This window comes from Sinocyclocheilus grahami, unplaced genomic scaffold (assembly GCF_001515645.1).
Source record: "Sinocyclocheilus grahami isolate Dianchi unplaced genomic scaffold, SAMN03320097.WGS_v1.1 scaffold5.1, whole genome shotgun sequence".
NCBI classification, from domain to species: Eukaryota; Metazoa; Chordata; class Actinopteri; order Cypriniformes; family Cyprinidae; genus Sinocyclocheilus; species Sinocyclocheilus grahami.
In genome coordinates, this window is record NW_015505184.1 from 6,446,037 (window position 1) to 6,575,367 (window position 129,331).

The 129,331-nt window shown below is 36.6% G+C and overlaps 2 protein-coding genes across 5 annotated transcripts; both read left to right on the forward strand.

The window, feature by feature from the left end:
• The first annotated feature begins 6,784 nt into the window (after positions 1-6,784).
• On the forward strand, positions 6,785-20,821 carry LOC107585586 (carbonic anhydrase-related protein-like). The gene is made up of 9 exons (XM_016272671.1): positions 6,785-7,323; positions 9,810-10,001; positions 11,818-11,942; positions 12,553-12,648; positions 12,834-12,896; positions 12,985-13,033; positions 13,178-13,290; positions 17,673-17,843; positions 20,271-20,821. The coding sequence occupies exons 1-8, from the start codon at positions 7,251-7,253 to the stop codon at positions 17,805-17,807; spliced, it is 846 nt and encodes a 281-aa protein (XP_016128157.1). The 5' UTR covers positions 6,785-7,250; the 3' UTR covers positions 17,808-17,843; positions 20,271-20,821.
• A 38,881-nt stretch (positions 20,822-59,702) lies between these two features.
• LOC107585594 (thymocyte selection-associated high mobility group box protein TOX-like) lies at positions 59,703-118,260 on the forward strand. Of its 4 annotated transcripts, none has more exons than XM_016272684.1 (10): positions 59,703-60,118; positions 86,258-86,323; positions 88,766-88,873; positions 97,723-97,971; positions 105,465-105,716; positions 106,939-107,169; positions 110,086-110,166; positions 111,631-111,966; positions 116,503-116,651; positions 116,737-118,260. In XM_016272684.1, the coding sequence occupies exons 1-10, from the start codon at positions 60,020-60,022 to the stop codon at positions 116,771-116,773; spliced, it is 1,608 nt and encodes a 535-aa protein (XP_016128170.1). In that variant the 5' UTR covers positions 59,703-60,019; the 3' UTR covers positions 116,774-118,260. The 4 variants fall into 4 exon arrangements, with proteins under 4 accessions (XP_016128170.1, XP_016128177.1, XP_016128184.1 ...); XM_016272691.1 differs by having other exon boundaries at positions 97,726-97,971; XM_016272698.1 differs by lacking the exon at positions 88,766-88,873.
• The last annotated feature ends 11,071 nt before the right edge of the window (positions 118,261-129,331 follow it).

A 129,331-nucleotide genomic window follows, 5' to 3' on the forward strand; every position in this document is an offset into this window, starting at 1 on the left:
CATCGACATGAAGGCACATCTGCCCTTCAGACAATGTGGGTTCAAATCCCAGCTAAAGGTGATTTTCTGCTCCTGTTCGATTCTCACCTGTCTAGTTGTTTCCTGTCTCTACTCCTACTGTCCTGACCATTAAAGGTGAGAAACCCCATTGCAAGAAAAACCTCTGAGCAGTGGAACATATATTATAATGTAGACTTGCATTACAATAAAGAGATCTCCCATTGTCATTTTGGTTTCCTTTCTTTCAAAACTTTCTCATGTCTCAGTTGTGTCTACTTTTATTTCTCCTAAGGATTATTTTGGAGATATTTAGGAGAAATCTGAGACACTGTTGAGACTAAAATGAGAAATACATGAGAATCACAACTAAGTCTCCTGAGGTTAGAAAGAGCAACCACTGAGCAATAAAATATTCCTATAATGGAGTCTTGATAGTGATTGCAGCAAGACAATAAAGAGATATTCTATGTTTCTTCCACCACATTCTCAGTTTTGACTCTTTTTTTCCCTCAAATATTTCTCATGTCTCATTTGTGTCTACTTCCATTCTATAAAATACATATTTTACAGTGTCCTTGTTATGTCTACATGTACTTATGCAGGTCAACTAAATATGTCATCTTTACAAAGATTAAGGGTTTGGCCCTTATACCATTTCTTGTCGTGGCATCCCCACCTGGTCTGGGTATGCATGCCCATATCTCAGCCAAAATCAGACCAGCACTTATGGTCCATAATCGGGCCGAATGTGGCTAAATGTGCCGTGTCTCAGTGCAAATCGGACCAGATCCGCACATCCAAAGCCTAGCCAAATCTGGCAACCATTACTGGGCCAGAGCTGGCTCACTTTCGGTGAGCCACTGCCAGAACACAGCCAAGTGAGCCGACACTCAGCCGCAATTGGCCTGATTGCGCTGGCTACCTGGGTTAGAAGAGATCTCCACAACATCACACACTGTGCTGAGATTTTTCTCTTTAGCTAAATAATCTGGGGGTCTCATATTTGTCTCATGTAAAGGTTTAGAAAAGATCTCAACAAATTTACAAAGTGTGCACCAAGTCAAGTATTTGAAAGGCATTAAATAAAGGGGGGGGGGGGGGTCAGGTACTGGCCCGAGTCTGGGTTCTGAAACTGAACCGACATCACCGGCATTGGGCCACAATCACGCCGATGAGAATTGAAAAACTTAGCCGGTACTGGCCCGAGTCTGGGTACTGAAACTGGGCCAACACCACCGGCATTGGGCCACAATCACACCAATGAGAAATTAAACACTTAGTGAAACTGGGCCAACACCACCGGCATTGGGCCACAATCACACCAACGAGTGGCCCAATGCTGGTGGTGTCGGCCCAGTTTCAGTAACCAGACTCGGGCCAGTACTGGCTAAGAGTACCATTTTGGTTAGTGTGATTTATATATATATATATACTTACTCATACAGAATTACAACTTCTAAAATATGTGTATTAAAGACTCCTTCCAGTTTTTATATAAAAACTTTGAGTTTGAATTATTCAAAAGCTTTTTCCATAAAATGACATTGTTACCTTAAAATTCTTAAGATGGCATCTACTTCCAACTAAAATAAAATACATATTTTACAGTGTCCTTGTTAAGTCTACATGTACTTATGCAGGTCAACTAAATATGTCATCTTTACAAAGATTAAGGGTTTGGCCCTTATACCATTTCTTGTCGTGGCATCCCCACCTGGTCTGGGTATGCATGCCCATATCTCAGCCAAAATCAGACCAGCACTTATGGTCCATAATCGGGCCGAATGTGGCTAAATGTGCCGTGTCTCAGTGCAAATCGGACCAGATCCGCACATCCAAAGCCTAGCCAAATCTGGCAACCATTACTGGGCCAGAGCTGGCTCACTTTCGGTGAGCCACTGCCAGAACACAGCCAAGTGAGCCGACACTCAGCCGCAATTGGCCTGATTGCGCTGGCTACCTGGGTTAGAAGAGATCTCCACAACATCACACACTGTGCTGAGATTTTTCTCTTTAGCTAAATAATCTGGGGGTCTCATATTTGTCTCATGTAAAGGTTTAGAAAAGATCTCAACAAATTTACAAAGTGTGCACCAAGTCAAGTATTTGAAAGGCATTAAATAAAGGGGGGGGGGGGGGGGGTAAGACAAAGCTGATATCTCAATGAGACATATAAGAGAATCAGCCCTTAGTATCCTGAGCATAGTGTAACCTCTGTCAGAGCCATAGCCTTGTGGGCAGCACATCGACATGAAGGCACATCTGCCCTTCAGACAATGTGGGTTCAAATCCCAGCTAAAGGTGATTTTCTGCTCCTGTTCGATTCTCACCTGTCTAGTTGTTTCCTGTCTCTACTCCTACTGTCCTGACCATTAAAGGTGAGAAACCCCATTGCAATAAAAACCTCTGAGCAGTGGAACATATATTATAATGTAGACTTGCATTACAATAAAGAGATCTCCCATTGTCATTTTGGTTTCCTTTCTTTCAAAACTTTCTCATGTCTCAGTTGTGTCTACTTTTATTTCTCCTAAGGATTATTTTGGAGATATTTAGGAGAAATCTGAGACACTGTTGAGACTAAAATGAGAAATACATGAGAATCACAACTAAGTCTCCTGAGGTTAGAAAGAGCAACCACTGAGCAATAAAATATTCCTATAATGGAGTCTTGATAGTGATTGCAGCAAGACAATAAAGAGATATTCTATGTTTCTTCCACCACATTCTCAGTTTTGACTCTTTTTTTCCCTCAAATATTTCTCATGTCTCATTTGTGTCTACTTCCATTCTCCTGACAATGTTTATGTACTTAGGCACATAATTTGTTGTTGGAAATAGTAATGTATCGGATGTCTTAATCAAATCTGATGTACAGGAAATGAAACCCTGGAGCTTTCTTTGCTGAAAGGCACATAAATGGCTTATGACTCAGTCTTGATTATTAATTGGATATTTTGATTATTAATACATATTATATGAAATGTTTGAAATGTAGAAATATTTGAGCTCATATTGAGGCATTTGACTTGGTGCACACTTTGTAAAGTTATTCCTCAAATATTTCTCATGTCTCATTTGTGTCTACTTCCATTCTCCTAAGGAATTTTAAAAGAAACATCTGAAATGCTGTTGATACTAAAATGAGAGATATATGAGAATCTCATCTAAATCTCCAGAGCTAAGGAGATATTGTTGAGATCACTTCTAAAGCTTTAAAAGAGACAAATGTGAGAGATCCATAGTCTATAGCCAAGGAGAAATATCTGAGCACAGTGTGTAAAGTTATTGAGATCACTTCTGAAATTTAGAGAAGACAATGTGAGAGCTCTCGAGTCTTTAGGAGAAATATCTGAGCACAGTGTGTAAAGTTGTTGAGATCTCCTCTAAAGCTTTAAAGGAGACCATTATGAGAGTGTTAGTGTTTTTGTCTCAGGAGACAAGTTTGAGAAGCAGGAGACTCAAGCAAAAGTTTCCATTCAGTCTTAAGGTAACCTAATTTCTGTCTAGGAGAAATATTTGAAATGTTAAAGAGATCTCTTTTTCTTCCCTCTGGTTAGCTTCAATGTCATTTCCTCAAATATTTCTCATGTCTCATTTGTGTCTACTTCCATTCTCCTAAGGAATTTTAAAAGAAACATCTGAAATGCTGTTGATACTAAAATGAGAGATATATGAGAATCTCATCTAAATCTCCAGAGCTAAGGAAAAGCAATCACTGAGCAATCCTTTTTTCCTATGGGCTATCCATCAAACTGAAAAGCATGGTTGTTCTTGTTCAGACTGACACAGGGGTCAAAGTACATGGTTAACCGTACTCCAGTGCCAATGGTGCTATTTGGGGTTAAGTGCTTTGCTCTGGCCACATTGATGGTGTAGAGCTGGATGGCATGGACTCAAAACCATTTCACGCGTGAAGGGGCAGGCAATGTCTACAAACCTCCTGTTACCAATCTCAATTTAAATTAACTTATTAGGACAATGCAAGATTTGTTATGCACTGTAATACACCATGTTGTGAGCTTCACCCTAATGACGGTTAAGGTATCAGAGTAAGTGTCTTCACATTTAGTCTTGGAAGAATATTTGGAGGAAAAGTTAGTTCACCCAAAAATTTAATATTTGTTTACATTTTTAATCACCCCAGGCTATCTTAGATATAGATGAGTTTTCTTTATCAGAAAAGATTTGGAGAAATTTTTAATTACATCACTTGTTCACCACTGAATCCTCTGCAGTGAATGGGTGCCATCAGAATGAGAGTCCAAACAGCTGATAAAAACATCACAATATTTCACAAGTAATCCACACAACTACAGTCCATCAATTAACATCTTGTGAAGTGAAAAGCACTGTGTGTATAATGAACAAATCCATCATTAAGGAGTTTTAACTTTAAACTATCACTTCTGGCCAAAATATGAGCCAAAATTCTTCCTCCAGAAGTCCATCCAATGTTACCCTCTCACATCAAAATCCACTGACATATTTGTTTAGAACTGTTTTATACTGTTTTTGCTTGTAAACAGGGCTTAATCTGTGCATATTATTCTCCTGAGTCAGACAAGATTACTTTTTAAAGCAATATTATGGATAACGGACTCATATTTTAGCTGGAAGCAATGACAATGACAAGGTTTTATTTTTTTTATTATTATTATATATATTTTTTAGGTAGATTTGTTTGCCACCACTGGTTTCATAAGCAAGGTCAGACGTGAGTCAGACATTAACACATTATTCGGTTAATCATAGTTCTGTACCAAACCACTTGTATTCCTAGACTCTGAGCAGACTGTCATGTCTTATAATGTCCACTAGAGGACAGTCCTGTAATCTGATGAATTGTTCAGTGAAATAATTATTCAAACTATTCAACTGAATTCAAATTCCTCAATCCTGCTGAACACTATACCAGACACACCTTCCTGATAAAATGCGTTTTTATGTCTGCTAATGCAGATCTCCCAACATATATCTGATATCAAAAACGTAAATTTAATATAGAGGATGCTGAGGTCACGTGGCAACCCTGTTCTAGTCCCTGAGCTTTGGGGAGTAAAACGACCTACTTATAATTAATTAGGTAGTGATTGCACTTTTGTGTAATGTGCTGCCTTTAATTTTAGAAAATTAGGGTCAAAGTAGTTACTTAGTATAGAATTCAAGGCAATGCGTATACTGTTTTTGCTTGTAAACAGGGCTTAATCTGTGCATATTATTCTCCTGAGTCAGACAAGATTACGTTTTAAAGCAATATTATGGATAACGGACTCATATTTTAGCTGGAAGCAATGACAATGACAAGGTTTTATTTTTTTTATTATTATTATATATATTTTTTAGGTAGATTTGTTTGCCACCACTGGTTTCATAAGCAAGGTCAGACGTGAGTCAGACATTAACACATTATTCGGTTAATCATAGTTCTGTACCAAACCACTTGTATTCCTAGACTCTGAGCAGACTGTCATGTCTTATAATGTCCACTAGAGGACAGTCCTGTAATCTGATGAATTGTTCAGTGAAATAATTATTCAAACTATTCAACTGAATTCAAATTCCTCAATCCTGCTGAACACTATACCAGACACACCTTCCTGATAAAATGCGTTTTGATGTCTGCTAATGCAGATCTCCCAACATATATCTGATATCAAAAACGTAAATTTAATATAGAGGATGCTGAGGTCACGTGACAACCCTGTTCTAGTCCCTGAGCTTTGGGGAGTAAAACGACCTACTTATAATTAATTAGGTAGTGATTGCACTTTTGTGTAATGTGCTGCCTTTAATTTTAGAAAATTAGGGTCAAAGTAGTTACTTAGTATAGAATTCAAGGCAATGCGCCATAGTGTTCACCTCCTCCAGTTGTTACAATTTTTATCTGGGTCAATCAGTGCATTCAGGAGACTTTCATAAATCCATTTAGTGGAAGTTCAAACAGTTCTTGATAGCATAAGCTACTGTTGTCCAGCTGATAAAATAACATTTAGCATTGTAGAACCAAGATCAGATTTGACGGTGCTGACAAACAACATATGTCTGCTAATGCAGATCTCCCAACATATATCTGATATCAAAAACGTAAATTTAATATAGAGGATGCTGAGGTCACGTGGCAACCCTGTTCTAGTCCCTGAGCTTTGGGGAGTAAAACGACCTACTTATAATTAATTAGGTAGTGATTGCACTTTTGTGTAATGTGCTGCCTTTAATTTTAGAAAATTAGGGTCAAAGTAGTTACTTAGTATAGAATTCAAGGCAATGCGCCATAGTGTTCACCTCCTCCAGTTGTTACAATTTTTATCTGGGTCAATCAGTGCATTCAGGAGACTTTCATAAATCCATTTAGTGGAAGTTCAAACAGTTCTTGATAGCATAAGCTACTGTTGTCCAGCTGATAAAATAACATTTAGCATTGTAGAACCAAGATCAGATTTGACGGTGCTGACAAACAACAAGGTCTCCTGCTAACTTCTGATTAAAGTTGGTAGAGCTGTCTCTGGACAGTTGTTTCACCGGTGGACAGGAAAGAACAAGCTAGAATAATAACCATCAGCCAGGGGAAAGCACCGTATGGGCCCCTCTCATCCTTACCTTGAAAACACCATCAGTAATGTGCAAAGCAAACAATAACAGACCTTCCCTTTCTTCAGTCTCTCCTTCTTCACCCTCCCCCTGGTGGGTGTTTTTTTTTTAACCACACCTATTTCCTCCATTGTGGGAGGAACTCTCCAAGAGCAACATCACTCCTGCATTCCTGCCAATGTGCACTGTGCTTCCCGCGGCCTGACTGTAAACCAGGCCAGACTGCTGAGCTGTTTCTATGGTGCTACATCAGAGGCTTAATAGTCACTGTACGCAGCCAATCAGATGGCTTGTGGGGGAACCTTGTGGGCTGTAGTAGCTAAGAGAGTGAGTTTGTGAACTTATTTTTGTTTGGTACAGAGAGGGCAACTTTCCTAGAAGAGCACAGGAGAAGAAAACTCATCATTTTCAATGGAATGACAACTGGTTTCTGTTGGCTGCCGTCTCAGCGTGGACATTGAGTCTCTGAAGCTATTGAGTTCAGTCACTTCCACTTGTATTGTTATAGACCACTTTCTTCATGTTTTATGGGTGGGAAGTGAGCAAACGACAAGGAAGACTTCACCCTGAAAACAGGGTCAGAAAGAAGTAGTTTTTGGCATCTGTTCAGGACAGAACGAAAGTTGTTCTGAAAGCTGTAGAAAGAAAATTCAGTTGCCATGGCAGATAATGTTATTGAGGAGACCGATAACTACCCTGGCAAAGATGAGCTGGACTGGGGCTATGAAGAAGGTAAGGATTCAATGAGAGAACCACTGGCTAATTCTCCTCTTTGTGAAACATGAAACTTTATTGGGTCCCACTTTATATTAAGTGGCCTTAACTACTCTGTACTTACATAAAAAAATAAGTACAATGTACTTATTGTGTTCATATTGTATTGCAAAACACTTTTGCTGCTATTGAGGTGGGATACGGGTAAGGTTAGGGACAGGTTTGGTGGTATGGGTAGGTTTAAGGGTGGGTTAAGGTGTAAGAGATGGGTCAACAGTGTAATTATAAATGTAATTACAGAAATGAATTACAGATGTAATTACATGCAGGTATTTTTAAAAATATAAGTATAATGTAAAAACTTTTATGTACACAATACGTGTATTGTACCAAATGATTAATTTAAAGGGATAGTTCACCCAAAAATGAAAATTTTATGTTTATCTGCTTACCCCCAGGGCATCCAAGATGTAGGTGACTTTGTTTCTTCAGTAGAACACATATGAGGATTTTTTACTTTAACCGTTGCAGTCTATCAGTCGTATAATGCATGGCAATGGTAACAAAATCTATGAGAGTAAAAAAAACATGCACAGACAAATCCAAATTAAACCCTGTGGCTCGTGACGACACATTGATGTCCTAAGACACGAAACGATCGGTTTGTGCGATAAACCGAACAGTATTTATATCATATTTTACCTCTAATACACCACTATGTCCAACTGCTTTGGGCGCGCGCACGGCCTCCGGTGCGTGAGGTGTGTACGCGCTCTGGTGTAGTTTTCGCAAATACGTCACTCATTGTTTACACAGTGCACAGTCATTGAAGGTACGATGGCTAATCAAAAGGGTACTTGCTTGCGCTTATCCGGATTGTTCAAACCGAATAAAAGATTACTTTCTCTCGCGCGAACTCATTCGGGAGTGGTGACTTTCCACGTATTCCCAACTTCTGAGCCTGCTCACCTGAAGTTATGGTTGATTGCTCTTCGGCTGCATATCAACACACCCATTAACGTAAACTACGCCAGCTCGCGTACACACCGCACGCATCGGATGCTGTGCGCGCGCTCAAAGCAGTTGGACATAGTGGTGTATTAGAGTTAAAATATGATGTAACTACTGTTCGTTTTCTTGCACAAACCGATCGTTTCGTGTCTTAGGACATCAATGTGTCGTCACGAGCCGCAGGGTTTAATTTGGATTTGTCTGTGCATGTTTTTCTTACTCTCATAGATTTTGTTACCATTGCCATTCATTATAGGACTGATAGACTGCAACGGCTGGAGTTAAAAATCTCTGTTTGTGTTCTACTGAAGAAACAAAGTCACCTACATCTTGGATGCCCTGGGGGTAATCAAATTTTCATTTTTGGGTGAACTATCTCTTTAAATGTCAGTACATAGTAGTTAAGGCCACTTAATATAAAGTGGGACCATATATATATATATATATATATATATATATATACTACCGATTCTTTAAATACACAGACAAAATTAGACAACTGTGATCTGTGACCACACACAATGCTGTCACTTTATAACCACTTCAGAACTTTTTTTTTTGAATCAGTACTCTATATTTTTAAACTTGTAAAGTGCATAAATAAAAAATAAAATATAATTGCATAATGCATGTTTATTATGTTAAAAATTTTATTTAGACCAAGATTTTTCTTTTAAATGAGTGTATAAAATATATGAACACAAATTATAAAGAGAGAGCATATATATATATATATATATATATATATATATATATATACTACCGATTCTTTAAATACACAGACAAAATTAGACAACTGTGATCTGTGACCACACACAATGCTGTCACTTTATAACCACTTCAGAACTTTTTTTTTTGAATCAGTACTCTATATTTTTAAACTTGTAAAGTGCATAAATAAAAAATAAAATATAATTGCATAATGCATGTTTATTATGTTAAAAATTTTATTTAGACCAAGATTTTTCTTTTTGTGAAGAGAGTCTTTTTTCCTAGCTTTATTACTATTATTTCTAACAGTGTTCATCTATTATATATAATATGTATTCTTTACTAGTGAGATTATAGATCAAATAAATGCATAGTGAATAGTCAAGGAAAAGATGAGTGAGTAATACATATAGACAGGGTGAGATGAAAAGCAGCAGAGGGTAAAAATGAGCACAACCTGTTATCCCCCTGTGTCTGCTATTCCTGTTGGACCCCTCAGTAATGACTTTGAGGCACTGGAGCTCTGGCAGCCTTTATTTAGTTTCAACATTGGGACAAAAAAATGGGCCACTATTTATTATCTAATATTTTATGTGTGAACTGACACAAAGTATCATGGTGCAAAAGTTTGATTGGTGCAAAAGTTTCAAGGTTGAGCAGCAGGCTAGTGGGTCATGAACAAGGACAGTGCTATCCGCAAGATAAGTATGCGTTGAAAACTGCATTAGAATAAAAAGTTAGAAGATTGAATCAACGTTTTTGTCTTTTGTGCATGAATCCAGGTGTTGAATGGGGTCTTCTGTTTCCTGAGGCAAATGGAGAGTACCAGTCCCCCATAAACCTTAACTCTAGGGAGGCTCGCTATGACCCGCGGCTCCTGGAGGTGGGGCTTAACCCCAACTATGTCGTTTGCAGGGACTGTGAAGTCATTAATGATGGTCATACTGTGAGGATCATGCTCAAGTCCAAATCAGGTATAACATGCTGAACGTTCACTAAAAATTATAATTCTGCCATTATTTTCTTATCTTTCTGCCTTGTTTTCCAACATGTCATTCAAAATTCTTTGAATAAAAATTTTTTTTTTTCATTTGAATACCAAAATAGTTTTTTTTTAACTACAGTTGACTAAAGTTCCAAAAAGGACAGAAAACAGCAAAAAGTACCATAAAAGCACCAAAAAAGAACATGTAACTTTGTGTATCTAGTGTAGATTCAAAAATTGCATTCTAGCATTAGAAAGAGAGTAAATGTTATCAGTGGATGATTGCTACACTCTAAAAATTGCTGGGTTATTTTTTCTACTCAAAGGCTGGGTTGAGCATGTTTGGTCATATTTTGGGTTGATTTTTTTCCAGTGTTGGGTAGTTTTTGTGTTACAAAGGCATTTGGTTAGTGGCTGGGTCAATCTCACTGGCAGCTGAAACTACACACCCCTCCCCCTCCCTACGACGAAACAACCCTATGTGGGGCTACTTCAACCCAGCCACTGAGTTAGTCAGAGCGCGGGCTTTTTGCATCCTCTCCAGGAGAGAGCAGTTCTCAGCATTTTTTAGAGTGTAAAACATCTTAAATGATACTTTGTTCGCACAATTTCGTTTGATTACAAAAGATAATAATAGTGCACAAGTCAGGTGCAGGGTTATTATACTTAAGTAAAACAAAAAAAATTGTTTAACACTTTAGACCAATTCTCACTATTAACTAATTGCTTATCAATATGCCTATTAATAACATATTGGTTGTTTATTAGTACTTATTAAGCACATATTCTGCATGAGCATATTCTACATCCCTTATCCTACCCAATACCTAAACTTAACAACTACCTTACTAACTATTAATAAGCAGCAAATTAGTTTAGTTGAGGCAAAAGTCGTAGTTAATGGTTTGTTAATAGCAAAAATTGGAAATCAAAATAAAGTGCGACCAAAAATTGTTACTTGAAAAAATTTGTTTTAACTGATGTAAAATAAAATAAAATAAAATACAAAAAACTATTTTAAAAGGCTGAATTTCTAATTTCCATTTAGTTTAACTTGATGTACTAAAATTACAAACTGAAATAAAAATTTATAAAAAACTGTATAGAGATTTAAAAGCAACAAAAACGGATAAAAATGACGAAACGTCAAAATCAATTCATTTTGAATTAACAAAAACTATAGTCTCTCAATTATACTAAAAAACACTGGTCAGATGGATTTTTTTTTTGAAGTTTGACAGGTAATGAGCCATTTAATATATCAGATTTATATGTTAACAACTTCTATATAAAAAACTGTATAGAGATTTAAAAGCAACAAAAACGGATAAAAATGACGAAACGTCAAAATCAATTCATTTTGAATTAACAAAAACTATAGTCTCTCAATTATACTAAAAAACACTGGTCAGATGGATTTTTTTTTTTGAAGTTTGACAGGTAATGAGCCATTTAATATATCAGATTTATATGTTAACAACTTCTATACTGTAATCTTATTATACTAGTTTTCACAAATACTGACGTTCTTATCATTTAAAAATGGCAAATATCAGGTATTATAACTGCCTTGGATTTATCCATTTAATGGTTGCCCATTATTTGGAACATGAGGGCGATTAAATAATGACAGAATTTTTATTTTGGGCTGAGCTATCTCTTTAACCAAGATCTCATTAGTGGCATCACAAGATCTAGGTTACGGAGTGGTTAAATGACATAAATCTGCTGTCTGTGAGAAACCTATATGTACACAGTGAGCTTGTTTAATGTCATTTCATCCTGTTGTCTTTCCTGTGTCTCAGTTGTGACTGGAGGTCCGCTCCCTAGTGACCATGAGTATGAACTGAGCGAGGTGCGCTTCCACTGGGGGAAAGAGAACCAGAGGGGATCTGAACACACTGTCAACTTCAAGGCTTTTCCTATGGAGGTCAGTGTCACTCCGCCAGTTCTGGCCATTTCACCATTTTCTCTTTTTGGTTCTCTCACTTACTCACCCTTTCTGATGTTTGAGGGACAGACTAAAACCAGCCTGCTTCACACCACACACATAAACAACACATTTTTATTTTGGGGCCTACATTAACAGGTCACAGTATTCACTCTGCATAAGCAATGCAAGTAACACGTCAGCTGCTGTATCCATTTGACTTATAAGGAAGGAAGCCTTTATAGCTAAAACCATAAACTGGAAGCTCAATCCATGTCAAAAACAACAATACCACATGCTCCAAAGAGGGATTCAACATCAAGTGATCTATTCAAATCACCTGTTCCTGGCACCTGCTCTCCTACTCCTGGTCTTCTGTACACAATGAGAAAGATAAGGACCCGCTCTTAACGTGTTACCATGTTTGTCAACCTGTTACTATATCACGTTTTCTCAAGTTGTTAGCACAACTGCGAGTCAAACCAGTCTTTTAACACAACACAGAATTGGCATCATCACCTACCTTCATAATTTGGCATACTTTGTATATGTTAATTTCAGTGTTCAGCTTATTGCAGATCACTTAATTAGTAATAAATGTCTCTCACAGCTTCATCTAATCCACTGGAACTCTACATTATTCAACGGCGTGGAGGAGGCCATGGGCAAGAAAAAAGGCATTCTTATCATCGCCCTGTTTGTGCAGGTATCACACTTCACCACATGGAGGTCATCATAAGTTAACAGATACAAAACTACCCAATAGTGTTGTGTAAATAAACATGGTATAAGTGGTGTAAATATAGAAAACCTTTCAAGAGAAAGGCTATTTTTTGTGTCTCTTGTCTTCTTGCAGTCGGCTGACATAGTGCTCTAATTTGTTCTATGCAGATTGGGAAGGAACATCTTGGGCTGAAGGCCATCACAGACATCCTGCAGGACCTGCAGTATAAGGTGAGCAGAAGAGCTGGCTCACTAGAGACTATAGCTAAAAATATGACTCATATGCTTCTGACCTAAAATGTCTTTTTTGTGTGTACAGGGAAAGACAAAAATAATTCCATGTTTTAACCCCAACACATTACTGCCTGGTAAATTCATAATCTGTTATACTGATATTTGCGTTTTATTTGCATGTTTTGATATTTGATCTTTGCTGACAGCATCTTGATATATCCATTAGTTAAATGTTACCAGTGTGTATCTGACTGTCTCCATTTCGTCTGCCTCCTCAGATCCTCTCTTAAGAGATTACTGGGTGTATGAGGGCTCTTTAACCACACCACCCTGTAGTGAGAACGTCACCTGGATTCTTTACCGTTACCCCCTTACCATCTCTCAGATGCAGGTAACACCTCCACAGCTATTATTAAATAATACTATTACTCAAATATGTATGTAATATAGCATATATACTGTAGTAGTGGCCAAGTGTCTGACCTTGGAAAATTGATATATTTGCTCTATTCAAACATAATGATAAGTTTATGTCGATTTTCTAAGCATATTTTCTAAGCAGAGTATTTATGTGCTCCGTGTTTCAGTTCTGTCATTTGTGATAATGCAAGGAAACATGCTTATTGAGGCATGCGCATGAGAGTGGCTGCTAATCAAAAACAAGGGAGAACCAATAAAATATTAATAATTGATTATATTGTAGTCTATGTATACTTTATTTACTCTGAGCTCCTTGTTTTTTAATATACATTTTGTGAGCTGTTTGCCTTTTCGCCAAATAATTTTTTATCAGTACCATACACATGTTTAGTGTTTTTCTCTTACCAATATAAACTAAAAGCAAATATTGTGCAAATGTCATTTTGGCCACTGCTGTGTATATATTTCAGTGTGTAAATGTTTTAAAATGAGTCTCTTGAGACCACATTTGATAAAAAAAAAAAAAAACAGTAAAACAGTAATATTGTGAAATTATAACAATTTAAAATAACTGGTAACACTTGACCAATTCTCACTATTAACTAGTTGCTTATTAGCATGCCTATTATTAACATATTGGCTGTTTATTGACCATATTCTACATCCCTATAATCCAACCCAATAACTAAACTTAACACCTACCTTACTAACTATTAATAAGCAGCAAATTAATAGTTTATTGAGGCCTAAGTTGTAGTTAATGGTTTGTTAATAGCAAGAATTGGACATTAAAATAAAGTGTGACCAAATAACTCTTTTCTATTTTAATGTATTATAAAATGTAATTTATTCCTGTGATGGCAAAGCTAAAATTATTCTAGTTTTCAGAGTCACAATGTTCCTTTAGAAATATTTTTTTTAATATGCTGATTTTGTGCTTAAGAAACATTTCTTATTATTATCAGTGTTGAAAACAGTTCTGCTGCTTAACATTTGTGTAACTAAATACCGCTATTTAGTTAGAATAGAACAGCATTTATTTAAAAACATAATCTTTTGTAACATTATACATGTAACATTTTTACTTCATCAATTCAATTCAATGTATCCTTGCTGAGTAAAAACTATATCTTTCAAATATCAAAATCTTGCTGACCCCAGACTTAAACTAGTGCATAATGCATCATCAGCTCTTAGAACATAATTTATATAAACCCATAAAAGGGGAAATCATAAACCGACTTGACGTGACTTGAACAGAGTGGGGTTTACCACAGTGATATACATCATAAGTTGAAGAACAATATATGCTGTTTGTCTGCAGCTGCATTATCTTTGGTCTCAATGACTGGCAGAGCAGGGGTACTTTCAAGTAAAGGCCAGTCATAGAGTATATTGATTATGAGGTTAAACATGAAAGCAGGTCAGGGTCTTGTCTGTGCTTGATGACTATAATAACATATTTGATATAAAATGTTTCCTTTTCGTATTAAGTCAACATGCAACACTGATATGTTATCCCCATTTTGTACTTGAACAGGATATATAACCCTGCTTATGTTATGACTTCAAACAAATACTTCAGACTATTAAAATAAGAAGTTACAATGGAGATATAATAGTGAAAAAGAGGAAAAAATCTAAAAGCTAAGAAAATACTCTCGCTTTCCAAAAAAGCTCACACCCAGGGTCCACATTCAACACTCACATAAGAAAGTAAAAGAATGGAGTTACTCACCAGTGTTCTGCCCTGTTGAAGTCAAGTCAGATTGATTTACATAGCACTTTTCACAACACACATTTTTTCAAAGCAGCTTTACAGAAAATCAAGCTGTTAATGTTTATAATATCTTCTTAACTTTATGCCTTATAGTTGCATTCATCAGATTAGAGCTGGTCGATAATATAGTTTACATTTTATTTATTTTATTTTATACAGTACAGCATAATGTGTGTGTACTGTTTCTGGATAATGTTGGTATAGTAGTTATATAAATCATTATTAATGAATAATGTGTTAATTTATTTGATATATATTTATATTCAGGGACGTGCACAGACATTTTGAGGGGCAGGAGCTCAAGTGGAAAAAAGGGCACTTCTCATATCTATTTGAGTTTTTTCGAAACAAAACGTTAAATATATTAGGGGTGTGCGATATTAACAAAAAATATATCTCTATATTTTCTGGGATTTTATTGATAATGATAATTAGACGATATTTTGCGTGTGCTGAATGCAAATTTTATTATATTTTGATTGTGCTGATGTCTTAAGGACTACACTCTAAAAAATGCTGGGTTGTTTCAACCCAATGTTGGGTCAAATATGGACTAATCCAACTGTTGGGTTAAAAAGCGATATTTTGCGTGTGCTGAATGCAAATTTTATTATATTTTGATTGTGCTGATATCTTAAGGACTACACTCTAAAAAATGCTGGGTTGTTTCAACCCAATGTTGGGTCAAATATGGACTAATCCAACTGTTGGGTTAAAAAGCTAATTTATAATTGTAACCAAAATTTAACCCAACAGTTGGGTTAGTCCATATTTGACCCAACATTGGGTTGAAACAACCCAGCATTTTTTAGAGTGTACCGTGGACAGCTGACTCCTAAAGTTTTTGATATTCTGCATATTCTGTGTGGTGATCAGTTCACAGCAGTGATAGAAATTAATCTTTTCCAATACGTTTTAATTGTTTTTTTGACCTTTATGGGCATTTTTACCTTTTATAAAGCCCTTTTTTTTCTAAAAGTGTGCATCATCTTTTCAGTCAAATTCTTAAAATTAATCAATCAATTAGAATAATAAGTAATTTGGGCTATTACCTAGCAAATGAAATCAGTATTGGCTAAATTAATCTTTGCAATGCAGAGAAAACACAGAAGCTGCATTAGAAGCGGCATTTAGATGCATTTACACACTTTTTAATGCAGGACATGAATGTATTTAACCTGCAGTTACAAATGCATTAAAACGGTTTGATATTTTAAACATAAAACAATTAAAATGATTTAAAAAAAATGAAAAGATACTTTAAATGTGAAATTAAAACTGCCAGTAGGTGGCAGCCAGTAACTGTTAATAAGTGAGTCATTGCGACTGAACCGAATTATTTAAACAGTTGATTCATTCAGGAACAAAACAGCATCGTGTTGCTCGGAGACGCAAATTGTTGTTATATCTGTTGGCGAAATAAAGCAAAAACAGTCAATATTGTGTCTAAAACCTAAGTGTCTTAATTTTAAATTCTTGTTTAATGAACTGCTCTATAAAATCAATATCACATTTGTAATCATGCTGCTTTTTGGTGGAAAAAACGTCAGTCTTCCTGTGATACTGATTAACTATATGAAATTATATAAATGTATAAATTTCTGCCCCCATATCTTGTATTTTGTGATCATTCTAAATGCATTTTAATAAACAGAATCATGCCGTGAAAGAACGTGCACTGGTCCAACCTACTAGACTTCCTATTGCCTTAGCTAAACTTGAGCTAACTTAAGTTACATGGTAGCTCTCATGAGTCATGGATGTTAGCAAGACAAATTCACTATATTTGTCTTTTGGATGATTAGCTGTAAATTCGAGGCACAGGTAGCTTAAGTCTTTTGTTCATCACCACTCACTGCCACACCGAGACAAACACAACTGGAAAGGGAGGGAGGGCTTCACTTCTGCGGCACTTCTTCCTGTTCCAAAAATATTTAATAAATATAATGCAAAATACAGGTTCATGTATGAAATATATTTGTGACCCTGGACCACAAAACCAGTCATAAGTGTCATTTTTTGAAATTGAGATTTATACATCATCTGAAAGCTGAATAAATAAGCTTTCCATTGATGTATGCATTGATGATGTTAGGATAGGACAATATTGGCCAAGATACAACTATTTGAAAATCTGGAATCTGAGGGTGAGAAACTATTTTTTATAAAATATTGAGAAAATCCCCTTTAAAGTTGTCCAAATGAAGTTCTTAGCAATGCATATTACTAATCAAAAATTAAGTTTGAATATATTTATGGTAGGACATTTTTAAAATATCTTCATGGAACATGATCTTTACTTAATATCCTTATGATTTTTGGCATAAAAGAAAAATAATTTTGACCCATACAATGTATTGTTGACTATTGCTACAAATATACCTGTGCAACATATTACTGGTTTTGTGGTCCAAGATCACATTTATTGTCAGTTGTTTTTTATCAATTCGCCCACCAGTGCCCACTGTGGAAAGTTAATTTTGGCCCCTGCTCACATCTAACCCACCCACTGCAGCGCACAGGTGAATGCTGGCCTTCTTTCAACTAACATTCAACCCTTTTCTCTGCCCCAGATCGAGGAGTTTCGTCGTCTCAGGTCCCATATTAAAGGAGCAGAGCTTCCAGAAGGCAATGACGGGATGCTGGGGGACAACTTCAGACCCACCCAGCCCCTGAGTGACAGGGTGGTCAGGGCAGCCTTCCAGTAAAACCCCCACTGCAGGATCCGTTTTAATCGGCCATGGGTACATTTTCAGGAGATTGTGTTCTGTTCTTTGTTTATTCAAACGGAGTGCCCTCATTTGAGCATAATGTGATGGCTTATGAATGGCTTTGGCTCCTCTTTGTAAAGGAGGAGTTAGATTAGGCTCCTCATATTAGCTGATTAAATGTCTCATTGTCTGGGTTGCATCAAGAGCCCACCTGGATTTTCCGATTGCAAACCTGTTAGTACTTCCAGAATTAAACAAAACTGAAGATTCATCTCCATATGACCAATAACTATACAGAAGCTCCTGCTTAGTGTGCAGTGGCTTAATGGAAACAGGCCAAGTTCTCTTAGCAGTATTAGCATCACTATACGATAGAGTGCTGCAAGGGTTAGAGTAATAGAATAACCCACTTCCTTCTGATCTAGGACTAGCTGCAGCATTGTGTATAGATCTGTCTATTTCTAGAGCTCTCAAGGGGACACCTGGGTCTGCTTGCATATTACTCATTTTGAAATTAGACTTTGAGCAGGTTAATTTAGGCCATGATGATGCAGTGCTACTAAAAGAGTCTGATGACGTAACCAGAGTAAGCTGAAGTATTACTCTGTTTATATACTACACTTCTGTTAAAACCAGAAAGTTTAAAGGAATAGTTCACTACAACATGACAATATGCTGAAACTCACACTCAGGCCTGAACAGCTGAAAAAAGCATCACAATAATCCTGTCAATCATTTAACATCTTGTGAAGTGAAACAAGCCCGTAATCTATAATAATGCTTTCTCCAGTGAAAAGTCCATCCCCATGTTGTTGTCCTCACACTAAAATCCACTAACGTATTTGTTTGGAACCGTTCTGGACTGTCTTGGCTTATAAACGGTGCTTGATCTGCCCATATTTCTCTCCTGATTCAGATGAGATGACTGGAGAATGCAATATTATTGTTTATTACAAACATGCAGCTTTTTGCTTCACAAGATTGATGGACTGGAGTGGTGTGGATCACAGGTGGATTATTTTGTTGTTTTTATCAGCTGTTTGGACTCTCATTCTGACGGCACCCATTCACTGCAGAGGATCCATTAGTGAGCAAATTTCTTTGAATCTGTTCCGATATAAATGGCCCGAGGATGCGTACATTTTCAGCAAATTTTTTTTGGGGGTGAACTAAGTGCTTGTCATGTAACTTACAGTGATAAAAAAATCATTTTTAGCAGAGCTACTCCAGCACTCTTCTCACTTTCAGCACAAATGAGCAGTTTTCATGTTTGTTTGAAATTATGATTAAATAATGTTATTCACCTCAGATTTGATTCATAAAATGGATACATACAAGCTATGAGCTGTAAATACCACAATAAACAAAAACCCTTCAAACAGGGAGTAGACATAATTTCCCACTTCCTACATTTTATATAAAAAATGCCCAACTAGGTCAAGTATGTTGCAATCATCTTCAAACCACGGTCATGAACTGTCAGTAAATGAGACTAAAGTTAGGATGTAATTTAGCTGAATCAGTACTAATGAGTAAAACTGATGTCAACAGATTAGGCAATTATATGCCTCCTCACTAATTGCATTTGAAAGATCTTCTGACTCTCCTCTGCTACTAGGAAAATTAGTAATGTTAGTAATGTTAATGTTTTCTCTTCAGCTCTTCATGTTTTTTTGGGCTCACATACATATTTATATAATGACACGTACACACATTTTCCATCGCTCTTACCTCTGTCTTTAATTCTCTCCCCCACCTCTCTCCTACAGACACACACACACACACACACACACTACTTCCTCTTTGCTAAGTAACAGAGAACACATGCATGACAAGCTGATGGATGCACAGTGAGATATTGTTCAGGTGTAATGGATATCTAATGGTCACATGACTGCCTCAAAAATGTGTGGTTGGCATGAGAATTAGGGGTCCACAGATCCTTATTCTCTTCCGATTTTAACAGTCCTGTAGAATGAATTTAAAAAAAGTCCCATTCTGAAAGTAACGGTATAGCCTTATATACAGTGGGTACGGAAAGTATTCAGACCCCCTTAAATTTTTCACTCTTTGTTATATTGCAGCCATTTGCTAAAATCATTTAAGTTAATTTTTTTCCCTCATTAATGTACACACAGCACCCCATATTGACAGAAAAACACAGAATTGTTGACATTTTTGCAGATTTATTAAAAAAGAAAAACTGAAATATCACATGGTCCTAAGTATTCAGACCCTTTGCTCAGATATGGGGTGCTGTGTGTACATTAATGAGGAAAAAAAATTAACTTAAATGATTTTAGCAAATGGCTGCAATATAACAAAGAGTGTAAAATTTAAGGGGGTCTGAATACTTTCCGTACCCACTGTATATATATATATATATATATATATATATGTGTGTGTGTGTGTGGGTATGTATATATGCATGTATATTTAACCTTTTTTTTAATCTTTCAGAGATTACAATAATGAAGAACTAGAGATGAAGGCTCCACAATGTCCTGGCTAAAGTGAAAGTTCATCACTTCCTGTAGAGTTGCTTGGGCATCGTTTTGTAGTTAACCTTCATGAGTATGGCCCTGATGTGTGCAAAAGCTGCTTTTACTGTTCATTTAAAAACACAATTATACTGGATTTCATGTAAACAAGTGGAAGCTAGTGAGCATGAAGAGAAGCCTGGTGATAAGCTTGTATGGAAAAGTGAAGGAGTATATTAACGCTTGATGAATATTGTTAGAATACTGCAATTAAGAAGTTAACAATATGTAGCATGTGTGTAGTCCTATAAATGTGGCTTTATAGGAATATCATACTACACAGTATAATACACATGACTGACATGTAATGTAGGCAGACCAGTTCCATACACTGTTTGATTATTTCTGATACATAATTTGACATGATTAGAATCAGTTTAGTCATATCAGAAGGTATATATATATATGTCTGTACATTAAATGCTTTTCAATATTAGCACTGAAATAAATTAATGCTGTTGAATGAACTGATTCAAGCTCCAAAGACTGGATTCATGGGTGCATTTTTTTTTCTTTACCAGATGAACGAACAGAATATGAAGGACCATATAGGTGTATTATCCTGTGTTTAATGTTTGTTTTAAATTTATTTTTGATAGATAGCTGTATCGCTTAGATCTGCAGATTCAGGGCTCAGTAGAATTGCATACAGCAGTTTAATAGATAACTAGTCTATTGGTCTTTCATTATCTTGCTTTACACAACTTTTTAGCAATGCTGTACATCTCTTTGTAGTCCCGCAAAAAAGGAAACATGATTCATTGACTGATATGTGTCTGTATGTCATATTATTTCTGAAACCTGAACAGCCACAGACTCTGCTGTTCTCGTGGGAAACCACGTTCAGGTGAAAATAACTGCTTATGCATACCTTGAAAACCCCTTTTCATCATAACGATTGACATGTAAGGAGTAAGCATATACAACCTGACATTTACAATAGTGTCATTTCTATGAGATTCTCACTGGATATTTGGGGGGAAGTACTTATGTCATTATGTAGGCCAGACATATTTGTTGTCTTTCAAATAAAGTTAAATTTTAATGTATTTTATATTATTATGTTTTCAATTTAATTTGGGTGTGTTTTAATATTTTTTATATTTTTTTTTTGACATTTTAGTTAGTTTTATTTCATAGTTTTAATAATTTTACGTTATCCTAAACTTATTACAGTTAATTGCCAATGTCTAATTTTCATTTAAGTTCATTATTATTATTTTATTTCGGCTTTAAAAATAACATTACTGATGTTTCATCAAGTGACCTATTTAAATCTCTGACACTTTGGTTTCATATAAGGAAACCTTACTGAATATTTGCTTCAACTGAACAACATCATTCTATACACAAAGCTACAGCAAAAAGATGACTTTATGATGTTAGCATGCTGTCATTTAGGGCATTGACATGAAGCAAACTTACTGATTTTATTTTAATCGCATGGCCTATTCCACTGGTCCACAAGGAAATATTACCATTCCTCATAGCAACTAGCATTTGCAGCTCCACCCAGCAGCTTCAAAGCTTCTAAAACAGTATATTGAAGCATTCAAGTTGTTTGTCTTCTGAATACAGAGGATCCACACCTGTGTATGACTAAAAGTCATAATCTTGTTTGTTTGCATTGAAAAGGCATGTAATTGTGTGAAGTAAACAGTAGAAACAGTAGAATAGAATACCATGGTAAGATCCAAAGTACCATGGCACATTCACTATCATGGTACATTATGCAGCACAATGGTTTTACCAACACTACCATTTTTGTTAAGGTCACATAAGTAGTTGTACTCTTATTATCTTGCATGTTGCTACAATGTAGTGTTGCTGCTGTGGGCCCACAAATGTGTCATACCACAGAAGAAAGACATAGAATTGGACTTTGGACCAAATTGGCTGTATTTTTGTCAATAGTAACAGTTATATAAAGAGATGTAGTAAAAATGACAGTAACCAATATCGCCGATCGCTTATTATGCATTACACAAATGAGCACAATTTAAAGGCATTGCGAGGTTCACGACACAAAGATAGCACTGGGGTCACTCTAAAGACTTATTTATTAAAATCGCTCTATCGCTTATGGAAAGCTGATAGGCTAGTAGTGTCACATCAGAGAGCAGAATCATCACATCTTTAATGAGGATGTGAACATTTATGTTGGCTCCTCATTTAAAGCTGTGGGCGAAGTGCACGAGAGGAGCTTTCATCTTCAAACACACTCGAGCAAATCGTCATGCTCTGACATCATGGTGAATGGTTAATTGAGGTAGTCAACCTAGTGTGTCAAGCTAAATGAAGTGTTTCACTCCAGTAATCAGCCAGAAGATTCGCACAATGCCCATCAGACAGCTAATTCCTCAATCCTCTTGTCGTTATTAAGACTTGATTAGAGGGAAATTATAGCATGACAAATAAACAAGATACAGATGTTAATATGTTAATAGCTCTCCCTTGGGCCTGAAACAGGCAGATTATAACAATCAGTCACAAATCCTATCAGTTTAAAATGGAACAACAAACATGAGCAACAAGCGTGCATGCACACACACACACACACACATGTCTGGTTTGCTATCCTTGTCGGGACTCTCCATAGGCGTAATGGTTTTTCTACTGTACAGACCGTATATTCTATTGCCCTACACCTAAACCTACCCCTTACAGGAAACTTTGTGCATTTTTAGATTTTCATAAAAACTTCATTCTGTGTGATTTATTAGTTACCTGTGGGGACCTCAATTTAGGTGACACGTGACATGAGTCCCCATGAGTCTGTGTGTATTTAGGTTTAAGTCCCCACCAGAATAGAAAGACAGATACACACACACACACACACACACACACACAGTTTGTTTTTCTATCATGATGAGCACTGTCCATTCACTGCTATTGTTTTTATACTTGAGCTAATGATTTTCTATCCCCATACCTCTAAGTCAAACCCTCACATAACTCTTTCTTTCTTTCTTTCTTTCTTTCACTATTGCATTAGAAATACACAGTAACACTTTAGAATGGAGAACACATATTCACTATTAACTAAGAGTTTTCTCTGAACAAACTCCTTATTTACTGCTTACTAATAGTTAGTAAACTAGGCTAGTTGTTAAATTTAGGTATAGGGTTGGATTGAGAGATCTAAAATATGATCATGCAGAATAAGGCATTAATGTGTGCTTTATAAGTACTAATAAACAGCTAATATGATAGTAATAGGCATGCTAATAAGCAACTAGTTAATAGTGAGAATTGGTCCTTAAAATAAAGTGTTACCAAATACACCAATTAGTATTAAATATTTTTCTTAAAAAAATGCATACCAGAATTCTAAAGATTATTATTTTGATGTTATGATGAGTAACAATTAGGCCCTATAATAATAATATTCGACAATCATGTGTCTAAATAAATAGAAAATAAACAGTAAAAACTCAAATCAATCATTGTAAATTTGAGTATCAAATTTAATTTAGGTATCACAACATTATAAGTACAATTTTGATATTTAGGCTACTTAAGATAACAATTAACATTAAATTATTTGTATTTTTAATGATTAAATTAAAATGATATTAGTATTAAATATTTTTCTTAAAAAAATGCATACCAGAATTCTAAAGATTATTATTTTGATGTTATGATGAGTAACAATTAGGCCCTATAATAATAATATTCGACCATCATGTGTCTAAATAAATAGAAAATAAACAGTAAAAACTCAAATCAATCATTGTAAATTTGAGTATCAAATTTAATTTAGGTATCACAACATTATAAGTACAATTTTGATATTTATTTTGAGATTTAGGCTACTTAAGATAACAATTAACATTAAATTATTTGTATTTTTAATGATTAAATTAAAATGAGAGATGACAACAAAGGTAATTAAAATGTAAAAATATGGGGAAATGAGCATGCAAGATTAAATATTTAATCTCAAACAATACATTTAAAATATCTAATAACAGTCAATAATTAATATAACACTGATATACTGTAAAAACATGGTAAATTTGGGTTCTATATAGAGCCATTTAGGGGTTACAAATATGAAGCGCCTGATAGAACAATACATTTCTCTAATATCTCTAATATCAGCCTATAACTGATATTATACCAGGGATATTTTAATATCATTGAGATACTATAGTTTTTTTCTCTTAAAAAATTGTTCATTGTGCTCTTAGACCAACCCTGTGCTTATTCAATCTTCACTCAATTCACAAAGACGTTCTTTAAATAAACATATGCATTCTTAATATGCTTTTCTAGAGTTACCATGTGTATGAATAGTTCTTTTATGTGGCACACACCTGTAAGTAAACAGACTGATTGTGAACACAGGAGAGGATGCATGAGCAGGGATCAGACAGTGTCTTTCTCCCTGAATGTCACTGTCCCAAATCTGCCCAAACCTGTTTTGATCAAACATTGTGCTTCCATGCGGGAACAGAAATGACTGAAGTGTGTAACCTGGAATAATTTCATGAGCATGGATGCAAAGCGGATATGAAAATGAGCTGAAAAACACAAAGTTCCAAGTTGTGTTGTACTGTACGTTTTTTTTTAAATGGTGCAAATAAAAAAACATTCAAGTGGTCATTTATAGTGTGATGTACCAGTGAACATAGTCTTAAAGCAAAATGATAACAGATTTCTTTGGCTTAATGGGATTTTTTTTTCTCAAATAAATACAGATTTATTCCCTCTGGTCTAGTTTGACAGGATTCTTGGCACCAGGGGACTGATGGCACACGTGCAGCTGCTTTAAAGAAACAGCAGGGGGAGCTCTGAGTATGCGAGTATTTCTGCTTGAACACAGGATAGAAAGGTTTCAGGCCATGGGTCATCTAATTGAGTGATCTGCCATGACCTTTCACGGTCAGGGGGGAAATATCAGTGACAAAGGATTATTCCATTTGACATTTCTATTATTCTCCTCCCGATATTCACATGGATAGTTTATTTGTTGTTTTTCTTGCCAAAAGCACTAGGGCTTGCATTTCAGACATGGTTGATTAAGTTTTATCATGCAGATTTTGAACCGGAAAAGAGTAGAACAAATTTCATAGACTTGCGTTTCAGATTTTTAATCTAAGATGTGCAACACGCTACATGGATGTTCCATTCTCTACACGGGTTCCACTCATTCATTAAAACATGTCTGTGTAAAATTAAGTTCTTCAGTGTTCACATCAGACATAATTGCAGTGGCTCTAATTGATTTGTTTCCATAGCAGAAGATTAGGTGGACCCAGATATACCCTCACGTAAAAGAGGTATCGCTTCCCCCTTTTGTTTTGCATTAATTCACAAGTTTATTGATGTCATTCCCGGAATGACCTTTTGCTATTACAGCTTTAATACAAAAGAGCTTAAAGCCCAAACAGATGGTTGCTTCATGGGTTGAGGGACAACTCAACGCCCTTGTAAAGCTGGTGCATTTCCCATCCGCATTGCTACTCATTTTAGCAACAAAAATATACTGTATGCCATGATGGAGACAGAGGGTCCCTTTACATTCCCTCAGCACAGATATCAAATCACTAGTTTCTTTTTTCTCTCGCATGTGAATAGAAAAGGACCATAGTTCAAAAAAAAAAAAAAAAGAGCGAGAGAGAGAGAGAGAGAGAAATTCCTGAGATGGAGTAGTAAATCCCAAGGGCCCCCAAAGCCCCAGGCTACTACACCTCCACAGACACTCAGATGGAGAAGTATTATGGAAAAAAGAATTTAATGATAAGGTGTTCTAATGAGAAAGTGGGCTACAGAAAGAAATCAGATATAGTTTCTCTAGTATATTCTGTTTGTGGACATAATATTCTGCATATAGCAGAAAATTCATATGCGGTGCAGATCAGCATTTTACTGGAATGGGATTCTGAAAGGGACATAAAAACAACAGATATAAATCAAACAACAAAATCTAATCCATTTCACCATGACCTTTGTGACCAAAAGAGAGAATGTGTGCAGAGAGAGAGAGAAAGAGAAAGAGAGGGAGAGAGAAAGAGAGAGGAACGGCTATTGTTCCATTAAGCTGCTCTAAAAATAACTACCATTTCTAACCAATGAGCTGTGGGTTGCTATAACATCCATATCTTTATGCCAATGAGGGAGATATAAATGTGCAGTATGGAAGAAGAGAGGGGGGGAGGGGGGAGAGAGAGAGAGGGAGATATTGATCACTCACTGCCAAATGGAATTGAGTGTGCTTGACAACACAGGGCTGGGGGTGCACAAGAACATGGCCTTGTAATTCTGCCTACAGGCTCCAAAAGAGAACAACGTTCGGTTTGAGAATATTCAAATAATTTTTTGCCATTTGCTCTTCAATTAAATTGTGTGGGCAGTTTACACAGTTGTCAGAATCGAGCAGTGGTAAAATACAAACAAAGTGGTGTTATGTTTTCAGACAACATTTTTCTGTTGTAATGTAACAGTTGCGGACTTCATCAGATATGTTTGCAAATTAGGCAAAAGTTATAATATCAGTGACAGATTTGGGCAGTTGAGATATGAAAGAGAATCTCTGCAGAGATTCATACGCTTCTATTTTTAAGCAGTATCACACGAGCAAGAGTGCTGATGTTCAGTACTACGGCTTTTACACAATACTTTAATAAGTAATAAATTAATAGTTCACAATAAAGCACCGGTGATGAAAATAAATTCCAAACAAAGCAGAATGAACTGCACATCTCTGAACAACACACAGTGCTGTGCGGGGTGTTTTCTTCCGGGATGAATCAGTATTTTGAATGTAGCAATGACTCACTCATGAATGCAGTCACTTGTTTTTTTCCTGAATGAATCAGTGTAATTTAACACATCGGTTGAATGAATGATTCAATGATTCACTCATAAAGACACTTGTTTCTTTCCTGAATGAATCAATGTTTTGAACAAATCGGCTATAAATGACTCTCATAATGACAGTCTCTTGTTTCTGTTTTGAATGAATCGGTTGTGAATGCTTAGAAAATGGCTGCGTCCAAAATCCCATACTCTTGAGTAGGTACTTACAGTGGTGTAAAAAGTTTTTGCCCCCTTCCTGTTTTTTTTTTTTTTTGCATATTTGTCACACTTGAATGATTCAGATCATCAAGCAAATTGTAATATTACACAAAGATAACCCGAGTAAATACAAAATGCAGTTTTGAAATAATGATTTCCTTTATAAAGGGAAAAAAGCTGTCCAAACCTGCCTGGCACTACGTGAAAAAGTAATTGCTCCCTAAATGTAATAACTGGTTGTGTCACCCTTTGCAGCAACAACTGCAATCAAACGTTTGCAATAACTGGCAATGAATCTTTCACATCGCTGTGGAGGAATTTTGGCCCACTCTTCTTTACTGAATTGTTTTAATTCAGCCACATTAGAGGGTTTTCGAGCATGAATGGATTTAAGTCCGGACTTTGACTTGGCCACTCCAAAACCTTAATTTTGTTTTTCTTGAGCCATTCAGTGGTGGACTTGCTGGTGTGTTTGGGATCATTGTCCTGCTGCATAACCCAAGTGCGCTTGAGCTTGAGGTCACAAACTGACAGTGGTGTATAAAGTACCTGAAAGCCATACTCAAGTAAAAGTACAGATATCTTACCAGAAAATGACTTTGGTAGAAGTTGAAGTCACTGTTTAGAATATTACTTGAGTAAAAGTCTTAAGGTATGTGATATTTATTGTACTTAAGTACGAAAAGTATTTTTTAAATCTTAAACGTACTGAAGTATTGAAAGTAAAAGTACAAGTAAATGCAAAATGTAAAAGAAGCAAATAAATATATATAAAAAATGTTCATACACAGCTGGAGTAGCAAGACTGTGTTCAGTTTTAACTCTTTCTTCCAATTTGTATCTTTGAGTAAGAATAAGAAGCACTTCATCCGGTACTCAGTGTCTTTCATTTCAACATAGGAAAACATAAGAAAACATTTCTGGAATCTGCATCTGAAATAGCATTTAGATGTATTTACACAGTCGAATGTAGTTATCTCAGAGGGGACATGGATGCATTTAACCTGCAGTTACAGATGGATAAATAATGTTTTGTTTTTAACATAAAATGTTGAATACTGATAGGGCTGCACGATAAATCTCATGCGATTGTCATGCGCATCTCGTCAGTAAAGCCGGTTCTGTTGATTAGTAGTAAATCTCCATCACCTGCTTTCAGATGGAGCAGCATTTACTACACAGAGCCGTAGTTCACTGACAAGCTACGCAATATCGCGTTCATTATCACAGATGAATCGTCTGCACATGATGGAGATTTACTACTAATCAACAGAACCGGCTTTACTGACAAGATGCGCATGACAATCACATGCAATTTATCGTGCAGCCCTAAATACTGATATTTGAAATTATTTAAAACAAGAAAAAAAAATAGTCTAAATGTGAAATTAAAACCGCCAGTAGGTGAAAGCAAGTGACTGTTAATGAGTGAGTCATTGAGATTCAACAGATTCGTTCAAATGGCTGATTCATTCAGGAACAAAGTGTTTGACTGTATTAATGAGTGAATCACTGAATCATTTATTCAACAGATTAGTTCAAAAAGCCAATTCATTTAATGAGTAAACACCGTTCGTTGTTCAGAGACGCAAGTCACTTATTGCTAACTTTATTGAACTTGTATTAAAATGATTATTTAATTTGTTATCATGCTGATATCTGCAAAAAAATAAAACGGTACTCTTTGTGTGATATAGATTAAGTTAACTATATTAAATTATATAAATAAAAACTTATACAGAAGCATTTTGCCGTCTACAATTTAGAATGCATATTGCTTTAGAAGACAACAGGTCTGGCAGTAATCAGGCCTGGGTGTGGCTTGTGAAATTTAACTTGGCTTTCTAACATAATGTGGTTAATCCAAGATCTTTCATGATTTAACAGGAGGGGGCAATTATTTTTTCACATAGGGCCAGGTAGGTTTGGACAGCTTTTTTCCCTTAATAAATGAAATCATCATTTAAAAACTGCATATTGCATTTACTTGCATTATCTTTGTGTAATATTCAAATTTGTTTGATGATCTGAATCTTTTAAGTGTGACAAATATGTAAAAAAAGAAAAAAAACAGGAAGGGGGCAAAAACCTTTTCACGGCACTGTATTTTGAATAGGTAATTACTTCGCAACTGTTAAAAAAGTTCTATAGAGTATGAATGTAATCTGGACGTGCTACATTTGCCATGTTGTCATTATCATGTGACTTACCGGTGTCAGTTGCATAATTTTACTGCCATTCACAAATCCTCTACTGTGGCCTGATGGGATGGTAAATTGTCCATCATATGTTGGAAGTAGTAGGCCATCCAGGCACTTTTTTGCCTACTCTTTTATGAGTACTTCTTTTGTCACTGTTTTTTGACTGCTATATAGTAGAAAAGTATGTGATTATGGATGCAGCCTATGTCTCTTAAATACAGTCACTTTTACATTTCCAGAATGATCAATATTTTGAACAAATCGACTGATAATTAGACTCTTTCATTAAGACAGTAACTTGTCGCCATCTACTGGTTTAATTATGTAGCTTGCAGAAAAATTAAAAAAATGTACTAAATTGCACAGACTGATAGACTGGACTAAATATCCGCACGTGCACTGTCAATGCAATTTAAGGACCAGAACTAACCATTGTATAATACAAACCATTAGTTTTTTCGCAACGAGTATAAGACCCTTTTAAGCAAATAGCAGATCAGATTTCTCCTTTCTTGACATCCCCACTAATCTACTATTAATCTTTAAATCTAAAGTTACTTTAGAAGGCACTTTGTCATGTTAACAATCTTGTCTAGAGTGTCAGGCCTGTGGAAAACAAAACTGCCATTAAGAGGAATATTAATGTTATGCTGAGCTGCAAATAGTGCTCAGATACGGGCAGCTGACTTATGCACACTTGATGAGTATATTCATATCTGGTGCAGTTACAAACATGATTTAGATGTCAAGATTACATTAAAATACTTAAATGTTTGTCCCATAGAATTTTATTATTAGGTATCATTTTAAACTTTTTGAGTTACTTTGAGTTGTATGGCCACTGCATCTCAGTATGGAAACAGTTTTAAAAACAAGTGTTAGACCATGGCATACAAGCTCCTTACTTTGAAATGCTGCATATACAAGTTTCTTCTGGTGACAAAATCGATCAAACCCGCACCTCCTCGACAAGGGGTGTTTATTATCGCAGGGAATCGTACCCTGGCCAGAAGCTGTGGATGCAAATGGAGTGGCACTAGGTTTTAGCAGCCATTCCAGGCAGGCAGCAGAGCATTATGTGGACAGATTGGAGTTGATACGTGATTGTGTGAGGGCAGGGACCCAGAAAATGGGCAGTTATTGAGACTGGGCTCTGAGGGGAGGACAATGTCCCATTCAATTGGTGAATGTGACACAAGTGTTGATGATGAAATGTGAAAGGGAGAGACTCGAAACGATGGAATTTGCTTCATGGAGCCTCCCAAGTTTGGAATTTAATCACACTATAAACTTACTTAGGCTCAGGTTTTGTTCGCAGGCTTCATGTTAACTAACGTTCCCATGGAGTCCTTTCCAGATAAGTGATACATAATAGCAGTCACAACGGACTCCTCGTTTTGTTAACATACCTCATTAAAGAAGTGCATTTGAAAGAGAGTCAGGCATAATTAAACCCAATGAGTGGTTATTTAAGTACAGCTAGAGGATAATCAATATTGATTTTTCAACTGTTTTAGAAGTGCATTGATTAAACATCACTTAGGAATAATTGATGTTTCTAGATGTACATTACATTAAAAATTTTAAATGAAGTTCAAACCCGAATGTCTAAATATATAGAGCTACAAAATGATGGGGTCTTGACAGGACCCTGCTAAAAGGGGGTCACTGTGAACCGTACTCTAACAGAGGCAATGACCCAGCAGAAAGAGATCATCAGAGCAAACTAGGTCTGTTGGCCCTCAAGTGGGCTGTGACAGGGGAATCAAAGGACTATTAGAGTGGTATAAGATTCTCCACTGTCCCTGAACTATGTGTCCTTTCTCCTGAAGCTGAGCTTCCGGAACCAACCAAGCATCACTGAACCCACTGATTAGCTCATAACAACCTCTGATCAGGAGTCCACTGTCAGACCACCAAGACTCAAGACACAAAAAACAGAGTAGGCTACTAAACCCAAATGCTGCAATGGAAGTCGTTGATGATCTGTGCCCAAAACCATCTATTCATCCACCTAAACCACATTAGCTCAGTAGCTCTTAATAAATATCCCTATTTAATGATTCTGGTTCTGATTGCAGCTTTTCTTAATGATTCTGGTCTTAAAGCCGGGCTCACACTACAGGATTTTTAGCCCAGATTTTCCCCTCCCGAGAATCGCCTCGATCGGCTCCGATGTTCAGCGCAGATTATCTGGTAATGTGAGGCGTTCACAGATTGAATCTTGCACCTCCTGATCTGCTCACACACAAATCGGGTTTGATATTTAGGATTTTAAATCGGGATGATCACGGCTATGATTATACTTTCACAATAGCCAATGCACGACCACAAAACAAGCTGCTGCACAGGTCCGTTGGATAGTGGAGATGGAGAAACTGCTTGTGTAAGTTCTGCAATAACACGACTGTCTGAATAATGTGTCGAAAACGTTTCACAACCGTAAGGGGAAAGAGAAGCGCTGGGGTGATATCGCCTCAGTTTTGAACGTAAATGGTAAATGTGGTAAATGTGAAAGCTGCTATCAGGCTAGCTAACTTATGTAAACATTAGTTGCTAAAACATCAATCACGTGCACCGCTCCCCCCAGCATAATAATCTTAAGAATATCTTGTAGGGTGTGATGCACCATGATTTTCAAATCTTGTAGAGTGTGCATGTTTAAGATTTGAGGGTAAGAAAATCTGCTAAGATTCTCCTTATGTGTGTGCTGCAACCAGATTGCATAATCGGTTAGGATTTTAAAACTCCTGTAGTGTGAGCCCGGCTTTAGCTGTTCCATTAATTTTTTTTTTTTCAATTATATGGAATATAACAAAAATCATCTCGGGTTACGCATGGTTCCCTGAGAGGTACCAAGACACTTCGTCCTCTAGTGTACACTATGGAGAATGCCTCTAGAGGATGCAGTGCGAGCTCCCTTGAAGGGGAACTTCCCGGGTTACGCATGTGACCATGGTTCCCCGAGAGGGAACGAGACACTCATCCTCTAGTGGCATTCCCCATAGTGTCCACTAGAAGATGCAGTGCAAGTTCCCTTGAAGGGGAACTCAGACCCAGATTATGCAATCATTTTACTAAAGCAACAACAAAACCAACTGAACGTGATAGCATATTTCATTCTTTCCTTTATACCACTGACAAACTCATCATTTGTATTATTAAAGGTATAGTTCACCCAAAAATATATTGTGTTCTCAAGATGAACGGAGGTCTTACGGGTTTGGAACGACATGAGGGTGAGTAATTAATGACAGAATTTTCATTGTTGGGTGAACTATCCCTTTACATATTATAAACAACCAGTCACTAGCTACACTTATTTAGGTATCATTAGTCTTAAGTATAACATGACACGGTATCAGTTACTTCATGTAATTGGACATGAAGAAATTAATGACTTGGGATCTGTAATAAAAATTGATTCATGTGCTTGCGATTGATTAAGAAGGACCAGTTCATAAGAGTTTTTTGGTTGGGGATAGGACTTCACTGGTCATCCTCTATGTTTTTGATTCTCTAAAAGAGTAATTTGGTCAAGAATCAGATTTTAGTGTTTACGACGATTTTTTAGTGTTTATGTTTTATTTAACCAAAAAGAACCGGTTCATAGGAGGCATTTGTTCAAAAATCTAACTTCACTTGGTTGCACTGTAAATTTTGTGGATTTTTCATTAATGGAAATGAGCATCATCTAAATCATTTAATAAAATAACCCTGGACAGACTTGCAGGCCGATTAAGAAAATGGAAAAGTAACTATTAATGACCAGTAGTAAGATGGTTCAGGACACATAGCTGAAAAATTTGTAATTGGTTGTATCAGGTGTTTTTATGATAATGATCTTGAGAAAGTACGATATCAAAATATTTGACAATTTCTTTACTATGGAAGCTCATTTCCACAAGATTAGAAAATAACATGCTTTGGTAAATCATAATTACAACATCAAAATTTTAATTATGACATAAAAAGGCAAAATAGAATATAAAAATCATTGTTATGAGAAATGTAATAGTATTATACCTATAAAGGTCACACTTTATTTTAAGGTCCAATTCTCACTATTAACAAATCATTAATTATGACTTTTGCCTCAATAAACTCCTAATTTGCTGCTTATTAATAGTTAAAGTTGTTAAGTTGTTAAGGCAGATGTTAATAAATTTAGGTATTGGGTAGGATTAAGGATGTAGAATATGGTCATGCAGAATATGTGCTTTATAAGTACTAATAAACAGCCAATATGTTATTATATGCATGCTAATAATAAGCAAATAGTTAATAGTGAGAATTGGTCCCTATAAAGTGTTACCATTATAATTACTATTATAATTATGAGAATTCCTTCCTGAGATTTTATGTCATTGTTTTTCTCATAATTTCTAACATAATTTTCTGTCATAGTTTTCAGCTTTTTATTTCATAATTCATTTATTTTCTTATGTGGTTGAAATGGGCTTCCATACAACAAAGCCCTTTATAGTGTTGTATTATAGATGGGGGGCGCATGTAGGCCTATCTAGTTTGTCATGTCCTTCACTGAGCTCTCTGCCTCTTAAAAAGTCAAAGTTGTGAAATGTTCATGTTTATTTACATGGCTTCACAGTAACAGACTGTCCTTTCATTTTGAGAAGTCAGCACAAGTCCTTTGGACACGGGAGAGCCAGACTATGAAACTCCACCAGCATTATGTATATTTTATTTGGTGTGGTTTGTACCTTAGTGGAGTTTCACACCTCCTGTAAGTGCTGTAAGTTATGCTTGGGCTGTATTCTGTTTCACATTCATAATGAGAAGGAATGGAAGAGAGGAATGTAATCACAGCTGCCCCTTATAAAACCCTCCTTGTGTTTTGCAAACCACATGCCACACTGGGCTCGCTGTGCCAAGTCAAATAACATGCATTGTATAGTAACATTTACTGCGAGACAACAGCTTGATTGAACATATTCAGTTCAGACACAATCTCCCATTACACTCCGTGGCTCTGGTGGCTTGTCATCCATGTATTGATCAGCAATTCATCATAGTTTGGATTTAGTCTTGGCTCTTTGTTCAGTAGTAAATAATGATCATTAAAAACGGTTACGTATGACGTTCCTCATTTATCAGAAATTATACTGTTTGCTTGTTCTCAACACTCTCTCAGTCTATAAATGTCAGTGCTATCTCAGTAACAATAACATAAAGCTGAGTGATATGCAGGAATGTAGTTTTCAGTGAATACAACAAGCTGGTTTCACTGTGTGAAGATAAATATTTAAGATAGAAATGAGATTTGGCGGAATCTAGGTCATAAAGTTCATGAAAACAAATCCATTCAGGGAATGTTTATATTGTTTGGTCAAACTACTGTGTGCCCAACAATGAAAATTTGAAAGAAGCTGAAAGACCACAACACATAATTAGATGGCCATCCGTTGAAAGGATGTTTCAGATATAGGCACGTCTGGGTTTGGAAGCCTCAAGACCATGGCTAAATTTGTAATAGCATACTAGCATACTACCCTTACTATTTTTGCCATATGTCAGAAATAGTTCTATGCCAGTACGCTATTCTGAATTCAACTCATATTTTTCTCAGAAAGTGTGCTTAAATGGAAGCTCGGTATTTTTTGTATTTTGTATTTGATTCTGACCAATCAACTTAATAGATTAAGGTCAGTGGACTTAAACTTGAAAAACGGTGTATCACCGTTTTTCAACGGTTGAAACAAGATACCTTCTGATGTTCATTCATGTTTATTTTGAATTCAACTCATATTTTTCTCAGAAAGTGTGCTTAAATGGAAGCTCGGTATTTTTTGTATTTTGTATTTGATTCTGACCAATCATCTTAATAGATTAAGGTCAGTGGACTTAAACTTACGGTTGAAACAAGATACCTTCTGATGTTCATTCATGTTCATTTTGAGCTAAAACTAGTAAAGAGAAAGAGATGAACGCTTGAACGAAGGTGCTACAGCGATCTGTCACAACACATTAAAGAGCCACAAAACAGAATTTATTGTTTGAATTTCTTACAAAATTTCAAATTTAAAAGCTAACACTTTGTTTCCTAACAAAAGTAACCTGCTCTGTCTTGTCTGTCGGCACATTGTCAGTTCCCTCTTTGCTCCGCGATGTGTTTTTCACTGCGTATGAAACTGATGTGTTGCGTGAGAGCGGCATGGCTTGTCGGACATAGCAACAGTAACTAAGGGGGGCGGATCTTTGGAAGGGTCAATTACAAGGCAAGCACAAGTAGGGTAACCATATGTCCTCATTTTCCCTGACATGTCCTGGCCAGAATTTTTTAATTGCCTAAAATGTCCAGGTTTTGGCTTTGTTTTCATATTTAAAGATAGTTTGACCAATAGTGAGTACAGTTTATTACATTTTAGCTGTATATTGCTGCCTTAAGGACATTACTTACACACATATCTGACTGATAACAGAATAATTAACATTTTTAACACTGAAATAAGCCTTTCCTGTAAAAGCTGCTTTGAAACAGCACATAGCAACTCCACCCACCCCCTCTATCACACACACACACACTCAAAAAAAAGAAGATAAAAATTGAAATCCAAAAACTCATCTTACATTGTTTGCTCTATAACATTCCGAACAGAGGATATCAGATGCATGGGCAGAGTGAGCCCAGGTGGAGTGGGAGTGCAATCACTCCAGAAGCAATAAAGAATTGAAGAGATTGAGGTCTACACTGATCAAATCACACAGTTTCTTCTCATCAAAACGAGCACACTAATATTGATCTCGAACATAAAAAGCACATGCACCTGAACTCTTTTTCTGAAGTCGTCACAGGCTATTACCACATTCATTTTTCCCCCTTCTCCATTTCCTTTTAATTAATATCAAATCGAATTTCTACTGCTGCCCTAACAACTTGACAAATCAAATCAAAGATTTTCTAGCCTGATAATACAATACATTCACATCTCGGAGCCAGCAACATGCTTTGCCTCTGTTGTCTAATAAGCAGCAAATTAGCAGTTTATTGAGGGAAAACTCTTAATTAACAGTGAATATATGGTCCCTATTCTAAAGTGTAACCAAAAAGATCAAAATGAACTTCAACTTGGCATCCTCATGCAAGCTAACTCTCAATCCCCCAGTGAACGACAGCTAACTTTAGCTCTTTATATCATCTTAGCTTCCAGACTGAAAGACGTCCTGCTCATTTTCTTGCCATCTTGCCATTGTGTAAATAATCAAGTTATAATTAATAAAATGTAGGCCCTAGAGCTTGACCAGAGCATACTTATGCAAGTCTGACAGTACAGTCTTTTTATAGAGATATACTTCCCTACATCATAATACAAATATATTCATTTTCAAAAAGTTACAGAACTCTATAAAACTGCAATGACCCTAGCCGCATTTCAGTTTGTCCTTCTCTGTTTTCAACAGATACAGTCTGTTCAGACAAGATGCAAAGTTCCATCAACATGCTAATGTTCTTTATATCGCTCTTCAATGATATTCAAAAAGCTTTGGCAGAAAACAGCTTCTTGCACAATGCTGACTCACTCATTTCCATTTCTGACTAAGCCTATTCAAAAGCAGAGCTTATATATGCATGTACGCATACATCAGTGTGCAGTAGTTTTTTTAATTTTTTTTGAGAGTAGTACACTCTTAAAAGTAAAGGTGCTTAAAAGGTTTTTCACAGCGATGCCATAGAAGAACCATTTTTGGTTCCACAAAGAACCATTCAGTCAAAGGTTCTTTACAGAACCATCTCTTTCTTACCTTTTAATAATCCAAAGAACCTTCTTTCGCCACAAAGAACGTTTTGTGAAACAGAAAGGTTCTTCAGATGTTAAAGGTTCTTTTTGGAACCATTTAGACAAAAAGGTTTTCTATGGCATCGTGAAGCACCTTTATTTTTAAGAGTGTAGAGAGAGAGAGAATATATAAGAGAGGAGAGTATAACAATAAGACCTTTGACAGCATACAATAACAGCTGTCTGAATGCCGGCTCTGAATTTTTTTTATTGTAATGTTAAAACTATTTTTTAGTTGGAATTACAGTCTGAACCCATTAATGTTTCACTGAACAACGAACAGAAGACATGAGTACACTAACCATGTGCTGTTAAATAAAATTGCATTTGGTTCTGTGTAGGGAACTCAAGAATAATGGATATTAGATTGGTTTATCAACAAAGAAATGCACCAGCCTTGTTTTTAAATTTGCATATCATTTTAAATAATTTCCTATATGATCAGTTAATAAAACACCACAAAAGAGCTGGCAAAAAAAAAAAGGCGTTTTGAAATGAATCAGTGACATGTGCATATGACCTTTCACTCTCTGTGCCTTATTCAGAAACTGCTTAGCTATACATTCTGCCATTGCAAGCAGAGCACACATTATGAAATGAGTCCACACAGAGAGCCTTGTATTCTTGTCCTAGAGCTAATTTTACCCCCAAAGAAACAATGACTCGAAATTCCAGCTTTTGTCCTTAGAAGTTTGATCAGAATGAGTCTTTGAGTGTTTTTGCTGATGTTGATGAACTATTAATAATAAAACACACAATGAAACCTGCAAATCTAACTGATTTGATTTCTTAAGCCACGCAATTCATTTTGAAGCACAGGTGGGGAAGCAGCCATTACATTACTTCCTAAAATATAAAGGCAGCTTTACATTTTTCATGTACAAAAGCTCATACTGTGTGAGAACAGGTGGGATTTTAGACAACATGATGCATATATTCTTCATTCCATATATCCTTTTTCTACCTACTACCCACTAAGATAAATATTTTCAGTTCCGTTCAAAATGCATGTGTGTAGTGCCTTTCACAATAGCTATTGTTACATAGCAGTTTTTAGTAGACAACCCTAAAAATTTATTTGTTTTTATTTTAATTTAGAAGTGCGGTTTGAAAAAAGAAAGTATCTTGAAGGAGATCCCATAACCATTTATTATGGTTTTACAGTAAAGATAACTGTAATTACTGTAACTGTAATTTTTATAAAAAATGGTTAACATGGTCCACAGTTTACAGTGTTCGACATTAAAAAAAGCATAACTTTGTCTTGCACTTTTGCATACGCAGACAGCTGATGGTCGATGTGTTTTGTAATCATATATACAGGGACGTTAATAGCATTGGAAAAAACTGTGATCTTTTCACATGCATCCAATTATTGTGTAAAAATGTGGCGGATTCAGTAGTCAGTGACAGTCTGTGTCTCACTGGTTGCAAATGAGTCACCTTTAGCTGTCTGCTTTGATTCCGGCTAATGCAAAGTAAGCTTGTGTTACAAACACACCCTGCCGTATACAATTACAAGTCTCCATGGCCATAATGTTTCTGTCTACTGTAATAATATCACACGTGTGGCTACTGAAAATGACCATGAGAAAAAGCTCTCAAAGCACAACAGCAAATTAAGGACAATTTCACTTGCATGCAAAGTTTCCTCCAAGTCATTTTGACTGACCTTGGGATCAACAGTGAATTATTTCTGTATTTATCTTCATAAAAATTCCTTCACAAATGTAGTTACATTTAAATGATAGATAGAGGCAATTTTCTATTAATTATGTTAGAGAGCAGGGAAAAATGCAGAGAATGATGGTTATTTTGAGAGGGTTTTCCCCCCCTTATAAAACAAGTGTAAACAGAGACTGAATGATGTCTTTGAGTCAAAAGGAAACTGTGCTGCTGGCTCCGGTCCCAGAATTACTGAGAAAGAAAAGAGGAAAATTAAGTCATATATTAATCTTTAGTAATTGCAGGATACAGTGAGGTATATAGGACAGCCTTTGGACATCATTTGAGCTGAACCAAATGGCATGTATGTAAAGCACCAATTTTGGTTTTGGCAGTGCACTGTGCTATTAGAAATCCTGGAGGAATGTGAAACCACACAGTTTCTCTTTCTGTCTGTTTTAAAAAGAGAAAGAATTAGGATTACAACTATCTGATTGGAAAGGTACAAGTTACTTTAGAAAACTGTGAAGGCCTTTCAACATAAATACTGACCTCAGATATTTCACAATGATCGTTTAGAATATGTTTGGAATGCTGTGTTTTCTCTTTTCCTGAGCTTGTACTCTAGCGCTTTGACTATTTGTAAAAAGACAAACTGGGTTATGACTCTTGAAGAAAAAAAGTGCGGCTTTTAAACTGTTCACTCAGACCGAAAAGACGCATTTCTAAGGTGAAAGCCAAGACTTTGACAATAAAAAAATAAAAAAATAAAATAATAATAAAATAAAAATAATAATAATACAAATAATAATAATAGAAAAATGTTCTAGATGCAAGGGAATTTATTTATTTATTTATTCATTAATCCATTCCTTCATTCATTATGCATGATTTATACTTGGGGTAACACTTTACTTGAAGTCTTCATATATAATGCATTATAAAAGTATTTTTAATGCATTGATTAGGCCTGGTAACACACCTTATTATGCATTGTATGATCTCATAATATTATATAATGCAATAAAACACATGACAAAAAAACTATTTCAGATACAACAAGGAATCTGCAAATATTATAATACATTTTAACTTTGGTTACAATTATTTATGAAAAGCTATAATGCATTATAATGGACATTATAAATACCTTTATAATGCATTACAAGAAGGCTCTAAGTACAGTGTTACCAAAATTTTTCATAATACTGGATATTTTGCATCATTTTTTTTATTGGACAGCACAATGATTCAGTCATAGAAAATAGATAACTAATATAGAACAATAAGAACAACAAAAAACACATTACAATTTACTCTCCATGTATGCTTTTTATCAGAGACATGCAAAGAAAATGCTGGTTCTTCTGAAATAATAACATTTAAATAATTACCGTTTCCCATGATTTGTCTCAAAACATTGGCATGTAAAAACAGCTTTCCAGACACTGCAGTTGCATCCCTTATTGGCATCACCAACAGATGTTGCTAAAAACTGCTTCCACAACATTAATGTTAAGCTCTGCTCATATGGGCTTAAAGAGCTAATCTGCACGATGACTGGCAGTAGCATGTGCAGGTTCAATGTGCTGGCAGTTTAACCCTTCGAATGAGGAGTCACGGTACAGGAAGAGGCAAAGCAGAAGTAAGTGTGCATCCTCATTACCTCTAAATGCAATTAATTATTTATCAATGCAAATTCTAACTTCACATGGCCCTTCCTTTTCGAGAGAAAAAAAAGCAGATTTTTTATCATATTGAGAGGGCTGTATTAATAAAACATCAACTCTTTGCAATGTAGTCATCTTTATTCCTTACATCTTCCATGCACCAGACTCAGAATATTCTCTTTTAGTGCCACAATGCTCTCTAATGAAAAAGAGTGACAGGGAGGATTGCTTTTTTATTCAGAGACCCGGGGTGGAATGCACCTCATTTGAACACACCTGGAGGCTGCACAGGGAGGTTAGCGTCATTGATCAAAGAACAAACCGATTCGTGAATGTGAAATCTCTGACACGTACAGCCAGTGTATCCTATTTCAGGGACAAGGACTGCATTACAGCCGTTCCTCTCCAAAAAACACGACACAACAAACTGAGGAGCCCATCTTAACCCAAGACTCAGCAAACAATATATATGCACTGATGAAGGTGGATCGTTCAAATACCATCCCTGTCTGGGGTTCAAGTGCACCGACACCTCGCACAGGAAACATCTATCTCAATTTTTTATCTAAATGTGTTGTCTGAGAGGAAACACCAAGAAAAAAAAGAAAGAATGAGAAACCAAAATTAGCCTGTCGACAACAGGTCGACTAGATGCACAGATCCTCTCGGCTCCTTCTCTTTTTTTATTGTTCTCCTTCGCTCTGAATCTAAGCAGCAATCAGTCTGAAATCTCTGCGTTCGAACATCACTCTTAATTCTTTGAAGATTTACTGTAGTGAGATGTGTAAGTTGAAAGTGGTGACTTCAGTAAATGAGGGTTAATAGGCAGACTAGTTTTAACAGCCATGAAATTTCGCCCAGGGCGTTCAACAATTCAGAGCTCTCTGTAATGACATGACTGCTGCCAACAAGAAATTCAAACTACAATTCATTGGTACTGACAGATGGAATAGATTGAGAGGAGGATGACTTTCACAGTTCATCCTAGCTTCTCTTTCTCATCTTTTAACACTGCAGACGATCCGGAATAAAGCAGCAACACTGGTACACTGGAATAGTATTAATAAACTACTGTTTCATAAATATTATTCATGCATGTGAAACCCCAATCAATAACAAAACACAAAACTGCAGATGATTAATAGCAAATTCAGCACTTTTTGGATGTAGAAAGTAAAGTAAATATTGTGGTAGTTCCCAATTTTTGTCTAAATTGAGAACAAAATTAAGTAGCCTACCAAAATATGACTGATACTATCAAGGCCAAGTTCCTTTAACATTTGTCAACTTGGACCACAAAACCAGTCATAAGGGTAAATTTTTTTAAATTGAGATTTATACATCTGAAAGATGAACAAATAAGCTTTTCATTGAGGTATGGTTTGTTAGAATAAGACAATATTTGGCTGAGATACAACTATTTGAAAATCTGGAATCTAAGGGTCCAAAAAAATCCAAATAATGAGGAAATCGCCTTTAAAGTTGTCCAAATGAATTACTTAGCAATGCATATTACTGATCAGAAATTACGTTTTGAAATATTTACTGTAGTAAATTTACTAAATATCTTCATGGAACACGATCTTTACTTAATATCCTAATGATTTTGGCATAAAAGAAAAATCGATAATTTTGACCCATACAATGTATTGTTTGCTATTGCTACAAATATACCTGTGCTACTTGAGACTGGTTTTGTAGTCCAGGGTCACATTTCTAACTGCAAAACATGCAGGATCCCAGTGCCCACAGACATTGTAGCTTTTTCAAGAGCTTAGAAAGTTGAAAATAACTCATCAATGTTTACCGGAAGAATTTAAATAGAGAAAAAAAGCCATTTCATGGTTGTAAACAGCACACCATCAAGACAGAAATCAATTAAAAAGCAAAACACACTGCCAAAATAAATCCGGTTGAAGTAATGAAGCGACCATTCGTGAATTTCTCAAATCCAATTTTGTGGTCGAGTTTTGAAGAGGGAATGTGGATGATTGCCATTTGGATTATGGGGAAGCTTCATTCATGTGCTATTGATTATACTGCTGATGTTCTTTTGCCTCTTTAAGCATATTACATTCACCATTTTGTTTCCCCCTCCTGTCTTTTATGTGTTCCTTTTAATAAAGCCTGTGTTTTATGGCTATATTACTGGCAGAGTGAAAATGCTGAAACTGAAAATGTAATGTATATTTATGTGTTATATATTTAATAACATACATTTAATAATGAAGACATAACCATATTAAGACACATTAAGTAATACACGTAGGAGGCCACCAACCGAGTACCACAGATAGGCCTAATTACAGCAGTTTGAGTGTGTTATAGTTTTCCTTACATAACCTCCAATAAAAATGATTTAGAAAAATACTGTACCTACCTGTTTTCACAAATCCTAATCCAATCTCTGGACTTCTGATTGTGGTATGATATTTCCCCCCCCCTCACTTCCTATTTATTGTGACCTTTGTTGATTACCATAAATTCAGTAGCTTGTTTTCTAATGGCACACAGATTGCCTGCTCCACCTTTCTGCCATTTGAAGAAAAAAATAGTCAAAATGGCAATTATAATAGCAGCGTAAGGTAAAGATCTGACCTTAATTAATTAATTAATTACTTACTTAGGCTATATACACGCCATATTCAACTCATTGCCTACCTTATGTGAATTACTTCCATAGTGTCCTACCTCAATAACTATTTTAGTCCAAACCAGTACACAAAGTCACAATTGAAACAAACATTTGTTTGACCGAATAATACTATAGAAAATCACAACGCACTGTTTTGTTTAGATCCGTCTCGAATCGGGCTCACAGAAAGCACTTGAGAAACAGTGTCTCTTCCGCGGCTCGATACGCTTTCAGCTCATTTTGTTAGTCTCGAGCAAGACTTTACGACATCCACATTACATGATTTGACTGATTTTTACGTAGAAAGGGCGACAGTGCACTGCATCATAACCGCTGGCCAAATTCAAACACTAAACTAAAATTAAATCATCTTTGAGAGCAAGGGGGCCCCCTGGTGTTTCAGGGGCCCTACGCAGCTTGCGTATTTTGCGTATAGGGAGGATCGGCTCTGCCTGAACCAGTTCGTGTGGCTGAGCGAATCAGTTCATTAAATGATTCAATGACTCATAAAGACATATTGCCATCTACTGGCATAATTATAACCTGCAGGAAAATAATCACCTAAAAATCTCCCACCGCTACACCACCACCAGTTTTTATTAAACCTCTCTGTGATCGTTATAGTGGAAACTGGTTTGAAGAAGGATGATATTGTGAACTCATTTTAAATGCATGTCACAAAGTAAACACAAAAGCTTTTGCGTATCCTGAGGGAAACATTTCTCACTCTGTTAATGATGTAAAATATAGTTCCTGAACTTATTAAAATTTGTAAATGCCTTGCATTTCTGTTTTTACACTTCTCCACGAAATGGTGCTATGGTAATTTGTGTGTCTATGGCTTAGTAATGACTTACTTCTAACGCTCGATATTGTGGGAGTGCTCTCGTTTATTTCATGTTTTTAAAGACAGAACCCCTGACTTTTGAGGACATTCTTGCCACTGGCAGTTTATGTCAGTCATAATGAATAGATGAAAATTAATGTCAGTCTCTTCTCTTCTCTTCTCTTCTCTTCTCTTCTCTTCTCTTCTCTTCTCTTGTTTTTCTCTTTGTATACTCCTATCTAATTTATGCAATACAACTGCAGTGATACAGAAGCCTGAATCTAGACAATTTATACAAGTAGAATTGCCTCTTTTTGTTATGAGAAATATAAATAAATATCGACCTCTCGCAATAAAAACTAGGTGCATCACATGAACCTGTGTGTTTGTTTAGATGGTCAATAAAAGTGAGAGCATGTGGCTGCCCTATTGATGAGAAAATAGTTCTCAGTACACCTCTACCGCAATTCATCATATTGGCTATTAATGTCCAGTTGTTCTGTTACCAGCGACCGTATGACTGCAGCTCCTTGCATGTGTTGACATTTGCTAAAGCTCGGTTTCTCCCCACTTTATATGTTTTTTTAATGGATAGTCCTGGTGCTGGTTGCTGTTTACTCAATACAGTGTTCGAGTGCTAAAATTCCTTATATAGTAACAGCTCCCATTGTAGAATGTTTGAAAAAATATATGTACCTTTTATTGCTCTAGTAACTTGAACCTGCTTGATCAAAAATTTTTAAATAATTCAGATGTAGCATATTTTCATTATTGTTATTATATTTTGATATGCTTAGCATCACAGCTACTCACTTCCTATTGCTAAAATGTAAACATTTTTATTTTATTTTGTGCTAGTTGATGGTTTCTCCCCACTTTATATGTTTTTTTAATGGATAGTCCTGGTGCTGGTTGCTGTTTACTCAATACAGTGTTCGAGTGCTAAAATTCCTTATATAGTAACAGCTCCCATTGTAGAATGTTTTAAAAAATATATGTACCTTTTATTGCTCTAGTAACTTGAACCTGCTTGATCAAAAAAATTTAAATAATTCAGATGTAGCATATTTTCATTATTGTTATTATATTTTGATATGCTTAGCATCACAGCTACTCACTTCCTATTGCTAAAATGTAAACATTTTTATTTTATTTTGTGCTAGTTGATATGGATGACATCTTGTACTGGACTTGGTATGGATATTTATTTTCTTAGTTTGCATTTTATTATTGTAAGTGCACATCCGTTTAACCATTTAAAATGTTACTGTGTCAATTTTTGAGTGCAATGTTTGAAAAAATCTGTAAATATGGTTTAGTTTGTAGTGAAACATGGTCATATACAAACTTTGATGAAGTAGTGCGATTGCAACACACGAGCCATAAAAAACTATTAGTAATAAAATGAATAGTCAGGAGATATAGAGCAGTACTGCAGATATAAAAGCTGCCCTGTAGTGTCTTTGCTGTCTCCAGGACAGGAGGAATAATTTTGCAAGATAGTTAAGAAGATAACCATTTCACAGAAGCATCCTTCACAAGCCATTATGGCTGACAGCCTATTACATTTCAGATTGAGGAGGTGAAATGATTAAGAACATTGTACTGTGTTGCCATGACAGCATGCATTTTTTCATCCTAAGAGTGTAATCACTATAGTTTCAATGATGTACAATCAAACCAGATGATAATAAGCAGTGGAGACATGGAGATATTGGGTTTGGAGGGATGTTTCCATGGCAACTGAAATAATAATCCCCATGATTGATGTTTTCTTTTGCGTTTTCCCCTTTGTATGGCTGTAAGATTCAAAGCCTGTGTTTTTTTCCCTTTTTTCTTCTCCACAGCAGCTTCATATAGTTTATTAGTCTGTCAGAATAGTTTATGAGATGTTGTTGCAAAGGAAATATCCAAGTTCTCCTGCTTAATAACATGCCACATTTTCTGTTTACATACTCTTTGGGTATAAAACAAACATCAATGGATTCATCCTTCTCAAACACATTTTCCAGTTGCATCCTGGGTAAACAATTTTGCTGTCTATTAGCATCCAGGTCACACATAAATGTCAGTGAGATAGGGCTTTTGGGCAGAAACGAAAATAACAGACACAGAATGAGTTGTCACTATTTGTTCATGAATGATATTAAAAGTGTGACACCCAATTACTCTGACAATAATTCAGCAGCCGCTTATTCTTCACAAATAAAACTCCATTCCTCTCCGTAATGAAAATCTGATCAACTTGAAATAGGTTTACATAGTGAATACGTGCTAGAATTAGTTATTCGTAAGTGCGCCGCTGTGACTTTGCAAGTCGTACAGTAATTAGATATGTTTTTGTTGTGTGACGTGTGGGAGCTGAGATATAAAAGAACAGATGGTTCTTTCAGTATTATACCAACATTACTATATATAATTTTGGTTTCAGGAGCAAGACTCACCTAGCATGAAGCAGAAGCAGGGCCAAAGTGAAAAACTTCTATCTGTCTTCAGTTTGGGTTAGGTATGAATTTCATATCTAGAGCATAATGCAACACAAACTTGAGCACTGAGCATATGGTATACCAATTAAAAAACATAACAGCCACCATAAAGTATGGCCCATATGGCACATTCCAAAACTTCTTAAACCAAATGATAGTTTTTTTTGTTTTTTTTTGTGAAGAACAGCAAGAAACTGAGGTTGTCATTCACTAAAGATTGCTCTTTGTTTCATTCAAAAAGAACATAAAGAACATATAGTAATAACATGAATATTTAGGAAATATAGAGCAGTTTAGAATTTGTTTCATTCAAAAAGATACATTCAAGCTTGATGTGTCACAATTTGTCTCACGAAACACATGAAAGGCAATTGGAATATAAGCCAAGCTGGGACTTGAGAAAAAAGTATGTAAATATGGTTTAGGTTAGTAGTGAAAAATTATTAAATCTGGGGTGAAGTGAAATTGTGCATTTGCAACACATGAGACAAAGAACTGGTAATTAGTAAAAAAAAAAAAATTTGCATTCAGTGCTGCATTCAGAAAGATACATTCAGGCTTGGTCATGTGACATGTGAGAGCCAATGGCATGTAAATGCATGTAAAGAATAATGACGGAATTTCCATTTTTGAGTTCTGAGTTACATACAGCACCAGAGTAACAGTTTGATGGCACAGTTTGATAGTTAGATAAGATTCAATTGTCTGTTTTCTTACACAAATGTGCAGTTTGAAGAGTAGATCAAAACGAAATTCTTCTAAGCAAATCAACACCTGGATGTGTTTTGCATTCTATATGTATTTATATGCAATGCAGAAAATGCAGTGCGTTTGTTGATGTAATTTTCATGGCATATTTGCATTGTCGATGGAGCCATAGAGCACATCTGTGCATTCCACAGACATGAGGCAATTGTTTTTTTCAGCACTATATGGATCATATATGCAGCGAAAGCAAAATGAGTTCTTTAAACATTCATGACAAAATGCATGAAAAAAAAGTCGAGACATGCATTGGGAAATAAAAAGCATTTCTAAAATGGATTTGAGAGACTATAAAGAGTCTCCTTCACCAAAAAGATATAATTCAAAAACTGACTGTAAAAGAAAAAATCAAGTGTAAAGTTTGTTATATTTACAGTAATACTCCAAATGTGATTCTCAAACTATTAACTTCTTTACTTAAGGAACGCAAGTTGATCTTGATCTTGAAGACTTTATACATTACGACTGAAATGTCATAGTTCAGAATTTAACTAAGATAATGTTTTAGCACCAAGACTTAGAAACCACTAAGAATAGAGTGGCTAGGCTGTTAAAGTATGATTCCATGTGGTTGAATTAAATATGAGATTTTTTACTTTATAATTACACCCATATTTTTGGTGAGTGGAAAGCAAATAGCATGCTCAACTAAATTGGAATTGGTTATATGTTGTCATTATTTCTGGTACTGGCCACACCTGTTTCTTGTTATGCTTTATTACTTTAGTCTGCATGCTGTTTGTCTTATGTGTTATCGCTGCATCACTGAGCCTTTGCTTGTTTTAAGTGTAATTGCATCTTTGTGTAGGTAATTTACATTCTACATTACATATATTTCTCAACTTTTTTGCCTTGATTGTGTTTCTGATCTTTTTTGGCATCATGGAGTTAAGGATATTGGTCTCAACTAATAAGTGCCTCAAACAAAACTCTTTGAACCTAAATAAAATAACAGGTTCTTCCTGTTAAGATCATTGTAGCAGCCTGGTACCTGGTACACACAATTTTGTTTCCCAGCAGACCTGTGCACTCTGACTTTCTGAAATGCATAAATGCACCAGCCAGTGACATTGGACTTGAATTTTAGTGGTGAAGTTTGGATGGAGATTAGCTGGATTGTCACTGTCCCTGGATTTCTGTCTATCCACAGGAAAATGCCACATCAAGCTAACCACAGTGGTAAAGATCACGTGACCCAGACAGACTCTTTTAACGGCATCCATCATGACCACCCAGACTGCCTTTGGCCTAGAGGCAGGTCTTGTTATGTCGAGGGATTGGCTTCTGGAGCCGGCCCTGGGGTAAATTCAAGTTTGTCTTCAGAGGTCATTAAGCACATGAGCTGTACGGTTTGATGGTTTCAGGTATTGGTTACAGATGTTCCTTGTTATGTTTAATTAGTTACCTTCTTGTTCTTTATGAAACCTTGCATGTGTGCATCTTCCATATTTCTCTTGTTCTGAGTATAATTCCATGTCTATATGCTATTATTTGCTGTTCTTCTTTCCTGAATTATGTTTCTTTACATTGTAGATTAACTCTACTTTGACTGTAATTGGACTTATTACCTGTCAGTTCATGGTATTTAGATTATTTATAAGGGTTTGATAAAGCAGTGGAATCTGGAACGCATATTGTAATTGTTTCAAGACCAGATGGATGTGTGTAAACATTGATAAGCAAATAACATATTTTTATTTGTTTATTTTTTTTGCCTGTGCATGATCATCACTTATCACAGCTTGGTGCATCTACTCACATAAACTATTGAATTGCCTTATCTCCAGTAGCATATCAGATTTTCCATAGACAATGAACAGAGTTTAAAGTTTTAACAGGACTGTAGTTTTTAATTTTTTTTTATTTCTGAACATCTACCCTTTCATATCTTATTGTAAAATGTCTTTTCCATCTAACATCTATCTAGTATTTTAAACCTCTGCCTAAGGTCTTCTGGAGTCTTTATTTTTAAATTTTTTAAAATGATTAAGATGCACGCAATGATCTAGCTTTATTTGGGTAATTCTGCAAAATCAGTGCCACCTGTGTCCCTCATATATGTGTAAAAAAGTGTAAACAATGAATAATGATTCTACTATTGGAGCTGGGGAAGTAATGCATTACAATATTGCATATCTCCCTAAAAAAGTATCTAACTGTGTTAATTAGTTAATTTTTATGGAAAGTAATGCATTACATTACTTTTGTGTTACCTTTTCTCATCTGGGCTGGGCTTGCTTGTTTGTTTTTAATATAAAAAATTAAATTTTTTATCAAATGGATTTCACCAAAAGTGAAATGAAAACACCTCAGGTGGAAGAAAATGTAAATTCATGTCTGCACAGTAAAAGGCCACTCTTGGATTGCATGCGTCGTGGTACTCTCATGAACGCATGTTGAAGATGGACACGGAAGAAACTGTTGAATAAAGTCGTTATTTTGGGGGTTTTTTGTGCACAAAAGGTATTCTCATAGCTTCATAAAATTACAGCTGAACCACATGTCACTTGGACTATTTTAACTATGTCTTTTCTACCTTTCTGGGCCTTGAATGTGGTAGTTGCGTTGCTGTATATGGAGGGTCAGAAAGATCTAGGATTTCATCAAAAATATCTTAATTTGTGTTCCGAAGATGAACAAAGGTCTTACGGGTTTGGAACAACATGAGGGTGAGTAATTAATGACAGAATTTTCATTTTTGGGTGAACTACCCATTTAAGTACATAAATGATGTTTGTGTTATTTAACATTTAATTATTGCAGGTTTGTGTCATATTCTGAGTTTTGCATTTCACTGTTTTTATTTATTCTGAGGAATACTGAATCAGTTTTTTCTGCATGTGAGATGAGTAAATGCATGTTGACATTTAGTCTAGAACTACAGTAACCATCATGTTTACACAGCGCACACAACACCTCTGCACTTACTCATGATTTCTCTCAACATGGGCACAGCAGAGCTGTCAGTGAGCCAATGGGAAAACAAAGTAACCGGTGTTACTTTTTTGAAAACGTAACTATTGAATTAGATTTTTCTTGTCAATTAAAAAGCAATGCATTACTTTACAAGTTACTCAAAATCTGATTATGTAACTTGCATTACTTGTAATGCGTTACCCCCAACACTGTGTGTCAACATAGACAATATAGTAAAAACATTCGCGACTAAACTTTTTTTATGACATATTTGAGTGAAAATGGGAAAAGATTGTGCGTCAAGCCTGTTATCATCATATTTTCATCATTTTACGTAGGTGGTGATCTTAAAATGTCAACACTGTTAACACAGTAAACAAGTGATAATTGAAAAATAGATATTTGTAAAAATTTCAGCATTACATTCTCTGGAACACCTTGTAATTTTATGACGTTAAGTACAAGGCTTGTAATATCACATTAAACTGTAAAACTGTCAACCCTCCTCCATCAACCCTATAACCTTATGGAGGCATAATTGCATCCCCGCATATATTCAAATGTGTAAATTTAGCTTGAGACAGCTCAGTGCCATTTATAAATGCTTTATTTTCCTGATAGAACATTTCAAATTTTACAAAAATCTGTTTATCAAAGAAAAAAACAACCCCTTTCTGAATATGACTTCACATTACACTGAATTTTGTGCTTCACTGGGAGGGTTGTCCAGTTGAAGACGAGGAGGAGCCCACCGAGAGGACTGGAATGCATTTGGTTTGAGACTGTGAATGATAAAGAGAGGATGCCAGAGAGAATCTATTTTCCATGAGTCCCTGTGACATTATTTAATTTAATGATGATGTGCCCGCTTTAAGAGGCTGAATCAATCTCATTGTGTCATTGTGTTAGAGCGCTCAAGCGTTGAGTGTGTGTGGTGTGGTGTGTACCATGTTCATTTATTTGTGTGTCTACATGTGTGTAGTACAATAATTTTACACCGTGTATGTGTGTGTTTGTGCATGCATGACTATATGAGGTGCAGCCTGATGTTTGTGGTGTAAATGTGGGTTTGTGTGTGCTATGTTCATTTTATTGTGTGTGTATGTGTGTGAGTGTGACAATGGGGTCAAATCAGTCTGTAGAGAATGGAATGAAACCCAGTGGAACAAACTGCTGATGAGGCCGCGCTCCCCCTCCCCCTGCACCGTATAACTCAAACACTGGCTATAATACATCAATACTAGCTAAACCCCACACCTCATGCATACTTTCATTGTCTTTTCATTGTGAGATATCTTTAGAAAAAAGATAAATCACATCAAGAATACCACATTAGCTTAGTTATGTCGACATATTCAGGGCTTTTATGAATACATATGAGTAAGGACCTACCAGAGAGAGAGATGGCTGATAATGTGCTCTCTCTAATAAGAACTAATGAACCAATGACAAACTTCAGCTCTAGTTAGAAAGCACAGGGTGCTCTGCTGGGTTTCGGTCTTAATGTGTGAAGCTGCTGTACTATTCACTGTGTTGCTATACGTAAAGAACATAAGCCTCTATCCACCTTATTGTGCAACATCTACAGTATAACTAAGAAGAGCAAAGTGTAGTAAACTGTAAAACTATTATGGTAAACCGGTGTGGCTGCAATTCTGACAATACATTAAAATAATATGATAAGAAATATCTGTTTGCAATATCGCATAACAAGCTGTTTTGTACAGCTTAAAATAACTGGATGCTAATGTCACCGGAAACCTTGGCGCATTGAAGTTACAAATGGCCGCATGCACTCTTTTGTTAAAAATAAGTTGAATACAGCAATGTTTATAATAATGTGGGATTTTTAGTGTAATATGTCCTGGGTCATATAATAGCATATATTAAAATATATCTTAATTTTATTTTGAAATGCCAGAAAAGGTATAATATAACATAACATAACATAACATAACATAATATAAAATTTCACATTTCAGAAGAGGAAATAATAACAGATTGGTAGACGCCAGTATTTGTGAACGGAAACAACAAGATATATTTTTTGCTTTCCCATTTGCTTCAATAGCAAAATAAATCAAATCTACAGTAGCATTACTATGACTTTACAAATGAGGAAATATTGAGAGATTGATTATTATTTGCAGTGTTATTACAAAGTCACACAAAAACATTAACTAGTATTTTGTCATTTAATGCCAAAGTAATACATTATATTGCATAATATGTATGACACAAATAATAGTGTTATAAAAAAATAAAAAAAAGAAAAAAAAAAGAAAATACTTTGATAAATTTACAATGTCAGTAACTATATAAACATCACAGTCTGTCAAAATTGTCAATATAATATAATATAATATAATATAATATAATATAATATAATATAATATAATATAATATAATATAATATAATATAATATAAACTTTTCACATTTCAAGGGTTTTAAAAAGCGGAAATCATCATAGATGGGTAGACGCCAGTATTCGTGAATGAAAACTACAACATTTGCTTCAATAGCAAAAAAGAACAAAAATCCACAGTAGCGTTACTATGACTTTACAAATAAGGAAATACTGAGAGATTGATTACGGTGGTAGAGGAAAGACAATCTATCTATCTTGTTTTTTTATTACAAAAAGTCATACAAAAACATTGTCTAGTTTTCTGTAATTTAATGGCAAGGTAATAAATTATATTACCTGTACATATTATATATATAGTGTTAGAAATAGTGTATAGTAAATAATAGTAGAAAGAGTGTAATAGTAAATAAAGCTTTTAAAAAATGAAAATTCTTGGATAGATTAACATTGTCAGTAACTGTGCAAACATCATCACAGTCTGTCACAAAGGTCCAAATAAAATAAAATAAAATGTATGACATTTTCAATTGGCATTCATAAAGAAATTATGATATTATATTATATTATATAAAATCATTTAATTTGCTGTCATATCAAATTGTATATTCTATTTCTGATGAATGGGATGTTGAACAAAGATGAGTTGAGGGGTACATACACGCACCACACTCAAAAATACACACACACACACACACACACAATGCAGTTTGTGCAGACAGCTGTGCACACATAAGTCAGTCACCAAAAACTGTCAGTGACATAATGCCATGGCACAAAGTAAGTCTCAACTTACATTGTTCTCATGAGCTTTAAAGTGACATCTGAGCAACATCTATTAATATGAAGTCAAACACGACAACAGGAATGCAGTGGAACCTAGCAGTAATCACAAAAGTATTGCAAACATATGGCGTATTAAATAGCTGAAGTCAAACTCTTCACATTCCGCTTCCTTCCTGCTGTTTTGAATTATTTGAGAAAACCATTAACTCTGTATATATTACTCTGTGTTCCAGGCCTCAGGTTTTGGAAAAACAAGAGGACCCCAGAAATGAACTTCCCACTCTAGTGTAAAATAGCAGCCTTGTCAAATTCTTAAGTCTCCAGGCAGTATCTCCAGTCTACACTATGTGACAGGCAAGAGACTTCCCGATCCAAAATCAAAAGCAAAATTGAATTTGATCTGATAGATTCAAAATAATCTGGTTGTCTTGGTGACGGATGTGAAAATCAGAAGCAGGGGAGTCAGAAAGGGTTGATATCAACAGAGAACTGGACAGGCTGTCATTCCTGGCACAATCAGTTTTTATCTGACACTCTGCGCGCGCACACTCACACACACACAAACATACATACATGTAGAACACATGGGCTACAGCAAAGGTGATGCACTGATGTTGATGTCATGAGTTGGAAACAAAAATTAATCGTCACAAAAAATAATACATCATTTTGTCAGGAATTTCTCCCACGGCCTCAAACACAATACAAGGCTCATGTGCATTTAGCAGCTCTGAATGAGAGAATTGGTGTAGCACTAACAGGATATTCAGCAAGTTAACGAAAGCGTTCAGAAAATGGACCAAATCAAGCTCAGACCAATATGATGTAAATGCATCCCTGAAAATGTATTGGCAACAAATGCATTAAATAATGATGAGATTTATGGAGAAGGAAAATGGAAGAAACCCTGAATGCAGAATGGCCCCTGAGCAATGAAAGTGCAAATGTATTCAATGTACACTACTTGACATTCATATATTGAAAGACAGACAGATCACCATGCAAGTGTGTGTGTGTGTGAGTGAGAGAAAGTGTGTTTTTATGTGTGGGTGGTTGAGCAGTGGGGGATGATTACATTTGGTGTTAGATACATTTTTTTGATGTAACAGAGCTCATCAAAAATAGGAAGAGGGTGAAACAGAAGAAAAAGGAAGGAGAGAATACATTTGAATGTATGATAAACGTATTCAGCCTGATACAGCGATGATACCTCACCCACAGCCTGCAGGTGAGATGAATACAATATTTCACTGGATTAAGACGCTGTCAGTGTGAAAACATGACCCTACATAATGTCTCTGCGGCAGCATGCGGGCATTCTGTGATTTCACAGTGAAATTTTGGCTGTCAGTGATTGAGCGCTAAAATGCTGATCCTGCTAATTCTGCTCAAAGACACTGGAAGAATTCATAAGCAATGCTTGATGCTCACTTTAAAAGTCTGTGGAGTGTATAAAGCATGGATCTAGTCAAATATTCATTACTGGGGGGATAAAGAAAAGTAATTTTTTACATTTTAAGAAGAAGTCATTAAAAATACATATTGATTGATTGCTAATCTGAATAGCCTATTATGTTTTTTTCCCTGGTATAATGGTCAAGATAAGCAATGCATAATATTATGATTAATTGATCATATGAATACTTTCTACAATACAATATAATATTAAAAATAAATATTAATAAAAAAATAATATTACAATTAGGTGTGTGTGTGTGTTTGTCTATATATATATAAATATTTATGTGTGTCTATATATATATATATATATATATATAGACACACCAAATTATAATATTATTTTTTTCTCCTCAAAGACACTGGAAGTATTCATAAGCAGTGCTTACTTTAAAAATCTGTGGAGTGTATAAAGCATGGATCTAGTCAAATATTCATTACTGGGGGGATAACGAAAGGTAACTTTTTACATTTTAAGAAGAAGTCGTTAAAAATACATATTGATTGACTGCTAATCTGAATAGCCTATTATGTTTTTTGCCCTGGTGGTCAAGATAAGCAATGCATAATATTATGATCAATTGATCATATGAATACTCTCTACAATACAATATAATATTAAAAATAAATATTAATAAAAAAATAATATTACAATTAGGTGTGTGTGTATATATATATATATATATATATATATATATATAAATATTTATGTGTGTCTATATATATATATAGACACACCAAATTATAATATAATTTTTTTCTCCTCAAAGACACTGGAAGAATTCATAAGCACTGCTCACTTTAAAAGTCTGTGGAGTGTATAAAGCATGGAGATGCATAGCTGTATAGCTCTATATAGCTTATTGTATGTGATGTTGTGATGGCAAAATTCAATTAAAATTACTGATTAACTTTTTAGTGATTTATTACTGAAAGCAATTTATACTAGCATTCCTAGTCCTGATATCTAAAATGTGCGTATTTATTATCTTTATACTTCCAAAAACACTTACAGAGAACATATACAAGGCTCCTGAAATCATTTATTTGACCATTTTTATCTTTAGGGGTTTTCTGTCATTTCCCAGGCAGCACCAATGAATTTTTAATACCTTCCTCTGCTTTTCACTATTTAAAAAATACGATTTCAAAAAATGCACTAGTTTAAAATCTGCTGCTTCTTAAAACCGAATAGATATGCATAGTGTGTGAACGTTTATCTTTTTTTTAAAATGTTTTTGAGAGTGTGCGAGTGAATGAGCTTATGAAACATCATCTGGCTATATCTTGAAGATATTATATGTACAGTTTAAGACCACAGGTACACTGTAAAAACGTTTTGTAAGGTAACCTAAAAATGTGCTTCATGCAGTAACATTTAAAGTAACTGGTTTCATTTGAGTCAAAAATATTACTTAATATGACTGAATCAGCCTGAATACTTCATGTTACACTGAAAGTCACTTTTAAGGATTAGATCAAGTAAAAATAAGGTAAAAACTGCACAAATCCACCGTGAGTGTATGTGTGCAGTGTGTGCTAGATATAGATTTGTGAATACATATACATATATTCACACAAATCAAACTGCACAGTGCATGGGGGAAGGTTGTACATTTCTATGGGGGAAGGGTGTGTGTGTGAGGGGGTTGTTTGAATGTACTTAATAGGTAATACGGTGGGGGATGGGAAGTTGACATTCAGGAGATGCCTGTTTCTGAGGTAAAGTTATGATTCCAAGTACCCAGCACCGGCACGTGCTCACTCTCTCTCCAATACACAAGAGACAAAACAATAGGCAATCAGAGTAACCATTGCTCATACAATTAGAAAAAAAAATCCTCCTGACACACACAACTACCTATGAACAAACTGGATATAGCCTACACTCATTTGCAACTATAAAAAGAATCTGAATCTTTGTTCAACCATGTTCAAACTCTTGACTCTTGATAAACGTGCGCTTTAAAAAATCACCTAAATCACTGAACTCTGATGAACTTCAGCTGTGAGGAAGTTGGTTTAACTCTGCTGGTTATATTTGTAGCTATCAGATGTTTCACATTGTGAAATCCCATTGATTTTTGGTTCTCTGTACATCCGCTGAAATAACATATCGACTAAAATGGAACTTCCCCATGGACACAACCTCCAACCAAACACCCTTCCCAACCGAAAGCCTCATCCACAAATAGTTTGGCTGCGTTTGGGGAGTAAAATTGAACAAATTCTTCAACTTATATCCTAGTCAGCCTGCATTGTTCACCTCTTGTTCTACATTTGATAAATTAACACTGTGTCAGCCAATTGAAATAAGTCTATTTATGATGTGGTAGCTGAGTGCTAGTCTGCCAACACAATGCTTCAAATGCCAGCTGATACTCAAAGGTTAATGGAATAGAAACCTCATTGTACATTTATTCACCCGATGTGGGCACCATATTGTTCTTTAACAAAATGTCAGCATTACTCAAATGTTAATGATTTCTAAAATTTCTTCAGCTCTGAATTTGTCTGCCACTTTCCTCAGGCTACCTGTTCGGTGTACAGAACTTCATATGAGATTCATACAGGCCAAAGTGTTGTTGTTAAACTCAACTTTTGTCACTTGGAAGCAGATGTTAGGGTATTGTATGGTCCATCTATTCAATAATAAAAGAATAAAGTTAGATTTTATGGCTGAGAATGTAATGAAGCTAGATTTTTTTTGAGGGGGGGGGGGGCTGCCAGTCACACATTGTTCAGAGATTAACAGCCTTTGAAAAAATGCTGACATGACTTTGACCACAAAAAAGCGAGCTGTTGTGTGCACTAGCATTCAACGTTCAACGGGCCGTATCCAAACAGAACCAGAGCAGACTTTCTTTTACTGTGGCTTTTGATGCAGAAAGACCACTGTAATGATACATTCTGATTTGGTACATTCGTCGCTAAAAAAACATTATACCAACGGCAGCACTGTGTATCTCTATCATCATCAACCTCGCCATCACCATCATAATCATCAATGAGAAATTATGAATAATGCCAGTTTCTCCAATGTAATTGACAAGAAATAGGACCACCTGCACCTCCTTCATTTCCATTTGTCTGAGGAAAACATGGCCTACTCATTTCCCGCCGAAAACATTATGCTCTGTCATGGATGGCATTGTTTTTGTGTTTCTCTCAAGCTTTGATAACCTAGCTAAACAAATGAAAGAGGGAAGATAGATAGATAGATAGATGGATGGATGGATGGATGGATGGATGGATGGATGGATGGATGGATGGATGGATGGATGGATGGATAGATAGATAGATAGATAGATAGATAGATAGATAGATAGATAGATAGATAGATAGATAGATAGATAGATCGAAGATTTTTTAAATAGCCTTTTTCATCTGGTGAAATTTTGCAACACCCAGCGCACAATGTCTCAAAGAATGCATATCTTGAATTCTAAGAGCAAAAATAGAATCCAGAATAGCTCAAGCCAATCTTATGTCTGTGCACAGAGCTGCTTAATAGACTATATGCTGAGGTCTGGAACGACTAGTGAAGCCTGTCAGCTCTCTATTTTAATTCTGTAAAAGCTGCTTTGGTTGTAGCTGCTAAGAAATGACTAGGTTAATCTTCACTGATTATACATTTCTTAAGCATTTGAGATGTTGCTTCTGGTACAATGGAATTAATGATTTCAGAAGCTAATATTGATAGTCTCTGTTTTTGGAAGGCAGTTGCCCTATATTTATACATTAAAAAATAAAAATTAATAAATAGGTAATGATAAAAACATTTACAACATCTCTGAATGTTTGATTGGTTATTAAGGGAGAATCAGCTGCCTTATCTATATCAAAACAAAGCAATTTGAAAAACTTCCCAAGCCCTTGAGAAAATAGATTCCTTGACAAGCAGAGTAAATATCATATTTACGGTCAGTGTTGGGTAGATTACTTCTGAAACATGACTTTACTGTATACAAATTAGAATTACAATTGAAATCAGTGTCCTAATCTTTAAGAATACACTTTTCAAAACATATGCCATCAAATATTTTTCTTGTGAGAGGTGCAGAGTGGCGGAGCAGCAAATGGGGAGGGAGAAATGAAAAACCAGGAGTGGATGTTTATGACGGTATATGGAGGGCTCAACTGGAACATATTCCTTTCATAAAGGCTAATATCTTAAACATACACATTTCCAGTTTCCAGTTTTCTTAGGATTGCCACAGCTGTAGACCAGTGGTTTTTAGACTACCCTTTGACCCTCCTCATGCTGTTGATACATTAAAACAATTACCTGTGATAAATTTGATGATTCCATAACTTTTAAGAACAGCATGCTGCTCAGTATGCTTTACTTCCTCAGGTTTCAGAGTTTAACTTGTAAACTTTATGTGTAGTTAAACAATATTAAAAGATTAAATGTTGTTTTAAATAATTGAGTTAATCTTGGGGCCCAATTTCATTTGGAAGTTTGCTGAGGCCACCTAATGAACCCAGTTTAAACCACTGCTGTAGACTCTCGTTTATCATTTCATTTTAATACATTCTAAAGACACTCATGTCAGAAATATGTTCGCATTGAAGAGCGATACTGGCACAGCTAAACGGAATCTTCCGTCACCATATGTTAGACAGTATCATACGCAAAGTGATGCAAATCCTGAAGCAGGAGCGCACATCGCAGCGCCCCCTGTGGCCGCTCAGCGGTAGCGCCGCGTGCCTTGCGAGTCTTTTGTGTGTGAACATTGGCAAAGCGCTCGCTTCTCTCCATAGAGCAGTTACACTGAGCCACAGCTGCACCAAGAAGATACACATCTCTACTCACAGCAGTCAACACAGACTCACCAGATGCTCTTGTTCTCTCCAAACCTGAGCGCTTGTTTCCGCGGTATCTCTCTATTGTAAGACAACTGAGGTAGAGGTTCATATAAAAGTTTTTGCGAAAACCGCGGAACGGATGTGAGGCTATTTCAGTCTTCACTTTGCACATTCTTCTCTTATTTGCGTTGCGATTTCTGAGTAAGCGAGGAACACGATTTCTAGTGGAAAGGCAATAGGGACCGGTTGATGTTTTTACTGAAATGGACGTGAGATTTTACCCACAACCTCCACCACCATCAGCAACAGATCCTTCCCGACTGGGACAGTCACACTATTCGGACTCTCTGTATTGCAATAAGGTAAAGCTTCATTTTATGATGCATGATCTTTTATGATGTGGATCTTCATGAACGTGTTTTGTTTGAGTTTCGGTTGGCTGAACTTGAATGAAGACTGTTGAGGACTTGTCCAAAGTTTACACTTCACTGTCACAGAGATTCGGAGAAGGTCGGAGCGATGGAGCGCGATACCACAAATGTATTCAAACCGGGTGACTTTGCTTATTATGTTTATTTTTCACCTCACTATAAATGTTTATATGTTTACCTCAAACGCACACATAAGCGTTTTCACGTGCCTTTTACGTCGCGAACTTAAAAACGCTGTTTCGGGTTGTCATAGAAACCGCGCGCGGATTGTAAATAATATGCAAATGATAATAAAACGCACTATTTAAGTTGGTAACAAAAAGTAGCGCGCTCTTACTTAAATACACCTGCTCTTCATCACAGCCCCAAACTCATGGACATCAACAAACTGTCCTTTGCACAACACGCGCAAACAACAAATAGTGTATGTAGTGTGTATGTTTATAATGCGGTTAACATCATATTTATGTTTTATACTTTATACCTACGGCATTAATTTATCCTCCAAGTCCCTGAGGAACAACAGAGATGTTGTGGGGTTTGTATTCCTCTATTTCTCCTAATGATGGTGCTGTTACTGTGTGTGTGCAGTGCATGTGCGCAGGATAAAGAGAGATGGGGAAGAGAGCGGGAGTGTGTGTGTGTGTGTGTGTGTGTGTGTGTGAATGAGGAGGGGGTAGGGTTACTGTGGGGTGATATTGTGGGGGTTGGGGTTGTATTATTCCTTTCAATGCTTCTTGATTCACTGCCATAGGTCTCATATCCATGTCTAAGTGCAGTCACATACACAGTGAAATGTTTTATGGATGAATCACATTTTTAGTGACAGACTAAAGAAAAATCCTTGAAAGCACAATTTCATTGCATTGTTTCAGTGATTCATTTGATAGATGTAATTTTGATGTACAGCAGTAAATTGTTAATATCTTTGCTGAGTTTATAAAACCAGAGAGGAGAGACAAGAGGTTGGCGGGGGTAGGGAGGAAAGGAAGAGGGAGGGAAGGAGGGGAAGGACTTTCAGATATAATCTATATAGTGTAATTTTACTGCAGAGGCAAGTCAACTCCACTCGAGTTTTTTCATTTTAGCAATTCAGAAAGGGGGAGGGGGGGGGGTTGGAGTTGGAGGAGTGAGAATGAGAGAGATGGGGGGTGGGGTGGTGGGGGTACACAGCAGAGCAAACAAGTGAGATTGTGACAGTGGTGTGTGGTATCTACAGAACAAATAGACAGAAATTGATGGTATGTGGCTAAACGGGGGTCACGCTGCCAGTGGGACTGATTCAGTCTGTGCACGAAGCCCCCCATCTGATTACCTTCCTCCCTACCTGCTCTCCTCAGATCCCAGAAGACTGCGGCCCGCACTCTTTCTGTTTGATGTGGACAGATAGATATAAAAACAAGCACTGTATCTTTATTCATACACTATGGATTTTAGTTCCGAGCCTCGGAGACATGTGCTGGTTTAAAAGCGTTCAGTTGCAGTCCACTTTGTTGTGGATTTTCTGCAGTTCAGCAAAAAGTGTAAATGCAGGAAAGTCTGTGTTTGTCTAGCACGATGATTTTTGTGCCGTGAAAGGTACATGTTTCGAGTCTGAAGTTATTGCTGCGAGGAGAAAAAAAACGGAGCAACTTTGAACACACTAATGCTCTACACTTCCTGCGCCATACAGTTTGGTTCTTATCGCCCTGTGCTTATCGTTCTACCTCCTCTGGCATTTTTGTCACAAGACACTTGGCCGGTTTGCTAAGAAAGTGTTTGGCAAGCAAATAAATGCAAAAGCAATTAAATTTGAATTTGAAGACCCCGTAGAGGACTCTTTGAATCCGAATCTACACCTCAGATGTGTGCTTTAATACGCGAGCTCTGCTGTTAAGGAAGTCAAGAGTGGTCTTGAGGGGTACTCTAGAGAGAGAGAGAGTGTGGCATCATGGGTAGGATTGGATTACAGTCTGTTTGGGATTATGAAAACCGGCAAAGATGCTGCCCCTGACCATTAATGGCCAACAAAACTACTCCACTGAAGCCGACCTATATCAAAGTCAATGATTTATTTCATGCCTAATGACTTTCAGCTGGTGCTCAAGTCGCTGCTTTAATGGAGTTTGCAGGCTCAAAGTTATTACAGCCAATGAGATAATACAAGCAAGCTGTTAACACTACGCATGACTCATTGTCTTGTAAGTCCGTTGTTGATGTGGTTTTAAGGAGTGGTGAGAGCTTGTATGTTCCCAAATTTTACAGGTTTTGCTTGTTTACAGTCTACAATCTTGTGTGCTGCCAAGTCTTAGGATAGAAGAAGTCTGATCTAATTAATTGGGTATTGTACCTACAAGGTTTGAATAATGTTTACAGTGTAGAAAACAGTTGTGAATGAAATACGTTCTACAAAAAAAAAAATACTATTTCAGTTTTACTACTTTAAAGTTTCATTGTTAGTTGTCATTTCTTTTTTCAAAGAAAATTCTACACTATTTTTTTTCAGTGTATGAAATAATTTAGCTGATACAAGAGAATTGAATTGCCTGTGCATTTAAAGCAACAGCAAATAATAGAGTTGGTGAGCAGAACAGGCCTATGCATTTTTATTGACATACATTTTTAATACCCAGCGAACATATGCCTTTAGTGCATATGCCATTCTGTCTCAAGACAGATACCAGTAAACATTTGTCAGTGGAAAACCTGCAAAATTAAATTCAGGTTCTTTTGATTACAATTATGGGCAAGAGTCTCCTGAATCTTCTGTCTGTGGTTTTGATATCTTTGTAAAAATGTTAATACATTCCTGCTCTTAAGGAGATTACATTAAAAACGGATGAGAAATTAGATATCTCAAATATGTATTGCTGTCATGGGCCATGCTCTGTAATATAAAGTCTGCTGTGTGTGTGTCTAGCCACAGGCATTTTCAATTAAGTAGAAATTACTGAGATCTTTGGTGGTCCAGGATGTCGACCCTGACATAATACACTGTCTTTTGTGTTTGTTAGTCAAGAGCAGTACTCAAACCCCACTCTAAAACTGACTAGCCCCCCCCAAAGTCCTTCTCTACAACTCCAGCTGCAATGATCATTACACGCATGTGCATTTTAAACAAAGGAGCTAATGGACTTATCATCTGAGCACTGAAAGTAGAAGCTGATTTTGTCTGAGCTTGCACTGGTAATCTCTGTTTACCAGGTCACTGCTTCTCAGAAAGAGTGATGTGATGACAGGGTGAGACTGAGTGGGCATTTCATCCGTGCCCCCCTCCAGCCTCAGCCTTTAGAGCACTGATCAAACCACACTCCTAAATGTGAGAGGAAATCAATGCATGCAGCTGTCTGTTTGTATTTGATGTTGTATCGTTCACGTGATATCATAATGGTAAGTGGTTTGGTGTACAAAAATCTGAAATGTTTATTGTTCTTGGCTCAAACTGAAGTATATAATCCACAAATCATGTTACCAGGATGGTATTTGTGTTAATGTCAGTGTGCACTTTTTCTATATATTAGTATTTACTTAAGCTTGTTATTTTAAAAACTAAACTAGGTTGGTATGAACGTTATATGAGTTAATTAAATACACAGTTTCTACTGTTACCTGGCAACCACAGCTACTTTAAAATGTACAGATTTTTAACCATTAGAGACAGAACTATTAGATATGTTTGGTAAACTGTCATAAAATGAACTTAGCATGAAAAGTAGCTTTAAACACATCAAACTCTGTATTCCCCCACTGAAAGTCTGTAATTTATCTTTATTTATTTATTTGTCAGAGAAAAACAGATAAACAAAATGAAAGGACCAATATTTATTGTAAGAGTGCTATACGAAGCATTTGTAAATTTGTGTTAAACACATTTAAATTTTTATTTTCTGTGTTATACTTTAAGAATTCCTTTTGCTTTTAGTACAATGACAATATAAATGCCTTTTTTATTTTTAATATCGCATTTCAAACTACATCAAATGTATAGCTGCCTATGGGGTTCTAAAACAAAACCTGGGGTCTTTGGCATTAAAAAGTTTGAAAACCTATGGTTTGTTTGTTTATGTTGCAGGCTTTTTCTTACACTTTTTTTTTCTTATTTAATGTAGTTACAGGCTTGTGTAGCCCTCGTCAGTTCATCACAGTGAGGTGTACAGTGAATAAAAGAGCACTGGCACTGGATCGTTACTCTGTATCTGGAAAAAATGAAAGGACCAATATTTATTGTAAGAGTGCTATACGAAGCATTTGTAAATTTGTGTTAAACACATTTCAATTTTTATTTTCTGTGTTATACTTTAAGAATTCCTTTTGCTTTTAGTACAATGACAATATAAATGCCTTTTTTATTTTTAATATCGCATTTCAAACTACATCAAATATATAGCTGCCTATGGGGTTCCAAAACAAAACCTGGGGTCTTTGGCATTAAAAAGTTTGAAAACCTATGGTTTGTTTGTTTATGTTGCAGGCTTTTTCTTACACTTTTTTTTCTTATTTAATGTAGTTACAGGCTTGTGTAGCCCTCGTCAGTTCATCACAGTGAGGTGTACAGTGAATAAAAGAGCACTGGCACTGGATCGTTACTCTGTATCTGGAAAGAAAAAGAGTAATCAGCACACCTCTAGTCCAGAATGATTGCCGGTCATGATCTCCAAGCCCACAGAAGTGTTGTTAATTATGCTGGAAGAATGATTATTGTTGTCACTGCTCGTTCCACAGACCCAGAGGGCCAAACCTGCAAAACAGATTCGAGGAAAATAATGTGGTATCTGCAATCTGCCTAGGTGGTTTGGGAAATCAATCAGTGATGCATTTAAATGCGAAAATGACAAAGAAAGATCTACATAAGTGGAGTATGCTGTAAAGAAGCTAAAAGAGCTTGTCATAGTCAGTGAGAAGAGACCTGTGCTGAAGTGCTAATGCGTCACTTTGTGTGTGGGCATAAAAAGAGGGAATTTTGCTTGCTTGGTATGTTCCATTTTTGTCTTTGTCACTGTGGAAAATGCAAGGCCTTTTGATGCCTGGTCCTCTGTTCTCCTGCCATCAGGAAGGACACGTTGCGAGTAGCGAGATCGCTGTCCTGTGACAAGTGTGAGATCATTTTTCAGCGGCAATAGAACAGGTGGGCCCCACACCTTTCTCCTCTGGAACATAATCATCAAAATGGACTCCACGCTCTGAAGCTTATCATTAGCTGTAATCAAAACCTATAAGCACAAAAAGTAGAGTGGTGTGCAAAACATCAATACTGCACTAATCGTGATGTCGGTTTAGCGTGATGTGAGCATTCTGATGACTTGGTTTACGTTATTAAAAAGCATTGATGAACACAACGGTTCATATATTTGGAATCAGTATGATTTTTTTGGAAGATATATTTTGTTCAATAGAATCCTGGAGATAATGTCATGTTTTCCACAAAAATATTAAGCAACATAACTGTTTAACATTGATGATAATAAGAAATGTTTCTTGAGCAGCAAATCAGCATATTAGAATGATTTCTGGAGGATCATGTGACACTGATGACTGGAGTAATGGCTGCTGAAAATTCAGCTTTGCCATCACAGGAAAACAAATACATATATTAAAATGGAAAATAATTAAATTGTCTTATTTTCACTGTATTTTTTATCAAATAAATGCAGCCTTGGGGAGCATTAAAGACTCCATTCAAAACCACAAAAATATCTTACCAACCTCAAATATTTTGAATGGCAATGTATCTAATAGGAACATTTTGAAACAAATTCATAACAAATATGGAGTCTTTCATTTGCTCACTATAATGTGAAATATATAGTTTTGTAAATTAGAATAAACTGTGAAAAGAAATTTAACAGTGCTTTAACAGAATTTTTTTAATTGAAAACATTCTTCATTGAATTGAGAATGGCTTTTAAATTAAGTAAAATTCTTGAATTTTAACCAGTGTTAATTTTGACAGCAAATTTTGATTTAGTTTTAGTCAATGGTCTTTTGACTAAAATGCCATTTAGTTTTAGTCAAATTTTAGTAATCTGAATTGTTTTTAGTTTTAGTCTAGTTTTAGTCAACTAAATATCATAAGATTTTAGTCGACTAAATCTACAGTAAATTTAGTTGACTAAAATCGAATGGGTTTAGTTACAGTGCATTTATTAAGCATTTCTCTAAAATGTCTAAACTCATTATATAGGTTTGATATTAAGGTTTTATCATGATAGACACCGATTTAACTGTGGTGACACACAACATGCCTTTATGTTAAAATTAATTGAAACCACTTCTCATAAAGAACAAGAACATGGTCTTCTTTTTAATGAAATACCAATGGTTATATAGGCTAATTATGCATTCTTTATAGCAACTTGTTTACCGTATTCTTCATTCTTTCAAGCATATTTATTTCTATAAATAAATTTAGATGAATCTTTAGGGCTATTAAAGTTTTTCAGTCAAGAGCAGTGCATGATTTTCTGTCTTTCTGTTGTTGCTTGATTAACATCAATGACTCGGACAATAACAAGTAAATTAGGCTGTTGTCCCTTTAAAACCGAATGCACAGCTGCAATGGATGCAATGTACTGATACACGTTCTCCCTACTGTTTACGTTCACTTAAGACATAATCAACTGTGTTTACGTGAATACTCATCAAAACGGACAATTCTACATAATTTTGTGTGTAATTATCCATTCATGCTACGCGAAAGAGTACTCGCGCGCTGTGAGACACGCTTCCTGTGTGCGAATGCTTCGGTGTCTACGCTCAGAAAACCGGACCGAAATTAGTTCTCTCTTGCGTCGTCAGATTTATTCATATGTCTGCTCTTCTCTTACTCCCACATATTGACATTTTTTAACATTTTATGAGACGTGCAGCAAGTGTATTAGCTTATGTCCCGCATATGTACGCATCTAACCTCCGAACCACGCAGCAGATTCGTTCTGAATGAATCTCTTCCCAAATCGTCCCTCCCTAACATTTTCGTCTCGTTTTTATTCGTTGACGAAAATGTCAATAAATATTAGTCATAGTTTTTGTGATTCAAAAAGAGTTTTAGTTCGTTATTGTCTCGTTGTCATCAGTGAAAAAAATGCCGTTGATGAGAATTATGACAAAAATTATTCGTCAACGAAATTAACACTGATTTGAACTGAATATGAATTGACATAGCCAGCAGCTATTTTCATTTGAAAGTAAGGAAGTAAAATTCAAATAAAAGAAAACAAATAACTGTAATCTTTAACTAGACAAGCCAGATTTGTCAAGACAGGATTTGATTATTGACTTTGATTATTGACTAGGTAGGTAGGTAGGCAGGTAGGTGGGTAGATAGATAGATAGATAGATAGATAGATAGATAGATAGATAGATAGATAGATAGATAATCTATTCCTGTTTAGGACATTTCCTAAAAAGTTGGCTTTATGGCTTTATGTGTATACTGTACTTGAAAGTCTTTTAAACATTTTCTCTACATGCAAAATTTAAGAGCAAGAAAAAAAAGATGTTTTCAACAAACATCCCTTTTATTTTTTATTTTTTTTTGTCCTTACTGCGAGCAGCTGTGTTTGAGGTCGAAATCGACTCAAAATAACAGACTTAAAGTTATAATTGCACGCTTGACTTTCAGAGAAACTCCCCTCAGTGCTTATTCATGGTCTGGTGAAAAGCTTTGAAGCAAGCCATTTACCCAAGTTATTATTTGAGGGGTTGAGGCTGATCGATGTTCCATATTTTGGGTGTTTACACATTCAGGCTTTTAGAGGACACACTCAGCCAACTCAACTCAACTCATGAGCCTAAAATTAGGCATGAAAATATGCGTTACTCTGACTGCGGCGCACAAGAGAGCAATTAATTTTAGCGCGACAAGTGTGTATGCCGTTCATAAGCAAAAGAGAAGGTAATTCAAAGAGACCTAAACCTTATCAGGACAGCTACAAGTGAAATGGAAATGAAAGGCGGTGGACAGAGAAAACAAGGAGCTAATTTCAACAGGAAACCAGCAGAAAGTCATACTCAATTTTGTTTTGTATTAGTCATACCTTCTTTGTGGTTTCCCGCTGAAAGGATAGAAAATGGAGTCAAAAATGTTTCCAAACCCATTTGTTTTATAGAAACACTTTGAAAAGTTTTGCGGTTTGGGGCTTAGCATTAGATTAGTTGGGATATGAGAGTCTGCCTTTAAAACAGCCTTTCATCCACTACCATTATTTTAAACACTAAACATTAAAATGTGAGCTTTAAAGTCATTTAAAACATTCATTTCCGCATAGCTTCCAATTGAAACAGCGTCTTGCGGTCCTGATTTAGTCAAATATGATTCTCACTGCACAAGACGAAAGGCGCAGTATATTAAAATCTGTCCGGAAGGGCAAGTTTTCTAGCCTGTTCTGGATAAGAGTGCAAATGAGTCTGTCATCACAAATATTTCACCTGATCTATAAAACAATTCATGAATGTTCGAAGCCCCTGGGCATTCGGTTTCATGCCTTCCCTGTTCGTGTAAATGCAAATCAGTATTACACAGATGTTATGTGTGTTTTAAAAGATGGAAATAGTTCCTTTGTCATTTTAATAACAAGATTTTTTTTTCAACCTTACAATTCGAACGGTCGAGGCTTATAAAGTCGAACCGCAAAATCATCCCTGTTTCAGTACCTCTGAGTCTGATAGCGTTGGACACTTTGTGTTTTTGCTCTCTGCAAACAAGGCACTGAAGAGAGAGAGATAAAGAGAGAGTGAGAGAGATATGCACACACACACATTCAAATATATGACCCCAGTGTAAATGAGGAACAGCTGCACCATTGTAATTAAACATGGGCAAAGAAAACTACACAAACAAATGAACCTCACAGCCGTAGGTCCTGAGGCACATTAAGGGGAGAGAGAGAGAGAGAGAGTGGAAGAGAGAGAGAGAGTCACAAAGCTTCCTACAGGTGGTTAAAACACAAAATTGCTTCTTGGAAGACAAATGAAGCACCCTTTAAATTTGTCAGATAGGAAGTTAATGCTTTTAGTGCAGTTAACGGAGATCAGGCAACCACACTCACATTTGACACATTTCACTGGGTGGAAACTCATGGAGCTCAGCTGTAGTGAGATTAAGCCAAATATTATTTTAAAACATTATCACACTAATATGATGTTTTAATGAACATTATGCAAGAAAAAATAGCAATCAAAGCATTTACACTTAGTTGTAAATTGCGTTGTTTGTAGTTTACTGATTATTAAATATAAATGAGATTAAAGAGATAGGTTTCCAAAAACAATATGTTTTTAATTATTTTCTCATATTGTTCCAAATACGTACGCAGTTTATTTTTTTTCCAGTGGAAATTTTCCAGGACCACATCTGTCAAGTTTGAAAAAGGGAAAAAACATCATAAAAGCACCGTAAAAGTAATTTTTATGACTTGTTTGATATATATGTCTTTTGAACCCATACACTAAATTTCTGTAAGAAACAGACCAGAATCAAAGTTATATAACACATATCATATGGACTAGTTTTATGAAAGTCGATTTTTTTTTTTGACTGAAAAAATATCAGTTTGAAACAACATGAGGAGGGGAAAACAATGACAGGATTTTCCTTTTTTGGTGAATTGTCCTTTTAAGTAAAAAATAAGTATCTATTGTACTTTAAAATGACTTGAAATTACTTTTGCCTTCATTATGGTTGTGATTGTAATGCAGCAAGTATGAATATCATATCATCAAGGTATTTTTAGTCTTTGTACCCTCATAAAGTCCATGTGTAGCATCACTCTATTTAATTAATATCAAGGAAACTTCAAAGTAAATTTGCAGCTCAGGTTCTCCCGCAATCAATACGGTAATATGATAGAGATATTTTTGTCCTCTTAGCAAATAGTTAGAGAGATAACTTCCAAGGCACCATTATCCAAGTATAAGAGAAGAATGAGACATAAAGGAAGGTTTTGTTCTCAGGTTTAGTCCTTAATCAATAGTTTTATGTAAAAAAAAAAACGACAACAGTGACGAGCTGCAGTCGCGCGGCTAATAGCAATGCGGGCGCTAGGCACATCTGAGGATGCCATGGAGACCCATGTGATGCTGATCAGACTGAAACTCATTAGCCAGGCCAGATTTGTGCGAATGTTCAGGATGCCGAAATCTTGCGCCGAACGGACCTGGTGGATGCTTGTCATGGCAACAGCATGTATCAATAAAGCAATCTTTATTCCCTGACAGGGAACGAGACCTGCATTCTAATGGAGGGGCTGTTATTGCGTCGTAGGCATAAACGCTGCAGTCCAACTAGCTTTAGCTAACCCATACGTTTAGCTGCTAATGTATCAAAGCAGACAAGCGGCTTTGATGATTGACACATAATGGGATGTTTGTGCCCGGTAGTGTCCGAGCTTGTTTTTCCGTGTATGTTTTTAGCAGCGGCTCATTGGTCAGGCCGCATTAATTCCTATGTGTTTTCCTAGCAGGAGAGGTAATGAACAGGAAGTGATTGTGGTCATGCGTCCAGATAAGAGAGCTTGTGTCCCAGCATCCCTGATGCTTATCACCCACCACACCAGGGCGGCAGCTGCGGAGGAAGTTCATAGCGCCATAGCAACAGCCCAAGAGAGGAGAATTCACTCTGAAGCTTACAAAAAATGTCTCTGGTTCAGCTCTGCACAAAACAGGGCTGTGAAATCACTCGTTTGAAACATTTTCACTCATAGTTAGATGCTGTATTAAATGGGTATTTCTGATTTTAAATTCTGAATTCATGTTCAAAGCTTGTTGTAAAATAACTGTAAATGACTGCCAGATTAGGATATATATTAATGTGGCAAGTTAGTATAGTGAAATATATTGCTTGGCAGAAAAATAGTTTATGATTAGCAATAATAAATCTCATTCTTGAGCATTGATGTCTTGTATTATATTGACGTTGCCACTGTTTCATTAAAACAACACTGTAGAAAATTAGTGACATATAATATACCAATATTCAAACAAGCTTAATTGATTATATGTATTTTAATAACAGTAAATTTGGTGGGGTTTTTTATAGAATAGCACCCAAAAATGGTATTTACATCTTTAATTAATTTAATGTATTATGTATCACTCAATTGCTCAAGCCACTGATAATAGTGCTAGGAATGACAATAATAATTACAATATTGATTAATATTTAATATATTATATGAATATAAATTAATGTTATCGATGTCAATTACAATAATAATTTATATTCAATTAATATATTATAAATATCAATATATTATTATTATTATTACTGATTGATAACAATAATTTATATTCAAAAGATATTACATTTCAATCTATTATTAGTATTTGTACTATTGCTACTACTCATAATGACAATACTGATTAATATTTAATATATGAATATACATTATTGTTATTAATGTCAATTATAATAATAATTTATATTAAAATAATATATTATAAATAGCAATCTTTTATTATTATTGACATTGATTATAATAATAATAGGAATTAATATTCAAATAATATATTAAATAACAATCTGTTGTTGTTATTATTATTATTATTTTTATTAGGTGGTGGTGTTAAAAACGGAAATGAAACAATAATTAGGATGCTTTATTTCATTAGGATATATTGGTCAATCTCTACCGGTCAGTCCCAGTAAAATCGCTGTAACACGCATTTCTTTTGTGACTTATTGCTTTATTGACAAACACACACACACAGAATACAATAGTGCAGTGGTGTGAATTCAAAGCCTGAGTCACAGATTGAATGGAACAAATGTGGAGGGGATGCTTGGGATTTTTTCCCCTATGTATGTCCAGTGCTGATAGCATTCCCGTTCTCTGGTGTCGTGTCGCTGTAATAGGCCGAGCAGCGCTGGCGATGTGAAGCACTGCTGTGCTGTTGGCTGAAGCTGAGCTGAGGATGAGAACACAGTGGCCCATTGTACTGTGTTCAGATATAGAGCCTGATGTGTGAGTTCGGTCGGCTCCTGCTGGGAGCTTTTGTCAAGCGGAGTAGCCCGCTCAAAGGTGTCGCCTTTTCCCCCTAAATACGTACGTTTCTGTGGGAGATTCGGGGAGGGGCCTGTCGTAAAGAACATGGCCCTTTTGATTTGCTATCAGTGCCCACAACGAGCCGCACGTCACCCCTCTGTCAACATGGTGTCAGGTTAAATGATGGATTAGCAGATTGATTTTCCCGGATATTCCACTTAATTGTCTTTGGTGTTTTGCAAATTAGCAGGAAAATGACTGAACACGACTCTCTTTGTGGCTTTCCGTGTTTTCACCAGATGGCAAGAGCTCTGCTATTGATTACAACTGTAAGGTAGACTTAAATTAATGTAAACAGCAGAGTTCATTAAATTTTCATTTACTAGCTCTTGCAGTTGATAAAAATAGCTGGTTAATTGTGCCCAAATGCACAGAGTTACCTTCTCCATGTCAATCAGGTGTGACGAGGGCACTTCCTAATTTAAAAGAAGGCAGATTCATATTTTAATAAGCCACTGTGTGTGGCATTCAGCCATGAGGTAAGAAAAAAATGACCCAACATCTGAATTAATCGCGTTGGAGGTTAAATTCAATTTCACGTAATGGGAATTGGCACAGTTTTTTTTACCCGCACAATAGCTGAAATTGCAGCCCTTTCAGCTGGCTGCTGGCAGCCGTCCACCCAGATCATCCTGGCTCCTGCTTCTTGTTGTCTCTTTTTTCCCCCTCTGTATAAAGATACAGGCAGAAAAATGTTAATCCTTTCAGTGCGTCGCACCTGTTGACATTTTTGGGGTCTATCGGTTTTGCGATTAGCGTGTTTTAGTGTAGCTTACCTCCCTGCAACAAGGACGGCCAGAGAGTTCTGGAGTGGGGGTGGGGGTTGTGTCCATTTTCCTGATGCACCAGGACAAATTCTTTGAGTCTGTTGAGAGTGATTAGATTTCTCAAGGGTCCTTGTCTCAGAAACACTACCCTACATAAATTACTCATGCTCTTCTCTCATGGGCTCAGGGACCGGCTGCCAGCGCTGGAACACATCAGCCATTTGCCTGTGCAAATGTTGATGTGTTGAATTCAACAATAAAAAATTAGAAATATGACACATTTTAAGGTAGTACTAATAATATACTGCATATACTGTATGTAGTGGCCACAAACAAGATTTGGACACTTGAGTCACAATTAAAAATTAAGTTAAATAATGTTTATTTAGCAACCTCTTTTGAACTTTCTATTCATCAAACAATCCTAAAGTATCACGGTTACCACAAAAAGATGAATCAGTAAAGAGTTTTCAACATTGATAAAAATAATAAATGTTTCTTGAGCAGCAAATCATATTAGAATGATTTTTGAAGGATCATGTAACAGAAGACTGGAGTAATGATGCTGAAAATTCTGCTTTGCATCACAGGAATAAATTATAATTTATAAATATATTATAATGGAAATTTTCAAAAACATTTAAAACATTTATTTTGACCCCAAATCTTTGAATGGTAGTGTGTATATAGGCCCCCCAAAATATTTAGACAGGTAAAAATGTTTACAAGTATTTGCATTATAAACAAAATATCACAACAAGTGGCTTTTAATTTAACTAAATAAACAATAAATATATTGTTTAAAATTACAAAAAAAAGTCTTGTGAAACTCTGTGGAACATGTGTATTGTTAACATAATGAATTAGAGCCTGGTTTGATATTTTGTATCTAATTCAGTGAACATTTTAAAAGTTTGATCTACATGATCAATTATGCATATATATTCTCAATATAGTGATGAAGAAGTTGCGCTACAACACTGTGAATGTGTTGTGTTATGCTCTGTGCTGGTAACAGTGGTCTCATGTGGTTGTTTGTAAGGGGTCACCATGTCATGCGGAAGGTTTCATGTCTACAACTAGCTGTTCTGTGGTTGAAGTGCATTGTGGGACATTGGTGTAGACATATGTCGGACTGCATCCCAGACACCAAAAGTAGCACACACTCACACACACACACCCCACTCCTGTTGAGATAATAATAACGTGACCTACCTTTCAGCTGCAAACATCCTCAAGTGAGCAGATACACTTAAACACGCTCCCACACGAGTTAAACACCGTTGACCCCGCACAGCTGCACAAAAATATGCACCATTTTTCAAAATACAGAAACGAAACAGACACAGAAGACAAACAAGGAGAATAAATCTTGTCTTTGGGCTTTCGGTGCTGGAAAACACTTGTTCAAACAGCCTTATCAAACCAAATTTTCCCCTCAACCAATCGTAAAATAAAGCAATTAAGTGGTCATGTCACCATCTATTGGTCTCCAGTGAAATATGCCTTCATTTACCTCCATCGGGATTCCTGAGGCAGTAAATTATGATACACTGTAATTTTGTCTCACTCTGAAAGGATATTTAACAAGCCACTGGCTGCTCACTCTGAAACGTAATCATTTTTATCCCCCATCCCTCGTCTTTTTTCAGGTCAGCTCTGTTTTAGATGAGATTCAGTCAGTGTTGAAGCATATCTAAGGACTCGGTTAGGGGAATCAGACATTAAAGTTCGCTAATGGTTTAATTTAAGCTAATTGCGCCGACACCAGTGACCAAAAACCACGAGCCGCAGGAACTGATAAAGCGCTTCACGCCAACAATACGGCCAGGAGAAAAGGAGAAAAGCAATATGTCATCATTCATGAATCATTAAACCAATGAAGTCAAAATGTTTCCCTGAAGCTCTGCTGTCTCTTTACAGACAGGACTGTGACGGGAGAGCTGCGGCATCGCGTTATTCCCCCTAACACAAATTGCCATTCTTCGCATATCTAAGTCGGCCCATTGTGAAAATAATTGTAACATAGGAGGCTGGTTTAGTTCTAAGCGTGGGGCTTTCACCAATCAACTGATAGAAATGAATACGTGCATTACGTCGCGATGTATTCGGAAATAAATCGGCACGACGGCTTGGAGGCAAAGCACAGGGGGAAAAGCCCAACATGGTTTCTCGGCTCGACATGGAATCGTACCAATTCAATAAGAGCCAGGCAGTGATTTATACTTCATCCTCATCTCTGGGCCTAATATCAGAGTGCCTCTATAGGTAGTCATGAAAGTCACTCTAGCTCACTGTAATAAATTACAGTGGTGGAACACGAATGAAGACGGTTTCAGTTCAGCTTCAGGCTCTCAGAAAATTGCCATTTTGAGGAGGGGGGGTGGAAAAAGAAATCACTTTGTACCGTAATGCAGTACAGACAAAGGTTATTCATCAGAGGAATGATTTGAAGTCAAAGATGACTGCCACTCTTGATATTGAATGCTAGGGAGCAAAGAGAGAAACACTCCCCCCTTGTCTCTCTCTCTCTCTCCCTTTGCCTCTATTTCTCTCCATGACGACCCTGACCCACTTTTGTTGCTGCTTATTATTCAGGCTACGGTTTATCCACGGAAAGAATGTGTGTAATTTGGCTTGACAACAAACCCCTGCGTGTTCCTCTCCGAGAAGTGGTTGCTATCGACAGCGGCTCGTATCTAGTAATTTTTTATTTCTTTATTTTAATATAAAAGAAATCATAATGTACTCATATCTGGGGAATAAGCTGTAATTTTCTGCACGGGAAGTGTTTGAGTGCGTGCCTCTCGCAGAACTACTGCTTTTAGTAACTGCGTTTGACCTTTAGATTTCAGCTGAAATGAAACCACGAGGAAACCTCTCCTTTTCGCCCATACGTCCTCCTCTCTGCTGCGTGCCATTATGCTCACACTTTTCTTGCCCTCTCCGTGTTTTATAAACGTTGACATGTTTAGAAAGTGAAGTTTCACCGGTGACTAATTACACTGGGGAAACCAAAGGTGTACATTTGGATGTTGATACTATTCGTCGCTCAAGCATCTGCTGATCAGAAATGAAACGGAGAGCATTTCTGGCATGTCTCCAAGGCAGCATTAGCATCTTGTGAGAAGGCAGAGGAATATATTTTATTACCTGACATACTGCTGCTTTTAAGGGTCCACACATGTTGACATAGGGAGGTCGGCAGAAGGTCTGAAAGGCCAGATGTACCTTCGAGTTGATACGGAGCGCCTGATAACAAGATGACGGGATTAATTATTTCCCTCAATCTGCCAACAGTCTCTTATGCAGTCATGTACATACAGATGGAGCAAAATGTATTTATATAATATATCATCTCATGAATGCTTTGAAAATGGGTGGGGAAAGAGCATTTTTAATGTTTGTTTTAGCACAGAAAAAACGATATATGCTATATGACCATGACTGGGATAATTTTTTCTTATACATTTGCATTTTTCTCTGCCCTGCCTGTTTTTAAACAAACTTAGTGTTTTGTATAAAATCTCTCTCTAAAAAAAAGACTTAAATTGGTTGCTTTTGTGTTACTCAATCTTTTTTATTTATTTTTTCTTATTTCACATTTACCTGCATTGCAGTTTGTCCAAAATATAACAGAAATATTGCAGTTTGTCCAGAAAAAAACCCCAAATGAATCAATTAATTTGATTTTAATTATTTATTTATCGTTTTAATAAAACACTTTATCTGAACATTTTAGATGTTCAAAATAAAGCTGGAGATAAAACACAGCCATGACGTATTTCCCGTTTAAGAAGTACATTAGTATTGAAAAATGCATTATATCCATTTCTGTCAGTTCAAGAGGTTTTATAATAGATATTTTAGGGGGCCCATATATTCCAGCGGCTCTGAGTCCAACATAAAAGGGGATGAAAATGAGCATGGTGCTGAGTAGTGAGTGCATTTAAACCACAGGGTGTGGAAAGAATACACACTCTCAGTTTGATTTTCCCATACTCTGACCTTCCATAAGAAATTGATGAGGAATGAAATTGGTTCCAGTCTCGCAAAAAAAAAAAGCTCTGATTCACATCTGGACATCTGAGAGAGAGAGGGAGAGAGAGACACACTCACACACACTCAAAAATGGTTCCTTACTGTCAGATAATGCGAAAAACTGTCATACCAACAATCAAGGCCTATTCCGCATTCCTGCCAAATAACAGCATTTAATGACTGAAAGCTGTACCGCACTAAAACATTTGTGGAAAAAAACACACGATGCCATTCACATCTGCGTCACATGAAATGATGAGTACAGCACAGCAATAAAGTCTGAGCACAGGTGCAACGCCAGAAATAGGATTCGTTCTATTTGATTACAGTATGTATCACTGAGCAGGAGAGATGTCACTTCTAGACATATCATCCAGTGCCAGAGAAGCAAATGCATAAAGCCAATTTGACAAAGGGGTCAATATACAGCATCCAATAAAAAAGAAATCTACAAGATCTGCCAAGAGCTATAAACATCAAAATAATGGCCCCAGTGTTCAACAAATATATTCAATTGGCTCCTCTTTTCTTATTTGTTTCTTGGATCATTTTATATTTTTGCCATTTACAAAGTCGTAGAAGTCAAACGTGATGCATGGCGGTGAAAAGTATGCCGCGTCTGTACAACAGGCAATCACAAGAGATGATGTGGGACTCATTGATTGCACGCAAGTTGCATGATTATATTCGGCGCAAAGTGTTCCATTGCACTCATATCTCATTACCTTTCTTCCTGAACGGCGGCCATTTTGATTGGGTCCTTCTAGAGCAGAGAGAATAGTATTGAAACAAGAGAGTGCCATCAGCCTCCGGTTCCACAGGAAATGCACGGCAATCTGTGTAGCTTCACCAAAAAGGCCTCAAAACGTCCTTTGTTTGTAATCTGTTCTGTCACCAATATGTCTGCGGCATCATGTGTCTTTCCTCGGCTCCCTTCCCCCCTTTCTTATGATATCTGTTTATATTGGATCTGTACAATATGAATAATGTAGAGCAACCAATCTCATTACCATGCTCAGATATAGAATACAGATTATTGTATAACATTTGCATAAAATTATGGCTCTCGTTGAGGGAGAGGGAGCGTTTCTTTCACCATTTGATTTATTGGGTTCATTTATGGTGAGAAAGATTAGCTTTGAGTTACATAAAATTGGCTCGAATGTGAAATTTATGATACTTAAGTTGGAATTCAACACCTTAAAATCAGATTTTAATAGCTGGAAATTTTAGACACATTTCAGTCAGAATGACTTTTCAGGAAGACCTTTATCATCATTAGCGCTTTCAAAATGAAGTCGTTTCATAATTCCATGCATGCATAAACTTTGCACCTTCTTTTGCATAATACGCTCATTTACAAATCCTCACCGAAGATGTATTTTGCTCATATAACAAATGCAACATTTCATAGCTTTTATTATATTACGTGCAGTATGGAAACATACCGAATGCAATAGTTTGATGGGATCTGAAAGGCCTTCAGTTGTGTCTGTTTTTCAAACTGTAGCCGTGCATAAATCAATAGCATATCATGTTGATATTACAGCCCATAATTCTAGTTTTGGAGAAGCAGTGGCACACTGTCAAATATGGATGTTTGAGGAGTTTTTTTGTGAATGCAGTACAATATAATTAGCTAGAGTGGCCAAGTGCTTCGCTCAAGGGCACAGACTGGTCCTAACATAAAACATAAGGGTTTAACATCATCCCAGCTTCACAGCTTGTTTTCATCCCAGAACCTTTCAGAAGTCCGTCCCGGCCCAGCTCTAAGTGGCAAACACTTAAGATTAGAGGAACAGAAGTTCCTCATATATTTTAATAGAGAGTTGTTCAGAACTGCTTGGGGTTGGCAGGGAGCCCTGGTACCTTCCTCTTCAATAGCTGGTACTCTTATATAATAGTGTATGCCAGGAAAAGGAGTTTGTCAGGAGGAGGAGGAGGGGGGAGCTAGGGAGTGGGGGTTATATAGGTTTAGCCAGAACGTTTCCATTTTATCTGTGTACACAGTGGGATGATGAGGCCAGGCAGGGGGGCTCTGCAGAAATCCTGCTGACCTCTGGAGAGCTCAGAGAGCAGTGCACTGATACGAGCTGCTCTCAGACTGCAGGTGCTGAAAGCTATTACTCTCTTGATTACGGATGGGAATCTCAGGATTTAACGATTCTGGTTCCAATTTCGCTTAATGATTCCGGTTTCTTAATACCGTTGAGGAAGCGCCAGATAATTGATCCTAATTACATTGTCATTTCGTTTATACAAAACTTAAAGTGTATTCTTACCTACACTTGGTCATATGAACAAACAGTGCACAAATGGTTTAAGTCTTATAGGTACATAAACGGTAGTAACAGTTCTTGGTTTAGTTTTTGATGAGTCATTTTGAGTTTGTGATTCATTTGAGCGATTTTGACATTTATTAAATATAATTAATTTGGGCCACTTTGACATTCACCATTGTATTATTTTGCTTTATTATTATTCAATTCAGCTCAGCTAAAGCATAATTTAGCATACTTGTTTTGTAGATTCAGTAATGGTGCAGTCTCAATCAGCTCCCTAGTTCAGTAATCATAGTACACACTAAGAAGTCAGCCATTTTAAGGGCTGTCAAGTCCTTTACCAAGTCTTGGTTATATTCAGATATTGATTCCAGAGCTATGGAGCTGATTGAGATACACCAATTGAGTATTTTAGTACTGCGACCTGTCCAATAACAGAAGAACTACTAAAGTTCTGGCACTTAGTTCTGATATTTTTAAAGATTTAAACCAGTTCTGAATGAGATTCTCAACCTTGCATTAATCCTAAAAACAGCCCAATTAACACAATCTTATGGCAACTGATCCTTTGCAAAGACCTGCCCTCCTTCGTTACTGTCGCTATGTCTGACAACGCGCCGACAGACAAGACAGAGCAGGTTACTTTAGGTATGAAACAAAGTCTCAGCTTTCAAATTTTGTAATTTTTAAAAAGAAATTCAAACAATAAATACCATTTTGGGGCTTTAATGTGTTGTGACAGATTGCTGTAGCACCTCAGTTCAAGCAGCACGTGACCCAATCAACTTAGTTATAGCGCAAAATGAACACAAATGAACATCAGAAGGTATCTTGTTTCAACTGCAGAAAGATGTCAATATGACACCATTTTTCAAGTTCAAATCCACCACCGTTAATCTACTGTCCGGTCTTGTTTGTTTGTTGGACAAAAATGGCAGATTCAACGTTATGATTGGTCAGATCCCCTGTCAATCAAACTCCCTGCGAAGGGTCAATTCATAACTATGTTACATTTTGGCAAATTGGTGGTTAATTAGTATGAATTCATACAATCTCATTTGTATGTTTCCGTACAACCTGCTTACTCCAAATGTTTAAGTTTGGGTTGGGATGGACCTTCATCCTTCCTAATAATTGTATGTTTTTGTACAATTCACATAATATTAATTTGTGTGAAATCGACACCTCGTAAAATACCTACGTTTTCCCTTGTGATCGGGTTGGCCTAATTCACACACGCTAATTGATTTTGAAGCTAGTGTCTGATCAGAATCAAACACAGCTCTCTTAAACACCTCGTTCTGATCGACCGTCGACACCGAGACCCTCCAGTGACACTCATTAGAATAAATTAACAGAAAACCCCTTGTAAGATAAATACGGGCATTAGTGAATGAACACATCCCTGGCCACAGTTCATTCCCTGCACACACACTTTGGCCCGTAGGCCTCGTCGTTCTGAACCAGGGGAATCATTTAAGGATGAACAGTTTAATTACAGAGCTAATAAGTGTTGCCACAGACTTTCTAATATTATTCTGGGAGAACACTAGCATGTCATTACCCACCTCCCCCTGAGGAACACTTCCTATTAATCATAATGAGGAATTTGTTAGCATGTCATGTCAGTTGGGATCAATTTCTTTTACCTAAGCTTCCTATAAAGCTGCCAGACGTTCGGGGCGGAGTGTGGAAGGGATCGATTTACAGTCCCGCAGCCATTAGGCCCTGTTTTGTTTTTGTTGTTTTTGTTATTTGATAGCTCATTTGCATCAGCACGGCAGCTGCCAAATGCACATTGTAGTCGTTTGTTGACCTGCTTGCACAGATACTTTCTTGCTTTTCACACTAAAACTGTTGTTTATTTTAGGATGTAGCTGATGCCTGCGGCCTTGTAGTTAGACGATGGACTCTTGTGGCATTTTTTGCTAATAATGCAATAATTTGTGTAAGTAGCATATGGAGTGGAGCTGTCAGATTTTAGAAAAGCAATCTACACTGGCTGTGGTTTTATTGGTCATGTAATGGCACCTCAGGCTCTGAAAGAAAAGCTACAGTGACACAAAATGGCTCCCAGCTTGCCACAAGATTGAGAAACCCTAGTTCACACGAATCAAGGAAAACCTCAATCACAATCGGCCCGTACAGCTCGCGAAATGGAGTTTGCACATTTGCCGGGGTTTGCTCCGAAAGTGCGTTCGACGTGTAGGTGAGGGAGGGTGTTGGCCAACTGTTGCTGGATGGATTTGGTGTCAGTTTGATGGGTTTAGCTCTGAGGTTTCACTTTTTCAGCAAAGGCCGCCTCACACTTTCCACTGGCACATTCATATGCAAATAGTGTCTGATAGAGGGTAAGAGCTAAGCAGATAGAACAGCGCACGGACACCGAGAGACATGTAAAAGGTCACCGCAGTGAGAAACTAGAGAGAATCTTTATAAAAATGGATATGGTGTGAACGGCTGCATCTCGGACCTTCTGTTATAAATAACTGGCTGCCATGTAAGTGAGAGACAGTGGTATTGAGATGAGGAGTGAATTTTTATTAATCAGCATAACCAAGTGTAGAACCAGACACAAGCAGTTTTGTGGTGTTGTATTTACTGTCAAAGCTTATTGTTTTCTTGTTCTAATGCTGCGACATATTGGTTCTGTTCTAAAACCTAGTGAGCTCCCTACTTAGGCAGCATTTCAAGACGCCATTGGAACGCTATACTGACATGAAGATTAATCTAAAAATAAAGTTTCATCTTTTTAGGCCCAAATCTAAGGAAGCACTGAGAATGCAATTCCATAATGCATTGCAAAAAAAACAAAAAAACAATTAAAATAATTCATCGTTTATGCAATACCAAAAGTACCTATACCTGTATTTTACTGTATTTGATGCTTTTTAGAGTAATGAGAATAGGGACATACTGAAATCTCAAAAACACGAACTGTCCCATAAATGTTATTTTTTTATGCTCAAAAAGCATATTTCAGGTTGGTCCTGCCAGTATGCATATGCAGTCCAAAGCACAAGTCTCAGGACAGTGACTCTTTCTATGGGATTTCAACTGGCATTTGGCTCTTTAATTTAGAAGGCGGGACTTCCTCAGTCTAAAACCAATAACTGCAGCATAGCTGAAAGATTATATGCTTTTTCAACATTTTTCAACATTTTCTCCTTGTTATGATTAGAGGCTTATGACTAGGTTGTAGTGGTTTCAGAAAACAGCACATTTTATAGTTTAAGAATAGCCACATCTTAGATCAGCCTGATCACATTAATCACCATCAATAAGCTAGCATGAAATTAACTGTCATCCGTGTGCAAAAACCAATCAGATCGGCCCATCAACTCGCACACTTAAAAGGTCGCAATGTGATAGGCTTTCATTAGGATTATTGCCATTTCATTTCCATAGAATTATCTCGAGCAGGCATAATGAAATGAGATGTGCTACTCGGATGAACAGAAATACAAACATTCAGCCAGTGACAGGCATCAGCCACGAGTTTCCTCTCTCACTCGGTCTCTTCTCCTTCGTGACACCCTCTCTCATTCTTTCGTAGCACTCAAATAAGTGTCATGGATGTGTGTTAATGACAACCCTGTCAAGGACCGATTGCTGAGAAAGCCATTCCCTCACAGCCAACTTACAACATATCTGATTTCTGCTTTTGATATTAATCAGTCATTTTTCATGGGTTTTTAAGGAAGTGGAGCAGATGTAAATTGGCGGGTATTTGTCAGGCAGGCGTATCAGCAGAATCTGTGTCTGTGTGTTGCTTAGTGGACTGTAGCTGGCAGCCAGTGTGTGCTGCTGTAATTTCCCAGGTGTGCTGCACAGCTGGGTCACAGGCTCATTCTCCTTCATCACACAGTTAACCTGCACTGACTCAGCTGAAGCTGTTTTGAGCATCTTCAGCAGGTGAATGCACAAGCTGCAGGTTTACTGTAAAAGACACACTGGCTCTGATCTGAATTTTGACCCATACAATGTATTGTTGGCTTTTGCATTCAAATATACCCGTGCTACTTATGGCTGGTTTTGTGGTCCAGGGTCACATATTAGTATTTAAAGTACTAAAATATACCATTTAGGGGTAAATAAGGTACAGACATTTAGCTTTTGTAGCTTAATGTACCGCCCCAGTGACAGTTTTGTACCTTTTTTCTGAGAGTCTAAAAAATTGTATGTAATTGTCAGCCAATACTGTGAGCACAGTGTGTACATTTCTTACTGATAGAATGGTCCGTTGATGGTAAAATCTGTTAAATTAACAGGTTTTTGTGCGTTTCTATCTGGAGTGAGACACCTGGGCCTGTCCTACAGTCTCAGGTCTATCCTTGTGTGGGCTTGTCAAACTCACACGACTCCCTCTGTTTTATTCCACAGCGCACATGAAAGCATTCATTCATCCCCCTCAACCAGCAACTTTAATTACCAGTGTACTAATTACATCAAATCACTGACATCTCCATCTGATACGGCAGGGGGCTCTGATCTGATTGATTTCTGTTTATCATGTAGGTCGAGTAGATGGATTAACAGTTCTTGTTTCATAAATGTACCGTATTAAAACTCAAGAAGAACTTTAAAGTCAACGTGAAATACCATGAGCAAGCAACCCATTTTACTTCTGGATATTCAATGAGAAAAAATTAATTTACTTGCAGGTTACATGCCACAATAGAGCCAGATTGCTGGAAGGAAAAAAGGCAAGTTGTTTCAGAAGTGGAGCACTTTGTTAAATTTATATTTAATATGTAAAATATGTACAGTAAATATATTTAATTATATATTATTAATTATATTATATTATAATATTGTTATTTTGATATTTTTAAGTTTTACTAAATAAAGTAAGTACTAAACAAATGTGATATTTAAAAAATAAATAGGAAGATTAATGAATCAAGTAAATATTCTTATTCTTATATTCCATTTTTATTCCACGTAGACTGCAAAGGTGAAGCATGTAGGTATTTTCTGTGCCAGCAGCAGCATCAGAATTACAAAAATAATGAGTCTTTTTGGTGCTGCTAGTGGTATAGAAAATGACACACTTAATTTTACCCTGATTGTGGTTAGCCAATGATAAAATCTTTCGTTCTCTGAAAAAAGGTACAAAACTGCCACTGTGGTAATACACTTTCAAAAGGTACTAATATGTACACTTTAAAAGTACATTTTAGTACATTAAAAGTACATATGTGACCCTGGACCACAAAACCAGTCGTAAGGGTCAATTTTTTGAATTTTTATACATCAATTGAAAGCTGAATAAATAAGCTTTCCATTGATGTATCGGCAACCCTCTACATTGCGAGTAAATCACTCGCATATGCGACTAAATCTTCACTCTGGGCGACTAAATGATGTCTAATATTAGCCAATTGCTAATTGCAATAGCCTAATATTCTCAGATTTTACTCGCCAGTGTGTGAGTTGGAGGCTAAGTATAAGTTTAGCTCAGATATATTTTCACTTGCCGAACACTTTGACTGAGCGCTTCAGAGTTTCACTCTCCATCAAGCGATCTGTGATATTTTTCTAATGCTAATGCGCAAACGGCAATCTCATTGGCTGGCGCTCGCCTATTATCGTCCCTGTTTTGATTTCAGCAAATCAGTTTGAGCGAACGCACACAACCTGATTAATATTCATGAATCCAGTAGCTCATTAATCCTTGGTGCGTTTTATATTGTTCTTATTAGTAGAATTCGTATCATTATTATCTTATCAGTATTTTTGTTAGTTTTCCCCCCAATTTTTTTTTTTTTTACAGAAACACTGAATGACCAAAAAAGCACCACCACCAGTCCAAAGTTCAGTTAAAATGAATAATATGCATTCATACATGGTTATCGAGTTTTAATTCTAATGACTAAATTTCTATCATTAAATAATATTGATTATCATATTATAATGCTTGACTGACTGATGTTAAGAGTGTACTTTCAGATATTTATAAAACTGTGCCATTTTACAAACAAACATATATATATTTAAATAAACTAAAAAATGTACTAGCCAATGGTGATTCTATTGCCAAGGTGTTCGTAGAGGGCTGGTATGGTTTGTTAGAATATTTGGCCGAGATACAACTATTTGAAAATCTGGAATCTGAGGGTGCAAAAAAATCAAAATATTGAGAAAATCGCCTTTAAAGTTGTCCAAATGAAGTTATGATATATTTATGGTAGGGAATTTACAAAATATCTTCATGAAACATCATCTTTACTTAATATCCTAATGATTTTTGGCATTAAAGAAAAATCGATAATTTTGACCCATACAATGTATTGTTGGCTTTTGCATTCAAATATACCCGTGCTACTTATGGCTGGTTTTGTGGTCCAGGGTCACATATTAGTATTTAAAGTACTAAAATATACCATTTAGGGGTAAATAAGGTACAGACATTTAGCTTTTGTAGCTTAATGTACCGCCCCAGTGACAGTTTTGTACCTTTTTTCTGAGAGTCTAAAAAATTGTATGTAATTGTCAGCCAATACTGTGAGCACAGTGTGTACATTTCTTACTGATAGAATGGTCCGTTGATGGTAAAATCTGTTAAATTAACAGGTTTTTGTGCGTTTCTATCTGGAGTGAGACACCTGGGCCTGTCCTACAGTCTCAGGTCTATCCTTGTGTGGGCTTGTCAAACTCACACGACTCCCTCTGTTTTATTCCACAGCGCACATGAAAGCATTCATTCATCCCCCTCAACCAGCAACTTTAATTACCAGTGTACTAATTACATCAAATCACTGACATCTCCATCTGATACGGCAGGGACTTCAAAGACTAATTGTCTCTGAGCCCTGCGTTTTGGGAAGAAAGCACTGCACAGAAATACCAACCGCATGTTCTGCGTATCTGTCTCATTCTGTGGCCCGTATTGTGTGTCAAGTGAACATTTCTGACTGTTTATTTATTGTTTTTTCTCCTCTCTCTGTCTGTTTGCAGTACGACAGTGAAAACATGTTCATGAGTATGCCAGAGCCCAGCCAGGACTTTGTGCCAGGGAACCAGGTGGGTTAATTACTGCTCACTCCTTTTGTTTTAAGTCGTAATTAAACAAATTTAAGCCGGCGTATCGCAAATTAGAGCCGCTATCAGTCGCCACCATAATCAGGGGCTATTATAACATGTAAACAAAGCATTTAAAGCTTTGTCTCAGCTTAATGAAATGAAGCTTTAATGCATATTGTTGCAGGCTTTCATTTCCTCCATTTACACTTTCATTAAAAACTACACACAGTACGGACTGCAAACAAGGCCACGGGTCTATAAAAGGCAGACTGCAGCATTTGCTCCTCTAGTTACAGCCGTTACTCACCGAGGGAAGTTTATTTCAGAATACTTGTGCTTGATCGAACAACAAAGATAAAAGGCTGTTTCATCAGTGACTCAAGCTAGATAGTTCAGCACATCTTGCTATAAAAAGCACAGCTTGATTAAATTTTTAAACTAAAGCATGCAGTTCGGTGCATTAAGGTCAAGGGTGAACATGCCTGCTTGAGGAGAGCAGGTTGTCTTAGGGGACCTTTTACACATTTGGCTAATGAATTAAGGCTACAGGTTAATTAGCGGCCCACAGGACACCTGCCACATTCTGCTGTATGGAAATGAATGTGACAGGCGGCCTGATGCACCGTAGACAGACTGATCATGTGTGCATGTGCAAAAATTGTAACTAGGATTTTTTTCCCGCAGTATTTTTCCCTGCTAGTTTTATCAGCCTGCAGCAGGCTATATGTGATGTTGCTGCTCTATTAAAACATTTCCTTCCTGCTTTTGTCATGAGCTGTTTGGGTTTGGCCTTTTTTTATAGACGCATTGATCTGAACTATGTGCTTGCATTCCATGAAATTTAAGCAAGCTACATTTTGACATTTCAAACTTCGAACGCTATACACAATGGGATGCTGAAGTATTACTCAAGGTTAAAAACAACTTTTCTGCAAAGTGCCTTGACGCAGTAAACACAATGAAAGCGCCGAATTCAATCTGTTTGTGGATCACAGAGTTTGGCCTTTAATGTAAGACATGTAGAGTGTAATGTGCAATAGCTCCCGCTCTAAAGCAGCCCCCTCCCTCCCCATCTCACTTATGTTTTTCTTATTTCAAGTAAAAAAAAGTGTTATGAATAATTATTCCATTTGCAAAAGTAAATTTAATAATGAAACACGGTTTAAGAAAAAACTGTCCATATGGTTTGGCAGCCTGCTCAAAACATCTCCTGTCTTTTGGGTTGACATAAGTAACGTTTAACAGGTCTCCGTTCTGCTGAAACTTGTGAAGGTGCAATTCACACCTTTCGCACGCATGTCGAAAATTGTATATTTAAACTTAATCATGAACACATTAGCTTGCGGTTTCACAAAGTTGGAGCTCTTTGTGCACTGACAGAAGAATCTTTAAGTTTGTTAGAGAAAGACCTGGTCAAAAATGGGTCATATTTGTCAATCAATTGACTAATGAGGTCAAACTAAATATAATATAATATAATGTAATGTAATATAATATGATATAAAATAATATAAGCAACAGCAACAATGTTGTTGTTATTATTATTATTATTATTATAAATATAATTTGACATTACAACTAGCCAGTCAGAGTATTTACTGATATAATATAATATAATATAATATGAGGAACTATTCAGTCTAACCTAATCTAATCTAATTTAATCAAATATGTCAGCTGACTTTTAATTATTGACCAATCAATATTTTATATGTATTTGTAAACAGCTGACTGTAACAAAAGGCTGTCACTTGCCATTTACTGGCTAGACACAGTTATAAATGCTCATGCCTAATTATGATGTCATGTTTAAGTCACATGATTCGTTCTGGGTTATGTGCTTGAAATACATATAAACACAATATATATATATACATAATCTTATGCGAGTATGCATAAGCTTAAAGCTCTTCAATAAGCATTCACAGTGTATTGTGATATAGAGAAGTTGTGAGAATTACAGTCTAACCTGTAGGCTATAGAGAGTAAGCCCAATGGTGTTATGGCTCTCAATAGCAAGAGGAAAAATAAATAAATGATATTTGACTCATGTATTATTCAGCGGACTGTAGCAAATGCATTCAGGAGAATGTAAAGGAAAGTGCACTAAATTACAGGTCACTTGTTTGTTTCATAGAGTTTATACCTCTTTAAACAGGAAAAGCTGCATAGGGTCCTATTGTGCCACCTATTACATAGCTTGAAATTGATTTACAATGTGCATTGTCTGCATTGTCACTGTGTTTAAGGTGCTCACGCTGCATGTTTGCTGCAGCTTTAATGTCGGTGGAGATGAAAGATGCATTGAGAATCTAAAGCAGCACAGAGCCCACAAAAAAAAGGATTGAAGAGTGATGAAAGTTGAATGGAGTCTTGCATGTGCTATCGTTTCTTGTTACCCTGCTGTGTCGGTTGACCCCTTGGCCTTGCATCCCACTGTAGTTCCGCGTGCCTGCCAGTCCCAGCCAGACGCAGCACAGCAACAAACAGGCCGGCGGCCACTGGAAAAGAGACACCCCTACACACACGGACGGCCACCGTCTGACATGGGTAAATAACCCCACACCAACGCCGAGCAGACGTCCATCAGTGCAAAATAACAGCAACCTACATTATTTGTGTTACATGCTGTGTGTGTCTCATCCATATGGACCCTTTTTACATTTATACTATTTTTACATTAACACCATTTTGCCTAAATCATTTTAAATGTACAAGGTATATATAACATTATAACATTATAATGTACACAATTAAAAAATAGATAATCATTGTAAGATTTTAAGGTTTAAAGATGGGCCTACAGTACATTTAACAGTGTTATCAAATTTTTAAAACTGTGTTTTTATAGATTAACTTTAAGTGAGTGTTAGATGACGGCAAAGTTAATCGAAATGTAAACACAGAGCCTTAATAAAAAAATAATATATTTAAAATAAAGTATAGTTCAAATCTATTAAAATATTTACGCTCGAGACTTACCGATATAACAAATTATAATTAAACTTTATTTGGATTACGACTTCGGCACAATGGACATTTTTTTATATTAAGCTTAAAATGTGTTTTAATGTCACTATTGATGAGGATTGTATAATCTTTGAATTATATCGGTCTTTAAATGCAAGATATCTAAAGTATACTTGCAATAGTTCCACTTTAGCACAATCAAATACTTCAGTATATGTTTAGTTGGACGTCAGCATTATTTCTGCACAATTAAATTGCATTAAGCACAAAATTAGTTGTTCCCATTTAGCAGACTTTAAGTATACCAGTTCAGTTTACTAAAAGTACAATTGCAGGGTATTTTTATTAAGTACATAATATTTCAATGTATTTGTAGAATATTTAGCTTGAGATAATGTATTTCAAATTTTAGTAAATATATTTTTTCAATAGGGAGGACATGAAGAGCACAAGTAAATATCAGTTATCAACCTATGATGGATGAATTAAAAAACCCTATATGACAACATAGCAAATGTTACTGCAAATTTCCCTTTTGCTTTAAATGCAAAATAAATAATTATTTAAAAAACTAAGTTACTTGACTTTCTAAAAGATTTAATAAAGATAAAAATGTATATTAAAAGATTAATAGAGAGATAGATTACAACAATTTACTTTCATTTGATGTATTGGAAACAGTATGTGACGATACCATAGTATACCATAGCATATTAGCATATCAACATTACACAACATGAATATGAAACAAACTAGCTAGCCAGCTAACTAAAAGAAGAGAAGTCCCTTGTACATGAATATATCCATCTATTTTACAATGAAAATATTATCAGTAATTTTAGTTAATTCTAATTTAGAGAATGTTGTGTAGCGAACTCCTTTGCAGCAGTACTAACTACTTAGCTAGATTTTTTTTTTAAATTCCAAGGTAATATAACAAGGGCACTTATATGAAGCATACATTCAATTATGTACATTAAAAAAGAGAAAAAAATAGCTAACCAGCTAGTAAAAAAAAGTGAAAAATACATCAAAGTCTGTAAAAAGGGTCCATTTTACTGTATACAGTCTTTAGACGATGTTTGTCCCTGCATCCTGCACTCCATTGTTGTGCAGATCACACTTTTATTTGCCACTGAGCTCCACATTGATTTCACATGTATGAATAGGATTGCTGTAATCTTCGAGCTGCTTTGAGTCTAGCACTACTTTTATGTTTCCCTTTGAATCTTAAAACTCTCTTTGTACATATTACTTCCTCTTGCTTATGAGATGCAGTCTCTATTTTCTGCTGTTTTCGTGCTTCCTCGCATCTCTCTCTCTCTCTCTCTTTCTTTCTCGACTTCACTCTTTCCCTCTTTTGGGAACAGGTAATTACTTTTATTGGCAACAACAGTTGAATTCACCTTGACCTCAGTGTGTGGTACATAGCCACAAAGCTTTCTCCTGCTTTTAAACACACATTAACTGAATTAGAGAGAAGTGTACCCCTGTGCCTATTTTAAACTTCACACTCAGGAAGCTAAAACTGAAGCTGAAAAGCGTCCGCAGCCTCAGCGCTAAAGGCAAAACATGTACTGCAATAGTGTCTTTTAATCTGCGCTATAATACAAACCAAAGGCAACCTGGAGAGCGGCCAAGGCCAAGTGTTAGGATCATTGCTATTTTATGACTGGTTAGAGAAGTACTTTTGATTTGATCTGATAGTTTTTAGGTTGATTTTAAAAATCTAAAAGCTGCCGTGGTCTGTGTATGGACGACACTGTTACTTTCATAAGCCAGTCCTCAGAGTGATTGATGAGATCAATGATGTTGAGTGTACCGTTACAGATGTAATTTATGTGCAGAGATACTGAAACTAGAGGTGGCTCTTCAGATGGTTGCAGATGAAAGAGCAAAGCATCATGGACGGTATTTTTTAAATTGGGATTTTGGAGGTGGGGGAACCGTAAGATTTTGTAATGAACTTGAATGAGCTGTTTTTCTCTTACTAAATGGTGCCAAAATGTGTGTAGTGTATCAGGCCAAAACTAGATTGGATTAAACATACAAAATAGAATGGATAGACAAATAAACTGTTTAACTCTTTTTCTTTTTTTATTTCAAATGCAATGAAACACCATTCAGGCCCAGTTTTACTCTTGAGTACTTGATAGATCTGAAAAAGAACATGTAAATATTAGGCTATAAGCGACTAATTGTCATTAATAAGCCAGTTTTTGTATTGACACATAACTAAGTCTCAAATAAATAAATAAAACACAAAAAATGGAAAAATATCCCAAAAAAGATATAGTTCATCGTGCCATAGTGGGGGCAAAACATGGGGTAAGTTGTCACAATGGATTGTGTTGCTGTTTCAAATTATGACACATTTGAAACAGCGAAAATGTAGAAGGTAACATTCAAATATCTAAAACAAAAAAATTTTGAAGAATTTTTATGTATGTATGTATGTATGCATGAAAGGGACAATGTACATTAATCAACATTCATGAATGTAAATGTACCCAAGTTAGCCTGAAGGCTTATTTTCATTGGTAGTCACTTTGCCAGATGTAATTAGAAATAAAATAATTAATAAAAAAAAAATTATAATTATTTTAAAATAATTTTAATTATGTGACAACTTGCCCCAACATAGTATTAATGGAAAATTCCCTTGGCCTAAGAACACAGTAAAAATTTAATATGAAAATCTTCAGTATATAGTTAAATCTTGTCAGAATGCTTGACAGTGGTTTTATTGTGTTTACATCTTTACTCTCAGCTTGGAGGACAGAATTTACAGAAATTATTTGAATGTAAGGGAAATTTAACTGAGCTGGTGATGAGAGGGACTTTTTATAAAGGAAACAGGCATGTGTTAAAATGACATTTAAAAACTGCCGTTAATCTCTTGGTTGAAATCTGCCTGACTTTTCACCTTCAAAACATTCCCACTGACTGACAACACTTTTGAAAGCCTCGTAGCTGCTTGAAGTGACAAAATGTGATACTGTTATCCATCTGAGCATCTCTGGATGTGGAGATCTGTTCCTCTCTAAAAGACATAACAATAATAACAGCCTACAAAAAAAAAAAAGACTGAATCAATGAGATGTTAAAATACACAGAGCATTCATCAGCCAGTACTGTCTGTCTGCACACAGGTTCTCTCCTATCTTACCATCTCCTCTCATTCCTCCTTCTTCCAACCCAAACCATGTGTTTCTTGGCCATTAAATAAAAGCCACATTTATTAACCCAAAATGGCGGAGTGCTGAGCGCATGTCAGCCCACAAGCACTCTGTATCAATGTTTATTTATTTTAATGCGGCAGCAAGATGAAGTAGCATGTGCCAGCGATGCTAGATAAAGCCGACTACAGGCATACACTCACCGAACACTAAAAATATACACACTTCTCATATTTCTGGACTATGCTCAAAGACACTACTTGTGAAAGTGCCCGCTTTGACTCACAGAGCGAGCAATGTTCGCCGAACAACTGTTGGTTTTTGTTTAAACCTGATAAGACTGATGTTTAACAACACATTTGCTCGGTTGAAACTGTCTGATCTGTGTCATAGAAGATGCAAAGCAGCATACAGGAAGTGTATCTGCTATTATTACTATACTAACTATAAGAGCAGCACAGATACAATGTGTTATTTGTTTATTTCTTGCACAGAAACGTATTTGCCCACCGTGATGGTTTGACATGTATATAGTCTCTGATGAGGGGGGTTGTCAGATTGCTGTGTGGGTTTATATAGAGGTGCTCGTATCTATCCCCCACCCCCCTCCCCCCAGATGTTGCAGAGCTCTTGTGGGACCAGGAGAAAGCTGTGCATTTTAAACATGCATAAAATGCACCTTGTGCTCTCTCCTGGGACTGAAGAGGCCTGTTCTTACATGTGTTTTTATTTTTTGTGTATTTCAGATACAGAAAAAAAAAAAGTTCTCTTGAGACAAACCCATGTTCATATACACCATATTTATCAAATATTTCAACAGACCTTAAATACTATTTCTAGCATTGTTTATCTCATAATATGCATTATTCAAATATTCATGAATTGCATATTCATGCATGCATGAGCCTTAAGCTGCTCAAAGGCATAGATGCAGCGTGCCGGACAGGGAGTGGTCACTTGTGGGCCGCGCCAGTATACTTTGATCCCGTTCGGTTTATAAGACGCGCCGGGTGTGATGCGACGGCTCAGGTCAGCCGAGGCTTCACACGCCCTCGTGTCCCCTCCATTAGGCAAAGTAAAAACCTCCTTCAGAATGCTTGACCTTGATGCTAGCACAAGACAGACAAGCCCTTCTGCAGTTATCCAGAAGCTCTCAACAGTAATCGGCAGCTCAGCGGGTCCGAGGTTGTTTTGGGGGCCTGGCCAAAGAATGTTGCATTCAAATGATCACCGCCCCTGGGTCCCAGAGGTATTCATTACAGGCTGAAATGCTTTCGTTGCCTCTCTTACACAATCCCAGCCTAGATTGCAAATGAAAAGCCGGCTGAAAAAAAATAGGGTACCTTATTAAGTTTAACTACTGTAGCATTTAACCTGACATCTTCATTATTCAAAATTACGTTATGAAAAAGCCGCCTCATCTGCGGGTGCAGGTTACCGTTTTTACGCTTCCTTTTGCTGGCAATTTAATTGGTGGAAGGGCATGCCAACATGTTGGAGCGCTCATTGTGCCGCATGGAGCTCTGGGTAATGATCCACAGCCAATCCTCTGGAGTGATCATTTAAATAGAGTAGGTTTATTTCTGAAAGTCAATTTCTGCAAAGGCAAATACCTTAAAGTGTTGTCTAGAAAAAAAACGTTTTGAAGAGTTGCACTGCTAATGCTTAAAAAAAAAGCACATCTCGTTTAACACGCATTGACATTTTTGCCCCAGTGCTGAATATTGTCACACACTATGGGGTAAATTGTCACAACGAAAATGCCATTTCACCGTCAATTATAGGCTTTCAGCAAAATTTGAACAGTGAAACAATTATGAAGCACAAAACAATGCCTCGATTCAGCAGTTGTAATTGTAATATAATTGTAAAAAATTACGTGTTTTAAATGCATTTGACTTGCCCTACATGCAGTTTTAGAATATAAAATCTCAATAAATGTATTATTAATAATAGAAATAATTAAAAATGTATTATTATTAAGATAATTAATAATAAAAAATAATACATTTATTTGTCTGTATGTACGTTTTATTTTCTTCATCATTTATCATGGTTAAAAATGTATTTTATTACTAGTTATTAAAAGATGATTATTAAATATTGAAAAAGGTTCATACAAAACCACAGCTAGAGATCAAAACACATTTGATTTAAAACTTTAGAGTTACTGAGAGACATCTTCCCCATGTGACAACTAGCCTGAGTTTCACTCATTCGTCTAAATTGTATTTCTATCAGAAAGCATCTCCTAAATTTGTTTGAATGCATTTTGTGGCATAATGATGGGGCGTATCTCTTATCTCGAAATGCACGTTTTCTCATCCACCTCATATCTCAGCATGTGTGCACTTCTTTCATAATGACGAGCTGATTTCAAGCCTGTCAAGATGGAAGTCTTATAAACAATCTACATCTCCATTGTGAGGCTGCAGTAATTTAATGCGTAATTTCTGCTGGTGAAGCATTTCTGCCACTCACTCACTACACTATGTTCAAAACACAAGAGCTCTCCTCATATCTTTCCACACTCTCTCTCTCTCTCTCTCTCTCTCTCTCATTTTTAAGTTATTGTCAGTGTAAACCCCATCAGATACATGACTATTCCCCCAGTTTATTCCTCTCTCCCCCTCCGCTGTGAAGCTTTGATTGACTGCTGACTGTGAAGTCGCCCATAGACAATGATTCCATACAGCCATCATGACCATCATCAGTAATTGATAGTAGATTTAAATGACTCTCCTGCTCATTTGCCATTCATCTCCCACCAGTCCCATTACCCTTGTGCTATTTGACAGGCAATCACCTCCCTGAGAGATTTGTTGTCCAGTCGAAATGATGTCACATGAAATGGGCAAGGACTTGCGCGTGATGGATCTCAAAACTTGTCGTTTTTTTTCCCCTTCCCCTCCTTTGCGTGCAATGCGAATGAGGGTTGTTGGGAAACTATGTGTCATCCAGAGTCCTGATTTACAGAGAAATTGTAGTTTTTTTCTTCGATGTTTCGTTTATTGTCAAATGAAAAGCTAGGCTTTTAGAGGAAAACCGCACACCTAAATTATGTTAAAATTACACATAGCGATCTGAATGTAACTGGATTATGAATAGTAAACACTGAACTGAATGTACAGATATTGTGTGGGTAATTTCCCACAGCCCTGACTCTGTATATAAAAAGTTCATTTACTTCATTTCATATTATGTGATTCAGATCAGAACTTTCTGACCCTGGAGGTTTTTATTTAGTTTCATAAGATGATGCAAAAATATTTTGATTACCAATGGCATGACTCCAGTTTAAACATTTCTTTTTTTAATATGTATAATTTTAGAGTCTGACTCATAGCACATATATCCCTTCAGAAAATGTATTTATTCAGATTAGCTGGAACGTTTTTGCAGTTTCTAGAAGATCAGATCAGATGACACCATGTTTTGATATGTTTGTATCCACAGCCTCATCTAAAGTCTTCTCTTTTTCACGACGAAAACACACAGATGTAGGAAATGTTTGCAATGCTCTTAATTTTCGTGCATTTCACTTTTTTTCAGAGCCACACACCACACCACAGCACAGGGTTATTTATTTCCTGTGTTCTCTTTCTTGGCTGCCTGTTTACGCATCTCAGTGTCACAAAAAAAGGAAAGTGCAAAAAAAGAAAGACAGGATACTAAGAAACATCACGTATATAAGCGTTAGAAGAACACACAAACATAATTGCACCTCAAAACGGCCATCGGTTCCTGCTCTTATTTATTTGTCTAACTCTCACCTGAATATAATAATTTCCTTTTCTTCGACAAGAAGTACATTACTTGCATGTATCAACAGCAATGTAAGCCTTGTTTTGTTTTATGTGATTTATTTTTTTTATTTGGCAGTAAAATCATTCCTCTAAGGGCCTTACTGTATGAATTATGCCAGCATATTTCCCGCAAACAAACGCAGACATCTGTGAGGCTCAACACAATCAAATATGCAAATGAGCACGATACATTGGCTTTTAGAGGCAGAAGTAGGAAGCTCATTAAAACGATTATTGCAATCCTTAAAAGTAACAGTTGGACCGTTATTTGAGTTGAGTTTGAATTTGGAACCAATTTCATACCTAATTGCCTGTAGTTGGCTGTCTGACAGGTTCATTTAGTTTGCTGCAAATAAAAGCTATGTATTAGAGATAATAAAGCAGCAGAAAAGAGGAGCCTCTTTGAAGGTAAAAAAGAGAGGGAGTGTTCGAGTCGAATCAGAGGCTGAGGCGCATTTGCGCTTAGCGTTTCGTGAAGCGTTCGGCACGACGTGCACAGATAATAAACTCTCTGCCTTCTGATAACTGTATATATTTTTCTACAGTAGTTTACTCCAAGGGAGTGTTTACAGAATAATTTATGATTTTGCTTGGATTTGTACAGCCTTTCATCTCCTTATCTGCTTTACATCTTTTTCATCACAGTCTAAACTGACAGGGGCTGGAGGAGGCAGAGCGCAGGACGGCCTGTTTTAAAGCAGCCAAAGCAAACTTCACAGCCAAGTCACTGTTCAGCCTCATAAAAGCAGCCTTTTGTTATAGTCTAATGAGATTGATTGACCATTTGCATATAATTTTACTTCCTCAAAGGCTCAAATAGTAGGAATGAATCACTGTAATGTGCAGCGCACTTTGATGTACTTTATTAAGCATTTCATTTGCTGTGTATATAGTTGTGATTAGTCTTTTTTCTGTTATTGATTGATACAGCGTGAATCATCGCCATTGCTGGATCGCTTCGGTGGCAGAATATAGAACATCAAAGAATGTTGGTTTTCAACAAGATTTTTCTGGTCGTGCCGTAACCCATTTCATTCTCTTATTTATAAGTATCAAATGGACAGTCTGTCCTTGTACTAGCCTACGGTTCACCCCCCATTGTGCAGTATTTCAGACTAACTGTTTGGAAAGCCATTTCATGCTGCCTTTGGAGACACTCTGACAAGAATGCTCATTGCATTTCACCATCTATTCACTCGCTGTTCATTTTAAAGTTGAAATGTGCTTTTTTTTCTGATGTGATACCATTTGTATTAGATTCTATTGTATTTACCTCTGAATAAATGATAATAGATGAGAAAAATGCATCGTATTCATCATCACTAATGGCTAGTCAGTCATAAATGAATCATCTTTTGAAAAACGGTGGTTTTGTCATGCAGCCACACTTATGTAATCTGTGTTCTGACTGGTCACGTAACCTCTCTGTCTCTGTTCTTCCCAGCAGTCCTACCCAGTGCCCAGTCTTGGGGACGAAGACTATAACATCCCGCCCATCACACCCCCCACCCTCCCCGAACACATGCTGGCACACTTGCCCGAGTCTGAGTCCGGAACGTACCATCACCTGTGCCCCCCTGTCTCCCAGAACGGACTGCACCCCTTTCACCTGCAAGGAATGGACCTGCCGGGCATGTCGGTCCCCAACATGTTGGGTCAAGACGGTGGCCTGCTCACCAACTCCCTCTCAGTGGTGAGTACTGGCGCTGAGGCTGATGGAAGCCCGTTTCCAACTACTCTAATTATGGGATAAAGTTTAAAATAAGTGTGAGATATAAAGTCACAATTATGAGAAATAAAGTTGCAATTGTGCGAGTTAAAAATCATATTGTGACATATAGTCGCTTTATCAGAGGCGGACAGTAACTAAGTACATTAACTTGAGTATTGTACTTAAGTACACTTTTTGATTATCGGTACTTTACTTGAGTATTATTTTTTCTGGGAACTCATGACTTTAACTTCACTACTTTTGAAAGACAAATATTGTACTTTTCACTCCACTACATTTCTATCAAGGTCCTCGAAGTAGAAAGTCATTACTATGTAGCAGCTTTGAAAGTCAGTGGGTGATTTTTTTCTTCTCTAAAACGTGACACTTTTTTTCCAGACAGTTTATCAGTAATCACTCTTGGGGCTACATGAAGTGATTTCCCAGCATTTTTTGAACACTGCCCAGTTGCAAACGTGATATTTATTTACAACAATTCAGTAATAAGAAGCTAATATTGTGGTATATATTAGACACATTGTCTGATTTTGCTAAATTGTGTAGGTGAAAATATTACCTATAAAGCCACAGAAGAACTGTTGTGCGTCTCCTAATAAAACACAATAGGTGTTGGACTTGAAGCAGCACTGCATAGACTGTTCTGTGTGTGACATCAAAGTACCACGAGAGCGATTACACAGCATTAAAAAAATAAATAAATTGATGTCAAATAGGTCTTGCTGTTTTGCTTTTTTGTTAAAGGAGTGTTGCTGTTGTAAAGTTATACAGCTACAGTTGTGTTGCTGGGTTTTAAAGCAGGTTTGATTATTTTTTCTTCATTATCACTCTGTATTTACAGAATTTCACTGTCCACTCTGTTCAAATGTGGACAAATGGTTACACATAGATGTGTGCACACACACTATCAGAGCTGTGTGAGATCACTACCATCCTGCTTTTGTGGGGGTGGGTAGGGGTGTTAATTTTTCCCCCCATAGGTTTTTAACATTCTAAAAGCTCTTTATTCCAAAGATACTACAAGCTAGTAGGTGTAATGTATTCTAAGTTGCATCAGAAGTATTGCAAGTATTATGTACAACAATAAAACAGTGCATTGACATAAAAAAGGAAATTTACTTTTGGTACTTAAGCACTTTTAAAAGCAAGTACTTCTGTACTTTTACTTAAGGAAAAATCTGTCTTTACAACTTTTACTTGTAATGGAGTAATATTTGACCAGCAGTATCTGTACTTTCACTCAAGTAATAGAGTTGAGTACTTTGTCCGCCTCTGTGCTTTATGAGTTATAAAGTCACACTGTGAGATATAAAACAGCAATTATACAGTATGTAGATAATATAGATGCAGTTGAAAGATAAGTCACATTTTGAGATAGATCACATTGTAATTTATAAAGATAATTCGTGTAATTCGTGAAAGAGTCACAGTGTGAGAGAAAAATAAATGACAGTTACCTTATTTATATTTTTTACTCTGAAGCAGAAATGTGCTTCCATGTAATCTAGTATGGAAAATGACCAAAAACACAGTTTCTTTCTATGTGGAGGAAACTTCATTGTAAGATGCACATGCTCTCCTTTGAGATGTCACTAATGCATTTTGCATGACAGAATTATGCAACACCAAAGTCGTTTCAGTACCCAAACAATGATTTATTTGACACAAATGAAACACCGCAACAGAGATTATAAGAGGTTGGAGCGGCATATAGAATGATTGAGATAGCACCCAGCAAATGAGAGCTAATGTGATTTAACGCACAAGTGAAACAATGCCAAATTCCCCATTGGATTAAGTTAATTAAATATAATTTAGCATCAAGGCACTCCTCCTTGCCATAGCTGTACTAGATAGTTGTACAGTACATTCAGAAATTGTAGATACATTTTAAAAACTTTTGAAACTTAGAATAATAAGAAGAATAAGGTTAAGTAAAACTGAAAAAAAAAATGTTACAACTGAATCTTTAAAAAAACACACACACACATTGTATTAGTACGTATTACATACACAGTATATATAGTTACAAAATGCTGTGTGATGTGTATATATATATATATATATATATATATATATATATATATATATATATATATATATATATATATACAGTATAACAGTATAGTTTTTCAGTCTGGTTCTCATTTTAATTTTAATTTTAAATTTTTAAATTAATCGATATATATAAATCGATATATTACACATCAAAATGATTTAATTTGGCTTGCTAACTTGTTTTTTTTACTTAGTAATTTAATTTGTTACTTTATCCTTCTCTTATCTTTATAAAATGTCGATATTGATCACAAATATCTACAAATCGCTGCTACTTCTGGAGAAATGAAACCCAAACCTTACATTTTTGGTCAAGTGCAAGAAACCTCATAATGTGATTATGACACACATGAAGTGCTGGTGAGCTGTGCAACTGTGGTTGAAGATGAATAATCTGACGCTCGAGTCAAACTGAAACTTCTCCTCTTCATCTCTCACCTATTGTTTTCCACATGCTCCATGTTTGGGGACAAACCTAAATATTGAGCGTTATTTTTGTGTGTGATAAACCCTGTTAATAATAACCTTTTTTATCTTGACCTTTGTTCAATTATACAAGCACATATGATTTATCTTTTTATCGGAAATGAGCGCACGAAGGCAGTCGTACAACGACAGTCGTAATGGTATGAACAATATTTTCGAATTTTTTTTTGTTGCTCTTTTGGGAAAATTTACCTTCGTAGTGCCCCTCTTAAACTTCCATCAAAAAGATTTTTAAAGAATAACATACACATGGGTGGCTAAAAAAACACGCACAGAGTGACATGCACACTGAAAGATATTGAGATTCACAAAGGCATTTGTTCTTTTCACCTTAATGTTCTCAGTGCTTGGAGAACATCCATTTAGAGCGGCTATGAATTATGGTTGCCAGGCAACGGGACAGAGAGCTTGTAGCTGCAGTGGAGAATGAAAGAGCTAGCTGATGGAATTAATTTTCTCTCTGCATTAGCCTGTTGGAGCTGCCTTCTCTGGTGGAACAGAGAGTGCATTTATGTGCCTCTTACATTTTGCATTCATTTTATAGGTCTCAGAGCTTGCATTGTTTAGCCAGCAGAGATAGTTGAGTGAAATGTGCTTCACCTTAAAAAGTATTAGATTAAAGGAAAATTATCTCATAAGGTTTCACCGTCCCTGCTTGTTCCATTAAAAAGAATGAAAGTAAATGCCGCAGAATGGCTAAATGGATCCCCTAGTTCTGAGAAACGGGGAAGGCTGCTTTTTAAACGTATAACGTGGGAGATGAGATCTCATCGGGCCGTTCTGATGAGCTCGGGGATTCGCATAAAACGCGACGAATTTATTGGAAACGCTCAGGTAAGGTTTGCTTTCCAGAAAGCCACATGTCCGCTTAAATAAGCACAAGTTGATGTGTGTAAAATGTGCAAATCTAAACAGAGCTGACAGCGGAGGAGAGAGAGGGCGTGAGCGGCAAAAAGCAGCGAGATTGTCCATCATCAGCGCAAAAGCCACTAAATCCTCATCCAGCGGTGGCCTAAATAAAAAAAAAAGGAACAGTAATGGACATAAATCTCCATTTATTGTAAATTTGCAGCAAAGCCTACAGTTTGCAGCACTTTGCTGTGCGCTGCAAAACGGGCACATTTGAGACCTTGAAAGTGCAGCGTGACAAGCCACTTCTATTAGGCTGCTTTCGCATAGATCATTTACAGTGAAGTTTAATAAGAGACAGGTATTTGCGTGTGCTCGTGTAAAATTGGAGCTAGAGCAATTAAACTCTGGCATGTCTAAATGACAGATGGTGTAATACGGCTTTAAGCTTTTATACTCCAAATTACCTCACTTCTCATATGTACTCCTGCATGTCATAAATATTGAGTGTTTTCCTTCGTGTAGACAGTGACAAGCTATTATTGCCAAAAAATAAATAAAATATCAGCGATTTTGAAGCGGATTAACTCGAGAGCAAAAGAAATTAATAGCTAAGATTATGCCGATATATTTCAAATGATCAAAAGGGTAAACAAAAAGCCAGCGTGTCTTTTAGCTTATAAAGATCTACAGTAACGCAAGGACGTGAAATACACCCTCATTACTCTGCCTGAAAAAGTCCTTATCATTGGGCTGTGGTTTTATTACCCTGAGCAAACAATTGGCTCTGATCTAGTTCAGCACTTAAGCTATTTATACCTTTTTAATGGAAACAGAAGGACATGAAAGTGCCCCTGAAGTGACAGCCAGAGTAAAGTAGACATTATTTTCCTCCCTTTAAAATGTCATTGGACTCTATGGAAAGCTGGGGTTCTCTCGTCCCTTTCATGCGTCTCTGTCGCGCATTATAGGAAGATAAGCATGCAAATAGTCTCCTACTGTACGTGTGATTACAATTTGCCCTGTGATTTAAAGGAAATTGATATCAAATGAGTATGACCTCCTTTGCAGCACGGGTCAGTGGATCTGATGAAAAAACAGCCAGCCCAGGCAGCCATTTGTTATTTAAAACTTAAAAATTGCAGAACAGGCAACCTTTAGGGCTTTTGTCTGTGACCTCGTCACGTGACCTCTATTCATCCCTGGCAAGCCTTTGTCCTCTGTGTAGTGGAGATTAATGGTGAGCTCAGATGATAAATACCATCACAACCTCGCTCTGACAAACGCGATTCGAGGTTTTTTTCAGCAGCCATTTTGCATCCGCTCGCTGTAAACTTGGGAAATTTCGCTAGTTTCTACTGTACGTGTGATTACAATTTGCCCTGTGATTTAAAGGAAATTGATATCAAATTAGTATGACCTCCTTTGCAGCACGGGTCAGTGGATCTGATGAAAAAACAGCCAGCCCAGGCAGCCATTTGTTATTTAAAACTTAAAAATTGCAGAACAGGCAACCTTTAGGGCTTTTGTCTGTGACCTCGTCACGTGACCTCTATTCATCCCTGGCAAGCCTTTGTCCTCTGTGTAGTGGAGATTAATGGTGAGCTCAGATGATAAATACCATCACAACCTCGCTCTGACAAACGCGATTCGAGGTTTTTTTCAGCAGCCATTTTGCATCCGCTCGCTGTAAACTTGGGAAATTTCGCTAGTTATTGCGATATGATTAAACAATCTGTCTTTGATTTCACTCTTAGTTACTGCCAGAGAGCTTGTCCTGCCTCTAGGTTTTGTTTTACCAAGAAATAGAAAGTGACCTTTATCAGCATGCGTGGTTTTAAGTTGAAATGTGTTTTCTACCCAAAACTGACCACATTGTCTAATTACCCACACAGGGTGGGTATTGTCTGTTAAATAGCAGAAAAAGTCCCCCCAAGAAAATACAGATGTTTCACAAGAAATCGAGTGGGAAGGGTATAATACTGAAAACACAGAGCGTATTAATGAAGGTGAACACATTTCGCTGAAAAATGAAACTTTCTCCTATCCATTAACATTGTAATGGTTAAACCCCCTGAAAAGCTGAACAGTTTTCCACTGCGATCTTTTTTCCAGCCATTTCATGTGAACTTGACATTTTCACCCGTGTCAGTTTATGATTAGTCAGTTAACCGCTAAAACCGCACGGATTGAAGAATTTCCTCCATATTGCTGTGTAATGTTAATCCGTCCAATCAACTGCTTTCAGATACATGCCGAATTCTCGTAAATTAATAGTCTTTCCGATGTTCCATGACACGACATAAACACTTTCATGTATGGAATTAATTAATCAAGTTAAACACATGAAAGTCTTATTGTTGGCTTATTGTTGTTTTTAAAACTAAACTTTAAATTTAAAATATATTTATCACTTAATTTAAATGAAAAAATTATAAAAACCCTGGTAATCATTCAGAACATCCGAGTATCACAGCACCACTCAAAAATGCATTACATACTGTGTGGATGGCACAACATTATTGTACACTACTTTTCCCTGTGTGACTGTCAGCTTCTGACAGTATGAAATATGTGAAATATTTGCATTAGCATTATTCAGTGCTCTCACAGGCTCTCTTCCAAATAAGAGATGTTAGAAAGCAATTTCAGTATGTTTTGAGTAATGAGGGTCCAGTGTGTCTGAAGTGTTTATGTGGGGAGGAAGACACAGAGTCACCTGTCCTTCAGAGAAATGCCCATGGCCTCTAACCCCAAAGCTCCACCTGTCGGGGGCATTGTGTTGCATACAATGGTGGGCGTGGGGTACATTTCAGGTCACCTGTTGCTTCAGACAGTATCAGGTGACTGACTACAGCTACAGGGCTTGTCCTTGTCGGAAGTGATTTATCCCCCAGATTCAGTGTACAAAAGCAATGTTTCTACACCCTGCTACAAACTAGCATTCGCAGCAGTAGGATAGAAAAAACCCAAACCTGTCATAAGGTATGGATGGAGATATTAGTGCTAGTTAACACTGGGATTATGCTCGTATGTATATGTAGACCTTTCAAGGGATTTCTATTGTTTAGCCAAGGTTAGTTTTAATAAGATTAGTACATTTTACTTTTTAAATGAATATTTGGTAACACTTTAGCATAGGGACCAATTCTCACTATTAATTAGTTGCTTATTAGCATGCATAGTATTAACATATTGGTTGTTTATTAGTACTTACAAAGCACATATTCTGCATGCCCATATTCTACATCTGTAATCATACCCAATACCTAAACTTAACAACTACCTTACAAGCTATTAATAACGGCACCATATTAGGAGTTTATTGAGGCAAAAGTCGTAGTGATGGTTTGTTAATAGCGATAATTGCACCTTAAAATAAAGTGTGACTGAATATTTCAGATTCAGTACAAGCTAAGCTTCTGTATGTAACGGGTATGTAACATCTTTTGTGGCATAGTGTTGAGTACCACAAAAAGAAAAAACCTATGGAGGTGAATGGGGCCAATTCGCATATATTGAAAAATATTCAACGTTTCATTGTCACAGGCAAAAGGAATAAACAACATGATCTTAATGTGAAGAAATCACAATTCACTAACCTTTCAATGAAAAGTTATAGTTTTAAACCCTAAAACCTTAAAATGATAATTATGATTTAAACAGATTTACACCTCAAACAATGCAGTTTTAACAGAAAAATTAATGTAAGTGATTTTGATCTCTCTCTCTCTCTCTATATATATATATATATATTTATAATATTATATGATCTTTATAATATTATATGAATTGAAATTTTAAGCTTCACATTTCTGATTTTAAAAAAGTGGCCTCATTCCCTTCCATTATTAGTGCTTTATTGTAACTTCCGTTTTTGTTTGTTTGCTTTTAAATAAAACAATAGTCAAGTTGAGTTTGCTACAACATTATGCTTCAAACTTTCGTTCCTTTAACTTGCAACCAACAGAGCCATTGATTGAAAATGGTTCCATTTATTTGAAAAATGCATTTGGAAATCTAGGTATTTTGGTTTTAAATGAAGTTTTATTTTAATCTTCCAGATGCAGCAAATGGTCAACTCAGACTCACGTTATGGCGGCCATCCTCAGGTGGACACGCTCAGACCCAGGGTCCAACCTGGCATGGTTCCTCAAGGTCAGCTGACCACTATCAACCAATCGCAACTCAATACTCAGCTGGGTCTCAATAACAACAATGGCACCCATGGATCCCCATCTCCACCAGAGAGCAAGTCAGCCACACCCTCCCCCTCCAGCTCCGTGCATGAGGACGATGCAGATGATGCTGCCAAGGTGAGAGAGAGAGAGAGAGTGTGTGTGTGTTTTACCCATTCTGTGATCTCATGAATATAAAAGCTTATCTTCCTCACACACACACGGTCACATAGACTGTTTTATGCACTGTGGCAAAATAGAGTGTATTAAAAGGAATGAGTCACTGCTGACCTTTTAGCAAGTTGTACTGCCATGTTTCCTTAAACATAGATTTGCTAAGACACTGATCTGCCTCAAGTCTGTTCTTCACAGCCAAAATACAGAACATTTTCTCCAAAACTCACATCAGTACTGATCCTCTGGAAAGTGTGGTCGTTTATATGCTCTGCTAAGATATTTTTGCGTAACACAGAAGACATGGTTCAGCATTAAAACGTCAAGAGCTGTAAACATACATGTTATGAGCTATTCGTGTTTATATAAAGCGTCACAGTCTGACATTTCAGTCACTTAAATTAAAATGTCATGGAATTTTTTAGAGTTAGCGCGGTTATGATTATTAAGCTTTAGGCTGGTGACTAATTGTCATACAAGTAATTAAATTAATTGTCTTTTTAGATAATTTAACAGTTACAGAGGTAAAGTGTAACTCAACACACATGCACCTTAAAAATATTTTTTCACACTGAACTTGGAAACAAATTTTATGTTATTTTAAGGAAACTTAAGTTTTGTTTTATTTTAAGGCTTATAAATATTTAGATATTTTAGATATTAGAATGACACATATAATAGTTTAAATATATCTATAATAAAATATTTATCTTGTCATTTTTAATGCAAAAATGACTGTTTTCTATACTAAAATTACTTATAAAATGTGCATTTTATGGTATTTCTACATGCATTTCAAATTCCCCTAATTGGTTAGAAATATCTGTTTGCCCTTTAAAATAAATAGATCTGTAACCGTATGTAATAATCACAATGCCATATAGATGCTGTATATTATATTGTCTAAAAATTGTTCTTTGCAGCTGCAGTCTTTATAGAAATTGTTATCCGGTGATCACAAACAACTGCAAACGTCATGGAAAATTTTGGGGAAAAATGCGTGGGAACCCATTACATACAGTAGAAATAATGCACGATAGTCATTAAAATTTAAAAAGTAGCTCCAGGCTTTGGAGACAAGGCTCACTAACTAGCTTTAGGAAGCTGATTCATTCATAAAGCTGTTATTATGGCTTAATCTAATTGGATATCTATTGTTTAATATAATGAGCCCCTCTCTTTTCAGATCAGTGGGGCAGAGAAGAGAGCAGCCACAGACATGGCCAAGAAGCCCAAAACCCCCAAGAAGAAGAAGAAGAAAGACCCCAACGAGCCTCAGAAGCCAGTGTCAGCCTACGCCCTGTTCTTCAGAGACACGCAGGCAGCTATCAAAGGCCAAAACCCTAATGCCACATTTGGGGAGGTTTCTAAAATAGTGGCTTCCATGTGGGACGGCCTGGGCGAGGAACAGAAACAGGTGACTTTTTCTCTTTAGTAAACCTTGCTCGTACAAACGTGAAAAGTTCCTTTATCTTACTGCGATCTTGTGGCTGACTCATAAAGACTGAGGTAATGCATGAGGAATTAGATTACTGTGTGTTTCTATACACACAGCACATGTTTTGTTTATTATCTAAGGTATTATCTACAGTATATGCAATGGTATATCCACATAACGATTTGTTATGACAGCAGATGCGATGACGCACATGTTGGTCAGAACATTTGTTGATTTCCCCTTGTGCAATAAGAGAATAACATTGTCTCCGCAGTGGTGCTGTGGTCTAACATCAGCGTGGTTGTGCATGGTAGGGGAAGTCTTAAAGTCAGGTGTGAAAACAGTGCAATATGTGAGAATTTTTTTTTTATTGGAACGTAACAAACAAAGGTTTTGTGGGGTCTGCTAATCGCTTTATCAAGTTTCGGTACACATTTGACATGAATACAGTCTGTAATGTTGTAAGCAACAGCATTTTGTTAATTTTATTGCATTCTGAACAGGTTTAAAAGGGTTGGAAAGGTTACTTTGGAAATTTAACAGGTTACAGATTACAAGTTACCCTATTTAAAATGTAATAAGTAATGTAACTATTTCAGTTACTTTATTCAAGTAATGTAACTGATTACATTTGATTACGTTTCTACATTTTGAACTAATGTTTTCAAATGTTAATCATTTTTAAACATTTAAAGCAGGGAGGGTTAACCTTGCAGTAGTTCTAAACACTAATTACTGTCAGATTTTCAAAATCCTTTTTCAGTTGAATTAAGATTATAATCATTTAATTTTAAAGCACAGCCACCACTAAATCAGACTTTAGCACCTGTTTTTATTTTGAGATTGTTCTGTGGTTAAATACAGATTTAATAATAAGATATAGTTTAATAGCTATGCAAATGTTTTTGAAATCAAATCTTTACATAGTTATGACAGTAAACACTGGCTTCTAATAATTCTTTTGGGGGGAAAAAAAGCTGTTAATCTTAAAAAATAAAGCATAAATAAAACCCAAATAGGAAATAAAATATTATCAAATAAGCATGTGTCCTATTATTTTAGAGCAGTCAGTGCAATTTTGGAAAAAGAAAACAATCAAATCTGTTTGTGTGTGAAAATGATTCCCTTTGTAATTTTTAACCTTTTCATAAGTAACTGTAATTTAATTACACATTTTTTTCCAGTTGCATTTATTTTGTAATTAAATTACGTATTTCTGTTACATGTAACTAGTTACTCCCCAACGTTTATTTTCAAAGTACTTAAGACTATTTTAAATTAATAGTTCCTCTCATAGTACTTAAAACATGTAGCCTACATACTATTATAATAACAATAAATTATGCACAATTACATCCAAGTAACCCTAATCCTAACCCTAATCATATAGTAAATTCATTCAGTTAATTAATATTACTCAGTACTTAAGTGTATAATTATAACTGTAACAAGAACACCTTAAAATAAAGTGTAACCAAACATTTAAAAAAACTGATACAAAAAATGCAAGATATTTATCTTGTCATTTTTAATGCAAAAATGACCGTTTTCTATAATAAAATTACTTGTAAAATGTGCATTTTATGGTATTTCTACATGCAATTCAAATTCCCCTAATTGGTTAGAAATATCTGATTGCCCTTTAAAGTAAACAGATCTGTAACCGTATGTAATAATTACAATGCCATATAGATGCTGTATATTAAAAATGAATATTTCATTGTCTAGAAATTGTTCTTTGCAGCTGCAGCCTTTATAGAAATAGTTGTCCAGTGATCACAAACAACTGCAAACGTCATGGAAAATTATTGGGAAAAATGCGTGGGAACCCGTTACATACAGCACTTAAATGTATGTATGTATGTATAATTATAACTGTAACAAGGACACCTTAAAATAAAGTGTAACCAAACATTTTTAAAAAAGATACAAAAAAATGCAGTTTATCCCAAAATTACATTTTGAAGAACATGTCAGCTGTTTTTGTCATTGGAGTCTAAAACAACATTGGAACTGTATGGGCAAAAAACAAAAAAAACATGGAATGACACAAGCAGTTTGAGTACTTTTGAGGTACACATTAGATCATGCAGTCAAATAACAATTACTTTTTATTTGCTGTGCATTACAACAAATGTGTACATCAAAGTGTATTATTAGAGCTTATGTAGTACAGTAAATACCCTTGTAAATGTTTAATACCCTCATTAAGGTTCCTTTTAAGACTGAAAGCCGTGACGAGGAAAAGGATTAGCACTTATGTTAACACCTAGACTGTTTTTTAGGGAGTGAATTTAGGTTTTGAAGAATGACATGACTACGAGAGCTGCTTCTGATTTCAGAATAAGCACAACTGAAAGTACCCATTTCTCTCACCAAAGCCACCAGACAGCATCTACAGTCATACAAAGCTTTTATTTTTTTGTAGTCGTTTATTTTGTGCTCTTTTCACTATGTAAAACACTCAGCTGGTGAAGCTGATGAAAACACTTAAAAGTACTTTTACTCAGGAGAGGATGTTTGCCTGATAAAAGAACATCATGTCTCTCTGCTGTTTTTTTCTTTCTTTCTCTATCTCTCCTCTGCTCTTGTCTTTTTAGTAGAGGTCTATTGGTTGAGGTAATAACAGCACAGATGTATTGATGGGCAAATAATTGCACATATGCCCCAACTGAAAGGGGAAATATGGACAGTCCATAAAGGCAGAAGAACAAGCGATGGATAAAGTGGGCTGCACTCAAGCACCATTTCAGTGCTCCAACAACAATTACGCATTATGGCTCATAAATGGACTGCCATTAGATCCCATTTCTAAGAATAATTGTGCACAGGAACATGAAGAACAGCTTTGGCCTCCTAATATATTTTTTTTCTTTCTTTGTTTTGTCATGGCAGGCGTACAAGAAAAAAACTGAAACCGCAAAGAAGGAGTACCTCAAACAACTGGCTGCGTACAGAGCGAGCCTCGTGTCTCAGGTAAATGACTCTGGGCTATTGATACACATACATGCTTTAAAACTGTGACAAGGGACATTTTGAGATGTTCCTGTTTGGCAGTTTAGAGATGTTTTTGAGACAGCTTGAGTAATAAATAGACTCCCCTCACACACCTAAATGGAAATTTTATGAAGAGAGCGTGAAAAAAAAAAAAAAATGTCACGCTATCGTTGTTTGCAAGAAATCCAATATTTTATATATATATATATATATAATGCGTACCAACATTTAAGGTGGAGTTAAATTCCACCATTTGAGTGGAATATACAGAGAAATCCAATATTGAAATATATATTTGTATTTTATATATACATCTCATCTAAATCTAAACATTAATAAAAATTTATTTAAAACGTATATTTTATATTTTTGAATATACATATATTTAAATAATTTCAACATTTAAAATTTATAACATTTATAAAAAAGTATACATATATATATATTAGTGCTATCAAACGATTAATTGTGATTAATCGCATCCAATTTAAAACTTTTTGTTTACATAATATGTGTGTGTGTCAGGGAAGGATCAGTAGACAGACACAATTGCAGGTATGATCTCTTTATTGAGAATAGAGCAAGCCAAATAGTCCAAAGGACATTATCCAAAATAGAGCAGGCAGTAGTCAGGCAATAGATGAACAGGAAACTGAGAGCAATAATCCAAAGTACAGGTCGTAGTCCAAAAACACCAGGAGAACATAAAGTTTCCAAAAGGCATAGTTACAACACCAGGTAAAGAGTTGATACTTCACAAAGCACGTGGAGTTGAGAGTCTCTTTATATAGGGTGTCTAATCAGTGTCAATTGCTTGCATGTGCATGTAATCAGAAGTCAGGTGATTTAGAGCGCTGCCAAGTATTCTGGGATATGGAGTCCAGGGCGGCCATATTTGAAATCTGAGGTGCTTGCTGTGAATTGTAATTCACTGAACTGACAGTGTGTGTACTGTGTATCTGTATTGTGTATATATAAATACACATACATAGAGTATATATTTTGAAAATATTTACATGTATATATTTATATAATTTATATTGTATAAAAATATATTTATTATATAAACATAACATTTTTCTTTTATATTTTCTTAATATATACATGCATGTGTTTATATTTATATATACATAATAAATATACACAGTACACACACATATTATGTAAACAAAAACTTTTATTTTGGACGAGCACTAGATTTGATACATTTTTAAATAAACATTTAAATCATTTAAACATTTAAAATGTATCAAATTTATGCATACATATATATTTAGCATTTAGTATATACTATATATTTAGTGTTTAGTAAATAGTATATACACATATATTTAAAAGAAACATTTAGGTCATGCAACATTCATCAGGCATTTAAAAGCAGAGAATGATTAACCCAAGAAGCCTGTTTAACATTTATGCAACCAACAACTAAACTTTCTCTAGAGCTACAATGACCCAGGCGATGTGAAGGCATCACAGGCCTCTCAGATGCTCGGACCCAAGCCACCAGTTTTCTCCGTGGCAGGCCAGTCTCACCCAGGTCTCTACATGGCTCCTCCGTACCACCAGCAGCCAGGACTCAGTCCCCACCTGCCCCCGATGCAGCCAGGCCTAGCCCGAGGCGGTGCATCCCGGCCCGGAGCAATGAGCATGGGCAGCATGGCGGGCTCGTCCCCCCCTCCACTGCAGATCAGCCCCCCCTTACACCAGCACCTCAGTCTCCACCAGCAACAACAGCAGCTGAGCAGCCACCCCCTGCACTCCCCATCCATGGCCCAGGTGAGACATCTATTACTTATTTCAACAATGAACAATGCACTTTATGCTTTTTAGATACTTTTGAATTTTGAGTCAACATGTATATTTAAAATAAGTTCCTATATGCTATTCTATTCAAAAGAAAGAAAAAAAATTTAAGAAATTCATATTTTTTTCAGCAAAGATGCAATAAATTGTTCAAAAGTGACAGTAAAGACATTTATAATGTTGCAAAGGATTTCTATTTTAAATAAATGTTGTTCTTTTGAACTTTCTAGTCATCAAAGAAAAAAGTAGCGCTGCTTCCACAAAAATATTATGCAGGACAACTGTTTTAACATTAATAATAAAAAATGTTTGTTGAGCAGCAAATCAGCATATTACAATGATTACTGAAGCATCACGTGACACTAAAGACTGAAGTAATCACAGCTGAAAATTCAGCTAAATAAATTACATTGTAAAATAGGAAACAATTATTTTAAACTGTAATTTCACAATATTACTGTTTTATTGTAAAATTGTAAAATAGCAAACAATTATTTTAAATTGTAATAATTTCACAATATTACTGTTTTACTGTAAAATTGTTAAATAGGAAACAATTATTTTAAATTGTAATTTCACAATATTGCTGTTTTACTGTAAAATTGTAAAATAGGAAACAATGATTTTAAATTGTAACAATATTTCACAATATTACTGTTTTTACTGTATTATTGATCAAATAAGTGCAGCCTGGGTGAGCATAAACATAAATTTCAGAAGTTTGGGGACAGTTTATATTTATTCCATGGCACCAAAAATATATTTTTGTAATATATTCATTTAACTTTTTATGACTGTACATACAGTATATAAAATATTTGGTGCCATATCACTAGTCCCCACCATCCACATAAATAAATATAGAAATTCATGCTTTCAAACAAACTTAAAATCAGCATGAAATTGAATTCTTTTCATTTAATTAATCTAAATTGGGCTAAATTTAATTGTATAATATACTCTCTTGCACTTCATGTGAACGACTGACCCCAACCAAAGACCACTTATATAGAGAGCACTTTTCACCATCCAATCAATTCCCAATGGATAGCATCAAGCCCTATATTTTTCTTCTTCGTGTAATGTGAAATATATCACATTCCGGAAGTAAAATAGGTTGTGAACTCGATTTAATGTTGACTTTAATCAAGAAAGCCATTAGCAGCCTTTTCACTGTTATTAGAGCAAGACCAAAAAGAGGAAAGACAGACACCAAGCCAGGCCAATTAAAGGATCTGCTCATTCCCTTGGAGGGGAATCTATTTTCCATAAACCTCTTGGAGAACCCGCCTTGTCTGATTCTTCTCCAATTTCCATTATACATTATTGTGGAGCAGATAGCGAAGCGTATATGTGTGTGTATGAATGTGAGAGTGGAGGAAGTGCTGTTTATGCAGCAGATGCAGCACCGTTTCATTTTTCATCATTTCCGACCCCCTCAGCCTATCTCTCGCGCCGGCGAATGAGGTCAAGAGAGGAACCATTAATATCTGCCAGCTTGTTTTATGTCCACACTGTGCAAAAAAAATCCCAGCGTATCACACAGACAGATTTTCAATTTTCTCTCTGTAATAAACAGATGCATTAGGATTTGGATGTGACTTAAGGTTGCACAAAAAAAGTCACATTGAAATTGATGAATACATCAGTGTGGAAGGCAAAACGCCTCAGCTATCTGATGAAAACAGTTTTTAGACCGGGCCGAAGGAAATGAAATTAGTTCTCCGCTAAAGTGTATAGGAGGAGAAGGCTGGTTTTGGAGGACGTAGACAACAGCAAAGCAGAGAAAGCAAATAAAGGCTCTACCCGTTCTCACACAAACCCCCAAAAAATCTAATTCAAGAGAAGAAGACCTCTTTATGTGTGAGGAGGAAGAGGGTGTTTCGACTGCAGCCCCACGTTGACACGCAGCCTCATTATTAGCATTGGTGCTAATTAAACCCTCGATCCTCTAATAGAGATCTCAAGCAGAGGTGGTTAAGGAGAGGTTTGAAGCCCAAGTCTCCATAAGCACTCGCGGTGAGTTCCGTGTTGATCCGTTTCATGTCTTAATAGCCTTGAGTTGCGCTGGAACTTCAGTGGGATTGAGATGAGGTTGTAATGAGGTCCTAATGAATAGCACCCTTGTGTCTGGAAGCTCTTTAAGAGATGAGCATCAGCTGGGAGGCAGGACTGACTGGTGCTGGAGAGAAGGAGAGGGCGGAGAATCACATTGTCTTGGGGTAAACAGGGATTAGCTTCATAAAAAGAGATGAATCATGTGGTCAGAAGAACAGGTGACACGCTATCCAGTGACAGCGGTTTGCGCCGGGCCGGCGTTGAGTGACGAGCTGTTTGTGTTTGAATTGTGTTGTTTGGTAAGGAAATACATGGCAACGTATAGATTCCATCAAGGACGAAAGCGGAAAACATATTTCCAACTCAAATTGTTGCGGCAAAAAAAAGTTTGCCATTCACATCTGAATGTGAAAGGCCTATTGTTGTAAGTTTCTCTTCCTGTGCCCGCTGGGAATTCTGGGAAACGTTGTATTTAAAAGAGCAACTACTTGATTGAATTTCATGTGCTTCTTTTTTATCACTCCTCGGCAGGAAAATTAACTATTGCCATGGATGATCGTCATCGTGAGGCAAAAAAAGTGTCTAATTTTCATGCAGATTATAGTGTGAATTTGTCTGAAGTCCAATTTTAGATTACCACAGGGCTCCTTGTATGGCTGTGTCAATCTTTTGGAGGAGAGTACGAATGCTTAAACTTAAGGCTTTTCTCTCCTCCGTTTGGGGACTTCTTAAGCCTGTTCCGCAGAGCCTGCCTTTATGGGAGAGTTTTTAAATCCAAAGGGGAGTAATAATCCTCGTTCATTTTTGCATATTTGTGGAGAGCAAACAAAAACGCGCGGTTCAACTTTTTCGGTGAGCCGAGGCGGGCTGGGGGGAGGTGGGGCAGTGTTGGGGGGGGAAAGGGACACAAAGGGGCAGATGGAGCCTTTGTGATCGAATGAAGGAGAAGAATTTGAGGAACAATTCATGAATAGGTAGAATCTCTGGAGGGGGAAAAAAACGCAGCCACCTGCTGTCTTGCTCTTTCAGGCAGATTCTCTTGTGTACCACTGAGATTAACTTCCTTTTCACATGCAGTCTTTCTTAGGCTAAGAACAGAGAAGAAGTCTTCAAATTAGAATATCTGCTTCGTTTATTTTTCGTCTACCCCCACCGGTCTCTCCGACCACCGAATGCAGTTCCTCATTAATGCTCATTTGAGGCTGCTTGCATTACACTGTCATCATGTCCACTTCAGATCCTGTAGGCTGTTTGCTGGAATTAGATTGGATGGGCTGCTTTGCTCTGGTTTCTCTCAGAAAAAAGAAAAACAGGAATGCTAGTTCAGCATTCTGATGCCAGGCTTTAATACAGCTCACTGTTAAAATATTTATGTAGTTGGACAGTTCTCCAAAAAATGAAAATTATGCTATTCCAGACCCATTTGCTGCATGGAACTCAAAAGTAAACATCTACGAGAATTCATGACAGAGGTCTTGCCATTATAGCTTTAATATGTCAAGTTCCAAAAATGACAAAAAAATAAATACAATTAGTCCAATTTGTGTGAACAGATCCAAATTGGAGTCATTATTCACTGATAATCATCCTCTCCCTTTAAGTTTACTCTACCGTTCACAAGTTTGGGGTCAAGTTTTTTTTTTATATAAATTCAGTAAATATGCATTAAATTGATTATGACATATGAATAAAATTGAATAAATGCCTAAAAATAAATTCTGAACTAAAAATGTATCATGAAATCATGGATTTCACAAAAATATTAAACAGCACTGTTTTAAACTTTAGTAATAATAAGAAATGTTTCTTGTGCACAAAATCAGTGTATTAGAATGGTTTCTGAAGGATCATGTGACACTGATGACTGGAGTAATGATGACTGCTGAAAATTCAGCTTTACCATCACAAGAGTAAATGAAATTTCAAAATACATTCAAATAGAATTATTTCAAATTGTAATAATATTTCACAATATTCCTGTCTTACTGTATTTTTGATCCAATAAATGCAGCCTAGGTGAGCATAAGAGACTTCTTTCAAAAACTTTTCCAAAATCTTCCTGATCCCATGCATATGTGAAGCCAATGACAACATTACTTGTTTAATTTAATTGCACAACCTTATATTACTTACATGTTCAGCTACTTGCATTGTATGGCTTCCCCTGGCCACCATGAGAATAGCTGCGTAACCATTACTTAAAAATGTCTACTTTTGTGTTTTACTGACAAAAATAACAGCATGACCATGAATAAATAAATAATGCATGAATTTCCATTTTGGCCAGAACTATTCCTTTAACATTGTGCTACAATACTGACAAAAAAATTATTATTATTATTATATAACAGATCCCATTTGCTCTCATACACTATCGGCCTCGACTTTGTGGGACCTGCAGCATGTAAGATCTAATATGTAATCTGCTGTTGTGTTCTGCTCTCCTCTCAGGGTTTCCCCCTTCAGGCAGAGTATCAGAGCATGGTAAATGTCACATCCTCTGCCGGACCCGGCCTGTCCCCTTCAATGGACTACCGCACGGGCTGCAGGAACGGACCGACCCAGGGCCTGGACTGGACCCCTGACTACTGCGGCAACGGGTGAGCGGACACTAGCGCTATCATTCAGGAAAATATGCAATTTTCTGCTGCAGCCGTGCTGACTTGTTCGTCTCTCCCTCCACAGAGCCCTGCAGAGGGACAAAGCCCTGTACCTGACCTGATCGACATGCCCAACCCCACGCTCCTTCACGCTCACAGGACCAAGGCAGTTCCTCATCCCAGTACAGCTATTCAGGGCCTGATTGTTCAGGCCTTACTTTAGACTAGACAGCAAACCAACGTTTGAATGTTTTCTTTCTCATGGCTCACACTTTAGTGCACCCTACCGTGGTGGCTTTGGAATTTGTATCTCCTTCTAGCTTCTGACATTCAGACATTTTGGATCTTTAAAATAGAGTTTAAATCATCGCAAGCATGACCATGTAAATTGTATGCTAACATTTGTTTCAATGCAATCACCTCTCTAATGATATTGACTTTTAACGCCCTCCTATTGTTCCGCGTCCTAATAAGAGGCCGTGTATGGAAACCCCCTGTAGACGTGTGTTTTATTGGAGATTGCTCATGGTTTTTAAGACGTTGCGTAGGTCAATTTGCCTCGCAGGAAGGTTGTGTCAATCCATCGGTTTCTAAGCACTTACCGCTGCGTGTCGGAGACTCCAAGCTCTCGCTGACAAACGGCGGAACGAAAGCCAAAACAGAACTTCGTTTTTGTACAAAGAGGAAAATCGCTATCAGAAAACAGAAAATAAACAAAAAACCACAAAAAAAAAAAAGAATGCAGACGATATGAGTCCTGCGTCTCGCCCCGCTCCTCTTTCTCGTCGTATCATTCTTCCTCTCTGTAATGATCTTTTCTAGTCAACTGCCTTAGAAAGAGAGTTCTGTTGTAAGTATAAAACAGTCACTCATAGGAAGGTTATGAACGGGTTGTTTCAAGCAGCCCTTGTTTCAAGCTGTAAATAGAATCTGTGTTACTCCTAGAGTATAAGAATTTGACTTTTTTTTTCTAGTAACAATGTGATTTTGAATTGGACCACACCAGTTCGTTTAAAACTCGAAAAGGGATAATTAGCCAAGAGGGGCAATTTCTTGGCAGCGGACATCGCTGTTGGTTAGACCGACAAAAGAGACTAAAAAAGTATTCTTTTCCCAAGTTTAATAACGTAAAGGTTGATGGCATCAACCAGCGAGGTAGCATGAAATGATTCATTAAGGAAAGTACTAAAGAAAAGTTTATTTTGTATTACGCAAAATACTTCTTTTGTATCACTTCTGGCATATTGATTAATGTCATCCAAACTATGTGTATGAAACTGTCAGATGCTTATATGGTGTTAATTAGAAGAAACAGTGGCAGATTGGAGAGTTGCTGTATAACCCTGGCATATGGCTGATCATTTACTATTCCTCTACACTGTGTCTATATGAGATCTTTTTATGGTACTTGTTTGCGCCTATTTATGAAGGAAAAAAAATAACTGTAGGTGTTTTTTGAGTAATTATGTTAGAGTTCCAGGGATGTTTTTCTGTTCATTTGTTTTGACAGAATTGATCCAGGCAACAATGTGAATAATTCTTATTTAGTTTTTATTGTGTTTGAAAATAAATAAAGGCAAACCTGCATTTTTGTGCAGTAATTCATCAACGAGTGTCACGAGTGTTTCATTTCAGGGCTAAATATTTGTATGGAATATTATTTGAAACATTTAGAACCTCATAATTCATCTGGCAGAAAAAGGTCAAGCTTAAGTTTATTTATAATGAACACTAATTCTCTTCCTCACTCATATCTCATAACTGGGCCACGGTGTTGTTGATACAGAGCGTAATAATAACAATCCATTTTCCAACCATGAACACAGCACAAATAAACCTCCCAATGTCAAGAGCACATTCCTGCCCTGCCATACAGCTGCCACAGACCCATTCATAGGAAGGTTTTTACATATTGATCTCCCACTAAATGCTTCCTTAGTGTCATTTGTCACTGTTTTTCTCTCTCCATTATGCAAAGAAACATCAATAATCTAATGGTACAGTACATCTGAATTCTGTCAATGTTCCTGAAACTACATAACACTACATACTCAACCTAAAGCACACTGTAGGAGAATAATGAAAAGAGTGAATAGCTCGCCTGACAATATAATCACTCAAAATTAACAGACCTAAAATAGTAGGTTTATTATTTAAACTTGTTAAAAGATTCTGGATTGTGAAAGTACAAATCATAAAACAATTATGTACAGCTGAGTGTGTTTTATTAGTTGTATTTTGAGGTAAAGCAACGTCAAAGTTAGGTTCTGTAAACAGAAATCAACTTCCTTTTGACCTAAAACTCTATTTGGACAATGTCCAGGCTTAATGGACTTTGTACAGGAGTGTCACTAAAGAAGCTAAAGAGAGATTAATAGAGATTAATAGACTATCTCTATTCTGAGAGGATAGTTGTTTTTGAGAACTACAGCTCCTGGTCATGGAGGTCGTTTTTAGTGATGGTTAAATATTGCCATCTAGTGGCCAAAGGCAGAATAGCAGCGGGCCTAAGGCAAAGAATCGCACTGCTTGATTTTAACAGACAAATGCTAATATTATTCATATATGATTTCCCCCCTTAAATTATGATTCATATTCCAGGTAAACCTGTTTAAATAATAGGCAAATGTCCAGAATGAGTAACAATGTGATTTACCAAGGTTACTACGTGGAGCTAACAGATGGTGCAATAGGTGACTAATGTTACCCTGTACTGATCCTTATCACCTCATCCAAAACAAAGAATGAAGGAAAGAAAAAAACAGAAATCCTCCCCTGAAACCACACCCTCTCCTACTTGCTCACTGTCCAAAACCAGTTGATAAAATGTCTAAGCAACAAAAAAGAAAAGAAAAGAGCAATCAGCTGGGTCCCACTTTATATTAAGTGGCCTTATTTACTTACATCAAAAAATGATTACAGTGTACTTATTGTGTTCATATTGTATTGCAAAACACTTTTGCTGCAATTGAGGTGGGGTATGGGTAAGGTTAGGGCCAGATTTGGTGGTATGGGTAGGTTTAAGGGTTCAAGTGTAAGGGATGGCTAAACAGTGTAATAATCTATATTGTAATTACATGCAGGAATAAAAAAAAATACAATGTAAATACTTGTACGTACACAGTAAGTGCATTGTACCAAATTATTCATTTAAATGTAAGTACATAGTAGTTAATGCCACTTAATATAAAGTGGGAACACTGTTAAAGGAATAGTTCACCCAGAAATGAAAATTCTATCATTTACTCACCCTTTCTTTTTTCTGCTGAACAAAGACAAACAGTTGATGGTCCCCATTTACTTCTATGACTTCATGTTATGGAAGTCAATGGGGAACGTGAGCTGTATTCTTCAAAACATCTTTTATGTTCGTCAGAAGACAGAGATTCATATAGGTTTGGAAGAACTTGAGGGTGAGTAAATGATGACAGAATGTTTATTTTTGGGTCAACTGTGTTTTCAATGCTGACTCATGGTTCCCTGGCTCTTGATATTAATGAACAAGTTGAAGCACTGAGAAGCCAAATCTGCCAGGCTTATGAGTTAGAAGGGCTGAATCCTGATTACGTCCACTAATTACAAACTGCACATACTGAAATTTAAAAGGATTTTTCAGTATGTATGATCATGAGACCATTTAAAATAAATCTGCATTCCCTACTGTAACACAGGCAGTTTTGGGCAATGTATTGTTATTATCTCTAAAGCATGAAAACACACACACACACACACACCAAAAAATAAAAATAAAAATAAAACAATTGTATGGCAACCATGCAGCTTTGACATACAATTTTTACCATACTGTTGTTTTGGACATACTAATCCCAATCTTGTGTGCTTTAAAGCAGGCTATGTTTGTGTCTGCATTACTTACTATTGATATAATTAACAGGAAACATCTAATCCGATCCTGAACAAATATATACACTATTGTGCAAAAGTTTGAGATCTGTAAAAGGTTTTCATGTCTTTCCATGTCCTTACCAAAGCTGCATTTAATTGACGACGACTGGATGTGGATCACTGCATCGGAGGGAGAGCTCTCTGGAGAGGAAGATTCGGCTGCACTGCCGCCCTCCGGGATGGTGGCAAGGCCTGAATCGGATCCTCAGATGTTGGCTATGCTTTCCCAGGCCGCCAAGAGAGCACGGCTCGAGTGGAAACCTCCACCGCGTCCCGGGCCCTCGAGGTTGGACGACTGGTTTCACGGGGTGGCTCACGCTGCCTCGTGCCTTTCTTCCCGGAGGTGCATGAGGAGCTCACCAGGTCATGGACGGTACCTTTTACTGCCGGAAACCGACCTGTTGGTTCCTCCTCCCTCACCACCTTTGACGGTGGTGCAGCTAGGGAGTATACGGGGGGCCCCCCAGTGGAGTGGTCAGTTGCGATGCAGTTGTGTCCTAATACCTCCTCCACCCGGCAGGGCGAACTGTGCCTCCCCTCCCGGGCCTGTAGATACTCGTCTGGCCTGTCTGGTGATGCTTATATGACCTGTCTATATCCGCCTTACACGCTACAGCGTTACTGTAGGTTCATCAGGCCAAGGCACTGAGCGACCTGCACGAGGGTGGTCATGATCCGGAAGATCTGAAAGAGCTCCGAACTGCTACTGACCTAGCGCTCCGAGCGATGAAGGTCACCGTGAGTTCTCTGGGTCGTGCGATGTCCACACTTGTGTCTGGTTGATATGAGGGACGCTGACAAAGTTAGGTTCCTTAATGCCCCTGTGCCCCTAGAACAGGTCTCCAGGCATGCTGTGGTTTACACGGATGCCTCCACTACAACGGGCACACAGTGTCGGGGGTGTGGACGGGCCCCCAACTGCACTGGCAGATCAATTGCCTGGAGTTGTTAACGGTGCGCCTTGCCTTGAACCGTCTTAAAGGGCGTTTACGAGGCAAGCACGTGCTGGTCCGAATGGACAACACGTCGACCGTTGCGTATGTCAACCGACAAGGTGGTCTGCACGCATGTCGCAACTCGAGGACGAGGAGCAGGTCCTGCTTGTGGGGCCGTATTGGCCCACTCAGAGCTGGTTCCCTGAACTAATGCTCCTCGCGACAGCCCCTCCCTGGCAGATTCCTCTGAGGAAGGATCTACTGACTCAGAGACGAGGCACCCTGTGGCACCCGCGTCCAAACCTCTGGAAACTTCATGTCTGGTCCCTGGACAGGACGCGGAGGTTCTAGGTGCCCTACCCCAAGAGGTAGTTGACACCATCACTTCGGTGAGAGCACCGTCTACTAGGGATGTAACGATTAACCGCGAGCCGGTTGAAAATCGATTCAAATATGTGACGATTCAAATCGGTTGAGATACTAAACAAATCGCGATTCATTTAGGGGTAGGAGTTTATATGAATGTATGTCAAATGATTGCCTCTAATTTTAAATGAAAAGAGCACAGACAAAGCCTTGTTTTGTTTATATGAAGATATTTATTTTATTTGTGTTACTTATTTGATTTGGGGCTTGTTTTAAAATGTTAATTTAATTTTGTTGTTTATATTTACATTATATTTAAATTTTGTTATTTAGCAGATGCTTTTATCCAAAGCGACTTACAAATGAGGACAATAGAAGCAACCAAAACAAACAAAAGAGCAATAATATACAAGTGCTGTGTTAGTATATTATTATAGTGTTATATTTCAATTTCACAAAGAAACACGCAGCATTTTGTCCAAGCAATAATAAAAGGACACATTTATTTATCATTTGTCTTAAACCTCATTTTGTAAAAAAAAAATCGTGAATCGAATCGAATCGAGTTAAGTAAATCGTTACATCCCTACCGTCTACGAGATACGCTTACGCCTTGAAGTGGAACTTGTTCAAGTTGTGTTCTTCTCACCGAGAAGACCCCCAGAGATGCCCGATCATGCTCGTGCTTTCCTTTTTGCAGCAAGGGTTGAATAGAAAACATTCAATTCAGGTTAATACAGCAACATATAGCCAAAAATGTAAATACACAAAAGTGCAAACAAAGCAATGTAAGACTGTAGGATTTCGTCATGTGAAAGTTGATGTGTGCGAAAGTCTTTTATCTGTAGTCAGGGCTTAATTTGTGCCGGAACAAGCCGGATCCTGATCCGGCACTTCCGAATTTGTCGGAAATCTGATCCGGCACCTCATTTGGCAAGATCCCCTCCTCACGCGCCAATGAAAGACGTTTGTGTTGACCTATAGCGTGCATATATTTCATGAAAAAAAAGGAAATCTGATCCGGCACCTCATTTGGCAGATCCCCTCCTCACGCGCCAATGAAAGACGATTGTGTTGACCTATAGCGTGCATATATTTCATGAAAAAAAACTTATATTATGAGCAGGCTTGCCTAGCATATACATTTGAAACAACAAACTTGAGCACGCAAAGAGATGCGACGTGGCTGCTCTCACAAACCCGAATGCACGATCCAATACTGATACACATGCGTTTTCTTTCTCAGATGTTTACATTTAGTTAAAACAAAACCGACTGTGCTTACGAGGATAATCGGCAGAACGGCCATTTTGACGTCATTTTGTGTGTGTATTTGGTTGCGTAAGCGCAACAAGCTGCGAAAAATAACTCAATTTGGTACTCGCGAGGCGGCGCGATATGCGCGCTATGGATGTGACTGTGAAAGCATAGGAAACCCCCTTTGGAGCACGCGAGTATCGAATGGCTTAAACTTAAAAAGATGTGCAAATGATACAGTTTTGTGACGATGCAACAATGACCCGATTAGGCAAGTGACAATTCTGTCGACTGTCCCGAAACCCGAGCAAAAGTCTTATATCGCAGCGTGCAGTAGTGCAGACGAGATGCGCTGTTGTGAAGCCGCTTTGAGAGTGAGAGAAGACGCGGTACAGCTGAATCACTCACGCTGTTTTCAAATGACTGATTTAATCTGATAGTATGTGTGGATGTATTTACTCATCTAACCTACATGCTCTATTGAATATGTTTGCAGGAATCATTATAAACTCGAAAGCAGATTAAACATAATTTTATTATACAGAGATTTAAGGGGAAAAAATCCATGACTTTTCCAAAACTTTTCCAGGCCCGGAAATGGCTGTTTTTAAATTTCATGACTTTTCCATTTTTTTCATGACTGTAAGAAGATGCGCGCTGTTAATCACGTAAACTGGTCCTCCATTGCGCGCATGCTCCGTTACCTCTCCCTCCTCTAATCATGCCGGATCCGTTACCCCACTTTGTTCAGGGACCTCGCAATTTACAAATTAAGCCCTGTCTGTAGTACATCAATGTCCAAACACTGTCCGTAGCTGATGGTGACTGATAGCAAATTAAATCCAACCTCTTGTAATGAAAACACGCCACATCTCTCAAACACCAGACTCTTCTTAACCAGGAGCAATCAAAACTAGTCCAGACTATGGTCTCATGTCAAAAAGAACTTTCAATCCATAATCAAACTGGACCATGATGTGGTGACCTCACCAATAAAGAGACCTTCTAAAATGCATACAAATACACGGTCTTTAACTCGTAGCATCAATCCGAACATAGGCCATGCATACATGTACCATCTCTGCAAAAAACATCAGCAATGTACACTTTTAATGTACTCCTTTAGACTGGGCTTGAAATGACACATTTCCCAATCAGGACACAACACAATTTGTTCAGCAGGTGAGCCATGCTGGCTACTGCTGCTTGCTATTGCTAACCCCCTCTTGTGCCTGTACTTAAGGGCACAATATGTAAGATTTTTTTATTAAAATATCCAAAAACCACTAGAACAGTGTTATATATTTTACTGACTAGTGTACTTACATTATCCCTAATGTTTCGAAGAATGTTTAAATCCTGAGAAATAAGCAATTTTAACTAGTGACACGGACCGTGTCCATAGTGTCATTGTGTCGCCTGCCAATGACGTCATAACCCCTCGATTTCGAAACGCCAAAGACGCTTTAATATGTTGTGTGCTTTAATAGACCGGTGAAGACCGCACAGAGTAGCATTATAACAGAACTTTCAAATGTATCTAGTATGATAAAACAGCCACTGCTTTTTTTCCCCACATACGCACGACCGGAAGGAGCGGAAGCGGTCGACTGTGGCATAATAAAAGCTCCGCTGCTTTCGAGCCGTGTGTCATGCTCGTTCAGTGGCCTCTTTCGCTTCGACGGCTTTCAGCCTCACCCTGCTTCATTCTACTATGTTAATAAATCATTAGCTCATCCATGAACATGATTTCTGCCGTGGTCCCGTCGGATTGCATCGGCTGTGGGGATGAAGACGACAACTCCCACTCCACACTCAGTCACGGCATCATCAAACTATGCCTTTGTCTATTTGTTTATTTTGAATACGCGCCCTCTAGCGGTGAAAATTACATATTGTGCCTTTAAGGAAACCTAAAACACTCTAGCATCCCTAGTGGTAAGGAAGAAAACTGCCCACAAAAATTCTTATTAACAGGCTCATGTCTGGCCCGACATGGGCTGCTAACAGAGAGCCTGTGGTGAGCCCAAAGCTGTGGGCCTCGCCTGGGCAAGCCCACACTGGGCCTGTTTAGGTTTGGTGTGGGCTGGCCCTAGCCCACTGTGCCCACAAAAAGCCAGCATAGGCCCCGTGAGGACATGTTTGCAGGGAAGCTACCAATTCAACTACGGTCCATCACTTGTTGAAAATAATTAATCAGTTTTACTTTTACAACAACACCAAAAACAAACCTAAAGCCACCGTTCTGACCTTTATTTGACTGGCTTTGCTAAAGGTGACTGTTTTTTTATGCCAACCTGTTTAAGCTTGTCCATTGTGTGATCCTGTTGTCCTCACCAATTAATGCTGTTGCCACTTTACTGAAAAGTGAAAACGGAGAGCTTGCAGCTGCATGTCAAGTCATTTATGTCTTGTTTCAGCAAAGCATGTGCACCAACTTCCGCTATTAGAGATAAAAACACTCTGCTTGAAAAAACTCCATATGCAGTAGCATAATATAAAATGTTATTTTCATCAGAAGCAACACTTAATTCTCTCATCTGCATGAGTACATAAACCACATGGCCTATAGATAAATGTGATGGCACATTCTGTACACTCAAACACTTATTTTACCCCCCAGACTGCATGTGCGGGACACAATTAGATGTTTATTCTTTATAAAACTACTTGTTTAGTCAATGTTTGTATGTCATTTGGTGTGTGTGTGTGTGTGTGTGTGTGTGTACCTAACCTCAGGTTGCTCCAGGGGGCCTGTCACTGTAATTAGTGTACTGAAAATCACTTTAGATGAAGCATCTGCTAAATGACAGCTTGCTATTTTCTTAGTAAATATAAATCTGAACATAAACATGGTTTTTAACATTGCTTATCAATAATAAAAGATAACAGATGGAAAATTTAAAAAAAAACCTGCATATGGAAACCTAGGGTTTTGATACAAACCCCATTTTAATATTAAAATTGCAAACTAAATGTGAAAACAATTTGTTCATACAATACAGTGAAAAGCGCTGTATTTGAGGATTCCTGCAAGCTCATACAGTATGAACAGCATTTAATTTCAAATACACTTCTGTTCATCAAAGAATCCTGATAAAAGTATGTATCACAAGTAGAAGTGCTCAACATTATATCAATAATAAATGTTTCTTGAGCATCAAATCAGCATGTTAGAATGATTTCTGAAGGATCGTGTGACACTGAAGACTGGAATAATGATGCTGATTCAGCTTTCAGCCACAGTAATAAATTATATTTTAAAATAATAATATAATAGGAAATAGTTATTTTACATTATAAAATATTGCAAAAAATATTAAAACTTTTTTTTAATGTGCAATATTACCAACCTTAATTTTTTTTTACCAGTTTTAGAATAGCTCAATTTTTTATTTTTTTTGGCAGGGTTAAACTCTATCTCAAACCAACCTCAAATCTAGACCCATGAAATACTGTCCCATGACTTGATGTAAGCAAGCACTAAATCAAAATCAGACTTTCAACAAGTTCCAGATGTTACAAGACCAAACTTTTTTTTTTTTTTACTTTTGTTATACTATAAAACAGCAGACAGATTTTGAGAAATTTAGCATTACAGGTCATTACAGACAATAAGGACTCTAATAGTCAGCATAACATTAGCCAAATAATCAATATTCTTTGTCGTTTTCTAACCCACTATTGTCATTAAAACATTGTCTTCAGACATTCTAATTAAAATGCCTGTTTCTGTTCAGTCCTACCAGTACATGGCTGTGACAAATGAAAACATATGGACAACACAGTCTGTGCCAAGAGAGACTAATTTTTCTCCTCAAACGTTTAAATCCCTTTTTGCAATCACATTTTACTTCACACAGACCATTTCGAGTCTCATTTGCATTGTAAATGATTTATCTGTCTCTTCAGGTATTAAAAAATTAAGGCGAGTAAATAAATTAAACACTAAAAACTGCCAGCCTTTGGATACAGCCAAAACTTTGCTTCTAGATAGTCCATTTCCATATCTGAACTCCATATTTGAAGTATTATCCTATATTACAATGGCCTTGAGATAATCTTTATGAAGCAGTTAAGATAATATAAAACAATGAACTACTTCACTTTTCAATTACACCCGCCGTATACTTTTTCTATCAATTAATGATACTCTATCCAAATGGCTGTAGCCTAAAATGTCTAAAGCTGACATGCAATATACAAAGTTACACCATGACTGATAATAACCTTCAATATCGTGACAGACATTTCCCTTTTATTGTCTTGCACAAACAACTCTAACCTTGTAAAAGGTCACAAGCAAACAGCTAATTCAGATATATTATTTACACTGGCAAACAGCATCTGTCTGCTAACTGTCCTCAGGTTCTGTGGAAAAGGCAAAAATAACCGCTCTCATCTATTCCTTACTAAAATGCATAACTCTATACTCTTAAGAACTCTAATTTAACACATATTTAACTATTGTTCATCCCCTATGAGACCACTATCATCTGAAATATGACACATAACGTTACTGTAAAATGTTGACTCACTGATCTGTATGGAAGCCCATTCAAAGCAGCAAGAAGTCATAATAATGGGAATAATGAGTATTTCATATATTGAAAAAAAAAATTCAGAATAATTAGTGTGATAATGAGATTGTGCTGTTGTGACTTAGTTACTCATAATAATGACTTATCTCACAATAATCTTCTCATTCTAATGAAATACTGACTTTAATGAAAACTTGCCATGTTTGCTGTGTTCATGCATTTACACAAACAGATGTTGCTAATGTGCCATCACTTCCTTCTTTGCACATGCGTAGATTAATTCAGAATTATGAGAAAGTGTCTCATTATATTGAAAAGATAATCCATTATTACAATAAAGTTTCAATCTTAACTTTTCATCCTAATGCAAAGTGATCTTTTGTAGTTCGTGTTGGCAGGGTTTGTTACATAATCAGGTCAAGGTCAAAGTGTACAGCAGTGCACACGAGTGCACTCTTTCACGTTGTAGCCTACCCTGAAGGCAGCTGGGTTTACTAAGAGTCACTTTAATATTTGCATGGCATATGCTCAGGCTTATCAACAGAAGAGGTGGTTGCTAAGCGTGTGTCCTTGACACAATCTATGTGCTTATCAACTAGATTTAGGTCTATGTCAGGATTACTTTTAACCATTTGGCATCCTTAGATAGTGATAGTGATGAACAGATGTTAAGGAAAAGGTAAACAGGGGTAACAAACATCGACTTGCTGAAAGAATTCTGGGCTGTGAATATAGTGTATAATCTATTGCCTAGATTGTTTTATAATTATAAATATTGTTGTTGTTATATGTTTTATTATTATATCCTTCGATGTCTTTCAAAAAAAAAAAAGAAAGAAAAAAGAAAAGAAAAAACAACAGCCTGGAAAAAAAGCTGCTTTACTGGTCTTATCCAGTTTAAGATGGTCTCCTAGACTGACCAAGAGCACAAGAGTTTATGCTGGTTTAGGATTAGCCTAGTTATTTATTTATTTATTTATTTTGTCCTTAACAGTGTTGGGAGTAACGCGTTACAAAAGTAATGCATTACAGTAACGGATTACTTTTCGCTGTAACGCAGTAGTGTAATGCATTACTAATCAATTTTCAGTAATATTTTACTCGGTACATGTTCAGTAACGCTTACGTTACAACACACTTTTAGCCCAAAATGTAATTGTTCAAAGAAAAACAAAACAGCAAGACCGCGAGACATTAACGAATCAAAAATGCGACAGCTTGTGATATATTTGTTTAGCGCTTTATTTCATTCATCTCCCTCTCGCTGGTGGAACTTTGTATTGTGTGACGTAGTCCAGTGAAGGCGTGTATGGCAAGCCGTTTTAGCATTTAAAAGTTTGTTTTGACTATCCATAAACATCAATTAAGATAAGAACAATTGTATTTTGACGAGTCATGATTATAATTCGACTAGTCACAATGACAATTAGAGATATCTGCAATTATAAGTGCTAATGGGTGAAGATGGCATCGGGGCGGATTTAGTGATTTGGGGGCCCCAGGCAAAATACAGGAATGGAGCCCTATACAATTTCACACATCTACAACCTTGAGGTTTCTTCCACTGTTGCTTGCTGCTGCACGACCGTGTCCCATAGTTGTGTCCAATCTTTTAGATTTTTCATGTACATGTTATAAATAAATGATTTCTTTAATGTTGTAAATCCCTTGTTCA

Excerpts from the sequence above, each read along its gene's own strand:
- LOC107585586 (XM_016272671.1), top strand. The coding sequence starts at position 7,251 with ATGGCAGATAATGTTATTGAGGAGACCGATAACTACCCTGGCAAAGAT. Across the intron at positions 12,897-12,984 it reads TGCAGGACCTGCAGTATAAG|GGAAAGACAAAAATAATTCC; the intron begins GTGAGCAGAAGA and ends TTGTGTGTACAG. Across the intron at positions 13,034-13,177 it reads CCCCAACACATTACTGCCTG|ATCCTCTCTTAAGAGATTAC; the intron begins GTAAATTCATAA and ends CTGCCTCCTCAG.
- LOC107585594 (XM_016272684.1), top strand. The coding sequence starts at position 60,020 with ATGGACGTGAGATTTTACCCACAACCTCCACCACCATCAGCAACAGAT. Across the intron at positions 88,874-97,722 it reads ACGGCCACCGTCTGACATGG|CAGTCCTACCCAGTGCCCAG; the intron begins GTAAATAACCCC and ends TGTTCTTCCCAG. Across the intron at positions 111,967-116,502 it reads ACTCCCCATCCATGGCCCAG|GGTTTCCCCCTTCAGGCAGA; the intron begins GTGAGACATCTA and ends CTCTCCTCTCAG.